Consider the following 144179-nt stretch of genomic DNA (forward strand, 5'->3'; position numbering starts at 1 on the left):
GAGGAGAGCGGCATGGACACAGTGAAAGAGCGCGAGGTGAGCGGCGGGGACACAGTGAAAGAGCGCGAAGAGAGCGGCGGGGCACAGTGAAAGAGCGCGAGGAGAGCGGCGGAGACACAGCGAAGGAGCGTGAGGAGAGCGGTGGGGACACAGTGAAAGGGCGCGAGGAGAGCGGCGGGGACACAGTGAAAGAGCGCGAGGAGAGCGGCGGAAACACAGTGAAAGAGCGCGAGGAGAGCGGCGGAGACACAGTGAAAGAGCGCGAGGAGAGCGGCGGGGACACAGTGAAAGAGCGCGAGGAGAGCGGCGGAGACACAGTGAAAGAGCGCGAGGAGAGCGGTGGGGACACAGTGAAAGAGCGCGAGGAGAGCGGCGGAGACACAGTGAAAGAGCGCGAGGAGAGCGGGGGGGACACAGTGAAAGAGCACGAGGAGAGCGGCGGAGACACAGTGAAAGAGCGTGTGGAGAGCGGCGGAGACACAGTGAAAGAGCGCGAGGAGAGCGGCGGAGACTCAGTTAAAGAGCGCGAGGAGAGCGGCGGAGACACAGTGAAAGAGCGCGAGGAGAGCGGCGGGGACACAGTGAAAGAGCGCGAGGAGAGCGGCAGGGACACAGTGAATGAGAGCGAGGAGAGCGGCGGGGACACAGTGAAAGAGCGCGAGGAGAGCGGCAGGGACACAGTGAAAGAGAGCGAGGAGAGCGGCGGGGAGACAGTGAAAGAGCGCGAGGAGAGCGGCAGGGACACAGTGAAAGAGAGCGAGGAGAGCGGCGGGGACACAGTGAGAGAGAGCGAGGAGAGCGGCGGAGACACAGTGAAAGAGCGCGAGGAGAGCGGCGGGGACACAGTGAAAGAGCGCGAGGAGAGCGGCAGGGACACAGTGAAAGAGAGCGAGGAGAGCGGCGGGGACACAGTGAAAGAGCGCGAGGAGAGCGGCGGAGACACAGCGAAGGAGCGCGAGGAGAGCGGCGGAGACACAGTGAAAGAGCGCGAGGAGAGCGGCGAAGACTCAGTGAAAGAGCGCGAGGAGAGAGGCGGGCACACAGTGAAAGAGCGCGAGGAGAGCGGCGGGGACACATTGAAAGAGCGCGAGGAGAGCGGCGGAGATACAGTGAAAGAGCGCGGAGAGTGGCGGGGACTCAGTGAAAGAGCGCGAGGAGAGAGGCAGGGACACAGTGAAAGAGCGCGAGGAGAGCGGCGGGGACACATTGAAAGAGCGTGAGGAGAGCGGCGGAGATACAGTGAAAGAGCGCGGAGAGTGGCGGAGACACAGTGAAAGAGCGCGAAGAAAGCGCCGGAGACACAGTGAAAGAGACCGAGGAGAGCGGCGGAGACACAGTGAAAGAGGGCGAGGAGAGCGGCGGAGACACAGTGAAAGAGCGCGAGGAGAGCGGCGGAGACACAGTGAAAGAGCGCGAGGAGAGCGGCGTGGACACAGTGAAAGAGCGCGAGGAGAGCGGCGGAGACACAGTGAAAGAGCGCGAAGAGTGCAGCTGGGACACAGTGAAAGAGCGCGAGGAGAGCGGCGGGGACACAGTGAAAGAGCGTGTGGAGTGCGGCGGAGACACAGTGAAAGAGACCGAGGGGAGCGGCGGGGACACAGTGAAAGAGCGTGTGGAGAGCGGCGGGGACACAGTGAAAGAGCGCGAGGAGTGTGGCGGGGACACAGTGAAAGAGCGCGAGGAGAGTGGCGGGGACACAGTGAAAGAGCGCGAGGAGAGCGGCGGAGACACAGTGAAAGAGCGCGAGGAGAGCGGCGGGGACACAGTGAGAGAGAGCGAGGAGAGCGGCGGAGACACAGTGAAAGAGCGCGAGGAGAGCGCCGGGGACACAGTGAAAGAGCGCGAGGAGAGCGGCGGAGACACAGTGAAAGAGGCGAGGAGAGCGGCAGGGACACAGTGAAAGAGCGCGAGGAGAGTGGCCTTCAGATTTTGGGCGGGGCAGTGGCCAGGGGTCTGTCGGGAAGGTAAGTTTACCTCTTTAAAAACTTTATAAACTTACCTTGAAGAGTGACATCACAGCAAAGCAGTGACCTGATTGGTTGGTAAGGAAAGTGCTCCAATTAGCAGTAGCTGGGAGAAATTTAACTCTTCCTGCATTGGTAAGTATTGTGATTGGTAAGTAAAATCCTTATTCCTTATTCATTCTTTGATATTATATTTGTAATCAGTTAAGGGAAAGTGTAAAAATGTCAGGAGATCGCAGACCCGTGTTATGCTCCTCGTGCTCAATGTGGGAGTTCAGGGACACGGCCGATGCCCCCGACTCCTTCATGTGCGGGAAGTGTGTCCAGCTGCAGCTCCTGTTAGACCGCATGACGGCTCTGGAGCTGCGGATGGACTCACTTTGGAGCATCCGCGATGCTGAAGAGGTCGTGGATAGCACGTTCAGTGAGTTGGTCACACCGCAGATTAGGGTTGGTGAGGGAGATAGGGAATGGGTGACCAAAATGCAGAGAAAGAGCAGGAAGGCAGTGCAGGTGTCCCCTGCGGTCATCTCCCTCCAAAACAGGTATATCGTTTTGGATACTGTTGGGGGAGATGACTCACCAGGGGAAGGCAGTAGTAGCCAGGCTCATGGCACCGTGGCTGGCTCTGCTGCATAGAAGGGCGGGAAAAAGACTGGCAGGGCTATAGTCATAGGGGATTCAATCGTAAGGGGAGTAGACAGGCGTTTCTGTGGTCGAAAACGAGACTCCCGAATGGTATGTTGCCTCCCGGGTGCACGGGTCAGAGATGTCTCAGATCGGCTGCAGGACATAATGAAGGGGGAGGGTGAACAGCCAGTTGTCGTGGTGCATATAGGCACCAACGATATAGGTAAAAAACGGAATGAGGTCCTACAATCAGAATTTAGGGAGTTAGGAGATAAGTTAAAAAGTAGGACCTCAAAGGTAGTAATCTCAGGATTGCTACCAGTGCCACGAGACAGTCAGAGTAGAAATTCAAGAATAGTCAGAATGAATACGTGGTTTGAGAGATGGTGCAGGAGGGAGGGGTTCAGATTCTTGGGACATTGGAACCGGTTCTGGGGGCGGTGGGACCATTACAAATCGGATGGTCTACAGCTGGGCAGGACTGGAACCAATGTCCTAGGGGGTGCTTTTGCTAACACTGTTGGGGAGGTTTTAAACTAATGTGGCAGGGGGATGGGAACCAGATTAGGAAGTTAGAGGTCAGTAAAGAGGCAGCAACTAAAGCCAGTAAGGTACTAGATAATAAACTCAATGTGACTAAGGGGAAGAGTAGACAGGGAAGAGACGATGAACGCAAAGGGACAGGTGGTCTGAGGTGCATTTGTTTCAATGCGAGAAGTGGAGCAGGTAAGGCAGATGAACCTGGGGCTTGGATTAGTACCTGGGAATATGATGTTATTGGTATTACTGAGGCTTGGTCGAGGGAAGGGCAAGATTGGCAACTAAATATCCCAGGATATAAATGCTTCAGGAGGGATAGAGAGGGAGGTAAAAGGGGTGGAGGAGTTGCATTACTGGTCAGAGATGATATCACAGCTGTGATTAAGGAGGGCACGATGGAGGATTCGAGCACTGAGGCAATATGGGTAGAGCTAAGAAATAGGAAGGGTGCAGTAACATTGTTGGGACTTTACTACAGGCCTCCCAAAAGCGAGCGTGAAGTAGAGGTACAAATATGTAGACAGATTATAGAAAAATGTAGGAGCAATAGGGTGGTCGTGATGGGAGATTTTAACTTCCCCAACATTGAATGGGACTCATGTAGTGTTGGAAGAGTAGATGGAGCAGAATTTGTAAGGAGCATCCAGGAGAGTTTTTTAGAGCAGTATGTAAATAGTCCAACTCGGGAAGGGGCCACACTGGACCTGGTATTGGGGAATGATCCCGGCCAGGTGGTTAAAGTTTCAGTCGGTGATTACTTTGGGAATAGCGATCACAATTCCGTAAGTTTTAGAATACTCATGGACAAAGACGAGAGTGGTCCTCAAGAAAGAGTGCGAAATTGGGGAAAGGCCAAGTATAACAAAATTCGGCAGGAGCTAGGGAATGTGGATTGGGAGCAGCTGTTTAAGGGTAAATCCACATTTGAAATGTGGGAGTCTTTTAAGGAAAGGTTGATTAGAGTGCAGGACAGACATGTCCCTGTGAAAATGAGGGATAGAAATGGCAAGATTAGGGAACCATGGATGACGGGTGGAATTGTGAGACTAGCTAAGATGAAAAAGGAAGCATACATAAGATCTAGGCGACTTAAAACTGATGAAGCTTTGGCGGAATATTGGGAAAGTAGGACAAATAAAGAGGGCTAAAAGGGGTCATGAAATATATTTGGCTAACAGGGTTAAGGAAAATCCCAAAGCCTTTTATTCATATATAAGGAGCAAGAGGGTAACTAGAGAAAAGATTGGCCCACTCAAAGACAAAAGAGGGAATTTATGCGTGGAGTCAGAGGAAATGGGTGAGATTCTTAATGAGTACTTTGCATGGGTATTCACCAAGGAGAGGGACATGACGGATGTTGAGGCTCGGGATGGATGTTTAAATATTCTAGGTCAAGTCGGCATAAGGAAGGGGGAGGTTTTGGGTATTCTAAAAGGCATTAAGGTGGACAAGTCCCCAGGTCCGGATGGGATCTATCCCAGGTTACTGAGGGAAGCGACGGACGAAATAGCTGGGGCCTTAACAGATATCTTTGCAGTATCCTTGAGCATGGGTGAAGTCCCGGAGGACTGGAGAATTGCTAATGTTGTCCCTCTGTTTAAGAAGGGTAGCAGGGATAATCCAGGGAATTACAGACCTGCGAGCTTGACGTCAGTGGTAGGCAAACTGTTGGAGAAGATACTGAGGGATAGGATCTATTCACATTTGGAAGAAAATAGACTTATCAGTGATAGGCAGCATGGTTTTGTGCAGGGAAGGTCATGTCTTACAAACCTAATAGAATTCTTTGAGGAAGTGACAAAGTTAATTGATGAGGGAAGGGCTGCAGATGTCATCTACATGGACTTCAGTAAGGCGTTTGATAAAGTTTCCCCTGGCAGGTTGATGGAAAAAGTGAAGTCGTATGGGGTTCAGGGTGTACTAGCTAGATGGATAAAGAACTGGCTGGGCAACAGGAGACAGAGAGTAGTGGTGGAAGGGAGTGTCTCAAAATGGAGAAAGGTGACTAGTGGTGTTCCACAGGGATCCGTGCTCGGACCATTGTTGTTTGTGATATACATAAATGATCTGGACGAAGGTATAGGTGGTCTGATTAGCAAGTTTGCAGATGATAGTAAGATTGGTGGAGTTGCAGATAGCAAGGAGGACTGTCAGAGAATACAGCAAAATATAGATAGATTGGAGAGTTGGGCGGAGAAATGGCAGATGGAGTTCAATCCAGGCAAATGTGAGGTGATGCATTTTGGAAGATCCAATTCAAGAGCGGACTATACGGTCAATGGAAGAGTCCTGGGGGAAATTGATGTACAGAGAGATCTGGGAGTTCAGGTCCATTGTACCCTGAAGGTGGCAACGCAGGTCGATAGAGTGGTCAAGAAGGCATACAGCATGCTTGCCTTCATCGGACGGGGTATTGAGTACAAGAGTCGGCAGGTCATGTTACAGTTGTATAGGACTTTGGTTAGGCCACATTTGGAATACTGCGTGCAGTTCTGGTCGCCACATTACCAGAAGGATGTGGATGCTTTCGAGAGGGTGCAGAGGAGGTTCACCAGGATGTTGCCTGGTATGGAGGGTGCTAGCTATGAAGAAAGGTTGAGTAGATTAGGATTGTTTTAGTTGGGAAGCTGGAGGTTGAGGGGGGACCTGATTGAGGTCTACAGAATTATGAGAGGTATGGACAGGGTGGATAGCAACAAGCTTTTTCCAAGAGTGGGGGTGTCAATTACAAGGGGTCCCGATTTCAAGGTGAGAGGGGTAAGGTTTAAGGGAGATGTGCGTGGAAAGTTTTTTACGCAGAGGGTGGTGGGTGCCTGGAACGCTTTGCCAGCGGAGGTGGTAGAGGCGGGCACAATAGCATCATTTAAGATGCATCTAGACAGATATATGAACGGGCGGGGAACAGAGGGAAGTAGATCCTTGGAAAATAGGTGACAGGTTTAGATAAAGGATCTGGATCGGCGCAGGCTGGGAGGGCCGAAGGGCCTGTTCCTGCGCTGTAATTTTCTTTGTTCTTTGGTCTTGTTCATCACACCGCCCCAGCCCAGCCACCCTGTGCAAGCCGCAGTGAAGGTTAACAAGACACAGGCTTCACATGTATCAGGTATGTCATGTTTTAATTACCCCCAGCTTCAGATAGTAACCTCACCAGTGCCCACTCAGTGCTTCGCCCTCTTCTTGATCTTCTGTGGTCTACTGCTCCGTCTAGATGTGTCCCTAGGATGCACATCGGAGGTAGATACAGCCTGCTGCTTTCCACGCCCTCGGCCTTTGATATCCTTGGCAGACATTCTCTGGAGGGCCTGGAGCCTGTGGGCCCCGACTTACCAGGGTCACAGGTGTCGCCATGCCAGCCTCTTCTGCCCACTGCCCTTGAAATGTGCCGGTGTCAGGAGTGGGGGATACAGGCGAACTGGAGACCACCATAATCTGCTTGGCGGCAGGCCCTGTGTTGGCTTCCTCCTCCCTGCCTGTGCCCTGGGAGACTCCACTGGATGGCGGAGCAGCTGGACTGAGCTCCGGGGTTGGTGGGGGGGGGGGGTTAGGGTTAGGATGGCCCACTCTCATCAGATGGCGTTCCTGCAAGAAAACGTGGATGTGGTCAGTGAAAGGGAAAGGTTAATTTTGGGAGACATCGACAATTCACTTGAGACAGGCCACCTGGGTGAAGGGGCAGTGGGTCCTCACTTCTTTGCCACTCGCCAACCTCGCTGTCAGTGACTGCTCTCTTCTCGGGCCCGTTCCTCATAGAGGGGGAAGACTCGGATCCCTGGGACTCCTCCCCCTGTCTTTGCCCTTTCCCTCTTATTATGGGCTACCTTCTCCTGCGGAGACAAAGTGAGGACATTTTGAGCCGCACATTTGATGGGCCAGGAGGGTCTGTAGCAGGAGTCATGTGTGGGCACCTGGACATGAAGGAGTTGTACTGTTGGGTTCCAGGGGGGTGCTGAGGAACAAGCACAAAGATTGGATATGGGGAGGGTGCGAGGTGTCAGCCAGTCGATTGAGGGGAAGCGGGAGGGTTTGGGCATTTGAGGAGTGGCAGGCGGAACGGATGCCAGGAGAGAGACCATAAGACAGAGGAGCAGAATTAGGCCACTCGGCCCATCGAGTCTGCTCCGCGATTCAATCATGGCTGATATGTTTCTCATCCCCATTCTCCTGCCTTCTCCCCATAACCCCGATCCTCTTATTAATCAAGAACCTATCTATCTCTGTCTTAAAGATACTCAGTGAATTAGCCTCCACAGCCTTCTGCGGCAAAGAGTTCCACAGATTCACCACCCTCTGGCTGGAGAAATTCCTCCTCATCTCTGTTTTAAAGGATCGTCCCTTTAGTCTGAGATGGTGTCCTCTGGTTCTAGTTTTTTCTACAAGTGGAAACATCCTCTCCACATCCGCTCTATCCAGGCCTCGCAGATTCCTGTAAGTTTCAATAAGATCCCCTCATCTTTCTAAACTCCAACGAGTACAGACCTAGAGTCCTCAACCGTTCCTCATACGACACGTTCTTCATTCCAGGGATCATTCTTGTGAACCTTCTCTGGACCCTTTCCAAGGCCAGCACATCCTTCCTTAGATACGGGGCCCAAAACTTTTTTTTAAAATTTAAATTTAGTGTACCCATTCCTTTTTTCCAATTCAGGGGCAATTTAGCGTGGCCAATTCACCTACCCTGCACATCTTTTGGGTTGTGGGGGCGAAACCTACGCAAACACGGGGAAAATGTGCAAACTCCACATGGACAGTGACCCAGAGTCGAGATCGAACCTGGGAGCTCGGCGCCATGAGGCAGCAGTGCTAACCACTGCACCACCGTGCTGTCCTCCGGGGCCCAAAACTGCTCACAATACTCCAAATGGGATCTGACCAGAGCCTTATGCAGCCTCAGAAGTACATCCCTGGTCTTGTATTCCAGCCCTCTTGACATGAATGCTAACATTGCATTTGCCTTCCTAACTGCCGACTGAACCTGCACATTATCCTTAAGAGAATCGTGAACAAGGACTCCCAAGTCCCTTTGAATGAAAAATGAAAATGAAAATCGCTTATTGTCACAAGTAGGCTTCAAACGAAGTTACTGTGAAAAGCCCCTAGTCGCCACATTCTGTGCTTCTGCTTTCCGAAGCATTTCCCCATTTGGAAAATAGTCTATGCCTAAATTCCTCCTTCGAAAGTGCATAACCTCACACTTTTCCACATTGTATTTCATTTTCCACTTTCAGATCGTGATCTTCCTGCTCACCTTCCTTTAATTTAGGCTGTCAGTTCGAGATTTCTGCTTTCAATCTGTAAAGACTTTAACTGTAGACTCATTCAGGTCTCTGGACAGATATGCAGCTATTCTGGAGAAAGAGAGAAAGCAGGTCCTTTCCTCTGAGCTTCCAGGGCTCCAACCGTCCTTGCCCTGAAAAAAAATCATCCCACTCAGATAGGACCAGTCACTGCCTGTCACCGGGCAGAATACAGCCTTTTGGCCAATTCAGTAGTCACCAGCCAACCAATCGAGCCGATCTTTCGGGTCCGAAAGGTCTGAGGCTTGCGTTCCCCATTTCCCCTGCTCGACTTAAAGACACATTTCCATTAAACATCCATGGATCAAAATGATAACATGAAAAATAAAAAGCGGGGAATAAAGGAAAAGAACAAGAAAGACCCGTGCACCAGTCACAAAGAAACCCCATTGGAAATTCAGGAGAGATGTCCCCAGTTGTGAGAATGTTGAACCCGCACCCACAGTGCTGTGGCCGAGGTGAATAGCCTCGACACGTTGAAGGGGAAGCTGGATAAACACAGGAAGGTGACAAGAAAGTGAGGCTTCTACTGATCAAATTAGTTGAAGGGCAGCATGGTAGCACAGTGGTTAGCACAATTGCTTCACAGCTCCAGGGTCCCAGGTTCGATTCCTGGCTTGGGTCACTGTCTGTGCGGAGTCTGCACATCCTCCCCGTGTGTGCATGGGTTTCCTCCGGGTGCTCCGGTTTCCTCCCACAGTCCAAAGATGTGCAGGTTAGGTGGATTGGCCATGATAAATTGCCCTTAGTGTCCAAAAAAGGTTAGTTGGGGTTACGGGGATCGGGTGAAGGTGTGGGCTTGAGAATGGTGCTCTTACCAATGTCCGGTGCAGACTCGATGGGCCGAATGGCCTCCTGTACTGTAAATTCTATGATTCTATGATTCTAAGAAGGAAGCTCAGAGACACCAGGGTGGGCTGGTTGGGACAAATGGCCTGTTTCTGTGTCATTCCCCCACCATTGCCCAAGCTCACTTCTCAAGTCTCCTTCATAGAATCCCTATGGTGCAGAAGGAGGCCATTCGGCCCATTGAGTCTGCACTGACCCTACAAGAGAGCAGCCTACCTAGGCCCACTCTCCCGTTCTATCCCTGTAACCTGCACATCCTTGGACACTGAGGGCAATTTATCACGGCCAACCCACCTAACCTGCACATCTCTGGACTGTGGGAGGAAACCGGAGCACCCGGAGGAAACCCACGCACACACGGGGAGGATGTGCAGACTAAACCCAGCAGGCACCCGAGGCCAGAATTGAACCCGGGTCCCTGGCGCTGTGAGGCAGCAGTGCTAACCGCTATGCCACCCGGGTCCCTGGCGCTGTGAGGCAGCAGTGCTAACCGCTGTGCCACCCGGGTCCCTGGCGCTATGAGAGAGCAGAGCTAACCGCTGTGCCACCCGGGTCCCTGCCGCTGTGAGGCAGCAGTGCTAACCACTGTGCCACCCGGGTCCCTGGCGCTGTGAGGCAGCAGTGCTAACCGCTGTGCCACCCGGGTCCCTGGCACTGTGAGAGAGCAGAGCTAACTGCTGTGCCACCCGGGTCCCTGGCACTGTGAGAGAGCGGTGCTAACCGCTGTGCCACCCGGGTCCCTGGTGCTATGAGAGAGCAGAGCTAACCGCTGTGCCACCCGGGTCCCTGGCACTGTGAGAGAGCGGTGCTAACCGCTGTGCCACCCGGTCCCTGGCACTGTGAGACAGCAGTGCTAACCGCTGTGCCACCCGGGTCCCTGGCGCTGTGAGGCAGCAGTGCTAACCACTGTGCCACCCGGGTCCCTGGCGCTGTGAGGCAGCAGTGCTAACCGCTGTGCCACCCGGGTCCCTGGCACTGTGAGGCAGCAGTGCTAACCGCTGTGCTACCGTGCCATTCTTCTTATGTGTCTAAGTCTCATTCACTTATCACCCCTTGTGTCTGCAGATCACTGCTGACTGACTGTTCAATTTTAAAATTCTGTTGCATGTTTTCAAATCCCTCCATGACCTCGCCCTTCCTTTCTCCATAATTTCCTCCAAAATTCTTGTTTCTCGGGCCTCTTGAGGATTCCCAGTTGTAATCGCTGCTCCCTCGGAGCCGTGCCTTCAGCGGCCAAGACCATAATTTGTGGCGTTCCCCCATCCACCTCTCTGCCCCTTCCAGAGGCTCCTTACCTCTTTGAGGTTTTGATCACGTGTCTTATATAGATCAGTATGAAATGTTGTTTTGTTCAGTTCCTATAAAGAGCTATATTAGAGATGTTATATTGATTTTGTTGTTATAAAAAGCTCTGCCTAGTTTGGAAGGTGGGGTTTGAGGTGGAGTCGAGGTGGAGGACCCCCTCCCAGCTTGAAAACAGCCTGTCACTGAGGTTAGTATTTCCAGAGCTACGACTTGGATCTTCCTCAATATTGTGAAGTTGAGGCAGTCCCTACTCTTGGTATGTGGCACAGAGGATGTGGCTAAGTTGAAGCTGTCAGCAGACTTACTCCATGCTGATTAATTGTGAAGGTTTGTCACTTCCTCTTGCTGCTATCTCAACCTCTGCTCTGTCGCTTTGTACAATTGCTGATTAAAACAATACCTTCTGAATGAGGTATCAAGTATCGAAGCTCCTGCAGCTCTGCACTTGTGCACAGCAATTCTTTGTCATTGCTGTTTTTGGATAAAGGTGTTGGAGAGACCCTGAAAGGGTTAATTGAGCAGCGCTGAATTTGTGGAATTGGAGCTGGTACTGGAGTTTTCTCCCAGTGCAGCTGGTGTGCTGGAGGCTGGCACACTATCTCCTTCCCCTCCCGGATAGCAGCTGATCTCAGTGTCTTGTTTACATTTGCGATTTTCCTTTTCTTCGTTCCAGAACTCTCACTGAGCAAGGACCACCTCACAGGAGCTTGAGTCAGACTCTGTCTGACCATCAATTGTAATCGGGACCACGTGAGGTAGGTATTGTGTGCCTTGACAGCTCCGTGTCTGTGTACATGGGTGTGTCTGTGTGTGCTGTCCGTGTGTGTGTGTGTGTCTGTATTTGTGTGTGTTTGTGTGTATTTGTGTGTACGTGTGATTATTTGTCTGTGTGTGTATTTGTATTGTGTCTGTGTGTGTATATTTGTCTGCCTGTGTGTGTCTGTGCATATTTGTCTGTGTGTGTATTTGTCTGTGTGTGTATTGGTGTGTGTATTTGTCTGTGTTGGTGTGTATATTTGTCTGTGTGTGTGTGCGTATTTGTCTGTGTGTGTGTGCATCTGTGTCTCTGTATGTGTGTCTGTGTGTATTTTAGTGTGTGTGTGTTTGTGTGTGTCTGTGTGTGTGTGTGTCTGTGTGAGTGTGTCTGTGTGTATGTATCTGTGTGTGTGTCTGTATGTGTGTGTGTCTGTGTGAGTGTGTCTGTGTGAGTGCGGCTGAAGACCCTACAAATGAATATCTTTGATGAGTTAATTAAAGAACCTTGAAGAAATTTTTAAAAGTGGATCCATGATTATGTAGGGAATTCATTCATTCTCAGTCCGCCTACACAGAGTTTGTGGCCAGGCGGGTGAGACCCGTGTGTCAGCAATGATCTGAAATTGCCACATCGACTGATGACTGTCTCTAAACTCACGCAACATGCTTCGCATATTTGTAATTCTACTGGGAGAGCAGATCACAACCAATAACTAATTCCATGGGATGGGGTTAGTAATCGGATAATTGACTGAGGATCAATGTTTGGGGTCAGCACTCTGGTTTGAGTGTCCAGCTGGTTTGGGGTTTGGCTGGCTATGGTCAGGGCCCTGGTTTGCAATCAGTATTTGGTGAATGAGATTTGCATCTCCCGGTGGCTGATTCAGTCCTGACTGGCCGACGTGTTAAACTGTACAAGGTTTGTCTGATTGTAAATGAACCGTGTTAAGTAGATCCGGTTGAGGGAGTTATGCTGGGATTAATGGGGCTGCAGTTAATTAGAGACCCCACGAGATGAGATAAGGGTCGGGCTATAGTCGTGCGCTGTCCTGTTTATAAATGTCAAGTCTCCAGGGAAACAAGATCTATGAGCTATAAATAAATAATCCTGAAAGTAGACACGTATGTAGCTGGGAGTAAACTGATCACCCAGAGGCATCCAGTACCAAGCCCTTCTGTCTCCTCAACTCTCGGTGCTAACCCATGTCCACCTGCTGTGACCGGAGGCAAGGACTCCACACGGAGCCAGATAGACAAAGTCAACAAGGTTTATTCTCCTACTCACAATACAGTAACCCTCCTCCACTCCCCTCAGGATCCCCTTACCTGACCTGCTCCCAGGTTGGGGTTTCTATCCTGCAGGGACACTCTTAACGGTGGTTGTGGAGGGTTGTTTTTCAAACTGGAGGCCTGTGACCAGCGGTGTGCCTCAGGGATCGGGGCTGGGTCCACTGTTATTTGTTATATATATTAATGATTTGGATGAGGCATGGTTAGTCAGTTTGCAGATGACACCAAGATTGGTGGCGTAGTGGACAGTGAAGAAGGTTATATAAGATTGCAACAGGATCTTGACCAATTGGGCCAGTGGGCCGACGAATGGCAGATGGAGTTTAATTTGGACAAATGTGAGGTGATGCATTTTGGTACATTGAATCAGGGCAGGACCTACTCAGTTAATGGTAGGGAGTTGGAGGGAGTTACAGAACAAAGAGATCTCGGAGTACAGGTTCATAGCTCCCTGAAGGTGGAGTTGCAGGTCGACAGGGTGGTGAAGAAGGCATTCGGCATGCTTGGTTTCATTGGTCAGGATATTGAATACAGGAGTTGGGACGTCTTGTTGAAGTTGTACAAAACATTGGTAAGACCACACATGGAATACGGTGTTCAGTTCTGGTCACCCTATTATAGGAAGGATATTGTTAAACTAGAAAGAGTTCAGAAGAGATTTACGAGGATGCTACCAGGAGTTGATGGTCTGAGCTATAAGGAGAGGCCAGATAGGCTGGGACTTTTTTCCCTGGAGCGCAGGAGGCTTAGGGGTGATCTTATAGAGGTCTATAAAATAATGAGGGGCATAGATAAGGTAGATAGTCAACATCTTTTCCCAAAGGTAGAGGGTCTAGAACTAGAGGGCACAGGTTTAAGGAGAGGGGGAATGAACCCGGCCAGGTAACCAAAGTTTCAGTTGGGGAACATTTTGGGAATAGTGATCATAATTCCGTAAGTTTTTGAATACTCACAGATAAGGACAAGAGTGGTCCTCGAGTGAGGGTGTTAAATTGCAGGAAATCTAACTACAACAGAATTCGGAAAGAGCTGGAGAATGTGGATTGGGAGCGGCTGTTTGAGGGTAAATACACCAGTTGATTAGAGTCCAGGGCAGGCATGTCCCTAGGAAAATGAAGGACAAAAATGGCAGGATTAGGGAGCCATGGATGACGGAAATTGTGAGACAAGTCAAAAAGAAAAAGGGAGCATAAATAAGGTCTAGGCAACTAAAAACATACAAAGCTTTTGAGGAATATAAGGAAAGTAGGAACAAACTCAAACGGGGATTTAGGACGGCTAAAAGAGGCCATGAAATGTCATTGGCAAGCAGGGTCAAGGAAATTCCCACAGCCTTTTATACATGTATAAGGAGCAAGAGGGTAACTAGGGAAAGAGTAGGACCACTCAAGGACAAAGGAGGAAGTGGGTGAGATACTTAATGAGTACTTTGCATCGGTATTCACCAAGGGGATGGACATGACGGATGTTGAGGTTAGGGATGGGTGTGTGAATACTCCAGGACATGTCAGCATAATGAAAGAGGAAGTGTTGGATATCTTAAAATGCATTAAGGTAGACAGGTCCCCTGGGCCGGAAGGGATATATCCCAGGTTACTGTGGGAGGCAAGAGAGGAAATAGCCTGGGTTTTAATAGATATCTTTGCATCATCTTTGACCACAGGCGAGGTTCCAGAGGACTGGAGAATAGCCAATGTTGTCCCTTTGTTTAAGAAGAGAAGCAGGGATATTCCAGGTAATTATAGGCCGGTGAGCCTGATGTCAGTTGTGGGGAAACTATTGGATAAGATACAGAGGGACAGGATTTATTCACATTTGGAAGCGAATGAACGTTAGGCAACATGGTTTTGTGCGGGGAAGGTCATGTCTTACCACTTGATCGAGCTTTTTGCCGATTTGTGTCCTTTTCCGTCCACACACTAATTTCTGAGGCCATTACAGGCATCTCCATAAACTTTATCACCATTACAACTTTGTCTGTTACTGACAGGGAAGGGGGACATTTAGGCAGCGGGAGTTGGCCCAGGGCCTCTGTGTGTGTAATCTATGTGCCTGGGCAATACTCAAAGGTATAATCATTCGCTGCCAACAGTAATGTCCATCGCTGCCCCCTGGCCGAAGGTATCGGTGGTAACAACTTACCTTCTTTGTAAAGGCCAAGTAAGTGTTTGAGGCCGGGGTGATCGCAAAGTGCCGTTCATAGACGGACTAATGAAACCTTTAAACCGTGGAAATTACAGCCAGTCCTTCCTTTTCAACATCAGTGTGCCTGCACTCTGTGCCAGCCAAGATCTATCATGCCAGGGCCACGCTGGTGGACACCACAAGTGATCCATGCCCACGTGTTTGCCAGCCACGAGGACCGGAGAAACAGGAAGAGCCGGAGCATTGGGTGCCGGGCCTATTAAATGGATGCAAACGGCTCATTGAGACGCATTTGTGTTCATTTACCCGCCCCCGCTGGCGTACAGCGTGGTCCTCAACCCTGGGGTCAGAGCATTGTGCCCGATGTCAATCCCAATTTTACCCCGATTCCCGTCCCATCGGGAGTACAATCCGGCATCCCGAGATGGAGCCAGCCCTTCTCTTTAACAAACTTGTCAAGGGAGCCACTACATTGCAGAAATGCAGAACAACTTCCCCAAAATCACTTCTTAGTCTGAGGCACCGGAAAATTCAAAATAGCCTTTAATTCTTCCTTCTCGAGGCACTGCTTTCACACTGGCTGACACTTCCTGCTTTCTGGAATACCCCCACCCTCACCCCCACCCCCACCCCCTCATCAACATCACCCCCAACCTCACCCCCACCCTGACCCTGACCCCCACCCTCACCCCCACCCTCACCGTCACCCCCACCCCCACCCCAACCTTCACCCTCACCTCACATCACCGTCACCCTCACCCTGACCCCCACCCTCACCCTCACCCCACATCACCGTCACCCTCACCCTGACCCCCACCCTCACCCCCACACTCACCCTCACCCCAACCCTCACCCTCACCCCACATCACCGTCACCCCCACCCTCACCCTCACCCCCACCCCAACCCTCACCCCACATCACCGTCACCCTCACCCTGACCCCCACCCCCACCCTCACCCCAACCTTCACCCTCACCCCACATCACCGTCACCCCCATCCTCACACTCACCCTCACCCCAACCCTCACCCTCACCCCACATCACCGTCACCCTCACCCTGACCCCCACCCCCACCCTGACCCCCACCCTCACCCCAACCCCCACCCTCACCCCCACCCTCACCCTCACCCCCACATCACCATCACCCTCACCCTGATCCCCACCCTCACTCTGACCCCCACCCTCACCCACCCTGACCCCCACCCTCACCCCCACCCTCACCTCCACCCCCACCCTCACCCCCACCCCAACCCTCACCCTCACCCCACATCACCGTCACCCCCACCCTGACCCCCACCACCCCCACCCTCACCCTGACACCCACACTCACCCTTACCCCCACCCTCCCCCTCACCCCACATCACCATCACCCTCACCCTCACCATCATCCCCACCCTGACCCTGATCCCCACCCTCACCTCCACCATCACCCTCACCCCCACCCCCACCATCATCTTCACCATCACCCCCACCCTCAACCCCACCCCCACCCACACCCTGCTCTCCACCCTCACCCCCACCCCCACCCTCACCATCAACCCCACCTCCACCCACACCCTGATCCCCACCCTCACCCCCACCCTCACCATCAACCCCACCCCCACCCACACCCTGCTCTCCACCCTCACCCTGACCCTGACCCCCACCCTCACCCCCACATCACCACTGCAGACGTCAGAACAGACTTCTCGAAGGTCAACCTTCAGAAAGCCACTGGCCCGAGTGGGGCACCCGGACGAGCACTCAGGTCTTGCGCGGATCAGCTGGCGGGGGTATTCGCAGACATCTTCAACCTCTCTTTACAACAATCTGAGGTCCCTATCTGCTTCAAGAAGACGACCACCATCCCTGTACCAAAAAAGCCAAGCAGCGTGCCTTAATGACTATGGTCCAGTGGCTCTGACATCCATCATCATGAAGTGCTTTGAAAGGTTAGTCATGGCACGAATCAACTCCAGCCTCCCGGATTGCCTTGATCCACTACAGTTCGCCTACCGCTGCAACAGGTCCACAGCAGGCGCCATCTCCATGGCCCTGCACTCTACCCTGGAAGTGGAGATGCCAGCGTTGGACTGGGGTGAGCACAGTACAAAGTCTTACAACACCAGGTTAAAGTCCAACAGGTTTGTTTCGATATCACTAGCTTTCAGAGTGCTGCTCCTTCCTCAGGTGAATGAAGAGGTCTGTTCCAGAAACACATATATAGACAGATTCAAAGATGCCAGACAATGCTAGGAGTGCGAGCATTAGCAGGTGATTAAATCTTTACAGATCCAGAGATGGGGTAACCCCAGGTTAAAGAGGTGTGAATTGTATCAAGCCAGGACAGTTGGTAGGATTTCGCAGGCCAGATGGTGGGGGATGAATGTAATGTGACATGAATCCCAGGTCCCGGTTGAGGCTGCACTCATGTGTGCGGAACTTGGCTATAAGTTTCTGCTCGGCGATTCTGCGTTGTCGCGGGTCCTGAAGGCCGCCTTGGAGAACGCTTACCCGGAGATCAGAGGCTGAATGCCCTTGACTGCTGAAATGCAGAACAACTTCCCCAAAATCACTTCTTAGTCTGAGGCACCGGAAAATTCAAAATAGCCTTTAATTCTTCCTTCTCGAGGCACTGCTTTCACACTGGCTGACACTTCCTGCTTTCTGGAATACCCCCACCCCCACCCCCTCATCACCATCACCCCCAACCTCACCCCCACCCTGACCCTGACCCCCACCCTCACCCCCACCCTCACTGTCACCCTCAGCCTGACCCCCACCCCCACCCTCACCCCCACCCTCACCCTCACCCCCACCCCAACCCTCACCCTCACCCCACATCACCGTCACCCCCACCCTCACCCTCACCCCCACATCACCCTCACCCTGATCCCCACCCTCACTCTGACCCCCACATCACCCTCACCCTGATCCCCACCCTCACTCTGACCCCCACATCACCATCACCCTCACCCTGACCCCCACCCCACCCTCACCCTCACCCTCACCCCCACCCTCACCTCCACCCTCACCCTCACCCCCACCCCAACCCTCACCCTCACCCCACATCACCGTCACCCTCACCCTGACCCCCACCCCCACCCTCACCCTCACCCCCACCCCAACCCTCACCCTCACCCCACATCACCGTCACCCCCACCCTGACCCCCACCCCCACACTCACCCTTACCCCCACCCTCCCCTCACCCTCACCCCACATCACCATCACCCTCACCCCCACCCTCACCATCATCCCCACCCTGACCCTGACACCCACACTCACCCTCACCCTGACCCGCACCCCACATCACCCTCATCCCCACCCTGACCCTGATCCCCACCCTCACCTCCACCATCACCCTCACCCCCACCCCCACCATCATCTTCACCATCACCCCCACCCTCACCCTCACCCCCACCCTCACCATCAACCCCACCCCCACCTACACCCTGGTCCCCACCCTCACCCCCACCCTCACCATCAACCCCACCCCCACCCACACCCTGATCCCCACCCTCACCCCCACCCTCACCCTGACCAACTGTCCTGGCTTGATGCAATTCACACCTCTTTAACCTGGGGTTACCCCATCTCTGGATCTGTAAAGATTTAATCACCTGCTAATGCTCGCATTCCAAGCATTGTCTGGCATCTTTGAATTTGTCTATTTATGTGTTTCTGGAACAGACCTCTGCATTCACCTGAGGAAGGAGCAGCGCTCCGAAAGCTAGTGACATCGAAACAAACCTGTTGGACTTTAACCTGGTGTTGTAAGACTTCGTACTGCACTCCACCCTGGAACACCTAGATAACAAAGACACCTGTCAGACTCCTATTTATCGACTACAGCTCAGTCTTCAACACCACCATTCCTACGAAACTCATCTCCAAACTCCGTGGCCTTGGCCTCGGCTCCTCCCTCTGCGACTGGATCCTGAACTTTCTAACCCACAGACCACAATCAGTAAAGATAGGCAACAACACCTCCGCCACGATCATCCTCAACACCGGTGCCCCACAAGGCTGTGTCCTCAGCCCCCTACTATACTCCTTATACACCTATGACTGTGGCCAAATTCCCCTCCAACTCGATTTTCAAATTTGCTGATGACACCACCGTAGTGGGTCAGATTTCAAACAATGACGAGACAGAGTACTAGGAATGAGATAGAGAATCTGGTGAACTGGTGCGACGACAATAATCTCTCCCTCAATGTCACCCATATGACCATTTTGAAAGATGCAGCTTAATCCGGGATAGTCAACACGGATTTGTGAAGGTTAGGTCTTGCCTCACAAATTTGATTGAATTCTTTGAGGAGGTAACTAAATGTGTAGATGAAGGTAGAGCAATTGATGTCGTATACATGGATTTTAGTAAGGTGTTTGATAAGGTTCCTCATGGTCGGCTCATGAAGAAAGTAAGGAGGTGTGGGATAGAGGGAAATGTGGCCAATTGGATAAGTAACTTGCTATCACATAGAAGACAGAGGGTGGTGGTGGATGGAAAATGTTCAGACTGGAGACCAGTTACCAGCGGTGTACCACAGGGATCAGTGCTGGGTCCTCTGCTATTTGTGATTTTTATCAATGACTTGGAGGAGGGGGCTGAAGGGTGGGTCAGTAAAGTTGCTGATGACACCAAGATTGGTGGAGTAGTGGATGAGGTGGAGGGCTGTTGTAGGCTGCAAAGAGACATTGATAGGATGCAGAGCTGGGCCGGAAAATGGCAGATGGAGTTTAACCCTGATAAGTGCGAGGTGATTCATTTTGGTAGAAAACATTTGAATGCGGATTACAGGGTCAACGGCAGGGTTCTGAGGAATGTGGAGGAACAGAGCGATCTTGGGGTTCATGTCCACAGATCTCTGAAGGTTGCCACTCAAGTGGATAGAGCCGCGAAGAAGGCTTATAGTGTGTTAGCGTTTATTAACAGGGGGATTGGGTTTCGCGGGGTTATGCTGCAACTATACATGACCCTGGTGAGACCACATTTGGAGTATTGTGGGCAGTTCTGGTCACCTCACTATAGGAAGGATGTGGAAGCATTGGAAAGGGTGCAAAGGAGATTTACCAGGATGCTGCCTGGTTTGCAGGATAGGTCTTATGAGGAAAGGTTGAGGGAGCTAGGGCTTTTCTTTTTGGAGCGGAGGAGGATGAGAGGCGACTTAATAGAGGTTTATAAGATAATGAGGGGGATAGATAGAGTGGACGTTCAGAGACTATTTCCTCGGGTGGATGTAGGTGTTACAAGGGGGCATAACTATAAGGTTCAGGGTGGGAGATATAGGAGGGATGTCCGAGGTAGGTTCTTTACTCAGAGAGTGGTTAGGGTGTGGAATAGACTGCCTGCTGTGATAGTGGAGTCGGACACTTTAGGAACTTTCAAGCGGTTATTGGATAGGCACATGGAGCACATCAGAATGACAGGGGGCGGGATTCTCCACTCCCGCGCCGAAGTGGCCGCGCCGTCGTGAACGCCGTCGAGGTTCACAACGGCGCGAAACGGCCCCGATCCCGACCGATTCAGGCCCTGACAATGGGCCAGTGTCGGGGCCGCGTCATCTACACGCGCCAGGCCTTGTTGCCCGTGTAAAGGCGGCGCCGCATAGATGACGCGGTCGGCGCCGCATAACTGGCGTCATCCGCGCATGCGTGGTTGCCGACCTCTCTAAGTCCACCTCGCAAGAAGATGGCGGACGGATCTTGCGGGGCCGCGGAAGGAAGGAGGTCCTCCTTCAGAGAGGACGGCCCGACGATCGGTGGGCACCGATCGCGGGCCACCCCACATTTGAGGTACCCCCCGGTGCAGGATCCCCCCCCCCCCCCGCAGGCTGCCCCCCCCAGCGTTCCCGCGCTGTTCCCGACGGCAGCGACCAGGTGTGGACGGCGCCGGGGGGAACCCGCCGTTTTGGCCTGGCCGCTCGGCCCATCCGGGCCTCAGAATAGCGGGTGTGCCGGAGAATCGCCATTTTGGGTGTCTCCGGCGATTCTCCGGCCTGCGGCCCGCGAAACTCAACTGGGCCGTTCCCGCCGCTTGGGAGAATCGCGGGAGGGCGTGGACCGGCGTCCTGGGACATTTTGGCGGCCCAGGCGATTCTCCCAACCGGCGCGGGAGTGGAGAATCGCACCCCAGGGAGTGGGATAGCTTGATCTTGTTTTCGGACAATGCTTGGCACAACATTGAGGGCCGAAGGGCCTGTTCTGTGCTGTACTGTTCTATGTTCTATCACCCTCACCCTGACCCCCACCCCCACCCTGACCCTCACCCCCACCCTCACCCCCATCCTCACCCTCACCCCCACCCTCACCCTGACCCCCACCCCCACCCTGACCCTCACCCCCACCCTCACCCCCATCCTCACCCTCACCCCCACCCTCACCCCCACCGCCACCCTCACCCTGACCCCCACCCTCACCCCCATCCCCACCTTCACCCCCACTCCCACCCTGACCCTGACCCCCACCCCCACACCACCTGACCCGAGACGCAGGACACCCCGAGCCCGTGTCCGAGGACGATCCCGGGTGGCCTGGTCCGTGATCGGGGCTTACCGATCTGTGGGCGGACTTGTTCCATGGGGGGCCTTCTTTCCTCCGTGCCGGGCCCATGTCGGGCTCTGCCATGTTGCCCTGGGACCGGCGCGGAGAAGGGAACCCCGCGCGAACTCGCGCCAGCCTTTCGACGCCGGAATGTTTGGCGCCGGTTTTACCCCCGGAGTGGGGACATTGCCCCATTTAAATCCCGCCTTTGGTGGAGTAAAGCGAGGGAATGGAGAGAATTAAATAACAAAACAATGTGTCCAGAGGGTGTGAATGGAGGAGTGAAGAGTGCAAAAGTGAGTAAAGGATGATTTATATTGAAGGTCATGATGTGGAGATGCCGGCGTTGGACTGGGGTGAGCACAGTGAGAAGTCTTACAACACCAGGTTAAAGTCCAACAGGTTTGTTTCGATGTCACTAGCTTTCGGAGCGCTGCTCCTTCCTCAGGTGAGGAACCACCTGAGGAAGGAGCAGAGCTCCGAAAGCTAGTGACATCGAAACAAACCTGTTGGACTTGAACCTGGTGTTGTAAGACTTCGTATTATATTGAAGGTGACAGAGTTTCCCTGAAATTGTTGAGCTCAGTTTTGGGTCTGGAAATGTGTGAAGCGCTGAATCCGTGACCATCAGTGTGGAGCCTACACTCGAGGATGTTCAACAGGTCAGAATGGGAGGAGCACAACAGTCCCAGGGGGGCACGGGGTGTGGGGGGCACGGGGGGGCACAGGGGTGTGGGGGGCACGGGGTGTGGGGGGGCACGGGGTGTGGGGGGCATGGGGGTGGTGGTGGGGCACAGGGTGGGGGGCACGGGGTGGGTTGGGGGCACGGGGTGTGGGGGGCACGGGGGGGTGGGGCATGGGGTCGGGGGTGGGGGGGCACGGGGTGGGGGGACGCAGGGAGGGGTGGAGGGCACGGGGGCACTGGAGAAGGTAAGAGAAACAGAAGGTACAATCGCCAAGGGGAGATTAATAAGCAACAATAGGAATGTCCCAATTGAACCATCGGCAGATCAGGAATGTATATAGATCCTGGTTTGAGTTGGGAGGTGAACCAGAAATCTTGGTTTCCCTCTGTTCTCTCTGTGCTCTGCTCCGATTCATTGGTCAGCTGTGTGTTCTCAGGTTGACCCTCGGAGAGGGAAATGAAGAGCGCGGTGAACAAGCCGGTGACTCCATTGAGCAAACAGGGCAGTCGGAGCACGGAAAGGCCACGAGCTGTCAGCCTCACACCATCAGCAACAAGGACCTCAAGACACCCGTCAACCGTCACCAGCCACTCACAGCTCCCCAAGGTACCAGGCTTGTGTGGGAGGGGGAGTGTGGGAGGGGTTCAGTGTGGGAGGGGGAGTGAGGGAGGGGGAGTGTGGGAGGGGGAGTGTGGGAGGGGGAGTGTGAGAGGGGGAGTGAGGGAGGGGGAGTGTGGGGGGGAGTGTGGGAGGGGGAGTGTGGGGGAGTGTGAGAGGGGGAGTGTGAGAGGGGGAGTGTGGGGGGGAGTGTGGGAGGGGGAGTGTGGGGGAGTGTGAGAGGGGGAGTGAGGGAGGGGGAGTGTGAGAGGGGGAGTGTGGGAGGGAGTGTGGGAGGGGGAGTGTGGGAGGGAGAGTGTTGGGGGGGAGTGTGAGAGGGGGAGTGTGAGAGGGGGAGTGTGAGAGGGTTTCAGTGTGGGACGGGGAGTGTGGGAGGGGGAGTGTGGGAGCAGTGGTGTGGGAGGGGGAGTGTGAGAGGGGGAGTGTAGGAGGGGGAGTTTGAGAGGGGTTCAGTGTGGGAGGGGGAGTGTGGGAGGGTGTGTGGGAGGAGGGGTGTGGGCGGGGGAGGGGGAGTGTGGGAGAGGGAGTTTGATAGGTGTTCAGTGTAAGATGGGGAGTCTGGGAGGGGGAGTGTGGGAGGGGGAGTGTGAGAGGGGGAGTGTGGAAGGGGGAGTGTGGGAGGGGGTGTGAGATGGGTTCAGTGTGGGAGGGGGAGTGTGGGAGGGGTTCAGTGTGGGAGGGGGAGTGATGGGAGGGGTTGAGTGTGGGAGGGGGAGTGTGGGAGGAATTCAGTGTGGGAGGGGCACATGTGGGAGGGGTTCAGTGTGGGAGGGGTTCAGTGTGGGGCACTATTTGGGGAGGGGGCTTGTTATAACCTGCCTACTGACAATTGGCTGGGGACTAATGATTATCCCACAATCCTATGGGAGTATGAACTTCCCCAATGAGGGGGGCGGAGAAACTCCTACTATAAATAAGCTGGCCAGTCCAGGAACCAGGAGGAAGGAGAAAGTAGCAAGGGAAGTTACTGCTACTGTTATGTATATATTGTTATAGTAAATAAACTTTATTATTTTGTATCCTTAAAACTCGTGCTGGATTCTTCGTGGCCCTTACAAAACTGGCGACGAAGGTTAAAGTGAATAGCTGTCTACACTGCTGAAGCCACCTCCCTGGATTTTTGTTGGATACAGGTTGGAAGTTGTTGTCTATTACACCATGCCTCTGTACGGACATTTGGATGTTTTTGATGCTGCGCTGGAAAGCTGGAACCAGTACGCACAACGGATGAGTTACTATTTCCGGGCAAACAATATCACTGAAAACGAGCGCCAGGTGGTCATATTGCTCACCGCCTGCGGGCCGCATACGTTTGGGGTGATTAGGAGCCTTACGTACCCAGCTGCGCCGGACACCAAAACGTTTGACGAACTTGTGAATATAGTGGGGCAACACTTTAACCCAACCCCGTCCACGATAGTCCAGCGTTACCGGTTTAATACCGCTGAGAGGACCCCTGGAGAATCCCTTGCCGATTTTTTTATCCAGGCTACGCGGGATTGCGGAATACTGTGACTATGGTGAGACCTTGTCAGAAATGTTACGCGACCGTTTGGTTTGCGGTATTAACAATGCGGCCACCCAGAGAAAGTTGTTAGCGGAGCCAACATTGACTTTTCAACAGGCAATACAAATAGTCTTGTCCCGAGAGAGTGCAGAACGAGGAGTACAGGAGCTACAGGGAATGGAAGTGCATGCCTTGGGGCGAAACTCTTTCCGCCCAAAAACGTCCCCCGCACTCCTGCGGTACCTTGGGCGAGGCAACGACCAGACCGACGCCAGTGGCCATCGGACATTCCTCCCCGAAGGGAGCCTTCTCCAGAGCCAATGGATGAGGAGCCATGTCCGTGTCAGACTTGTAGGCGCCGACCCCGTCGCGGACGGCGGTCCTGGGGACGCCAGAGGCGCCGTCGTTCCGACTGAAACTGGGACCAGCCCAGGGGCCGTAACTGGGACCAGCCCAGAGGCCGTACCTTCCATCTGGATGAACCTGCGGCGACCACTCCTGAGGACATGGAGACGGAGGACGACTGCCTGCAGCTGCATTGTGTGGCAGCTCCCCGTGTGGCCCCCATTAAGGTGACAGTACGGGTCAATGGCCACCCGCTGGAGATGGAGTTGGACACTGGCGCAGCGGTCTCCGTGATCGCCCAGAGGACATTCGACCGCATCAAGCAGGGTATACAGACCCTTACACTAACTGACTCACAGGCCAGGTTGGCCACCTACACGGGGGAACCACTGGACATTGCAGGAACTACAATGACCCCTGTTGTCTATGGACGCCAGGAGGGGCGTTTCCCACTTATCGTAGTGCGTGGCCATGGGCCCAGCCTGTTGGGTCGGGACTGGTTGCGCCATTTGCGGTTGCAATGGTAGCACATCCTCCAAACAGTTTCTGGAGGGTTGACTGAGGTGCTAGGACGATACCCAGAGGTATTCCAGCCTGGTCTGGGGAAAATAAAAGGGGCCGTAGCCCGTATCCAAGTTGAACCAGGAGCCACACCGCGCTATTTCCGGGCGCGCCCAGTGCCTTACGCTTTGCTCGAGAAGGTAGAAGGGGAGCTCACTCGTTTGGAGAGTTTGGGTATTATCAGGCCTGTCCGTTTTGCTGACTGGGCAGCACCAATTGTGCCAGTAATGAAGCCAGATGCCACAGTTCGCTTGTGTGGCGACTATAAACTTACAGTGAATACAGTTTCCCGACTCGACCGATACCCAATGCCTCGCATAGAGGATCTCTACGCGAAACTTGCAGGCGGACTCTCATTCACAAAATTAGATATGAGTCACGCCTACCTGCAGTTGGAGCTGGACCCTGCCTCCCGACCATATGTAACAATTAACACACACCGGGGCCTGTATGAATATACACGGTTGCCCTTTGGAGTATCCTCTGCCTGCGCAATTTTTCAACGTGTTATGGAGGGCATTTTGAGAGGTTTACCACGTGTGGCTGTCTACCTAGATGACGTGTTGATTACAGGGACGTCGGAGCAAGAGCATTTGGAAAATCTGGAGGCTGTCCTTAAACGCCTTTCGGAGGCTGGAGTCCGTTTACGTCACACAAAGTGCGTATTTCAGGCAAAAGAAGTAGTCTACCTAGGTTATCGGGTGGACCGCGAGGGTCTGCACCCCATCGCAGAGAAGGTGCGTGCAATTCAACATGCCCCCACCCCGACTGACACTTCGCATCTTCGTTCTTTTCTCGGTCTCGTAAACTATTACGGGAAGTTCCTCCCCAATCTGGCAACTACGCTGGCCCCTTTGCACCTGCTGCTAAAGAAAAATCACACCTGGGTTTGGGGTCAGCCGCAAGAAACCGCTTTCCGGCGGGTAAAGCAACAATTGTCGTCGTCTGGGTTACTAACCCACTATGATCCGGGAAAGCCTTTGCTCGTCACATGTGATGCATCCCCGTATGGTATTGGGGCTGTCCTGTCCCACAAGATGGAGAACGGGGCCGAGCGACCGATAGCTTTCGCTTCCCGCACATTGACTGCAGCGGAGAAGAAGTACGCGCAGATCGAGAAGGAGGGCCTGGCAGTGGTTTTCGCGGTGAAACGCTTCCACCAGTATGTGTACGGCCGCCATTTCACTATTGTGACTGATCATAAGCCCCTGCTGGGACTCTTCAGAGAGGATAAGCCGATACCGCCCATTGCTTCTGCACGGATCCAGCGTTGGGCTTTGTTGCTTGCTGCATATGAGTATTCTCTGGAGCACAAACCAGGTACGCAGATAGCAAATGCCGACACACTGAGCCGATTGCCTTTATCGACCGGTCCCATGTCGACCCCCATGACCGGTGAGGTGGTCGCAACCCTAAATTTTATGGACACCTTGCCTGTCACGGCATCACAGATCCGTGAGTGGACCCAGACGGAGCCAGTCCTGTCAAAGGTTCGGCACATAGTCCTGTATGGTGGGCAGCATAGACAGCTCCCAGGCGAGTTACGGGCATTTTCCTCCAAGCTGTCAGAGTTCAGCGTGGAAGACGGCATCCTCTTGTGGGGGACGCGTGTGGTTGTCCCGGAAAAAGGCCAGGAGCTGATATTATCAGACTTGCACAATGGGCATCCGGGCGTGACCAAGATGAAAATGTTGGCCCGGAGTTATGTCTGGTGGCCAGGCCTCGACACCGACATTGAGAAGGTGGCCCAAAACTGCTCCATTTGCCAGGAGCATCAGAAGCTTCCGCCGGCCACGCCCCTACATCACTGGGAACGGCCAGGGCGGCCTTGGGCACGCTTACATGCAGATTTCGCAGGCCCTTTTCAGGGATCCATGTTCCTTCTACTAATTGACGCCCAGTCCAAATGGCTGGAGGTGCATAAGATGCAGGGGACAACGTCCTGCGCAACAATTGAAAAAATGCGTTTATCATTTAGCACGCATGGCCTCCCCGAGGTGCTGGTCACGGATAATGGCACTCCATTCACGAGTGAGGAGTTTGCTAGGTTTACAAAGATGGACGGCATCCGCCATATCCGCACTGCCCCTTACCACCCGGCTTCAAATGGGTTGGCAGAGCGTGCAGTGCAAACATTCAAAAGAGGCCTAAAGAAGCAGTCTTCCGGATCAATGGACACGAGACTGGCTCGCTTTTTGTTTACGTACAGGACCACCCCCCATACAGTGACTGGGGTAGCTCCCGCAGAACTCCTAATGGGCCGGAGACTTCGCACCCGCCTTAGTATGGTCTTCCCGGACATTGGCGCAAAAGTACGCCGCACACAAGAACGGCAGGGACCGGGATTGTCTCAGCATCGTCCGATTTGGCAGTTTGCGCCCGGTGACCCAGTATTCGTGCGGAATTTTGCTGGTGGTGCCCAATGGGTTCCTGGGGTAATCTTTCGCCAAACGGGCCCTATATCGTACCAAGTGCAAGCCCAGGGTCGTCTCCAGCGAAAACATGTAGACCACGTCCGGTCCAGAAGATCATCCCCGCAAAAGATTCCCCGCCCCCGGAGCTCAGTTCAACAGCGGCAAAGACCAGAAACAAGGGAAGGTAGTCCTCACAATCTTCCACTGGTGCCTCACTCAAAGCCTGCGCAGGTCGTTACGGGACCGAATGGGGATAGAGACGCTGACATGACGGAGGCAGCAGACTCTGACTCCGAGATGGAGACACAGGACGCATCAGAGGGGGAATCCTCGGGTCCACAGGCCGTGGATGTACAACCGTTGCGCCGTTCATCACGGAAGCGCCGGTCTCCGTCTCGTTATACGCCGCCTGATCCAGCGCCGCGTGCAAATGGCGTCGGGCCTGCGGCCAAACGAGTTCGACGCCTCCCTTCGCCAGGGCCTACGGTGGATTCCTTGGACTTTGGGGGGGAGGGATGTTATAACCTGCCTACTGACGATTGGCTGGGGACTAATGACTATCCCACAATCCTATGGGAGTATGAACTTCCCCAATGAGGGGGGCGGAGAAACTCCTACTATAAATAAGCTGGCCAGTCCAGGAACCAGGAGGAAGGAGAAGGTAGCAAGGGAAGTTACTGCTACTGTTATGTATATATTGTTATAGTAAATAAACGTTATTATTTTGTATCCTTAAAACTCGTGCTGGATTCTTCGGGGCCCTTACAAAAGGGCTGTATTTGGGGAGGGGGGCTGTAGTTGGGGAAGGGGTGTGTTTTTGAGAGTGGCTGTATTTGGGGAGGGGGCTGTAGTCGGGGAGGGGGCTGTATTTGGGGAGGGCCGTTTTGTGCATTAACTCTGATGGTGCAAAGTGAGATACCGGTTCAGTTATAAACCCTGAAGTTGAGTTTGTGAGTCAGTAACGTACACAGCTGATTAGAATCTGAGGAAATGCAAATGCAGTCCGATGGAATGTTGGCCTTTCTCTCGAGGGGTCTGGAGCAACAACAGCAGGAAGAGATGCTTCAGTCTGAGATGGTGCCTCTGCTTCGAGTTTTTCCTACAAGTGGAAATATCCTCTCCACGCCCACTCTATCCAGGCTTCGCAGTATCCTGTAAGTTTCAATAAGATCCCCTCTCATCTTTCTAAACTCCAACAAGTACATAGATTTCATAGAATTTACAGTGCAGAAGGAGGCCATTTGGCCCATCGAGTCTGCACCGGCTCTTGGAAAGAGCACCCTACCCAAGGTCAACACCTCCACCCTATCCCCATAACCCAGTAACCCCACCCAACACTAAGGGCAATTTTTGGACACTAAGGGCAATTTAGCATGGCCAATCCACCTAACCTGCACATCTTTGGACTGTGGGAGGAAACCGGAGCACCAGGAGGAAACCCACGCACACACGGGGAGGATGTGCAGACTCCGCACAGACAGTGACCCAAGCCGGAATCGAACCTGGGACCCTGGAGCTGTGAAGCAATTGTGCTATCCACAAGGCTACCGTGCTGCCCAGAGTCCTCAACCGTTCCTCATACGACAAGCTCTTCATTCCAGGGATCATTCTTGTGAACCTCCTCTGGACCCTTTCCAAGGCCAGCACATCCTTCCTTAGATCCGGGGCCCGAAACTGCTCACAATACTCCAAATGGGGTCTGACCAGAGCCTTATACAGCCTCAGACGTACATCCCTGGGCCGGGATTCTCCGCTACCTGGCGGGGCGGGGGTCCCGGCGGGATGGAGTGGCGGGAACCACTCCGGCGTCGGGCCGCCCCAAAGGTGTGGATTTCTCCTTTCGGGGCCAAGCCCTCACCGTGAAGAGCTAGCCCCGCGCCGGAGTGGTTGGCGCACCGCCAGCCGGGGCCGAAAGGACTTCGCCGGCCGGTGGAAGCCCGCGCATGCGCGGGGGGGGGGGTCTCTTCCGCGTCGGCCATGGTGAAGACTGGCCGAGGCGGAGGGGAAAAGAGTGTCCCCACGGCACAGGCCCGCCCGCGGATCGGTGGGCCCCGATCATGGGCCAGGCCACTGGGGGGGCACCCCCCGGGGCCAGGTCGCCCCGCCACCCCCCCAGGACCCCGGAGCCCGCCCGCGCCGCCTTGTCCCGCCGGTAAGAGAGGTGGTTTGATTCTCGCCGGCGGGACAGGCATTCCAGCAGCGGGACTTCGGCCCATCGCAGGCCGGGGAATCGCCGGGGGGGGGGGGGGGGCGCCAACCGGCGCGGAGCGATTCCTGCCCCCGCCGAATATCCGGTGCCAGAGAATTCGGCAACCGGCGGGGGCGGGATTCACGCCAGCCCCCGGCGATTCTCCAACCCGGCGGGGGGGTCAGGGAATCCCGCCCCTGGTCTTGCATTCTCGCCCTCTTGACATGAATGCTAACATTGCATTTGCCTTCCTAACTGCCAACTGAACCTGCACATTATCCTTAAGAGAATTGTGAACAATGATCCCAAGTCCCTTTGTGCTTCTGATTTCCTAAGCATTTCCCTATTTGGAAATAGTCTATGCCTAAATTCCTCCTCCCAAAGTGCATAACCTCACACTTTTCCACATTGTGGGCGAAATTCTCCGGTATCGGCGCAATGTCCGCCGACTGGCGCCCAAAACGGCGCAAATCAGTCGGGCATCGCGCCGCCCCAAAGGTGCGGAATGCTCCGCATCTTGGTGGGCTGAGCCCCAACCTTAAGGCCTTTGGTGCCCCGCCAGCTGGCGCAGAAATGACATCTCCGGGCGGCGCATGCGCGGGAGCGTTAGCAGCCGCTGACGGCGTTCCCGCACATGCGCAGTGGAGGGAGTCTCTTCCGCCTCCGCCATGGTGGAGACCGTGGTGAAGGCGGAAGGGAAAGAGTGCCCCCACGGCACAGGCGGAGAATCTCGCCCTGTATTCCATCTGTCACTTCATTGCCCACTCTCCTAGCTTGTCTAAATCCTTGCTTCCTCAATACTACCTGTCCCGGTAGTAATTTCCTCAGCTACCTCTTTTATAACCCTGGGGTGTAGTCCATCCGGTCCAGGTGACTTATCCACCTTCAGACCTTTCAGTCTCCCCAGAACCTTCTCCTTAGTGATGGTCACTGCACTCACCTCCGCCCCCTGATTCTCCTGGATTTCTGGCATCCCATTGGTGTCTTCCACCGTGAAGACTGATGCAAAGTAACTATTCAGTTCGTCTGCCATTTCTATATTTCCTATTATTACTTCTCCAGCCATGTTTTCCAGTGTTAATGACTATGTTTGCCTCTCTCTTACCTTTTAAAAATTAAAATAAGCTCTTCCTATCTTCCTTTATATTACTAGCTAGCTTGCACTCATATTTCATCTTCTCCCCCCTTATTGCTTTTTTTGTCCTCTGCTCACTTTTAAAGGCTTCCCAATCCTCTGGTTTCCCACTAATCCTCGCCACTTTATATGCTTTTTCTTTTGCTTTTATGCTGGCCTTGACTTCCCTCGTCAACCATGGATGCAGGGCAGCACGGTGACGCAGTGGTTAGCACTGCAGTATCACGGCGCTGAGGTCCCAGGTTCGATCCCGGCTCTGGGTCACTGTCCGTGTGGAGTTTGCACATTCTCCCCGTGTCTGCGTGGGTTTCACCCCCACATCCCAAAGATGTGCTGGGTAGGTGGATTGAACACACTAAATTGCCCCTTAATTGGGAAAAAATGAATTGGGTACTCTAAATTTAAAAAAAAACATGGATGCTTTGTCCTCCCCTCAGCATGTTTCCTCCTCCTTGGATGAATTTCTGTTGTGCCTCCCTAATAACCCCCAAAAACACCTGCCATTGCTGTTCCACAGCCTTCCCTGCTCGGCTCCTTTTCCAATCAACTCTGGCCAGCTCCTCCCTCATGTCTTTGTAGTTCCCTTTATTTAATTGTAATGACGTTACATCCGATTCCAGCTTCTCCCTCTCAAACTGCTGGGTAAATTCTATCATATTGTGGTCACTGCTCCCTAAGGGTTCCTTCATCTTAAGTTCCCTCGGGGCTGGTTTAGCACAGGGCTAAATCGCTGGCTTTTAAGCAGACCAAGGCAGGCCAGCAGCACGGTTCAATTCCCGTACCAGCCTCTCCGCACAGGCGCCGGAATGTGGCGACTAGGGGCTTTTCACAGTAACTTCATTTGAAGCCTACTCGTGACAATAAGCGATTTTCATTTCATTGCACATCACCAAATCCAGAATTGCCTGTTCCCTAGCAGGCTCTGTCACAAGCTGCTCCAAAAAAACATCTCTTAGACATTCCACAAATTCCTTTTCTTGGGATCCACTACCAACCCAGTCCACCTGCATATCGAAGTCCCCGATGATTATTGAAATATTGCCTTTTTTACATGCCTTTCTATCTCCTGATTTATTTTCTGCCCCACATCCTGGCTACTGCTAGGGAGCCTGTACATAACGCCCATCAGGGTCTTTTTACCTTTGCGATTCCTCAACTTTACCCACAGAGATTCTCTGCCTTCTGATCCTATATCGCTCCTTGCTATCGATTTAACTTCATTCCTTACTGACAATGAAACCCCGTCCCCTTTGCCCATCTGCCTGTCCTTTCGATAGGACACATATCCCTGGATATTTAGATCCCAGCCCTGATCCCCTTGCAGCCACGTCTCTGTGATGCCCACAACATCGGACCGGCCAATTTCAATGTGCGCAACAAGCTCAGTGACCGTGTTCTGTATCCTGCGCGCATTTCGGTACAACACCCTCAGTCCTGCATTGACCACCTCCCTTCTCACTCTTGGCACCTTTTCTGCTTTGCCTGAGGGTGATGCTGTTCTATTATTTTGGTTCTCTATTTCCCCTTCAGTTATTACACCTTCTAAGCTAACACTCTGGTTCCTCTCACTAAATTCCTGTCTCTTCCTTCAGAGTAAAAGCAGTGAGGATTTATTGTCAAAGGCTGGAGGCACCCTGACCTCAAGTTCATTGAGACTGAAGAAAACCGTTACCATGCGAACCATCGGCGAGCTGACTGAGGACAAGGCAAGGAGCAGCCCAGGTAGGAGATCGCAAGCTGCGCGGAATTACTGCCAGGGATTGTACCAAACTGAGACCAGGCGTGAGGTGACTATATTACAGCCCACAATCAGCACTGTCTGACAACTGGGACGGTTCTGCTGGCTTTAAAGCAGATGTTGGGGGTCTTACCCACCAGCAGGATTCTCACATTGCCAATTTAGCCAAGGCCGAACACCTTCTGTGACTCAGACATTTAACTGGACAGCAACTGGTCTTCTCGGGATCAAGTCCCCAGCGGCGAAAGTCTTGTCTGCCAAGAGCTGCTGTCCAATCTGAGGCTGGCAGCACTGTTGGGCAGTAACATCAGCAGGACAAGGTGGCTGCCACACGAAGCTTGGGATCATCGCTGGAACCTCAGCCACTACTGAGTGATGGAAGGCGGGGAGAGGTCACAGGGTGGAGGCAGTGAGGGAGGAGAATGGGCAGTAAGGGCATGGGCAGCTCTCTGTGCCCGTCCCTATTCCCAATGCTGGCATTCTCAATCAGGCACTCAAGCAACTCCACACGGGTTTGGATGTCATCCTCCCGCCTGGCGACCCCCTTTTGCCTGCCACTGCGTCACTAAGTTAATACCAGTGGCTGTGGGAAGAGGCACTTGAGTGGGCAGTGATTACCCACTGAATGGCCGCCATTGGGAACAGGGCAGAAAGTGCCGAGGCTCTTGATCAGACTCTCCGAATTTGGGACAGGCACAAAGCACAGGTGCCCTGTATGGAAGATTCTGCCTCTTCCCGTGCCCCCCCCCCCCCCCCCCCCCCCCCCCCCACCACCACCGAGGCTGAATTGATGGAGTCTCTTTGCAACAATTAAGGGAGGGGAGGAGAACTGGGATTCCAATTGGGGTGGACAGAATTCCTGATTTGGGAGGAGAATTTTCCTTGGCTGATTCCTGTTCCCAGCTGCAGCTCATATCATTCCCGGAGAGATCAAAACTCAGTCAATCTCCACGTTGAATAAATCCAGCGATGGAGGATGGCCAATTCTCTGGGGTCGGACATTCGAAAGATTCCAAAGACAATAAGAACTCGGCCTGTCCAATCCCATTACCCCTGGGCAGTGGCCCCCACCCTGTGTGAGTAAACATTGCCCCCCAAACCTGTGACTAACCCCGAAACTTAAAACCCTCACCTCAGCCAGTGAGCCCCCCCCCCTTGGTGAACCAGCATTCACCCTGCAGCCTGAATCATTCTATAGACTGCAGCCGCTCTATAGGGTGCAGCCGCTCTATAGGATGCAGCCTCTCTCTAGACTGCAGTCTCTCTATAGGGTGCAGTCTCTCTATAGGATGCAGCCTCTCTCTAGACTGCAGTCTCTCTATAGGGTGCAGCCGCTCTATAGGATGCAGCCTCTCTCTAGACTGCAGTCTCTCTATAGGGTGCAGTCTCTCTATAGGATGCAGCCTCTCTCTAGACTGCAGCCATTCTATAGGATACAGCTGCTCTATAGGACGCAGCCTCTCGACTGCAGCCTCTCTATAGGGTGCAGTCTCTCTATAGGATGCAGTCACTCTATAGGATACGGCCTCTCTATAGACTGCAGCCTCTCTACAGATGACATTATCTCTATGGATGCAGACTCTCCATAGGATGCAGCCACTCTATAGGATGCAGCCACTCTATAGGATGCAGCCTCTCTATAGGCTACAGCCTCTGTTTCGACTGCAGTCTCTCTGGGGGGCACGGCAGCTTAGTGGTTAGCACTAATGCTTCACAGCTCCAGGGTCCCAGGTTCGATTCCGGCTTGGGTCACTGTCTGTGCGGAGTCTGCACATCCTCCCCGTGTGTGCGTGGGTTTCCTCCGGGTGCCCCGGTTTCCTCCCACAGTCCAAAGATGTGCAGGTTAGGTGGATTGGCCATGATAAATTGCCCTTAGTGTCCAAAATTGCCCTTAGTGTTGGGTGGGGTTACTGGGTTATGGGGCTAGGGTGGGGGTGTGGGCTTAGGTGGGGTGCTCTTTCCAAGGGCCGGTGCAGACACGATGGGCCGAATGGCCTCCTTCTGCACTGTAAATTCTATGATTCCATAAGATGCAGCCTCTCTATAGACTGCAGTCCCTATAGGATGCAGCCTCTCTATAGGCAACAGCCTCTCTATAGGATGCAGCCTCCCTTTAGACTACAGCCTCTCTATAGATAGCAGCATCTCTATAGGATGCAATCTCTCTATAAGGTGCAGCCCCCGATAGGATGCAGCCTCTCCATAGGATGCTGTGGCTCTATAGACTGAAGTCCCTTTTTTCGACTGTAGTCTCTCTATGGGATGCAGATTCTCGAAAGACTGCAGCCCGTCTCTCGGATACAGTCTTCTTTAAGTGCAGCCTCTCTATAGACTGCAGCTGTCTATAGGATGCAGTCTCTCTATACGATTCAGCCTCCATATGGACTGCAGCCTCTCTACAGGATGTAGCCAATCCATAGACGGCAGCCTCTCTATAGGGTGCAGCCTCTCTATAGGATGCAGTCTCACTATAGGATGCATCCTCTCTATAGAATGTAGTCTCATTATAGGATGCAGCCTCTCTATAGGATTCTGCCTTGCCATACGCTACAGCCTCTCTATATGATGCTGCCCCTCTATAGGAGGCAGCCTTGCTATAGGCTGCAGTTACTGTAGGATGCAGCCTCTCTATAAGATGCAGTCTCTCTCTAGGATGCAACCTCGGTATATGATGCTGCCTCTCTATACAATGTTGCCCCTCTATAGTATGCAGCCTCTCTGTAGGATGCAGCCTCGCTATCGGATGCGGTCTCTCTATATGATGCACTGTCGATCGGATGCAACCTCTCTATAGGATTCTGCTTCACTATAGGCTGCAGCATCACTCACTATATGATGCTCCTCTCTATACGATGCTCCCCCTCTATAGGATGCTGCCTCGCTATAAGCTGCAGCCTCTCTATAGGATTCAGTCTCTCTATAGGATGCAGTCTTTTTCTTTACGAGCAACAACACAAACTGACTGTTGAGCTTCATTGGAATCCTTTAATGAGACATTGCCACATTTGCCGTAACAGGACGATGCCCAATCCAGCCCATCACAGTGAACAATGAGAATAATTGGGGGAGGGGGAGAAGAATAATGGAGAAAACAATGATTCAGCTGGATTTCACCCTGAGCGATGGGAATGAAAATCAGCTGGGTGTTATTGAGAGAGTTTCAGTGTCGGCCTTTTGTTGAGATACAGGCTGGTTGCAAATGTTACTTGCTGGCCAGCAGCTCCAGCTCCTGCCCTCCATCTGTGTGTAGAATGTGTCTGGGAGAGCACAGCTTCTTGTCCAAAAAAACAGCAACATGAGGGAGCTTCACCTCCCATCTCCCACAGCAAGAAACACAGGCCAGAGCAGCTGGGGAAGATGGGAAACCAGCCGGCAAAAGGTCAGGATCCAGGTTTGAGATTCTTACCTGAAAGTTTGTTTGAAGTAATGTTGCCAGCAGTGTATGACAGAGTGTGAGTAACAGTGTGACAGAAAGCGAGTAATAGTGTGACAGAAAGCGAGTAATAGTGTGACAGAAAGCGAGTAATAGTGTGACAGAGTGTGAGTAACAGGTTGTGACAGAGTGTGAGTAAAGTTGTGACAGAGTGTGAGTAACAGTGTGACAGAGTGTGAGTAACAGTGTGACAGAGTGTGAGTATCAGTGTGACAGAGTGTGAGTATCAGTGTGACAGAGTGCAAGTGACAGTGTGACAGAGTGTGAGTAACAGTGTGACACAATGCGAGTAACAGGGTGACAGAGTGTGAGTAACAGTGTGACAGAAAGCGAGTAATAATGTGACAGATTGTGAGTAACAGTGTGACAGAGTGTGAGTAACAGTGTGACACAATGCGAGTAACAGGGTGACAGAGTGTGAGTAACAGTGTGACAGAAAGCGAGTAATAGTGTGACAGAGTGTGAGTAACAGGTTGTGACAGAGTGTGAGAAAAGTTGTGTCAGAGTGTGAGTAACAGTGTGACAGAGTGTGAGTAACAGTGTGACAGAATACGAGTAACAGTGTGACAGAGTGTGAGTAACAGTGTGACAGAGTGTGAGTAACAGTGTGACAGAGTGTGAGTAACAGTGTGACAGTGTGCGAGTAACAATGTGACAGAGTGCGAGTAACAGTGTGACAGTGTGCGAGTAACAATGTGACAGAGTGCGAGTAACAGTGTGACAGAGTGTGAGTAACAGTGTGACACAATGCGAGTAACAGGGTGACAGAGTGTGAATAACAGTGTGACAGAGTGTGAATAACAGTGTGACAGAGTGTGAGTAACAGTGTGACAGAGTGTGAGTAACAGTGTGACAGAGTGCGAGTAACAGTGTGACAGAGTGTGAGTAACAGTGTGACACAATGCGAGTAACAGGGTGACAGAGTGTGAATAACAGTGTGACAGAGTGTGAATAACAGTGTGACAGAGTGTGAATAACAGTGTGACAGAGTGTGAGTAACAGTGTGACAGAATGTGAATAACAGTGTGAGAGAGTGTGAGTAACAGGTTGTGACAGAGTGTGAGTAAAGTTGTGACAGAGTGTGAGTAACAGTGTGACAGTGTGTGAGTAACAGTGTGACAGTGTGAGTATCAGTGTGACAGAGTGCGAGTGACAGTGTGACAGAGTGTGAGTAACAGTGTGACAGAGTGTGAGTATCAGTGTGACAGAGTGCGAGTGACAGTGTGACAGAGTGTGAGTAACAGTGTGACAGAAAGCGAGTAATAGTGTGACAGAGTGTGAGTAACAGTGTGACACAATGCGAGTAACAGGGTGACAGAGTGTGAGTAACAGTGTGACAGAAAGCGAGTAATAGTGTGACAGAGTGTGAGTAACAGTGTGACAGAAAGCGAGTAACAGTGTGACAGAGTGTGAGTAACAGTGTGACAGAGTGTGAGTAACAGTGTGACACAATGCGAGTAACAGGGTGACAGAGTGTGAGTAACAGTGTGACAGAACGCGAGTAATAGTGTGACAGAGTGTGAGTAACAGGTTGTGACAGAGTGTGAGTAAAGTTGTGACAGAGTGTGAGTAACAGTGTGACAGAGTGTGAGTAACAGTGTGACAGTGTGCGAGTAACAGTGTGACAGAATACGAGTAACAGTGTGACAGAGTGTGAGTAACAGTGTGAAAGAGTGTGAGTAACAGTGTGACAGTGTGAGTAACAGTGTGACAGAGTGAGTGTAACAGTGTGACAGAGTGTGAGTAACAGTGTGACAGAGTGTGAGTAACAGTGTGACAGTGTGAGTAACAGTGTGACAGAGTGAGTAACAGTGTGACACAATACGAGTAACAGTGTGACAGAGTGTGAGTAACAGTGTGACAGTGTGAGTAACAGTGTGACAGTGTGAGTAACAGTGTGACAGAGTGTGAGTAACAGTGTGACACAATGCGAGTAACAGTGTGACAGAGTGTGAGTAACAGTGTGACAGTGTGAGTAACAGTGTGACAGAGTGTGAGTAACAGTGTGCCAGAGTGTGAGTAACAATGTGACAGAGTGTGAGTAACAGTGTGACAGAATACGAGTAACAGTGTGACAGAGTGTGTGTGACAGTGTGACAGTGTGAGTAACAGTGTGACAGAGTGTGAGTAACAGTGTGACAGTGTGAGTAACAGTGTGACAGTGTGAGTAACAGTGTGACAGAGTGTGAGTAACAGTGTGACACAATGCGAGTAACAGTGTGACAGAGTGTGAGTAACAGTGTGACAGTGTGAGTAACAGTGTGACAGAGTGTGAGTAACAGTGTGACAGAGTGTGAGTAACAGTGTGACAGAGTGTGAGTAACAGTGTGACAGAATACGAGTAACAGTGTGACAGAGTGTGAGTAACAGTGTGACAGAGTGTGAGTAACAGTGTGACAGAATACGAGTAACAGTGTGACAGAATACGAGTAACAGTGTGACAGAGTGTGAGTAACAGTGTGACAGAGTGTGAGTAACAGTGTGACAGAGTGTGAGTAAAGTTGTGACAGAGTGTGAGTAACAGTGTGACAGAGTGTGAGTAACAGTGTGACAGAGTGTGAGTAAAGTTGTGACAGAGTGTGAGTAACAGTGTGACAGAGTGTGAGTATCAGTGTGACAGAGTGCGAGTGACAGTGTGACAGAGTGTGAGTAACAGTGTGACACAATGCGAGTAACAGGGTGACAGAGTGTGAGTAACAGTGTGACAGAAAGCAAGTAATAGTGTGACAGATTGTGAGTAACAGTGTGACACAATGCGAGTAACAGGGTGACAGAGTGTGAGTAACAGTGTGACAGAAAGCGAGTAATAGTGTGACAGAGTGTGAGTAACAGGTTGTGACAGAGTGTGAGTAAAGTTGTGACAGAGTGTGAGTAACAGTGTGACAGAGTGTGAGTAACAGTGTGACAGTGTGCGAGTAACAATGTGACAGAGTGCGAGTAACAGTGTGACAGAGTGTGAGTAACAGTGTGACAGTGTGCGAGTAACAATGTGACAGAGTGCGAGTAACAGTGTGACAGAATACGAGTAACAGGGTGACAGAGTGTGAGTAACAGTGTGACAGAGTGTGAGTAACAGTGTGACAGAATACGAGTAACAGTGTGACAGAATACGAGTAACAGTGTGACAGAGTGCGAGTAACAGTGTGACAGAGTGTGAGTAACAGTGTGACAGAATACGAGTAACAGTGTGACAGAATACGAGTAACAGTGTGACAGAGTGCGAGTAACAGTGTGACAGAGTGTGAGTAACAGTGTGACAGGGTGTGAGTAACAGTGTGACAGAATGCGAGTACCAGTGTGACAGAGTGTGAGTAACAGTGTGACAGTGTGAGTAACAGTGTGACAGTATACGAGTAAAAATGTGACAGAGTGTGAGTAACAGTGTGACAGTGTGAGTAACAGTGTGACAGGGTGTGAGTAACAGTGTGACAGAATGCGAGTACCAGTGTGACAGAGTGTGAGTAACAGTGTGACAGTGTGAGTAACAGTGTGACAGTATACGAGTAAAAATGTGACAGAGTGTGAGTAACAGTGTGACAGTGTGAGTAACAGTGTGACAGAGTGTGAGTAACAGTGTGACAGGGTGTGAGTAACAGTGTGACAGAATGCGAGTACCAGTGTGACAGAGTGTGAGTAACAGTGTGACAGTGTGAGTAACAGTGTGACAGAGTGTGAGTAACAGTGTGACAGGGTGTGAGTAACAGTGTGACAGAATGCGAGTAACAGTGTGACAGAGTGCGAGTAACAGTGTGACAGAATGCGAGTAACAATGTGACAGAGTGTGAGTAACAGTGTGACAGTGTAACAGTGTGACAGAGTGTGAGTAACAGTGTGACAGAGTGTGAGTAACAGTGTGACAGTATACAAGTAACAGCGTGACAGAGTGCGAGCAACAGTGCGACAGAGTGTGAGTAAAGTTGTGACAGAGTGTGAGTAACAGGTTGTGACAGAGTGTGAGTAACAGGTTGTGACAGAGTGTGAGTAAAGTTGTGACAGAGTGTGAGTAACAGTGTGACAGAGTGTGTGTAACAGTGTGGCAGTGTGAGTAACAGTGACAGAGTGAGTAACAGTGTGACAGAGTGTGAGTAACAGTGTGACAGAGTGTGAGTAACAGTGTGACACAATGCGAGTAACAGTGTGACAGAGTGAGTAACAGTGTGACAGAAAGCGAGTAACAGTGTGACATAGTGTGAGTAACAGTGTGACAGAGTGTGAGTAACAGTGTGACAGAGTGTGAGTAACAGTGTGACACAATGCGAGTAACAGTGTGACAGAGTGAGTAACAGTGTGACAGAGTGTGAGTAACAGTGTGACAGTGTGAGTAACATTGTGACAGAGTGTGAGTAACAGTGTGACAGAGTGTGAGTATCAGTGTGACAGTATACGAGTAAAAGTGTGACAGAATGCGAGTAACAGTGTGACAGAGTGAGTAACAGTGTGACAGAGTGTGAGTAACAGTGTGACAGAGTGTGAGTTACAGTGTGTCAGAGTGTGAGTAACAGTGTGACACAATGCGAGCAACAATGTGACAGTGCGAGTAACAGTGTGACGGAGTGCCTGTGAAAGAGTGTAACAGTGTGACAGAACGCGAGTAACAGTGTGACAGAGTGTGAGTAACAGGTTGTGACAGAGTGTGAGTAAAGTTGTGACAGAGTGTGAGTAACAGTGTGACAGAGTGTGTGTAACAGTGTGACAGTGTGAGTAACAGGGTGACAGAGTGTGAGTAACAGTGTGACACAATGCGAGTAACAGTGTGACAGAGTGTGAGTAACAGTGTGACAGAGTGTGAGTAACAGTGTGACAGTGTGAGTAATAGTGTGACAGAGTGTGAGTAACAGTGTGACACAATGCGAGTAACAGTGTGACAGTGTGTGTAACAGTGTGACAGAGTGTGAGTAACAGTGTGACAGTGTGAGTAACAGTGTGACAGAGTGTGAGTAACAGTGTGACAGTGTGAGTAACAGTGTGACAGTATACGAGTAAAAATGTGACAGAGTGTGAGTAACAGTGTGACAGAGTGTGAATAACAGTGTGACACAATGCGAGTAACAGTGTGACAGAGTGTGTGTAACAGTGTGACAGTGTGAGTAACAGTGTGACAGTATACGAGTAAAAATGTGACAGAGTGTGAGTAAAAGTGTGACACAATGCGAGTTTGGGGCAGCACGGTAGCCTTGTGGATAGCACAATTGCTTCACAGCTCCAGGGTCCCAGGTTCGATTCCGGCTTGGGTCACTGTCTGTGCGGAGTCTGCACGTCCTCCCCGTGTCTGCGTGGGTTTCCTCCGGGTGCTCCGGTTTCCTCCCACAGTCCAAAGATGTGCAGGTTAGGTGGATTGGCCATGCTAAATTGCCCTTAGCGTCCAAAATTGCCCTTAGTGTTGGGTGGGGTTACTGGGTTATGGGGATAGGGTGGAGGTGTTGACCTTGGGTGGGGTGCTCTTTCCAAGAGCCGGTGCAGACTCGATGGGCCGAATGGCCTCCTTCTGCACTGTAAATTCTATGATAAATTCTATGATAATCTATGAGTAACAGGGTGACAGAATGCGAGTACCAGTGTGACAGAGTGTGAGTAACAGTGTGACAGTGTGAGTAACAGTGTGACAGAGTGTGAGTAACAATGTGACAGAGTGTGAGTAACAGTGTGACAGTGTAACAGTGTGACAGAGTGTGAGTAACAGTGTGACAGAGTGTGAGTAACAGTGTGACAGTATACAAGTAACAGCGTGACAGAGTGCGAGCAACAGTGCGACAGAGTGTGAGTAAAGTTGTGACAGAGTGTGAGTAACAGGTTGTGACAGAGTGTGAGTAACAGGTTGTGACAGAGTGTGAGTAACAGGTTGTGACAGAGTGTGAGTAAAGTTGTGACAGAGTGTGAGTAACAGTGTGACAGAGTGTGTGTAACAGTGTGGCAGTGTGAGTAACAGTGACAGAGTGAGTAACAGTGTGACAGAGTGTGAGTAACAGTGTGACAGAGTGTGTGTAACAGTGTGACAGTGTGAGTAACAGTGTGACAGAGTGTGTGTAACAGTGTGACACAATGCGAGTAACAGTGTGACAGAGTGTGTGTAACAGTGTGGCAGTGTGAGTAACAGTGACAGAGTGAGTAACAGTGTGACAGAGTGTGAGTAACAGTGTGACAGAGTGTGAGTAACAGTGTGACACAATGCGAGTAACAGTGTGACATAGTGTGAGTAACAGTGTGACAGTGTGAGTAACAGTGTGACAGAGTGTGTGTAACAGTGTGACAGAGTGTGAGTAACAGTGTGACATAGTGTGAGTAACAGTGTGACAGAGTGTGAGTAACAGTGTGACAGAGTGTGTGTAACAGTGTGACAGAAAGCGAGTAACAGTGTGACATAGTGTGAGTAACAGTGTGACAGTGTGAGTAACAGTGTGACAGAGTGTGAGTAACAGTGTGACAGAGTGTGAGTAACAGTGTGACACAATGCGAGTAACAGTGTGACAGAGTGCGAGTAACAGTGTGACAGAGTGAGTAACAGTGTGACAGAGTGTGAGTAACAGTGTGACATAGTGTGAGTAACAGTGTGACAGAGTGTGAGTAACAGTGTGACAGAGTGTGTGTAACAGTGTGACAGAAAGCGAGTAACAGTGTGACATAGTGTGAGTAACAGTGTGACAGTGTGAGTAACAGTGTGACAGAGTGTGAGTAACAGTGTGACAGAGTGTGAGTAACAGTGTGACAGAGTGTGAGTAACAGTGTGACACAATGCGAGCAACAATGTGACAGTGCGAGTAACAGTGTGACGGAGTGCCTGTGAAAGAGTGTAACAGTGTGACAGTGAGTGAGTAGCCGTGTGACAGAGTGTGAGTAACAGTGTGACAGAGTACGAGTAACAGTCTGACGGTGTGCCAGTAACAGTGTGACAGAGTGTGTGTAACAGTGTGACAGTGTGAGTAACAGTGACAGAGTGAGTAACAGTGTGACAGAGTGTGAGTAACAGTGTGACAGAGCGCCAGTAACAGTGTGACAGAGTGTGAGTAACAGTGTGACAGTGTAACAGTGTGAGTAACAGTGTGACAGTATACAACTAACAGTGTGACAGAGTGCGAGCAACAGTGTGACAGAGTGTGAGTAAAGTTGTGACAGAGTGTGAGTAACAGTTTGTGACAGAGTGTGAGTAAAGTTGTGACAGAGTGTGAGTAACAGTGTGACAGAGTGTGAGTAACAGTGTGACAGAGTGTGAGTGAAGTTGTGACAGAGTGTGAGTAACAGTGTGACCGAGTGTGAGTAACAGTGTGACCGAGTGTGAGTAACAGTGTGACACAATGCGAGTAACAGTGTGACAGAGTGAGTAACAGTGTGACAGTGCGAGTAACAGTGTGACAGTGCGAGTAACAGTGTGACAGAGTGTGAGTAACAGTGTGACAGAGTGAGTAACAGTGTGACAGTGTGAGTAACAGTGTGACAGAGTGTGAGTAACAGTGTGACACAATGCGAGTAACAGTGTGACAGAGTGAGTAACAGTGTGACAGAGTGTGAGTAACAGTGTGACAGTGTGAGTAACATTGTGACAGTGAGCGAGTAGCCGTGTGACAGAGTGTGAGTAACAGTGTGACAGTGTGCCAGTAACAGTGTGACAGTGTGCCAGTAACAGTGTGACAGAGTGTGAGTAACAGTGTGACAGTGTGTGAGTAACAGTGTGACAGAGTGTGAGTAACAGTGTGACAGGGTGCCAGTAACAGTGTGACAGAGTGTGAGTAACAGTGTGACAGAATGCGAGTACCAGTGTGACAGAGTGTGTGTAACAGTGTGACAGTGTGAGTAACAGTGTGACAGGGTGTGAGTAACAGTGTGACAGGGTGTGAGTAACAGTGTGACAGAGTGTGAGTAACAGTGTGTGAGTAAAAGTGTGACTCAATGCGAGTAACAGTGTGACAGAATGCGAGTAACAATGTGACAGAATGCGAGTAACAATGTGACAGAGTGTGAGTAACAGTGTGACAGAATGCGAGTAACAATGTGACAGAGTGTGAGTAACAGTGTGTGAGTAAAAGTGTGACTCAATGCGAGTAACAGTGTGACAGAGTGCGAGTAACAGTGTGACAGAATGCGAGTAACAATGTGACAGAGTGTGAGTAACAGTGTGACAGTGTAACAGTGTGAGAGAGTGTGAGTAACAGTGTGACAGAGTGTGAGTAACAGTGTGACACAATGCGAGTAACAGTGTGACAGAGTGAGTAACAGTGTGACAGAAAGCGAGTAACCGTGTGACAGTGCGAGTAACAGTGTGACAGTGCGAGTAACAGTGTGACAGAGTGTGAGTAACAGTGTGACAGAGTGAGTAACAGTGTGACAGAGTGTGAGTAACAGTGTGACAGTGTGAGTAACAGTGTGACAGAGTGTGAGTAACAGTGTGACAGAGTGTGAGTAACAGTGTGACACAATGCGAGTAACAGTGTGACAGAGTGAGTAACAGTGTGACAGAAAGCGAGTAACAGTGTGACAGAGTGTGAGTAACAGTGTGACAGCGTGTGAGTAACAGTGTGACAGAGTGTGAGTAACAGTGTGACAGAATGCGAGTAACAATGTGACAGTGCGAGTAACAGTGTGACGGAGTGCCTGTGACAGAGTGTGAGTAACAGTGTGACAGTGTGCGAGTAGCTGTGTGACAGAGTGTGAGTAACAGTGTGACAGAGTACGAGTAACAGTCTGACGGAGTGCCAGTAACAGTGTGACAGAGTGTGAGTAACAGTGTGACAGTGTGTGAGTAACAGTGTGACAGAGTGTGAGTAACAGTGTGACAGTGTGCCAGTAACAGTGTGACAGTGTGCCAGTAACAGTGTGACAGGGTGTGAGTAACAGTGTGACAAAGTGAGTAACAGTGTGACAGTGTGTGAGTAACAGTGTGACAGTGTGCCAGTAACAGTGTGACAGTGTGCCAGTGACAGTGTGACAGTGTTTGACTAACAGTGTGACAGTGTTTGAGTAAGTGTGACAGTGTTTGAGTAACAGTGTGACAGTAGCAGTGTGACAGTGTTTTAGTAACAGTGTGACAGTGTTTGAGTAACAGTGTGACAGTGTGTGAGTAACAGTGTGACAGTGTGCCAGTAACAGTGTGACAGTGTGTGAGTAACAGTGTGACAGTGTGTGAGTAACAGTGTGACAGTGTGCCAGTAACAGTGTGACAGAGTGCCAGTAACAGTGTGACAGTGTTTGAGTAACAGTGTGACAGTGTTTGAGTAACAGTGTGACAGTGTGCCAGTAACAGTGTGACAGTGTTTGAGCAACAGTGTGACAGTGTGCCAGTAACAGTGTGACAGTGTGTGAGTAACAGTGTGACAGTGTTTGAGTAAGTGTGACAGTGTTTGAGTAACAGTGACAGTAGCAGTGTGACAGTGTTTGAGTAACAGTGTGACAGTGTTTGAGTAACAGTGTGACAGTGTGTGAGTAACAGTGTGACAGTGTGCCAGTAATAGTGTGACAGAGTGTGAGTAACAGTGTGACAGTGTGCCAGTAACAGTGTGACAGAGTGTGAGTAACAGTGTGACAGTGTGCCAGTAACAGTGTGACAGAGTCTGAGTAACAGTGTGACAGAGTGTGAGTAACAGTGTGACAGTGTGCCAGTAATAGTGTGACAGAGTGTGAGTAACAGTGTGACAGTGTGCCAGTAACAGTGTGACAGTGTGCCAGTAACAGTGTGACAGGGTGTGAGTAACAGTGTGACAGTGTGTGAGTAACAGTGTGACAGTGTTTGAGTAACAGTGTGACAGTGTGCCAGTAACAGTGTGACAGTGTTTGAGTAACAGTGTGACAGAGTCTGAGTAACAGTGTGACAGAGTGTGAGTAACAGTGTGACAGTGTGCCAGTAACAGTGTGACAGAGTGTAACAGTGTGACAGTGTGCCAGTAACAGTGTGACAGAGTGTGAGTAACAGTGTGACAGAGTGTGAGTAACAGTGTGACAGTGTGCCAGTAACATTGTGACAGTGTGCCAGTAACAGTGTGACAGTGTTTGAGTAACAGTGTGACAGTGTGCCAGTAACAGTGTGACAGTGTGCCAGTAACAGTGTGACAGGGTGTGAGTAAAAGTGTGACAGTGTGTGAGTAACAGTGTGACAGTGTGCCAGTAACAGTGTGACAGTGTGCCAGTAACAGTGTGACAGAGTGTGAGTAACAGTGTGACAGTGTGTGAGTAACAGTGTGACAGTGTGTGAGTAACAGTGTGACAGAGTGCCAGTAACAGTGTGACAGTGTGCCAGTAACAGTGTGACAGAGTGTGAGTAACAGTGTGACAGTGTGTGAGTAACAGTGTGACAGTGTGCCAGTAACAGTGTGACAGTGTGCCAGTAACAGTGTGACAGGGTGTGAGTAACAGTGTGGCAGTGTGTGAGTAACAGTGTGACAGTGTGCCAGTAACAGTGTGACAGGGTGTGAGTAACAGTGTGACAGTGTGTGAGTAACAGTGTGACAGGGTGTGAGTAACAGTGTGCCAGTAACAGTGTGACAGGGTGTGAGTAACAGTGTGACAGTGTGTGAGTAACAGTGTGGCAGTGTGTGAGTAACAGTGTGACAGTGTGCCAGTAACAGTGTGACAGGGTGTAAGTAACAGTGTGACAGTGTGTGAGTAACAGTGTGACAGTGTGGCAGTAACAGTGTGACAGTGTTTGACTAACAGTGTGACAGTGTTTGAGTAAGTGTGACAGTGTTTGAGTAACAGTGTGACAGTAGCAGTGTGACAGTGTTTGAGTAACAGTGTGACAGTGTTTGAGTAACAGTGTGACAGTGTGCCAGTAACAGTGTGACAGAGTGTGAGTAACAGTGTGACAGTGTGCCAGTAACAGTGTGACAGTGTTTGAGTAACAGTGTGACAGTGTGTGAGTAACAGTGTGACAGTGTGCCAGTAACAGTGTGACAGTGTTTGAGCAACAGTGTGACAGTGTGCCAGTAACAGTGTGACAGTGTGCCAGTAACAGTGTGACAGTGTTTGAGTAAGTGTGACAGTGTTTGAGTAACAGTGTGACAGTGTGCCAGTAATAGTGTGACAGAGTGTGAGTAACAGTGTGACAGTGTGCCAGTAGCAATGTGACAGAGTGTGAGTAACAGTGTGCCAGTAACAGTGTGACAGGGTGTGAGTAACAGTGTGACAGTGTGCCAGTAACAGTGTGACAGTGTTTGAGTAACAGTGTGACAGAGTGTGAGTAACAGTGTGACAGAGTGTGAGTAACAGTGTGACAGTGTGCCAGTAACAGTGTGACAGAGTGTGAGTAACAGTGTGACAGTGTGTGAGTAACAGTGTGACAGAGTGTGAGTAACAGTGTGACAGAGTGTGAGTAACAGTGTGCCAGTGTGCCAGTAACAGTGTGACAGAGTGCGAGTAACAGTGTGACAGTGTGCCAGTAACAGTGTGACAGTGTGCCAGTAACAGTGTGACAGGGTGTGAGTAACAGTGTGACAGAGTGTGAGTAACAGTGTGCCAGTAACAGTGTGACAGAGTGTGAGTAACAGTGTGACAGTGTGCCAGTAACAGTGTGACAGTGTGCCAGTAACAGTGTGACAGGGTGTGAGTAACAGTGTGACAGCGTGTGAGTAACAGTGTGACAGAGTGTGAGTAACAGTGTGACAGTGTGCCAGTGACAGTGTGACAGAGTGTAACAGTGTGACAGTGTGCCAGTAACAGTGTGACAGTGTTTGAGTAACAGTGTGACAGAGTGTGAGTAACAGTGTGACAGTGTGTGCCAGTAACAGTGTGACAGTGTGCCAGTAACAGTGTGACAGAGTGTGAGTAACAGTGTGACAGGGTGTGAGTAACAGTGTGGCAGTGTGTGAGTAACAGTGTGACAGTGTGTGCCAGTAACAGTGTGACAGGGTGTGAGTAACAGTGTGACAGTGTGTGAGTAACAGTGTGACAGTGTGCCAGTAACAGTGTGACAGAGTGTGAGTAACAGTGTGACAGTGTGCCAGTAACAGTGTGACAGGGTGTGAGTAACAGTGTGACAGTGTGCCAGTAACAGTGTGACAGAGTGTGAGTAACAGTGTGACAGGGTGTGAGTAACAGTGTGGCAGTGTGTGAGTAACAGTGTGACAGTGTGCCAGTAACAGTGTGACAGGGTGTGAGTAACAGTGTGACAGTGTGTGAGTAACAGTGTGACAGTGTGCCAGTAACAGTGTGACAGGGTGTGAGTAACAGTGTGACAGTGTGTGAGTAACAGTGTGACAGTGTGCCAGTAACAGTGTGACAGTGTGCCAGTAACAGTGTGACAGTGTGCCAGTAACAGTGTGACAGTGTGTGAGTAACAGTGTGACAGTGTGCCAGTAACAGTGTGACAGAGTGTGAGTAACAGTGTGACAGTGTGCCAGTAACAGTGTGACAGGGTGTGAGTAACAGTGTGACAGTGTGCCAGTAACAGTGTGACAGAGTGTGAGTAACAGTGTGACAGGGTGTGAGTAACAGTGTGGCAGTGTGTGAGTAACAGTGTGACAGAGTGTGAGTAACAGTGTGACAGGGTGTGAGTAACAGTGTGACAGGGTGTGAGTAACAGTGTGGCAGTGTGTGAGTAACAGTGTGACAGGGTGTGAGTAACAGTGTGACAGTGTGCCAGTAACAGTGTGACAGGGTGTGAGTAACAGTGTGACAGTGTGTGAGTAACAGTGTGACAGTGTGCCAGTAACAGTGTGACAGGGTGTGAGTAACAGTGTGACAGTGTGTGAGTAACAGTGTGACAGTGTGCCAGTAACAGTGTGACAGTGTGCCAGTAACAGTGTGACAGTGTTTGAGTAACAGTGTGACAGAGTGTGAGTAACAGTGTGCCAGTAACAGTGTGACAGAGTGCGAGTAACAGTGTGACAGTGTGTGAGTAACAGTGTGACAGTGTGCCAGTAACAGTGTGACAGAGTGTGAGTAACAGTGTGACAGTGTACCAGTAACAGTGTGACAGAGTGTGAGTAACAGTGTGACAGTGTGCCAGTAACAGTGTGACAGAGTGTGAGTAACAGTGTGACAGTGTGTGTGTAACAGTGTGACAGAGTGTGAGTAACAGTGTGAGTAACAGTGTGACAGGGTGTGTGTAACAGTGTGACAGGGTGTGAGTAACAGTGTGACAGGGTGTGAGTAACAGTGTGCCAGTAACAGTGTGACAGTGTGTGAGTAACAGTGTGACAGAGTGTGAGTAACAGTGTGACAGTGTGTGTGTAACAGTGTGACAGAGTGTGAGTAACCGTGTGTGTGGTGTGTGTAGGGGTGTCCCGTGGCGGCTGAGGATCCGGTGGGGGAGGGGTGGTGAGTGTCTGGTGGGGGGTGAGGGTCCGGGGGGTCCAGTGGGGTGGGTGAGGGTCCGGTGGGGGCTGAGGATCCGGTGGGGGATGAGGGTCCGGGGGGTCCGGTGGGGGGCGGGGGGGGGAGGGTCCAGGTAGCGCAGTGGAAGTTGCTCTGTGTGTATGTTGGGTCCGGGGGGTCCGGTGGGGGTGAGGGTCCGGGGGGGTGAGGGTCCGGGGGGTCCGGGGGGGTGAGTGTCCGGAGGGGTGAGGGTCCGGGGGGTCCGGTGGTGGTGAGGGTCCGGGGGGTCCGGTGGTGGTGAGGGTCCGGGGGGTCCGGTGGGGGTGAGGGTCCGGGGGGTCCGGTGGGGGTGAGTGTCCGGGGGTCCGGTGGGGGTGAGGGTCCGGGGGTCCGGTGGGGGTGAGGGTCCGGGGGGTCCGGTGGGGGTGAGGGTCCGGGGGGTCCGGGGGAGGTGAGTGTCCGGGGGGGTGAGGGTCCGGGGGGTCCGGTGGTGGTGGGGGTCCGTGGGGGTCCGGTGGGGGTGAGGGTCCGGTGGGGGGTGGGGGTCCAGGGGGGTGAGGGTCCGGTGGGGGGTGGGGGTCCGGGGGGGTGAGGGTCCGGGGGGTCCGGTGGGGGTGAGGGTCCGGGGGGGTGAGGGTCCGGTGGGGGTGACAGTCCAGTGGCAGTGAGTGTCCGGGGGGGGTGAGTGTCCGGGGGGGTGAGGGTCCGGGGGGGTGAGGGTCCGGGGGGTCCGGGGGGGTGAGTGTCCGGGGGGGTGAGGGTCCGGGGGGGTGAGGGTCCGGGGTGTCCGGTGGTGGTGGGGGTCCGGGGGGGTCCGGTGGGGGTGAGGGTCCGGTGGGGGGTGGGGGTCCAGGGGGGTGAGGGTCCGGGGGGGTGAGGGTCCGGGGGGGTGAGGGTCCGGCGGGGGTGACGGTCCAGTGGCAGTGAGTGTCCGGGGGGGGTGAGGGTCCGGGGGGGTGAGGGTCCGGGGGGGTGAGTGTCCGGGGGGGTGAAGGTCCGGGGGGGTGAGGGTCCGGGGGGTCCGGTGGGTCCGGTGGGGGTGAGGCTCCGGTTTGGATGAGGGTCCGGTGGTGGGTGGGGGTCCGGGGGGGGTGAGGGTCCGGTGGGGGTGAGGGTCCGGGGGGTCCGGTGGGGGGTGAGGGTCCGGTGGGGGTGAGTGTCCGGGGGGGTGAGGGTCCGGGGGGGGGGTGACGGTCCAGTGGCGATGAGTGTCCGGGGGGGGTGAGGGTCCGGTGGGGGTGAGGGTCCGGGGGGTCCGGTGGGGGGTGAGGGTCCGGTGGGGGTGAGTGTCCGGGGGGGTGAGGGTCCGGGGGGGGGTGACGGTCCAGTGGCGATGAGTGTCCGGGGGGGTGAGGGTCCGGGGGGGTCCGGTGGGGGTGAGGGTCCGGGGGGGGTGGGGGTCCGGTGGGGGTGGGGGTCCGGGGGGGGGGGGGGGTGCTGGTTGTCACGAGTGTTGGGCTGTGGTTTCGCTCCCACACGCTGTGTCAGGATGAATTGTGACTCTGTGACGCAGGGCTGTCACAAATCAAAGTTGATGCAAAGGAGTGGATGAGAGCCGGCATTGTTTCCACTGAGTGGGGAACAAACTTCCAGCGGAATGTTCTGGAAGCTGCTCTGTTGGTGATGCTGAGGCACAGACTAGTCCTTAAAGCAGTCATTTCCAAAGTCAGGGTCGTGACCCCCGGGTGGGCTGTGGGCGGGTTTCGGGAGGGTCGAGGAGCCCAGCAAGAAACACTGCCCCCCCCGACGCCAGCGCGCTGCGCATGCGCGGAGCCCAGCGGGAAACACTGCCCCCCACTGACGCCAGCGCGCTGCGCATGCGCGGAGCCCAGCGGGAAACACTGCCCCCCCCTGACGCCAGCGCGCTGCGCATGCGCGGAGCTCAGCGAGAAACACTGCCCCCCCCGACGCCAGCGCGCTGCACATGCGCGGAGCTCAGCGAGAAACACTGCCCCCCCTGACGTCAGCGCGCTGCACATGCGTGGAGCTCAGCGAGAAACACTGCCCCCCTGACGTCAGCGCGCTGCGCATGCGCGGAGCCCAGCGAGAAACACTGCCCCCCCCTGACGCCAGCGCGCTGCGCATGCGCGGAGCCCAGCGGGAAACACTGCCCCCCCCTGACGCCAGCGCGCTGCCCATGCGCGGAGCTCAGCGAGAAACACTGCCCCCCCCCGACGCCAGCGCGCTGCGCATGCGCGGAGCCCAGCGGGAAACACTGCCCCCCCCTGACATCAACGCGCTGCGCATGCGCGGAGCCCAGCGGGAAACACTGACCCCCCTGACGTCAGCGCGCTGCGCATGCGCGGAGCCCAGCGAGAAACACTGCCCCCCCCTGACGCCAGCGCGCTGCGCATGCGCGGAGCCCAGCGGGAAACACTGCCCCCCCCCTGACATCAGCGCGCTGCGCATGCGCGGAGCCCAGCGGGAAACAATGCCCCCCTGACGTCAGCGCGCTGTGCATGCGCGGAGCCCAGCGAGAAACACTGCCCCCCCCTGACGCCAGCGCGCTGCGCATGCGCGGAGCCCAGCGGGTAACACTGCCCCCCCTGACGCCAGCGCGCTGCGCATGCGCGGAGCTCAGCGAGAAACACTGCCCCCCCCTGATGCCAGCGCGCTGCGCATGCGCGGAGCTCAGTAGGAAACACTGCCCCCCCCCGACGCCAGCGCGCTGCGCATGCGCGGAGCTCAGCGAGAAACACTGCCCCCCCCCTGACGTCAGCGCGCTGCGCACGCGCAGAGCTCAGCGAGAAACACTGCCCCCCTGACGCCAGCGCGCTGCGCATGCGCGGAGCTCAGCGAGAAACACTGCCCCCCCCCTGACGTCAGCGCGCTGTGCATGCGCGGAGCCCAGCGGGAAACACTGCCCCCCCCTGACGTCAGCGCGCTGCGCATGCGCGGAGCCCAGCGAGAAACACTGCCCTCCCTGACGCCAGCGCGCTGCGCATGTGCGGAGCCCAGCGGGAAACACTGCCCCCCCTGACGCCAGCGCGCTGCGCATGCGCGGAGCTCAGCGAGAAACACTGCCGCCCCCTGACGCCAGCGCGCTGCGCATGCGCGGAGCTCAGCAGGAAACACTGCCGCCCCCTGACGTCAGCGCGCTGCACATGCGCGGAGCCCAGCGGGTAACACTGCCCCCCCCCGACGCCAGCGCGCAGCGCATGCGCGGAGCTCAGCGAGAAACACTGCCCCCCTGACGTCAGCGCGCTGTGCATGCGCGGAGCTCAGCGAGAAACACTGCCCCCCTGACGTCAGCGCGCTGTGCATGCGCGGAGCTCAGCGAGAAACACTGCCCCCCCCCGACGCCAGCGCGCTGCGCATGCGCGGAGCTCAGCGAGAAACACTGCCCCCCCCCGACGCCAGCGCGCTGTGCATGCGCGGAGCCCAGCGGGAAACACTGCCCCCCCTGACGCCAGCGCGCTGCGCATGCGCGGAGCTCAGCGAGAAACACTGCCCCCCCTGATGCCAGCGCGCTGCGCATGCGCGGAGCTCAGTAGGAAACACTGCCCCCCCCGACGCCAGCGCGCTGCGCATGCGCGGAGCTCATCGAGAAACACTGCCCCCCCCTGACGTCAGCGCGCTGCGCATGCGCAGAGCTCAGCGAGAAACACTGCCCCCCTGACGCCAGCGCGCTGCGCATGCGCGGAGCTCAGCGAGAAACACTGCCCCCCCCTGACGTCAGCGCGCTGTGCATGCGCGGAGCCCAGCGGGAAACACTGCCCCCCCCCTGACGTCAGCGCGCTGCGCATGCGCGGAGCCCAGCGAGAAACACTGCCTCCCCTGACGCCAGCGCGCTGCGCATGTGCGGAGCCCAGCGGGAAACACTGCCCCCCCTGACGCCAGCGCGCTGCGCATGCGCGGAGCTCAGCGAGAAACACTGCCCCCCCTGACGTCAGCGCGCTGCGCATGCGCGGAGCTCAGCGAGAGACACTGCCGCCCCCTGACGCCAGCGCGCTGCGCATGCGCGGAGCTCAGCAGGAAACACTGCCCCCCCCCGACGCCAGCGCGCTGTGCATGCGCGGAGCTCAGCGAGAAACACTGCCCCCCTGACGTCAGCGCGCTGACCCAGGAGAAGATTTTAAAATAAAATTGAACGCATTCTTCCTGTCTGACGTGACGGCAGAGACAGGTCACATGCCCCGAAGACACACGTCACGTTCTCTGGGCGCGATTGCGCGATTACGCTTCCTCCATTTTGTCAGCAGCAAACAAGCAGCAGGAAGAGAGACAGAACCGGCCAGGATCTCACAACTAAACCTGCTGGAGAGAGCTGCACAGGAGAGTCCACGGCAGCACACAGCAGTGGTGTGGCGGTATTGTCACTGGACAAGGCATTCAGAGACCCGGGGTAACTCTGGGGCTCCAGATTCCCAACCACATTTGGATTCAATAAAAACAAGGTTATTGAGGCACCAGAATCATGGCGGGACGCGGCCGTGAGATCCCGGGAGAGCCGGGAGAGCCGGGACGCTGCCGAGAGATCCCGGGAGCGCCGGGACGCGGCCGTGAGATCCCGGGAGAGCCGGGAGAGCCGGGACGCTGCCGAGAGATCCCAGGAGCGCCGGGACGCGGCCGAGAGATCCCGGGAGAGCCGGGAGAGCCGGGACGCGGCCGAGAGATCCCGGGAGAGCCGGGAGAGCCGGGACGCTGCCGAGAGATCCCAGGAGCGCCGGGACGCGGCCGAGAGATCCCGGGAGAGCCGGGAGAGCCGGGAGATCCGGGACGCGGCCGAGAGATCCCGGGACGCGGCCAAGAGATCCCGGGAGAGCCGGGACGCGGCCGAGAGATCCCGGGAGAGCCGGGACGCGGCCGAGAGATCCCGAGAGATCCCGGGAGATCCCGGGAGAGCTTCCCCAGCATTCCGATGGTCGTTATGCCTTTGCCACAATGGACAGGCCCGAGGCTCGCACAGCTCAGTCAGTTTAAGAACCCGCTTCTTAACGTCCGCCCGGTATCTTCAGCCTTGTCAAGGAGACCCCAGCCGGGGATGGGTCATCATTGGTCCCCACAAACCGGGCACCTGGGATCGAGCCTGGGGGTGTCCTGCCTGTGTGTGGTGGGTGTCCGGGGCGTTGTTCCATGGGCCCCCATGAGTCCTTGTTTCAGATGATGGGTTCTTCACAGTATGTGTGCAGTTTAAAGTCTCTGGCCTACAGCCTGTAATCAGCTTTGCAGCTCAGCAGAATCTTCCTCACAGCTTTTCCAGGACAGGCCTCTAGCTTCATATCAGCCTGTCCTTACAGAGTGTTATCACATTCTGCTCTCTGCTACACATAGGCCTTTTTTGGAGATTGGTCTTATATTTGATTTCTAAAAAAAGTTCATCATGTGAAAGAGAGAGTTAGAACTCTCCCAGGAAGGAGGGCCGGCTGCCCAAGAGGCCGAGGAGGAGGAGGTGCCAAGGAGGCGTCTCCTGAGGCCCCGAGTGTACCAGCACCGCCCGTCATTCGAGTACCCGCCGGACCGGACGTGCCGCCGGAGACTCCGGCTGAGCAGGGAGACAGTGCGGCATATCTGCCAGATGATGGCACACCTGGGACCGCAGGGGTATGGGGGAGGGGGTTGGGGTGCGGGGGAGGATCGGGGGAGTGGTTGGGACTGGACTGGGGCAGAGGGGGTGTTTCTCTGGTCCTGGGGTTAACTTGCTGATTGCTGTAACTGGCCTGTTGAGGGTCAGTGATGGGAAGTTGCTAACATTGTTCACTCTCCCACAGGACTCAACCCCTCCATTCGACGCTCTGCTATTCCCACCCCAAGAGACGCAACAACATTTGGCAAAGATAAACTTTTCCGGGAGCGTTCCCGCACTCTTCCCAGCAGGAAAGCAGCTGGTCCAGACGGGAGTGACTCTGTAACCCCCACAGGAAAACCTCAGACAGTATCAGCCCCCAGGGCTGGCAGTGAGGGGGCTGAGCAAAGCAGACTGCGGATCCAGGTCAGGGAGCTACTGGCAGAAGCCCAGGTCAAGGAGCTGGAAATGGGCCGGTTAAGGTGTGAGCTCAAACGTCAACAGGACAAACACAGGAAGCAGCTTCCGGAAGAGAAGTGGGGCTCTGACAATATTGAATCACAGCTACTGGAGCTGCAGGAGAAAACCCGGGGTTTCCAGCAGGAGGTGCAGGACCCGAGGACAGAGAAGGGAGTCCTGCAGGAACGGCTACTCTCCCTGGAGCAGCTCCGGGAAGCTGCAGAGTCTGACACTGACGGAAACTCTCTCAGTCTGGACGTTTCACCCAACAGTGACCCAGGCAACAGCCTCCAAACCCCATCGTCACTGGACAGGAATCGAACCAGGGGACCTGACAACACCTCAATGGCCATCAATGGGGTACAATCCCACAGCTTAATCTCACACACCAACAGTGGGACCCCCTCACTACACTCAGTGGGCTGTGACACAGCGTTAGACCCACCTACCATTGGCAGCAATGGTCTACAAGCTATCCCCCACTCCTCAGACGCGTCCAGCGAGGGATTGATGAAGGACATGGCTGAGAAGATTGAGCAGATGGAGCAGAAACATCATTCCACTGCTGAGGAACTGCAGGCAACGCTGCAGGAGCTCTCTGATCAGCAACTACTGCTCCAGGAGCTGACAGCAGAGAATGAGAAGCTGCTGGAGGAGAAAAGGACCCTGGAGGTCTCCTTGCAGCAGCAGGCAGCCAGGCAGAAGGTATCCCAGGATGGTCAGCGTGTGAGCAGGGGGTCAGAGATAGGGGACAGTGCGGAGCCTGATCAGGACAAGCTGCCAGTCAGTAACTGCTGGAGTCTGGAACAGGAGCAGCCAGGAACTGATCTCCTGGTGAAAAGTCTGAGAGAGAAGGTCAGAAACCTGCAGCTGCTGCTGGAGGCAGAGCGAGAGGGAAATGCTTCAAACACAGAGACTCGGCCCAATTGTCACCATGAATACAGCGAGCAGGCAAATCAGATGGAACTGGAGAATCAGAAAAAAGAGGAGCTGAAGGTGGGGGAAGGTGCAGCGGAAATGGGAATGCTTCAGGAGGTTCTCCGGGAAACTCAGTGTGAGAAAGAACGTTTACAACTGGAGTGTTCAGCACTGAGGGAGACATCCCGACAGAATACCAGTGAAATCATTCGCCTGCACAGCCTCGTAGTAAAGGTGAGCATACTCTGCCTGAAGTGTTGTGTGTTTGTGGTGGATTTGTTCCTGAAGGTGCTGACTCTCACTGGGACACATTTCTTGAAGGTGCTGACTCTCACTGGGACACAGTTCCTGAAGGTGCTGACTCTCACTGGGACACAGTTCCTGAAGGTGCTGACTCTCACTGGGGGACAGTTCCTGAAGGTGCTGACTCTCACTGGGACACAGTTCCTGAAGGTGCTGACTCTCACTGGGACACAGTTCCTGAAGGTGCTGACTCTCACTGGGACACAGTCCCTGAAGGTGCTGACTCTCTCTGGGGGACACAGTTCCTGAAGGTGCTGACTCTCACTGGGAGACAGTTCCTGAAGGTGCTGACTCTCACTGGGACACAGTTCCAGAAGGTGCTGACTCTCACTGGGACACAGTTCCTGAAGGTGCTGACTCTCACTGGGGGACAGTTCCTGAAGGTGCTGACTCTCACTGGGGGACAGTTCCTGAAGGTGCTGACTCTCACTGGGAAACAGTTCCTGAAGGTGCTGACTCTCACTGGGACACAGTTCCTGAAGATGCTGACTCTCACTGGGACACAGTTCCTGAAGGTGCTGACTCTCACTGGGACACAGTTCCTGAAGGTGCTGACTCTCACTGGAGTACAGTTCCTGAAGGTGCTGACTCTCACTGGAGTACAGTTCCTGAAGGTGCTGACTCTCACTGGGAAACCGTTCCTGAAGGTGCTGACTCTCACTGGGACACAGTTCCTGAAGATGCTGACTCTCACTGGGACACAGTTCCTGAAGGTGCTGACTCTCACTGGGGGACAGTTCCTGAAGGTGCTGACTCTCACTGGGTGACAGTTCCTGAAGGTGCTGACTCTCACTGGGAGACAGTTCCTGAAGGTGCTGACTCTCACTGGGACACAGTTCCTGAAGGTGCTGACTCTCACTGGAGTACAGTTCCTGAAGGTGCTGACTCTCACTGGAGTACAGTTCCTGAAGGTGCTGACTCTCACTGGGAAACCGTTCCTGAAGGTGCTGACTCTCACTGGGACACAGTTCCTGAAGATGCTGACTCTCACTGGGACACAGTTCCTGAAGGTGCTGACTCTCACTGGGGGACAGTTCCTGAAGGTGCTGACTCTCACTGGGTGACAGTTCCTGAAGGTGCTGACTCTCACTGGGAGACAGTTCCTGAAGGTGCTGACTCTCACTGGCGGACAGTTCCTGAAGGTGCTGACTCTCACTGGGGGACACAGTTCCTGAAGGTGCTCAGTCTCACTGGGAGACAGTTCCTGAAGGTGCTGACTCTCACTGGAGTACAGTTCCTGAAGGTGCTGACTCTCACTGGAGTACAGTTCCTGAAGGTGCTGACTCTCACTGGGAAACAGTTCCTGAAGGTGCTGACTCTCACTGGGACACAGTTCCTGAAGATGCTGACTCTCACTGGGACACAGTTCCTGAAGGTGCTGACTCTCACTGGGACACAGTTCCTGAAGGTGCTGACTCTCACTGGAGTACAGTTCCTGAAGGTGCTGACTCTCACTGGAGTACAGTTCCTGAAGGTGCTGACTCTCACTGGGAAACCGTTCCTGAAGGTGCTGACTCTCACTGGGACACAGTTCCTGAAGATGCTGACTCTCACTGGGACACAGTTCCTGAAGGTGCTGACTCTCACTGGGGGACAGTTCCTGAAGGTGCTGACTCTCACTGGGTGACAGTTCCTGAAGGTGCTGACTCTCACTGGGACACAGTTCCTGAAGGTGCTGACTCTCACTGGCGGACAGTTCCTGAAGGTGCTGACTCTCACTGGGGGACACAGTTCCTGAAGGTGCTCAGTCTCACTGGGGACAGTTCCTCAAGGTGCTGACTCTCACTGGGGACAGTTCCTGAAGGTGCTGACTCTCACTGGGACACAGTTCCTGAAGGTGCTGACTCTCACTGGGACACAGTTCCTGAAGGTGCTGACTCTCACTGGAGACAGTTCCTGAAGGTGCTGACTCTCACTGGGAGACAGTTCCTGAAGGTGCTGACTCTCACTGGCGGACAGTTCCTGAAGGTGCTGACTCTCACTGGGGGACACAGTTCCTGAAGGTGCTCAGTCTCACTGGGAGACAGTTCCTGAAGGTGCTGACTCTCACTGGAGTACAGTTCCTGAAGGTGCTGACTCTCACTGGAGTACAGTTCCTGAAGGTGCTGACTCTCACTGGGAAACAGTTCCTGAAGGTGCTGACTCTCACTGGGACACAGTTCCTGAAGATGCTGACTCTCACTGGGACACAGTTCCTGAAGGTGCTGACTCTCACTGGGACACAGTTCCTGAAGGTGCTGACTCTCACTGGAGTACAGTTCCTGAAGGTGCTGACTCTCACTGGAGTACAGTTCCTGAAGGTGCTGACTCTCACTGTGAAACCGTTCCTGAAGGTGCTGACTCTCACTGGGACACAGTTCCTGAAGATGCTGACTCTCACTGGGACACAGTTCCTGAAGGTGCTGACTCTCACTGGGGGACAGTTCCTGAAGGTGCTGACTCTCACTGGGACACAGTTCCTGAAGGTGCTGACTCTCACTGGGGACAGTTCCTGAAGGTGCTGACTCTCACTGGGGACAGTTCCTGAAGGTGCTGACTCTCACTGGGGACAGTTCCTGAAGGTGCTGACTCTCACTGGGGGACAGTTCCTGAAGGTGCTGACTCTCACTGGGGGGACAGTTCCTGAAGGTGCTGACTCTCACTGGGGGACATTTTCTGAAGATGCTGACTCTCACTGGGACACAGTTCCTGAAGGTGCTGACTCTCACTGGGAGACAGTTCCTGAAGGTGCTGACTCTCCCTGGGACACAGTTCCTGAAGGTGCTGACTCACTGGGACACAGTTCCTGAAGGTGCTGACTCTCACTGGGGGACATTTCCTGAAGATGCTGACTCTCACTGGGACACTGTTCCTGAAGGTGCTGACTCTCACTGGGACACTGTTCCTGAAGGTGCTGACTCTCACTGGGGGACAGTTCCTGAAGGTGCTGACTCTCACTGGGAAACAGTTCCTGAAGGTGCTGACTCTCACTGGGACACAGTTCCTGAAGATGCTGACTCTCACTGGGACACAGTTCCTGAAGGTGCTGACTCTCACTGGGACACAGTTCCTGAAGGTGCTGACTCTCACTGGAGTACAGTTCCTGAAGTGCTGACTCTCACTGGAGTACAGTTCCTGAAGGTGCTGACTCTCACTGGGAAACCGTTCCTGAAGGTGCTGACTCTCACTGGGACACAGTTCCTGAAGATGCTGACTCTCACTGGGACACAGTTCCTGAAGGTGCTGACTCTCACTGGGGGACAGTTCCTGAAGGTGCTGACTCTCACTGGGTGACAGTTCCTGAAGGTGCTGACTCTCACTGGGACACAGTTCCTGAAGGTGCTGACTCTCACTGGCGGACAGTTCCTGAAGGTGCTGACTCTCACTGGGGGACACAGTTCCTGAAGGTGCTCAGTCTCACTGGGGACAGTTCCTCAAGGTGCTGACTCTCACTGGGGACAGTTCCTGAAGGTGCTGACTCTCACTGGGACACAGTTCCTGAAGGTGCTGACTCTCACTGGGACACAGTTCCTGAAGGTGCTGACTCTCACTGGAGACAGTTCCTGAAGGTGCTGACTCTCACTGGGAGACAGTTCCTGAAGGTGCTGACTCTCACTGGCGGACAGTTCCTGAAGGTGCTGACTCTCACTGGGGGACACAGTTCCTGAAGGTGCTCAGTCTCACTGGGAGACAGTTCCTGAAGGTGCTGACTCTCACTGGAGTACAGTTACTGAAGGTGCTGACTCTCACTGGAGTACAGTTCCTGAAGGTGCTGACTCTCACTGGGAAACAGTTCCTGAAGGTGCTGACTCTCACTGGGACACAGTTCCTGAAGATGCTGACTCTCACTGGGACACAGTTCCTGAAGGTGCTGACTCTCACTGGGACACAGTTCCTGAAGGTGCTGACTCTCACTGGAGTACAGTTCCTGAAGGTGCTGACTCTCACTGGAGTACAGTTCCTGAAGGTGCTGACTCTCACTGGGAAACCGTTCCTGAAGGTGCTGACTCTCACTGGGACACAGTTCCTGAAGATGCTGACTCTCACTGGGACACAGTTCCTGAAGGTGCTGACTCTCACTGGGGGACAGTTCCTGAAGGTGCTGACTCTCACTGGGTGACAGTTCCTGAAGGTGCTGACTCTCACTGGGACACAGTTCCTGAAGGTGCTGACTCTCACTGGCGGACAGTTCCTGAAGTTGCTGACTCTCACTGGAGACAGTTCCTGAAGGTGCTGACTCTCACTGGGGACAGTTCCTGAAGGTGCTGACTCTCACTGGGGACAGTTCCTGAAGGTGCTGACTCTCACTGGGGACAGTTCCTGAAGGTGCTGACTCTCACTGGGACACAGTTCCTGAAGGTGCTGACTCTCACTGGGGGACAGTTCCTGAAGGTGCTGACTCTCACTGGGTGACAGTTCCTGAAGGTGCTGACTCTCACTGGGAGACAGTTCCTGAAGGTGCTGACTCTCACTGGCGGACAGTTCCTGAAGGTGCTGACTCTCACTGGGGGACACAGTTCCTGAAGGTGCTCAGTCTCACTGGGAGACAGTTCCTGAAGGTGCTGACTCTCACTGGAGTACAGTTCCTGAAGGTGCTGACTCTCACTGGAGTACAGTTCCTGAAGGTGCTGACTCTCACTGGGAAACAGTTCCTGAAGGTGCTGACTCTCACTGGGACACAGTTCCTGAAGATGCTGACTCTCACTGGGACACAGTTCCTGAAGGTGCAGACTCTCACTGGGACACAGTTCCTGAAGGTGCTGACTCTCACTGGAGTACAGTTCCTGAAGGTGCTGACTCTCACTGGGACACAGTTCCTGAAGGTGCTGACTCTCACTGGGACACAGTTCCTGAAGGTGCTGACTCTCACAGGGAAACAGTTCCTGAAGGTGCTGACTCTCACTGGAGTACCGTTCCTGAAGGTGCTGACTCTCACTGGGACACAGTTCCTGAAGATGCTGACTCTCACTGGGACACAGTTCCTGAAGGTGCTGACTCTCACTGGGGGACAGTTCCTGAAGGTGCTGACTCTCACTGGGTGACAGTTCCTGAAGGTGCTGACTCTCACTGGCGGACAGTTCCTGAAGGTGCTGACTCTCACTGGGGGACACAGTTCCTGAAGGTGCTCAGTCTCACTGGGGACAGTTCCTCAAGGTGCTGACTCTCACTGGGGACAGTTCCTGAAGGTGCTGACTCTCACTGGGACACAGTTCCTGAAGGTGCTGACTCTCACTGGGACACAGTTCCTGAAGGTGCTGACTCTCACTGGAGACAGTTCCTGAAGGTGCTGACTCTCACTGGGAGACAGTTCCTGAAGGTGCTGACTCTCACTGGCGGACAGTTCCTGAAGGTGCTGACTCTCACTGGGGGACACAGTTCCTGAAGGTGCTCAGTCTCACTGGGAGACAGTTCCTGAAGGTGCTGACTCTCACTGGGTGACAGTTCCTGAAGGTGCTGACTCTCACTGGCGGACAGTTCCTGAAGGTGCTGACTCTCACTGGGGGACACAGTTCCTGAAGGTGCTCAGTCTCACTGGGGACAGTTCCTCAAGGTGCTGACTCTCACTGGGGACAGTTCCTGAAGGTGCTGACTCTCACTGGGACACAGTTCCTGAAGGTGCTGACTCTCACTGGGACACAGTTCCTGAAGGTGCTGACTCTCACTGGAGACAGTTCCTGAAGGTGCTGACTCTCACTGGGAGACAGTTCCTGAAGGTGCTGACTCTCACTGGCGGACAGTTCCTGAAGGTGCTGACTCTCACTGGGGGACACAGTTCCTGAAGGTGCTCAGTCTCACTGGGAGACAGTTCCTGAAGGTGCTGACTCTCACTGGAGTACAGTTCCTGAAGGTGCTGACTCTCACTGGAGTACAGTTCCTGAAGGTGCTGACTCTCACTGGGAAACAGTTCCTGAAGGTGCTGACTCTCACTGGGACACAGTTCCTGAAGATGCTGACTCTCACTGGGACACAGTTCCTGAAGGTGCTGACTCTCACTGGGACACAGTTCCTGAAGGTGCTGACTCTCACTGGAGTACAGTTCCTGAAGGTGCTGACTCTCACTGGAGTACAGTTCCTGAAGGTGCTGACTCTCACTGTGAAACCGTTCCTGAAGGTGCTGACTCTCACTGGGACACAGTTCCTGAAGATGCTGACTCTCACTGGGACACAGTTCCTGAAGGTGCTGACTCTCACTGGGGGACAGTTCCTGAAGGTGCTGACTCTCACTGGAGACAGTTCCTGAAGGTGCTGACTCTCACTGGGGACAGTTCCTGAAGGTGCTGACTCTCACTGGGGCAGTTCCTGAAGGTGCTGACTCTCACTGGGGACAGTTCCTGAAGGTGCTGACTCTCACTGGGGGACAGTTCCTGAAGGTGCTGACTCTCACTGGGGGGACAGTTCCTGAAGGTGCTGACTCTCACTGGGGGACATTTTCTGAAGATGCTGACTCTCACTGGGACACAGTTCCTGAAGGTGCTGACTCTCACTGGGAGACAGTTCCTGAAGGTGCTGACTCTCCCTGGGACACAGTTCCTGAAGGTGCTGACTCACTGGGACACAGTTCCTGAAGGTGCTGACTCTCACTGGGGGACATTTCCTGAAGATGCTGACTCTCACTGGGACACTGTTCCTGAAGGTGCTGACTCTCACTGGGACACTGTTCCTGAAGGTGCTGACTCTCACTGGGGGACAGTTCCTGAAGGTGCTGACTCTCACTGGGAAACAGTTCCTGAAGGTGCTGACTCTCACTGGGACACAGTTCCTGAAGATGCTGACTCTCACTGGGACACAGTTCCTGAAGGTGCTGACTCTCACTGGGACACAGTTCCTGAAGGTGCTGACTCTCACTGGAGTACAGTTCCTGAAGTGCTGACTCTCACTGGAGTACAGTTCCTGAAGGTGCTGACTCTCACTGGGAAACCGTTCCTGAAGGTGCTGACTCTCACTGGGACACAGTTCCTGAAGATGCTGACTCTCACTGGGACACAGTTCCTGAAGGTGCTGACTCTCACTGGGGGACAGTTCCTGAAGGTGCTGACTCTCACTGGGTGACAGTTCCTGAAGGTGCTGACTCTCACTGGGACACAGTTCCTGAAGGTGCTGACTCTCACTGGCGGACAGTTCCTGAAGGTGCTGACTCTCACTGGGGGACACAGTTCCTGAAGGTGCTCAGTCTCACTGGGGACAGTTCCTCAAGGTGCTGACTCTCACTGGGGACAGTTCCTGAAGGTGCTGACTCTCACTGGGACACAGTTCCTGAAGGTGCTGACTCTCACTGGGACACAGTTCCTGAAGGTGCTGACTCTCACTGGAGACAGTTCCTGAAGGTGCTGACTCTCACTGGGAGACAGTTCCTGAAGGTGCTGACTCTCACTGGCGGACAGTTCCTGAAGGTGCTGACTCTCACTGGGGGGACACAGTTCCTGAAGGTGCTCAGTCTCACTGGGAGACAGTTCCTGAAGGTGCTGACTCTCACTGGAGTACAGTTACTGAAGGTGCTGACTCTCACTGGAGTACAGTTCCTGAAGGTGCTGACACTCACTGGGAAACAGTTCCTGAAGGTGCTGACTCTCACTGGGACACAGTTCCTGAAGATGCTGACTCTCACTGGGACACAGTTCCTGAAGGTGCTGACTCTCACTGGGACACAGTTCCTGAAGGTGCTGACTCTCACTGGAGTACAGTTCCTGAAGGTGCTGACTCTCACTGGAGTACAGTTCCTGAAGGTGCTGACTCTCACTGGGAAACCGTTCCTGAAGGTGCTGACTCTCACTGGGACACAGTTCCTGAAGATGCTGACTCTCACTGGGACACAGTTCCTGAAGGTGCTGACTCTCACTGGGGGACAGTTCCTGAAGGTGCTGACTCTCACTGGGTGACAGTTCCTGAAGGTGCTGACTCTCACTGGGACACAGTTCCTGAAGGTGCTGACTCTCACTGGGGGACAGTTCCTGAAGGTGCTGACTCTCACTGGGTGACAGTTCCTGAAGGTGCTGACTCTCACTGGGACACAGTTCCTGAAGGTGCTGACTCTCACTGGCGGACAGTTCCTGAAGGTGCTGACTCTCACTGGGGGACACAGTTCCTGAAGGTGCTCAGTCTCACTGGGGACAGTTCCTCAAGGTGCTGACTCTCACTGGGGACAGTTCCTGAAGGTGCTGACTCTCACTGGGACACAGTTCCTGAAGGTGCTGACTCTCACTGGGACACAGTTCCTGAAGGTGCTGACTCTCACTGGAGACAGTTCCTGAAGGTGCTGACTCTCACTGGGAGACAGTTCCTGAAGGTGCTGACTCTCACTGGCGGACAGTTCCTGAAGGTGCTGACTCTCACTGGGGGACACAGTTCCTGAAGGTGCTCAGTCTCACTGGGGACAGTTCCTCAAGGTGCTGACTCTCACTGGGGACAGTTCCTGAAGGTGCTGACTCTCACTGGGACACAGTTCCTGAAGGTGCTGACTCTCACTGGAGACAGTTCCTGAAGGTGCTGACTCTCACTGGGAGACAGTTCCTGAAGGTGCTGACTCTCACTGGCGGACAGTTCCTGAAGGTGCTGACTCTCACTGGGGGACACAGTTCCTGAAGGTGCTCAGTCTCACTGGGAGACAGTTCCTGAAGGTGCTGACTCTCACTGGAGTACAGTTACTGAAGGTGCTGACTCTCACTGGAGTACAGTTCCTGAAGGTGCTGACTCTCACTGGGAAACAGTTCCTGAAGGTGCTGACTCTCACTGGGACACAGTTCCTGAAGATGCTGACTCTCACTGGGACACAGTTCCTGAAGGTGCTGACTCTCACTGGGACACAGTTCCTGAAGGTGCTGACTCTCACTGGAGTACAGTTCCTGAAGGTGCTGACTCTCACTGGAGTACAGTTCCTGAAGGTGCTGACTCTCACTGGGAAACCGTTCCTGAAGGTGCTGACTCTCACTGGGACACAGTTCCTGAAGATGCTGACTCTCACTGGGACACAGTTCCTGAAGGTGCTGACTCTCACTGGGGGACAGTTCCTGAAGGTGCTGACTCTCACTGGGTGACAGTTCCTGAAGGTGCTGACTCTCACTGGGACACAGTTCCTGAAGGTGCTGACTCTCACTGGCGGACAGTTCCTGAAGTTGCTGACTCTCACTGGAGACAGTTCCTGAAGGTGCTGACTCTCACTGGGGACAGTTCCTGAAGGTGCTGACTCTCACTGGGGACAGTTCCTGAAGGTGCTGACTCTCACTGGGGACAGTTCCTGAAGGTGCTGACTCTCACTGGGACACAGTTCCTGAAGGTGCTGACTCTCACTGGGGGACAGTTCCTGAAGGTGCTGACTCTCACTGGGTGACAGTTCCTGAAGGTGCTGACTCTCACTGGGAGACAGTTCCTGAAGGTGCTGACTCTCACTGGCGGACAGTTCCTGAAGGTGCTGACTCTCACTGGGGGACACAGTTCCTGAAGGTGCTCAGTCTCACTGGGAGACAGTTCCTGAAGGTGCTGACTCTCACTGGAGTACAGTTCCTGAAGGTGCTGACTCTCACTGGAGTACAGTTCCTGAAGGTGCTGACTCTCACTGGGAAACAGTTCCTGAAGGTGCTGACTCTCACTGGGACACAGTTCCTGAAGATGCTGACTCTCACTGGGACACAGTTCCTGAAGGTGCTGACTCTCACTGGGACACAGTTCCTGAAGATGCTGACTCTCACTGGAGTACAGTTCCTGAAGGTGCTGACTCTCACTGGGACACAGTTCCTGAAGGTGCTGACTCTCACTGGGACACAGTTCCTGAAGGTGCTGACTCTCACAGGGAAACAGTTCCTGAAGGTGCTGACTCTCACTGGAGTACCGTTCCTGAAGGTGCTGACTCTCACTGGGACACAGTTCCTGAAGATGCTGACTCTCACTGGGACACAGTTCCTGAAGGTGCTGACTCTCACTGGGGGACAGTTCCTGAAGGTGCTGACTCTCACTGGGTGACAGTTCCTGAAGGTGCTGACTCTCACTGGCGGACAGTTCCTGAAGGTGCTGACTCTCACTGGGGGACACAGTTCCTGAAGGTGCTCAGTCTCACTGGGGACAGTTCCTCAAGGTGCTGACTCTCACTGGGGACAGTTCCTGAAGGTGCTGACTCTCACTGGGACACAGTTCCTGAAGGTGCTGACTCTCACTGGGACACAGTTCCTGAAGGTGCTGACTCTCACTGGAGACAGTTCCTGAAGGTGCTGACTCTCACTGGGAGACAGTTCCTGAAGGTGCTGACTCTCACTGGCGGACAGTTCCTGAAGGTGCTGACTCTCACTGGGGGACACAGTTCCTGAAGGTGCTCAGTCTCACTGGGAGACAGTTCCTGAAGGTGCTGACTCTCACTGGGTGACAGTTCCTGAAGGTGCTGACTCTCACTGGCGGACAGTTCCTGAAGGTGCTGACTCTCACTGGGGGACACAGTTCCTGAAGGTGCTCAGTCTCACTGGGGACAGTTCCTCAAGGTGCTGACTCTCACTGGGGACAGTTCCTGAAGGTGCTGACTCTCACTGGGACACAGTTCCTGAAGGTGCTGACTCTCACTGGGACACAGTTCCTGAAGGTGCTGACTCTCACTGGAGACAGTTCCTGAAGGTGCTGACTCTCACTGGGAGACAGTTCCTGAAGGTGCTGACTCTCACTGGCGGACAGTTCCTGAAGGTGCTGACTCTCACTGGGGGACACAGTTCCTGAAGGTGCTCAGTCTCACTGGGAGACAGTTCCTGAAGGTGCTGACTCTCACTGGAGTACAGTTCCTGAAGGTGCTGACTCTCACTGGAGTACAGTTCCTGAAGGTGCTGACTCTCACTGGGAAACAGTTCCTGAAGGTGCTGACTCTCACTGGGACACAGTTCCTGAAGATGCTGACTCTCACTGGGACACAGTTCCTGAAGGTGCTGACTCTCACTGGGACACAGTTCCTGAAGGTGCTGACTCTCACTGGAGTACAGTTCCTGAAGGTGCTGACTCTCACTGGAGTACAGTTCCTGAAGGTGCTGACTCTCACTGTGAAACCGTTCCTGAAGGTGCTGACTCTCACTGGGACACAGTTCCTGAAGATGCTGACTCTCACTGGGACACAGTTCCTGAAGGTGCTGACTCTCACTGGGGGACAGTTCCTGAAGGTGCTGACTCTCACTGGAGACAGTTCCTGAAGGTGCTGACTCTCACTGGGGACAGTTCCTGAAGGTGCTGACTCTCACTGGGGACAGTTCCTGAAGGTGCTGACTCTCACTGGGGACAGTTCCTGAAGGTGCTGACTCTCACTGGGGGACAGTTCCTGAAGGTGCTGACTCTCACTGGGGGGACAGTTCCTGAAGGTGCTGACTCTCACTGGGGGACATTTTCTGAAGATGCTGACTCTCACTGGGACACAGTTCCTGAAGGTGCTGACTCTCACTGGGAGACAGTTCCTGAAGGTGCTGACTCTCCCTGGGACACAGTTCCTGAAGGTGCTGACTCACTGGGACACAGTTCCTGAAGGTGCTGACTCTCACTGGGGGACATTTCCTGAAGATGCTGACTCTCACTGGGACACTGTTCCTGAAGGTGCTGACTCTCACTGGGACACTGTTCCTGAAGGTGCTGACTCTCACTGGGGGACAGTTCCTGAAGGTGCTGACTCTCACTGGGAAACAGTTCCTGAAGGTGCTGACTCTCACTGGGACACAGTTCCTGAAGATGCTGACTCTCACTGGGACACAGTTCCTGAAGGTGCTGACTCTCACTGGGACACAGTTCCTGAAGGTGCTGACTCTCACTGGAGTACAGTTCCTGAAGTGCTGACTCTCACTGGAGTACAGTTCCTGAAGGTGCTGACTCTCACTGGGAAACCGTTCCTGAAGGTGCTGACTCTCACTGGGACACAGTTCCTGAAGATGCTGACTCTCACTGGGACACAGTTCCTGAAGGTGCTGACTCTCACTGGGGGACAGTTCCTGAAGGTGCTGACTCTCACTGGGTGACAGTTCCTGAAGGTGCTGACTCTCACTGGGACACAGTTCCTGAAGGTGCTGACTCTCACTGGCGGACAGTTCCTGAAGGTGCTGACTCTCACTGGGGGACACAGTTCCTGAAGGTGCTCAGTCTCACTGGGGACAGTTCCTCAAGGTGCTGACTCTCACTGGGGACAGTTCCTGAAGGTGCTGACTCTCACTGGGACACAGTTCCTGAAGGTGCTGACTCTCACTGGAGACAGTTCCTGAAGGTGCTGACTCTCACTGGGAGACAGTTCCTGAAGGTGCTGACTCTCACTGGCGGACAGTTCCTGAAGGTGCTGACTCTCACTGGGGGACACAGTTCCTGAAGGTGCTCAGTCTCACTGGGAGACAGTTCCTGAAGGTGCTGACTCTCACTGGAGTACAGTTACTGAAGGTGCTGACTCTCACTGGAGTACAGTTCCTGAAGGTGCTGACTCTCACTGGGAAACAGTTCCTGAAGGTGCTGACTCTCACTGGGACACAGTTCCTGAAGATGCTGACTCTCACTGGGACACAGTTCCTGAAGGTGCTGACTCTCACTGGGACACAGTTCCTGAAGGTGCTGACTCTCACTGGAGTACAGTTCCTGAAGGTGCTGACTCTCACTGGAGTACAGTTCCTGAAGGTGCTGACTCTCACTGGGAAACCGTTCCTGAAGGTGCTGACTCTCACTGGGACACAGTTCCTGAAGATGCTGACTCTCACTGGGACACAGTTCCTGAAGGTGCTGACTCTCACTGGGGGACAGTTCCTGAAGGTGCTGACTCTCACTGGGTGACAGTTCCTGAAGGTGCTGACTCTCACTGGGACACAGTTCCTGAAGGTGCTGACTCTCACTGGCGGACAGTTCCTGAAGTTGCTGACTCTCACTGGAGACAGTTCCTGAAGGTGCTGACTCTCACTGGGGACAGTTCCTGAAGGTGCTGACTCTCACTGGGGACAGTTCCTGAAGGTGCTGACTCTCACTGGGGACAGTTCCTGAAGGTGCTGACTCTCACTGGGACACAGTTCCTGAAGGTGCTGACTCTCACTGGGGGACAGTTCCTGAAGGTGCTGACTCTCACTGGGTGACAGTTCCTGAAGGTGCTGACTCTCACTGGGAGACAGTTCCTGAAGGTGCTGACTCTCACTGGCGGACAGTTCCTGAAGGTGCTGACTCTCACTGGGGGACACAGTTCCTGAAGGTGCTCAGTCTCACTGGGAGACAGTTCCTGAAGGTGCTGACTCTCACTGGAGTACAGTTCCTGAAGGTGCTGACTCTCACTGGAGTACAGTTCCTGAAGGTGCTGACTCTCACTGGGAAACAGTTCCTGAAGGTGCTGACTCTCACTGGGACACAGTTCCTGAAGATGCTGACTCTCACTGGGACACAGTTCCTGAAGGTGCTGACTCTCACTGGGACACAGTTCCTGAAGGTGCTGACTCTCACTGGAGTACAGTTCCTGAAGGTGCTGACTCTCACTGGGACACAGTTCCTGAAGGTGCTGACTCTCACTGGGACACAGTTCCTGAAGGTGCTGACTCTCACAGGGAAACAGTTCCTGAAGGTGCTGACTCTCACTGGAGTACCGTTCCTGACGGTGCTGACTCTCACTGGGACACAGTTCCTGAAGATGCTGACTCTCACTGGGACACAGTTCCTGAAGGTGCTGACTCTCACTGGGGGACAGTTCCTGAAGGTGCTGACTCTCACTGGGTGACAGTTCCTGAAGGTGCTGACTCTCACTGGGACACAGTTCCTGAAGGTGCTGACTCTCACTGGCGGACAGTTCCTGAAGGTGCTGACTCTCACTGGGGGACACAGTTCCTGAAGGTGCTCAGTCTCACTGGGGACAGTTCCTCAAGGTGCTGACTCTCACTGGGGACAGTTCCTGAAGGTGCTGACTCTCTCTGGGACACAGTTCCTGAAGGTGCTGACTCTCACTGGGACACAGTTCCTGAAGGTGCTGACTCTCACTGGAGACAGTTCCTGAAGGTGCTGACTCTCACTGGGAGACAGTTCCTGAAGGTGCTGACTCTCACTGGCGGACAGTTCCTGAAGGTGCTGACTCTCACTGGGGGACACAGTTCCTGAAGGTGCTCAGTCTCACTGGGAGACAGTTCCTGAAGGTGCTGACTCTCACTGGAGTACAGTTCCTGAAGGTGCTGACTCTCACTGGAGTACAGTTCCTGAAGGTGCTGACTCTCACTGGGAAACAGTTCCTGAAGGTGCTGACTCTCACTGGGACACAGTTCCTGAAGGTGCTGACTCTCACTGGCGGACAGTTCCTGAAGTTGCTGACTCCCACTGGAGACAGTTCCTGAAGGTGCTGACTCTCACTGGGGACAGTTCCTGAAGGTGCTGACTCTCACTGGGGACAGTTCCTGAAGGTGCTGACTCTCACTGGGGACAGTTCCTGAAGGTGCTGACTCTCACTGGGGGACAATTCCTGAAGGTGCTGACTCTCACTGGGGGGACAGTTCCTGAAGGTGCTGACTCTCACTGGGGGACATTTTCTGAAGATGCTGACTCTCACTGGGACACAGTTCCTGAAGGTGCTGACTCTCACTGGGAGACAGTTCCTGAAGGTGCTGACTCTCCCTGGGACACAGTTCCTGAAGGTGCTGACTCACTGGGACACAGTTCCTGAAGGTGCTGACTCTCACTGGGGGACATTTCCTGAAGATGCTGACTCTCACTGGGACACTGTTCCTGAAGGTGCTGACTCTCACTGGGACACTGTTCCTGAAGGTGCTGACTCTCACTGGGGGACAGTTCCTGAAGGTGCTGACTCTCACTGGGAAACAGTTCCTGAAGGTGCTGACTCTCACTGGGACACAGTTCCTGAAGATGCTGACTCTCACTGGGACACAGTTCCTGAAGGTGCTGACTCTCACTGGGACACAGTTCCTGAAGGTGCTGACTCTCACTGGAGTACAGTTCCTGAAGTGCTGACTCTCACTGGAGTACAGTTCCTGAAGGTGCTGACTCTCACTGGGAAACCGTTCCTGAAGGTGCTGACTCTCACTGGGACACAGTTCCTGAAGATGCTGACTCTCACTGGGACACAGTTCCTGAAGGTGCTGACTCTCACTGGGGGACAGTTCCTGAAGGTGCTGACTCTCACTGGGTGACAGTTCCTGAAGGTGCTGACTCTCACTGGGACACAGTTCCTGAAGGTGCTGACTCTCACTGGCGGACAGTTCCTGAAGGTGCTGACTCTCATTGGGGGACACAGTTCCTGAAGGTGCTCAGTCTCACTGGGGACAGTTCCTCAAGGTGCTGACTCTCACTGGGGACAGTTCCTGAAGGTGCTGACTCTCACTGGGACACAGTTCCTGAAGGTGCTGACTCTCACTGGGACACAGTTCCTGAAGGTGCTGACTCTCACTGGAGACAGTTCCTGAAGGTGCTGACTCTCACTGGGAGACAGTTCCTGAAGGTGCTGACTCTCACTGGCGGACAGTTCCTGAAGGTGCTGACTCTCACTGGGGGACACAGTTCCTGAAGGTGCTCAGTCTCACTGGGAGACAGTTCCTGAAGGTGCTGACTCTCACTGGAGTACAGTTCCTGAAGGAGCTGACTCTCACTGGAGTACAGTTCCTGAAGGTGCTGACTCTCACTGGGGGACACAGTTCCTGAAGGTGCTCAGTCTCACTGGGGACAGTTCCTCAAGGTGCTGACTCTCACTGGGGACAGTTCCTGAAGGTGCTGACTCTCACTGGGACACAGTTCCTGAAGGTGCTGACTCTGACTGGGACACAGTTCCTGAAGGTGCTGACTCTCACTGGAGACAGTTCCTGAAGGTGCTGACTCTCACTGGGAGACAGTTCCTGAAGGTGCTGACTCTCACTGGCGGACAGTTCCTGAAGGTGCTGACTCTCACTGGGGGACACAGTTCCTGAAGGTGCTCAGTCTCACTGGGAGACAGTTCCTGAAGGTGCTGACTCTCACTGGAGTACAGTTCCTGAAGGTGCTGACTCTCACTGGAGTACAGTTCCTGAAGGTGCTGACTCTCACTGGGAAACAGTTCCTGAAGGTGCTGACTCTCACTGGGACACAGTTCCTGAAGATGCTGACTCTCACTGGGACACAGTTCCTGAAGGTGCTGACTCTCACTGGGACACAGTTCCTGAAGGTGCTGACTCTCACTGGAGTACAGTTCCTGAAGGTGCTGACTCTCACTGGAGTACAGTTCCTGAAGGTGCTGACTCTCACTGGGAAACCGTTCCTGAAGGTGCTGACTCTCACTGGGACACAGTTCCTGAAGATGCTGACTCTCACTGGGACACAGTTCCTGAAGGTGCTGACTCTCACTGGGGGACAGTTCCTGAAGGTGCTGACTCTCACTGGGTGACAGTTCCTGAAGGTGCTGACTCTCACTGGGACACAGTTCCTGAAGGTGCTGACTCTCACTGGCGGACAGTTCCTGAAGTTGCTGACTCTCACTGGAGACAGTTCCTGAAGGTGCTGACTCTCACTGGGGACAGTTCCTGAAGGTGCTGACTCTCACTGGGGACAGTTCCTGAAGGTGCTGACTCTCACTGGGGACAGTTCCTGAAGGTGCTGATTCTCACTGGGGGACAGTTCCTGAAGGTGCTGACTCTCACTGGGGGGACAGTTCCTGAAGGTGCTGACTCTCACTGGGGGACATTTTCTGAAGATGCTGACTCTCACTGGGACACAGTTCCTGAAGGTGCTGACTCTCACTGGGAGACAGTTCCTGAAGGTGCTGACTCTCCCTGGGACACAGTTCCTGAAGGTGCTGACTCACTGGGACACAGTTCCTGAAGGTGCTGACTCTCACTGGGGGACATTTCCTGAAGATGCTGACTCTCACTGGGACACTGTTCCTGAAGGTGCTGACTCTCACTGGGACACTGTTCCTGAAGGTGCTGACTCTCACTGGGGGACAGTTCCTGAAGGTGCTGACTCTCACTGGGGGACAGTTCCTGAAGGTGCTGACTCTCACTGGGGGACAGTTCCTGAAGGTGCACACTCTCACTGGGGGACAGTTCCTGAAGGTGCTGTCTCTCACTGGGGGACAGTTCCTGAAGGTGCTGACTCTCACTGGGACACAGTTCCTGAAGGCGCTGACTCTCACTGGGGGACAGTTCCTGAAGGTGCTGACTCTCACTGGGGGACAGTTCCTGAAGGTGCTGACTCTCACTGGGGGACAGTTCCTGAAGGTGCTGACTCTCACTGGGGGACAGTTCCTGAAGGTGCTGACTCTCACTGGGGGACAGTTCCTGAAGGTGCTGACTCTCACTGGGGGACAGTTCCTGAAGGTGCACACTCTCACTGGGGCACAGTTCCTGAAGGTGCACACTCTCACTGGGGCACAGTTCCTGAAGGTGCTGACTCTCACTGGGGGACAGTTCCTGAAGGTGCTGACTCTCACTGGGACACAGTTCCTGAAGGTGCTGACTCTCACTGGGGGACAGTTCCTGAAGGTGCTGACTCTCACTGGAGGATAGTTTCCTCCAATATGCAACATTTTGTTATGAGCCAGGGTTTAAAAACTCGAAAGTATATTATGGAGTTCACCTGACCTATAACTTTGTGTTGTATGTTTAAAAAAAATTTTTTTTAAAATAAATTTAGAGTACCCAATTCATTTTTTCCAATTAAGGGACAATTTAGCGTGGCCAATCCACCTACCCTGCACATCTTTGGGTTGTGGGGGTGAAACCCACGTGAACACGGGGAGAATGTGCAATCTCCACACGGACAGTGACCCCTGGGCTGCGATCGAACCTGGGACCTCAGCGCCGTGAGGCAGCAGTGCTAACCACTGTGCCACCGTGCTGCCCTCTTTTTGTTGTATGTTATCGGTGCAGCTACGGACTGACCATATCTCTCATTCCAGATGCAAGTATCAGAAAGTCAGGGTGAGGGAGAGCGTGAGACCCCACGGCTGTCAGTAGAATCTGAAATCAAAGATCTGAAGGAGACTATCTTTGAACTACAGGACCAGGTGGAACAGCATCAAGCGGTCAGACTGCACAACAACAGCACCATCCGGGAGTTGGAGGGTAGGCTGTTCACACTCACAACTGGGGCCGATCACACTCACAACTGGGGTCGCAGCAAAGTCGAGAGGAGGATTCAGACCCCCCACCCCTCCCCTGAGCTCAGACGTTGCACTCTCACATCCCCCGCACCCTCCACACCCCACCTCACACCCTACACCCCAAACCCCCATCACCCCAAACCCCCAAATCCAGATAACTCCAAACCCCCATCACCCCAAACCCCCATCATCCCAAACCCCATCACCCCCAAACCCCTCGTCCCCATTAACCCAAACCCCCAGTCCCCATCACCCCAAACCCCCAGTCCCCATCACCCCAAACCCCCAGTCCCCATCACCCCCAAACCCCCAGTCCCCATCACCCCAAACCCCCAGTCCCCATCACCCCAAACCCCCAGTCTCCATCACCCCAAACCCCCAGTCCCCATCACTCCCAAACCCCCAGTCCCCATCACCACCAACACCCAGACCCCATCACCCCAAACCCCCAGTCCCCATCACCCCCAAACCCCCAGTCCCCATTACCCCAAACCCCTAGACCCCATCACCCCAAACCCCCAGTCTCCATCACCCCAAACCCCCAGTCCCCATCACTCCCAAACCCCCAGTCCCCATCACCACCAACCCCCAGTCCCCATCACCCCAAACCCCCAGTCCCCATCACCCCAAACCCCCAGTCTCCATCACCCCCAAACCCCTAGTCCCCATTACCCCAAACCCCGAGTCCCCATCACCCCAAACCCCCAGTCCCCATCACCCCAATCCCCCAGTCCCATCACCCCCAAACCACCAGTCCCCATCAACCCCAAACCCCCAGTCCCCATCACCCCCAACTCCCAGTTCCCATCAGCCCAAACTCCCAGTCCCCAAACCCTCAATCCCCAGGTCCCCATCACCCCCAAACCCCCAGTCCCATCACCCCAAACCCCCAGTCCCCATCACCCTCAAACCCCCTGTCCCCACCACCCCCAAACCCCCAGTCCCGTCACCCCAAACCCCCAGTCTCCATCACCCTCAAACCCCCAGTCCCATCACCCCACACCCCCAGTCCCCATCACCCCCAGTCCCCATCACCCCCAATCCCCAACACCCCAAACCCCCAGTCGTCATCACCCGAAACCCCCAGTCCCATCACCCCCAATCCCCCTGTCCCCATTACCCCCAAACCCCCAGTCCCAACACCCCAAACCCCAGTCCCCATCACCCGAAACCCCCAGTCCCATCACCCCCAAATCCCGAGTCCCATCACCCCAAACCCCCAGTCCCATCACCTCCAATCACCCAGTCCCCATCACCCCCAAAGCCCCAGTCCCAACACCCCAAACCCCCAGTCCCCAAACCCCCTGTCCCATCACCCCAAACTCCCATCACCCCAAACCCCCAGTCCCATCACCCCAAACCCCCAGTCCCCATCACCCCAAACCACCAGTCCCATCACCCCCAAACCCCCGGTCGCCAAACCCCCAGTTCCATCACCTCAAACCCCCAGTCCCCATCACCCCAAACCCCCAGTCCCCATCACCCCAAACCACCAGTTCCATCACTCCAATCCCCCAGTCCCATCAGCCCAAACCCCCAATCCCCATCACCCCAAACTCCCAGTCCCATCACCCCAAACCCCCAGTCCCCATCACCCCCAAACCCCCAGTCCCAACACCCCAAACCCGAGTCCCATCAGCCCAAACCCCCAGTCCCATCACCTCCAATCACCCAGTCCCCATCACCCCCAAAGCCCCAGTCCCAACACCCCAAACCCCCAGTCCCCAAACCCCCTGTCCCATCACCCCAAACTCCCATCACCCCAAACCCCCAGTCCCATCACCCCAAACCCCCAGTCCCCATCACCCCAAACCCCCAGTCCCATCACCCCCATACCCCCAGTCCCATCACCCCCATACCCCCAGTCCCCATCACCCCCAAACCCCCAGTCCCCATCACCTGAAATCCCCAGTCCCATCACCCCAAACCCCCAGTCCCATCACCCCCAAACCCCCAGACCCATCACCCCCAAACCCCTGTTCCTGACTTTCAACACTCATCTGCCATCTCCACACCCACCAACCTTACAAATGCTTAACTGGGCTAGCCATATTAATATAGGCCTACAAGAGCAGGTCAGAGGCTAGGAATCCAGTGCTGAGTAATTAATCTCCTGACTCCCCAGAGACTGTCCACCATCTACAAGGCACAATTCAGGAGTATACGGAATACTCTCCACTTGCCTGGATGAGTGCAGCTCCAACAACACTCAAGAAGCTCAACACCATCCAGGACAAAGTAACGCACTTGATTGTCCCCCTTCCACAAACATTCACTCCCTTCACCACCGACGCACAGTGGCAGCCGTGTGTCCCATCTACAAGATGCTCTGCAGGAACTCACCAAGGTTCCTTAGACAGCACCTTCCAAACCCACGACCACTACCATCTAGAAGGACAAGAGCAGCAGATACCTGGGAACCCCACCACCTGGACAGTTCCCTCCAAGTCATTCACCATCTTGACTTGGAAATATATCGGCCGTTCCTTCACTGTCGCTGGGACAACATCCTGGAACTCCCTCCCTAACAGCACTGTGGGTGTACCTACACCTCGGGGACTGCAGCGGTTCAAGAAGGCAGCTCACCCCCACCTTCTGAAGGGCACCTAGTGATGGGCAATAAACGCTGGTCTAGCCAGCGAGGCCCACGTCCTGCAAAAAAATAAATAAGAATCTCAGTCTCTTTTCTCCATCTCCTTCACCATCTTGAATTCCTCATACTCCTGTTTCCACTGTCTCACCATTCCAGACATTCATCGCTCTTTGAGAAAATAGTTTTGATCTAAATATAATTTTAGATTTTTTAGTCTTTTTAAAGATTTCATCTTTGTACATTTTAAATTTTATTTTCTCAGTTATAATGTCCTTTTAAGTCATATTCTCGTATCACCTTATCTCTGGCCCAATCCTGTGCTTCTCTAATTGTTCCTCAGAAGTCATCCCCTTGTCACTGAGCTTGCCCCTTGGCCCTGCATTCCCTCCAATTCAGATCGTTCGAAGGGACATTTTCTCACTCCATTGTAAAGCCACACATAGCCTCTGCTATTTGAATCTACAGTCCTGACTGTATTCCAATAGTCTATTGGTACACCTACTTCCCCCCCAACATCCTGACATTGATTATGACAAACACACGATCCCTCCCAATTCCATTTCTATCTTCCCATGTTGAGCTTATTGCTGCTTTTCAGCCTGCAATGCCGATTCCAATATGCGACCTCTGGTTTATTGTTCAAATTTTATTGCTCAATTCAATAAATCACTTTAAAAATTCCTCATCTTCCTATTGTCCAAAATTCAAATTAACATTTAAAAAAGGGAAATGTTTTCTGACTGTGGATTGGCTGCCAGCCCGACACTGCTCGTTGTCTGGACAAAGCTGGATTAATTCACTGATTAATTCCTCTTCCTTCAGACAAACTGATAACTTTAGAAGAGCAGAAACTGAAACTGGAGAAGCAGCTCAAGATGTCGAACAGAAGGTTGAAGGTTAGTAAAACTGTCCTGTGTTGAATCAGCATCCCGGAGTCATCCAGTGTCCTAACCTGCTGTAAACAAGATCTTTAATGAAATGAAATGAAAATCGCTTATTGTCACAAGATGGCTTCAAATGAAGTTACTGTGAAAAGCCCCTAGTCGCCACATTCCGGCACCTGTTCGGGAGGCTGGTATGGGAATTGAACCCACACTGCTGGCCTGCCTTGGTCTGCTTTCAAAGCCAGCGATTTAGCCCTGTGCTAAACCAGCCCCAATAATCCAACCCCAATAACACACCGGCTGACTGACGCCCTGCAGCGGCCGAGAGTGCAGGCGGACAGGCCGCTCACGGCTGATGGGACGGAGACCGGCATTTTCGTGGAATCAGGGCGGCTTCAGGGCCATTTGTTTTGGTGGCCATCTTGTGATTGGCCGCACACAGCCTGGCCTCCAGACAAAGATTTTGTTTCGGGCCCTTTTCTGACCCGTTTAGGTCAAAAAGGCCGATTTGGTCAAAAAGGAGGTGTCGTGATTTTCTCTTTTGAGGCGTTCTGGCAGGTCCACGAGAAAAGTGGATGAGGCGACGGTTAAAGTGGAGGGTCTGCGTGGTTCACATAAAAACAATGGGGGAGGAGGAGGGGACATCGCCAACCCCGCTGTCAGTAGACAACTGGTTTGTTTCAAACACTAGCTTTCGGAGCACTGCTCCTTCCTCAGGTGAATCTGCTGCTGTAAGACATCTTACTGTGCTCACCCCAGCTCAACGCCGACATCTCCACATCACAGTAAACAACTGATCGAAGAAGGAACTACGGGAGCAGGGGCCGGAGATGCAGGAAGATCGGTCAAAGGTATCGAGGGAGCGACCACCACTCTTCGAGGTACCATGGAGCGAATGGAAAAGCGACTGGAGTCACAGGAGGTGACAATTCGAGATGTGGAAAGAGCGTCTCTGACTGAATTGTGCACCTGGAGGCAGCGGAGCCATTTTGGGGATCAGTCTGCAAGGAACTAAAAATGAAGATGGGTGACTAAGAAAATCGGTCTAGACGACTAAATCTATAGATTATAGAATAGAATCACTACAGTGCAGAAGAAGGCCATTCGGCCCATCAAGATTGCACCAACCTTCTGATAGGGTACCCTACCTAGGGTCAGGCACCAACCCTATCCCCTTAACCCAGTAACCCCACCCAACCTAACCACTAACCTTTTTGGATACTACGGGGCAATTTAGCGTGGCCAATCCACCTAACCTGCACGTCTTCGGACTGTGGGAGGAAACCCACGCACACACGGGGAGAATGTGCAGATTCCGCACGGACGGTGACCCTAGCCAGGAGTCGAAACCGGGTCCCGGGCACTGTGAAGCTGCAGTGCTAACCACTGTGTCACCATAGATACGGTCCTCACTGTGCTCACACTGGCAGATACGGTCCTCACTGTGCTCACACTGGCCGATACGGGCCTCACTGTCTTCACACTGGCAGGTACGGGCCTCACTGTGCTCACACTGGCAGATACGGTCCTCACTGTGTTCACACTGGCAGATACGGGCCTCACTGTGCTCACACTGGCCGATACGGGCCTCACTGTCTTCACACTGGCAGGTACGGGCCTCACTGTGCTCACACTGGCAGATACGGGCCTCACTGTGCTCACACTGGCAGATACGGGCCTCACTGTGTTCACACTGGCAGATACGGTCCTCACTGTGCTCACACTGGCAGATACCGGCCTCACTGTGTTCACACTGGCAGATACGGTCCTCACTGTGTTCACACTGGCAGATACGGGCCTCACTGTGCTCACACTGGCAGGTACGGGCCTCACTGTGCTCACACTGGCAGATACGGGCCTCACTGTGCTCACACTGGCAGATACGGGCCTCACTGTGTTCACACTGGCAGATACGGTCCTCACTGTGCTCACACTGGCAGATACGGGTCCTCACTGTGCTCACACTGGCCGATACGGGCCTCACTGTGTTCACACTGGCAGATACGGTCCTCACTGCGCTCACACTGGCAGATACGGGCCTCACTGTGCTCACACTGGCAGATACGGGCCTCACTGTGCTCACACTGGCAGATACGGGCCTCACTGTGTTCACACTGGCAGATACGGTCCTCACTGTGCTCACACTGGCAGATACCGGCCTCACTGTGCTCACACTGGCAGATACGGGCCTCACTGTGCTCACACTGGCAGATACGGTCCTCACTGTGCTCACACTGGCCGATACGGGCCTCACTGCCTTCACACTGGCAGATACGGGCCTCACTGTGCTCAAACTGGCAGATACGGGCCTCACTGTGCTCACACTGGCAGATACGGGCCTCACTGTGTTCACACTGGCAGATACGGTCCTCACTGTGCTCACACTGGCAGATACAGTCCTCACTGTGTTCACACTGGCAGATACGGGCCTCACTGTGCTCGCACTGGCAGATACGGGTCCTCACTGTGCTCAAACTGGCAGATACAGGCCTCACTGTGCTCACACTGGCAGATACGGGCCTCACTGTGTTCACACTGGCAGGTACGGGCCTCACTGTGTTCACACTGGCAGATACGGGCCTCACTGTGTTCACACTGGCAGATACGGTCCTCACTGTGCTCACACTGGCAGATACGGTCCTCACTGTGTTCACACTGGCAGATACGGGCCTCACTGTGCTCACACTGGCCGATACGGGCCTCACTGTCTTCACACTGGCAGGTACGGGCCTCACTGTGCTCACACTGGCAGATACGGGCCTCACTGTGCTCACACTGGCAGATACGGGCCTCACTGTGTTCACACTGGCAGATACGGTCCTCACTGTGCTCACACTGGCAGATACCGGCCTCACTGTGCTCACACTGGCAGATACGGGCCTCACTGTGCTCACACTGGCAGATACGGTCCTCACTGTGTTCACACTGGCAGATACGGTCCTCACTGTGCTCACACTGGCAGATACGGTCCTCACTGTGCTCACACTGGCCGATACGGGCCTCACTGCCTTCACACTGGCAGATACGGGCCTCACTGTGCTCAAACTGGCAGATACGGGCCTCACTGTGCTCACACTGGCAGATACGGGCCTCACTGTGTTCACACTGGCAGATACGGTCCTCACTGTGCTCACACTGGCAGATACAGTCCTCACTGTGTTCACACTGGCAGATACGGGCCTCACTGTGCTCGCACTGGCAGATACGGGTCCTCACTGTGCTCAAACTGGCAGATACAGGCCTCACTGTGCTCACACTGGCAGATACGGGCCTCACTGTGTTCACACTGGCAGGTACGGGCCTCACTGTGTTCACACTGGCAGATACGGGCCTCACTGTGTTCACACTGGCAGATACGGTCCTCACTGTGCTCACACTGGCAGATACGGGCCTCACTGTGTTCACACTGGCAGATACGGTCCTCACTGTGCTTACACTGGCAGATACGGGCCTCACTGTGCTCACACTGGCAGATACGGGCCTCACTGTGTTCACACTGGCAGATACGGTCCTCACTGTGCTCACACTGGCAGATACGGGCCTCACTGTGTTCACACTGGCAGATAGCGGCCTCACTGTGCTCACACTGGCAGATACGGTCCTCACTGTGTTCACACTGGCAGATACCGTCCTCACTGTGCTCACACTGGCAGATACAGTCCTCACTGTGTTCACACTGGCAGATACGGGCCTCACTGTGTTCACACTGGCAGATACGGTCCTCACTGTGCTCACACTGGCAGATACCGGCCTCACTGTGCTCACACTGGCAGATACGGTCCTCACTGTGTTCACACTGGCAGATACCGTCCTCACTGTGCTCACACTGGCAGATATGGTCCTCACTGTGTTCACACTGGCAGATACGGGCCTCACTGTGCTCACACTGGCAGATACAGTCCTCACTGTGTTCACACTGGCAGATACGGGCCTCACTGTGCTCACACTGGCAGATATGGTCCTCACTGTGTTCACACTGGCAGATACGGTCCTCACTGTGTTCACACTGGCAGATACGGGTCGCACTGTGTTCACACTGGCAGATACGGGCCTCACTGTGTTCACACTGGCAGATACGGGCCTCACTGTGTTCACACTGGCAGATACGGGCCTCACTGTGTTCACACTGGCAGATACGGGCCTCACTGTGTTCACACTGGCAGATACGGGCCTCACTGTGTTCACACTGGCAGATACGGTCCTCACTGTGCTCAAACTGGCAGATAGGGTCCTCACTGTGCTCACACTGGCAGATACGGGCCTCACTGTGCTCAAACTGGCAGATACAGTCCTCACTGTGTTCACACTGGCAGATACGGGCCTCACTGTGTTCACACTGGCAGATACGGGCCTCACTGTGTTCACACTGGCAGATAGGGTCCTCACTGTGCTCACACTGGCAGATACGGGCCTCACTGTGCTCACACTGGCAGATACGGTCCTCACTGTGCTCACACTGGCAGATACGGGCCTCACTGTGTTCACACTGGCAGATACGGTCCTCACTGTGCTCAAACTGGCAGATAGGGTCCTCACTGTGCTCACACTGGCAGATACGGGCCTCACTGTGCTCACACTGGCAGATACGGTCCTCACTGTGCTCACACTGGCAGATACGGTCCTCACTGTGCTCACACTGGCAGATACGGTCCTCACTGTGTTCAAACTGGCAGATACGGGCCTCACTGTGCTCACACTGGCAGATATGGGCCTCACTGCGCTCACACTGGCAGATACAGTCCTCACTGTGCTCACACTGGAAGATATGGTCCTCACTGTGCTCACACTGGCAGATAGGGTCCTCACTGTGCTCACACTGGCAGATACAGTCCTCACTGTGTTCACACAGGCAAATACGGTCCTCACTGTGTTCACACTGGCAGATATGGTCCTCACTGTGCTCACACTGGCAGATACGGTCCTCACTGTGTTCACACTGGCAGATACGGTCCTCACTGTGCTCACACTGGCAGATACGGTCCTCACTGTGTACACACTGGCAGATACGGTCCTCACTGTGCTCACACTGGCAGATATGGTCCTCACTGTGCTCACACTGGCAGATAGGGTCCTCACTGTGCTCACACTGGCAGATACAGTCCTCACTGTGCTCACACTGGCAGATATGGTCCTCACTGTGCTCACACTGGCAGATACGGTCCTCACTGTGTTCACACTGGCAGATACGGTCCTCACTGTGCTCACACTGGCAGATACGGTCCTCACTGTGTACACACTGGCAGATACGGTCCTCACTGTGCTCACACTGGCAGATACGGTCCTCACTGTGTTCACACTGGCAGATACAGTCCTCACTGTGTTCACACTGGCAGATACGGGCCTCACTGTGCTCACACTGGCAGATACAGTCCTCACTGTGTTCACACTGGCAGATACGGGTCGCACTGTGCTCACACTGGCAGATACGGTCCTCACTGTGTTCACACTGGCAGATACGGTCCTCACTGTGTTCACACTGGCAGATACGGGCCTCACTGTGTACACACTGGCAGATACGGTCCTCACTGTGTTCACACTGGCAGATACGGTCCTCACTGTGTTCACACTGGCAGATACGAGCCTCACTGTGCTCACACTGGCAGATACGGTCCTCACTGTGCTCACACTGGCAGATACGGTCCTCACTGTGCTCACACTGGCAGTTACGGTCCTCACTGTGTTCACACTGGCAGATACGGTGCTCACTGTGCTCACACTGGCAGATACGGGCCTCACTGTGCTCACACTGGCAGATACGGGCCTCTCTGTGCTCACACTGGCAGATACGGGCCTCACTGTGTTCACACTGGCAGATACGGGCCTCACTGTGCTCACACTGGCAGATACGGGCCTCACTGTGCTCATACTGGCAGATACGAGCCTTACTGTGTTCACACTGGCAGATACGGGCCTCATGTGTTCACACTGGCAGATATGGTCCTCACTGTGCTCACACTGGCAGATACAGTCCTCACTGTGCTCACACTGGCAGATATGGTCCTCACTGTGCTCACACTGGCAGATACGGTCCTCACTGTGTTCACACTGGCAGATACGGTCCTCACTGTGCTCACACTGGCAGATACGGTCCTCACTGTGTACACACTGGCAGATACGGTCCTCACTGTGCTCACACTGGCAGATACGGTCCTCACTGTGTTAACACTGGCAGATACAGTCCTCACTGTGTTCACACTGGCAGATACGGGCCTCACTGTGCTCATACTGGCAGATACAGTCCTCACTGTGTTCACACTGGCAGATACGGGTCACACTGTGTTCACACTGGCAGATACGGGCCTCACTGTGCTCACACTGGCAGATACGGTCCTCACTGTGTTCACACTGGCAGATACGGGCCTCACTGTGTACACACTGGCAGATACGGTCCTCACTGTGTTCACACTGGCAGATACGGTCCTCACTGTGCTCACACTGGCAGATACGGTCGTCACTGTGCTCACACTGGCAGGTACGGTCCTCACTGTGCTCACACTGGCAGGTACGGTCCTCACTGTGTTCACACTGGCAGATACGGTCCTCACTGTGCTCACACTGGAAGATACGGGCCTCACTGTGCTCACACTGGCAGATACGGTCCTCACTGTGTTCACACTGGCAGATACGGGTCTCACTGTGTTCACACTGGCAGATACGGGCCTCACTGTGTTCACACTGGCAGATACGGGTCTCACTGTGCTCACACTGGCAGATACGGGCCTCACTGTGCTCACACTGGCAGATACGGGCCTCACTGTGCTCACACTGGCAGATACGGGCCTCACTGTGTTCACACTGGCAGATACGGGGCTCACTGTGCTCACACTGGCAGATACGGGCCTCACTGTGCTCACACTGGCAGATACGGGCCTTACTGTGCTCACACTGGCAGATACGGGCCTCACTGTGCTCACACTGGCAGATACGGGCCTGATGTGTTCACACTGGCAGATACAGTCCTCACTGTGCTCACACTGGCAGATACGGGCCTCACTGTGTTCACACTGGCAGATACCGGCCTCACTGTGTTCACACTGGCAGATACGGTCCTCACTGTGTTCACACTGGCAGAAACGGGCCTCACTGTGCTCACACTGGCAGATACGGGCCTCACTGTGCTCACACTGGCAGACACGGGCCTCACTGTGTTCACACTGGCAGATACGGTCCTCACTGTGTTCACACTGGCAGATACGGGCCTCACTGTGTACACACTGGCAGATACGGTCCTCACTGTGTTCACACTGGCAGATACGGTCCTCACTGTGTTCACACTGGCAGATACGAGCCTCACTGTGCTCACACTGGCAGATACGGTCCTCACTGTGCTCACACTGGCAGATACGGTCCTCACTGTGCTCACACTGGCAGTTACGGTCCTCACTGTGTTCACACTGGCAGATACGGTGCTCACTGTGCTCACACTGGCAGATACGGGCCTCACTGTGTTCACACTGGCAGATACGGTCCTCACTGTGTTCACACTGGCAGATACGGGTCTCACTGTGTTCACACTGGCAGATACGGGCCTCACTGTGTTCACACTGGCAGATACGGGTCTCACTGTGCTCACACTGGCAGATACGGGCCTCACTGTGCTCACACTGGCAGATACGGGCCTCACTGTGCTCACACTGGCAGATACGGGCCTCACTGTGCTCACACTGGCAGATACGGGCCTCACTGTGTTCACACTGGCAGATACGGGCCTCACTGTGCTCACACTGGCAGATACGGGCCTCACTGTGCTCATACTGGCAGATACGAGCCTTACTGTGCTCACACTGGCTGATACGGGCCTCATGTGTTCACACTGGCAGATATGGTCCTCACTGTGCTCACACTGGCAGATACAGTCCTCACTGTGCTCACACTGGCAGATATGGTCCTCACTGTGCTCACACTGGCAGATACGGTCCTCACTGTGTTCACACTGGCAGATACGGTCCTCACTGTGCTCACACTGGCAGATACGGTCCTCACTGTGTACACACTGGCAGATACGGTCCTCACTGTGCTCACACTGGCAGATACGGTCCTCACTGTGTTCACACTGGCAGATACAGTCCTCACTGTGTTCACACTGGCAGATACGGGCCTCACTGTGCTCATACTGGCAGATACAGTCCTCACTGTGTTCACACTGGCAGATACGGGTCACACTGTGTTCACACTGGCAGATACGGGCCTCACTGTGCTCACACTGGCAGATACGGTCCTCACTGTGTTCACACTGGCAGATACGGGCCTCACTGTGTACACACTGGCAGATACGGTCCTCACTGTGTTCACACTGGCAGATACGGTCCTCACTGTGCTCACACTGGCAGATACGGTCGTCACTGTGCTCACACTGGCAGGTACGGTCCTCACTGTGCTCACACTGGCAGGTACGGTCCTCACTGTGTTCACACTGGCAGATACGGTCCTCACTGTGCTCACACTGGAAGATACGGGCCTCACTGTGCTCACACTGGCAGATACGGTCCTCACTGTGTTCACACTGGCAGATACGGGTCTCACTGTGTTCACACTGGCAGATACGGGCCTCACTGTGTTCACACTGGCAGATACGGGTCTCACTGTGCTCACACTGGCAGATACGGGCCTCACTGTGCTCACACTGGCAGATACGGGCCTCACTGTGCTCACACTGGCAGATACGGGCCTCACTGTGTTCACACTGGCAGATACGGGGCTCACTGTGCTAACACTGGCAGATACGGGCCTCACTGTGCTCACACTGGCAGATACGGGCCTTACTGTGCTCACACTGGCAGATACGGGCCTCACTGTGCTCACACTGGCAGATACGGGCCTGATGTGTTCACACTGGCAGATACAGTCCTCACTGTGCTCACACTGGCAGATACGGGCCTCACTGTGTTCACACTGGCAGATACCGGCCTCACTGTGTTCACACTGGCAGATACGGTCCTCACTGTGTTCACACTGGCAGAAACGGGCCTCACTGTGCTCACACTGGCAGATACGGGCCTCACTGTGCTCACACTGGCAGACACGGGCCTCACTGTGTTCACACTGGCAGATAGGGGCCTCACTGTGCTCACACTGGCAGATACGGGCCTTACTGTGCTCACACTGGCAGATACGGTCCTCACTGTGTTCACACTGGCAGATACGGGCCTCACTGTGCTCACACTGGCAGATACGGGCCTCACTGTGTTCACACTGGCAGATACGGGCCTCACTGTGCTCACACCGGCAGATACGGTCCTCACTGTGCTCACACTGTCAGATACGGTCCTCACTGTGCTCACACTGTCAGATACGGGCCTCACTGTGTTCACACTGGCATGTACGGTCCTCACTGTGTTCACACTGGCAGATACGGGCCTCACTGTGCTCACACTGGCAGATACGGGCCTCACTGTGTACACACTGGCAGATACGGGCCTCACTGTGCTCACACTGGCAGATACGGGCCTCACTGTGCTCACACTGGCAGATACAGTCCTCACTGTGTTCACACTGGCAGATACGGGCCTCACTGTGCTCACACTGGCAGATACGGGCCTCACTGTGCTCACACTGGCAGATACAGTCCTCACTGTGTTTACACTGGCAGATACGGTCCTCACTGTGCTCACACTGGCAGATACAGTCCTCACTGTGCTCACACTGGCAGATACGGGCCTCACTGTGCTCACACTGGCCGGTACGGTCCTCACTGTGTTCACACTGGCAGATACGGTCCTCACTGTGCTCACACTGGCAGATACGGGCCTCACTGTGCTCACACTGGCAGATACAGTCCTCACTGTGCTCACACTGGCAGATACAGTCCTCACTGTGCTCACACTGGCAGATACGGGCCTCACTGTGCTCACACTGGCAGATACGGGCCTCACTCTGTTCACACTGGCAGATACAGTCCTCACTGTGCTCACACTGGCAGATACGGGCCTCACTGTGCTCACACTGGCAGATACAGTCCTCACTGTGCTCACACTGGCAGATACGGGCCTCACTGTGCTCACACTGGCAGATACAGTCCTCACTGTGCTCACACTGGCAGATACGGGCCTCACTGTGCTCACACTGGCAGATACGGGCTTCACTGTGCTCACACTGGCAGATACCGTCCTCACTGTGTTCACACTGGCAGATACGGGCCTCACTGTGTTCACACTGGCAGATACAGTCCTCACTGTGCTCACACTGGCAGATACGGGCCTCACTGTGCTCACACTGGCAGATACGGGCCTCACTGTGCTCACACCGGCAGATACAGTCCTCACTGTGCTCACACTGGCAGATACGGGCCTCACTGTGCTCACACTGGCAGATACGGGCCACACTGTGCTCACACTGGCAGATACAGTCCTCACTGTGCTCACACTGGCAGATACGGTCCTCACTGTGCTCACACTGGCAGATACGGGCCACACTGTGCTCACACTGGCAGATACGGGCCTCACTGTGTTCACACTGGCAGATACGGTCCTCACTGTGCTTACACTGGCAGATATGGTCCTCACTGTGCTCACACTGGCAGATACGGGCCTCACTGTGTTCACACTGGCAGATACGGTCCTCACTGTGCTTACACTGGCAGATACGGTCCTCACTGTGCTCACACTGGCAGATACAGTCCTCACTGTGTTCACACTGGCAGATACGGGCCTCACTGTGCTCACACTGGCAGATACGGGCCTCACTGTGCTCACACTGGCAGATACGGTCCTCACTGTGTTCACACTGGCAGATATGGTCCTCACTGTGCTCACACTGGCAGATACAGTCCTCACTGTGTTCACACTGGCAGATATGGTCCTCACTGTGCTCACACTGGCAGATACGGGCCTCACTGTGCTCACACTGGCAGATACGGGCCTCACTGTGCTCACACTGGCAGATACGGGCCTCACTGTGTTCACACTGGCAGATACGGGCCTCACTGTGCTCACACTGGCAGATACGGTCCTCACTGTGTTCACAGTGGCAAATACAGTCCTCACTGTGCTCACACTGGCAGATACGGTCCTCACTGTGCTCAAACTGGCAGATACCGGCCTCACTGTGCTCACACTGGCAGATACGGTCCTCACTGTGTTCACACTGGCAAATACGGGCCTCACTGTGTTCACACTGGCAGATACGGTCCTCACTGTGCTCACACTGGCAGATACGGGCCTCACTGTGCTCACACTGGCAGATACGGTCCTCACTGTGTTCAAACTGGCAGATACGGTCCTCACTGTGTTCAAACTGGCAGATACGGTCCTCACTGTGTTCAAACTGGCAGATACGGTCCTCACTGTGTTCAAACTGGCAGATACGGTCCTCACTGTGCTCACACTGGCAGATACGGTCCTCACTGTGTTCACACTGGCAGATACGGGCCTCACTGTGCTCGCACTGGCAGATACGGTCCTCACTGTGCTCACACTGGCAGATACGGTCCTCACTGTGTTCAAACTGGCAGATACGGTCCTCACTGTGTTCAAACTGGCAGATACGGTCCTCACTGTGTTCACACTGGCAAATACGGGCCTCACTGTGTTCACACTGGCAGATACGGTCCTCACTGTGCTCACACTGGCAAATACGGGCCTCGCTGTGTTCACACTGGCAGATACGGTCCTCACTGTGTTCACACTGGCAGATACGGGCCTCACTGTGTTCACACTGGCAGATACGGGCCTCACTGTGTTCACACTGGCAGATACGGGCCTCACTGTGCTCAAACTGGCAGATACGGGCCTCACTGTGTTCACACTGGCAAATACGGGCCTCACTGTGCTCACACTGGCAGATACGGGCCTCACTGTGTTCACACTGGCAAATACGGGCCTCACTGTTTTCACACTGGCAGATACGGTCCTCACTGTGCTCACACTGGCAGATACGGGTCTCACTGTGCTCAAACTGGCAGATACGGGCCTCACTGTGTTCACACTGGCAAATACGGGCCTCACTGTGCTCACACTGGCAGATATGGTCCTCACTGTGTTCACACTGGCAAATACGGGCCTCACTGTTTTCACACTGGCAGATACGGTCCTCACTGTGCTCACACTGGCAGATACGGGCCTCACTGTGCTCAAACTGGCAGATACGGGCCTCACTGTGTTCACACTGGCAAATACGGGCCTCACTGTGCTCACACTGGCAGATACGGGCCTCACTGTGTTCACACTGGCAGGTACGGCCTCACTGTGCTCACACTGGCAAACACGGGCCTCACTGTGTTCACACTGGCAGATACGGTCCTCACTGTGTTCACACTGGCAGATACGGGCCTCACTGTGTTCACACTGGCAGATACGGGCCTCACTGTGTTCACACTGGCAGGTACGGCCTCACTGTGCTCACACTGGCAGATATGGTCCTCACTGTGTTCACACTGGCAGATACGGTCCTCACTGTGTTCACACTGGCAGATACGGTCCTCACTGTGCTCACACTGGCAGATACGGGCCTCACTGTGTTCACACTGGCAGATATGGTCCTCACTGTGTTCACACTGGCAGATACGGTCCTCACTGTGTTCACACTGGCAGATACGGGCCTCACTGTGTTCACACTGGCAGATACGGTCCTCACTGTGTTCACACTGGCAGATATGGTCCTCACTGTGTTCACGCTGGCAGATACGGTCCTCACTGTGTTCACACTGGCAGATACGGCCTCATTGTGCTCACACTAGCAGATACGGTCCTCACTGTGTTCACACTGGCAGATACGGCCTCACTGTGTTCACACTGGCAGATACGGGCCTCACTGTGCTCACACTGGAAGATACGGGCCTCACTGTGCTCACACTGGCAGATACGGTCCTCACTGTGTTCACACTGGCAGATACGGGTCTCACTGTGTTCACACTGGCAGATACGGGCCTCACTGTGTTCACACTGGCAGATACGGGTCTCACTGTGCTCACACTGGCAGATACGGGCCTCACTGTGCTCACACTGGCAGATACGGGCCTCACTGTGCTCACACTGGCAGATACGGGCCTCACTGTGTTCACACTGGCAGATACGGGGCTCACTGTGCTCACACTGGCAGATACGGGCCTCACTGTGCTCACACTGGCAGATACGGGCCTTACTGTGCTCACACTGGCAGATACGGGCCTCACTGTGCTCACACTGGCAGATACGGGCCTGATGTGTTCACACTGGCAGATACAGTCCTCACTGTGCTCACACTGGCAGATACGGGCCTCACTGTGTTCACACTGGCAGATACCGGCCTCACTGTGTTCACACTGGCAGATACGGTCCTCACTGTGTTCACACTGGCAGAAACGGGCCTCACTGTGCTCACACTGGCAGATACGGGCCTCACTGTGCTCACACTGGCAGACACGGGCCTCACTGTGTTCACACTGGCAGATACGGGCCTCACTGTGCTCACACTGGCAGATACGGGCCTTACTGTGCTCACACTGGCAGATACGGTCCTCACTGTGTTCACACTGGCAGATACGGGCCTCACTGTGCTCACACTGGCAGATACGGGCCTCACTGTGTTCACACTGGCAGATACGGGCCTCACTGTGCTCACACCGGCAGATACGGTCCTCACTGTGCTCACACTGTCAGATACGGTCCTCACTGTGCTCACACTGTCAGATACGGGCCTCACTGTGTTCACACTGGCATGTACGGTCCTCACTGTGTTCACACTGGCAGATACGGGCCTCACTGTGCTCACACTGGCAGATACGGGCCTCACTGTGTACACACTGGCAGATACGGGCCTCACTGTGCTCACACTGGCAGATACGGGCCTCACTGTGCTCACACTGGCAGATACAGTCCTCACTGTGTTCACACTGGCAGATACGGGCCTCACTGTGCTCACACTGGCAGATACGGGCCTCACTGTGCTCACACTGGCAGATACAGTCCTCACTGTGTTTACACTGGCAGATACGGTCCTCACTGTGCTCACACTGGCAGATACAGTCCTCACTGTGCTCACACTGGCAGATACGGGCCTCACTGTGCTCACACTGGCCGGTACGGTCCTCACTGTGTTCACACTGGCAGATACGGTCCTCACTGTGCTCACACTGGCAGATACGGGCCTCACTGTGCTCACACTGGCAGATACAGTCCTCACTGTGCTCACACTGGCAGATACAGTCCTCACTGTGCTCACACTGGCAGATACGGGCCTCACTGTGCTCACACTGGCAGATACGGGCCTCACTGTGTTCACACTGGCAGATACAGTCCTCACTGTGCTCACACTGGCAGATACGGGCCTCACTGTGCTCACACTGGCAGATACAGTCCTCACTGTGCTCACACTGGCAGATACGGGCCTCACTGTGCTCACACTGGCAGATACAGTCCTCACTGTGCTCACACTGGCAGATACGGGCCTCACTGTGCTCACACTGGCAGATACGGGCTTCACTGTGCTCACACTGGCAGATACCGTCCTCACTGTGTTCACACTGGCAGATACGGGCCTCACTGTGTTCACACTGGCAGATACAGTCCTCACTGTGCTCACACTGGCAGATACGGGCCTCACTGTGCTCACACTGGCAGATACGGGCCTCACTGTGCTCACACCGGCAGATACAGTCCTCACTGTGCTCACACTGGCAGATACGGGCCTCACTGTGCTCACACTGGCAGATACGGGCCACACTGTGCTAACACTGGCAGATACAGTCCTCACTGTGCTCACACTGGCAGATACGGTCCTCACTGTGCTCACACTGGCAGATACGGGCCACACTGTGCTCACACTGGCAGATACGGGCCTCACTGTGTTCACACTGGCAGATACGGTCCTCACTGTGCTTACACTGGCAGATATGGTCCTCACTGTGCTCACACTGGCAGATACGGGCCTCACTGTGTTCACACTGGCAGATACGGTCCTCACTGTGCTTACACTGGCAGATACGGTCCTCACTGTGCTCACACTGGCAGATACAGTCCTCACTGTGTTCACACTGGCAGATACGGGCCTCACTGTGCTCACACTGGCAGATACGGGCCTCACTGTGCTCACACTGGCAGATACGGTCCTCACTGTGTTCACACTGGCAGATATGGTCCTCACTGTGCTCACACTGGCAGATACGGGCCTCACTGTGCTCACACTGGCAGATACGGGCCTCACTGTGCTCACACTGGCAGATACGGGCCTCACTGTGTACACACTGGCAGATACTGTCCTCACTGTGTTCACACTGGCAGATACGGGCCTCACTGTGCTCACACTGGCAGATACGGTCCTCACTGTGTTCACAGTGGCAAATACAGTCCTCACTGTGCTCACACTGGCAGATACGGTCCTCACTGTGCTCAAACTGGCAGATACGGTCCTCACTGTGCTCACACTGGCAGATACGGGCCTCACTGTGTTCACACTGGCAGATACGGTCCTCACTGTGCTCACACTGGCAGATACGGTCCTCACTGTGTTCAAACTGGCAGATACGGTCCTCACTGTGCTCAAACTGTCAGAAACGGGCCTCACTGTGTTCAAACTGGCAGATACGGTCCTCACTGTGTTCACACTGGCAGATACGGTCCTCACTGTGTTCAAACTGGCAGATACGGGCCTCACTCTGTTCAAACTGGCAGATACGGTCCTCACTGTGTTCACACTGGCAGATACGGTCCTCACTGTGTTCAAACTGGCAGATACGGGCCTCACTCTGTTCAAACTGGCAGATACGGGCCTCACTGTGTTCACACTGGCAAATACGGGCCTCGCTGTGTTCACACTGGCAGATACGGTCCTCACTGTGTTCACACTGGCAGATAAGGGCCTCACTGTGTTCACACTGGCAAATACGGGCCTCACTGTTTTCACACTGGCAGATACGGTCCTCACTGTGCTCACACTGGCAGATACAGTCCTCACTGTGCTCAAACTGGCAGATACGGGCCTCACTGTGTTCACACTGGCAAATACGGGCCTCACTGTGCTCACACTGGCAGATACGGGCCTCACTGTGTTCACACTGGCAGGTACGGCCTCACTGTGCTCACACTGGCAGATACGGTCCTCACTGTGTTCAAACTGGCAGATACGGGCCTCACTGTGTTCACACTGGCAGATACGGTCCTCACTGTGTTCACACTGGCAGATACGGGCCTCACTGTGTTCACACTGGCAGGTACGGTTCACTGTGCTCACACTGGCAGATACGGTCCTCACTGTGTACACACTGGCAGATATGGTCCTCACTGTGTTCACACTGGCAGATACGGTCCTCACTGTGTTCACACTGGCAGATACGGGCCTCACTGTGTTCACACTGGCAGATACGGGCCTCACTGTGTTCACACTGGCAGATATGGTCCTCACTGTGTTCACACTGGCAGATACGGTCCTCACTGTGTTCACACTGGCAGATACGGTCCTCACTGTGTTCACACTGGCAGATATGGTCCTCACTGTGTTCACACTGGCAGATACGGTCCTCACTGTGTTCACACTGGCAGATACGGCCTCATTGTGCTCACACTAGCAGATACGGTCCTCACTGTGTTCACACTGGCAGATACGGCCTCACTGTGTTCACACTGGCAGATACGGGCCTCACTGTGCTCACACTGGCAGATACGGGCCTCACTGTGCTCACACTGGCAGATACAGTCCTCACTGTGTTCACACTGGCAGATACGGGCCTCACTGTGCTCACACTGGCAGATACAGTCCTCACTGTGTTCACACTGGCAGATACGGGCCTCACTGTGCTCACACTGGCAGATACGGTCCTCACTGTGCTCACACTAGCAGATACAGTCCTCACTGTGCTCACACTGGCAGATACAGTCCTCACTGTGTTCACACTGGCAGATACGGGCCGCACTGTGCTCACACTGGCAGATACAGTCCTCACTGTGTTCACACTGGCAGATACGGTCCTCACTGTGTTCACACTGGCAGATACGGTCCTCACGGTGCTCACACTGGCAGATACCGGCCTCACTGTGTTCACACTGGCAGATACGGTCCTCGCTGTGCTCGCACTGGCAGATACGGGCCTCACGGTGCTCACACTGGCAGATACGGGCCTCACTGTGTTCACACTGGCAGATACGGGCCTCACTGTGCTCACACTGGCAGATACGGTCCTCACTGTGTTCACACTGGCAGGTACGGGCCTCACTGTGTTCACACTGGCAAATACGGGCCTCACTGTGCTCACACTGGCAGATACGGGTCTCACTGTGCTCACACTGGCAGATACGGGCCTCACTGTGTACACACTGGCAGGTACGGGCCTCACTGTGCTCACACTGGCAGATACTGTCCTCACTGTGTTCACACTGGCAGATACGGGCCTCACTGTGTTCACACTGGCAGATACGGGCCTCACTGTGCTCACACTGGCAGATACGGTCCTCACTGTGTTCACACTGGCAGATACGGGCCTCACTGTGTACACGCTGGCAGATACGGTCCTCACTGTGTTCACACTGGCAGATACGGGCCTCACTGTGTACACACTGGCAGATACGGTCCTCACTGTGTTCACACTGGCAGATACGGGCCTCACTGTGTACACACTGGCAGATACGGGCCTCACTGTGCTCACACTGGCAGATACGGTCCTCACTGTGCTCGCACTGGCAGATACGGGCCTCACTGTGTTCACACTGGCAGGTACGGTCCTCACTGTGTACACACTGGCAGTTACGGGCCTCACTGTGCTCACACTGGCAGATACTGTCCTCACTGTGTTCACACTGGCAGATACGGGCCTCACTGTGCTCACACTGGCAGATACGGTCCTCACTGTGTTCACACTGGCAGATATGGGCCTCACTGTGCTCACACTGGCAGATAGGGTCCTCACTGTGTTCACACTGGCAGATACGGGTCGCACTGTGTTCACACTGGCAGATACGGTCCTCACTGTGTTCACACTAGCAGATACGGGCCTCACTGTGCTCACACTGGCAGATACGGTCCTCACTGTGTTCACACTGGCAGATATGGGCCTCACTGTGCTCACACTGGCAGATACGGTCCTCACTGTGTTCACACTGGCAGATATGGGCCTCACTGTGCTCACACTGGCAGATAGGGTCCTCACTGTGTTCACACTGGCAGATACGGGTCGCACTGTGTTCACACTGGCAGATACGGTCCTCACTGTGTTCACACTAGCAGATACGGGCCTCACTGTGCTCACACTGGCAGATACGGTCCTCACTGTGTTCACACTGGCAGATATGGGCCTCACTGTGCTCACACTGGCAGATACTGTCCTCACTGTGTTCACACTGGCAGATACGGGTCGCACTGTGTTCACACTGGCAGATACGGTCCTCACTGTGTTCACACTAGCAGATACGGGCCTCACTGTGCTCACACTGGCAGATACGGTCCTCACTGTGTTCACACTGGCAGATACGGGCCTCACTGTGTACACGCTGGCAGATACGGTCCTCACTGTGTTCACACTGGCAGATACGGGCCTCACTGTGTACACACTGGCAGATACGGTCCTCACTGTGTTCACACTGGCAGGTACGGCCTCACTGTGCTCACACTGGCAGATACGGTCCTCACTGTGTACACACTGGCAGATATGGTCCTCACTGTATTCACACTGGCAGATACGGTCCTAACTGTGTTCACACTGGCAGATACGGTCCTCACTGTGCTCACACTGGCAGATACGGGCCTCACTGTGTTCACACTGGCAGATATGGTCCTCACTGTGTTAACACTGGCAGATACGGTCCTCACTGTGTTCACACCGGCAGATATGGTCCTCACTGTGTTCACACTGGCAGATACGGTCCTCACTGTGTTCACACTGGCAGATACGGCCTCACTGTGCTCACACTAGCAGATACGGTCCTCACTGTGTTCACACTGGCAGATACAGTCCTCACTGTGTTCACACTGGCAGATATGGTCCTCACTGTGTTCACACTGGCAGATACGGTCCTCACTGTGTTCACACTGGCAGATACGGCCTCACTGTGTTCACACTGGCAGATACGGGCCTCACTGTGCTCACACTGGCAGATACGGTCCTCACTGTGCTCACACTAGCAGATACAGTCCTCACTGTGCTCACACTGGCAGATACAGTCCTCACTGTGTTCACACTGGCAGATACGGGCCTCACTGTGCTCACACTGGCAGATACGGTCCTCACTGTGTACACACTGGCAGATACAGTCCTCACTGTGTTCACACTGGCAGATATGGTCCTCACTGTGTTCACACTGGCAGATACGGTCCTCACTGTGTTCACACTGGCAGATACGGCCTCACTGTGTTCACACTGGCAGATACGGGCCTCACTGTGCTCACACTGGCAGATACGGTCCTCACTGTGCTCACACTAGCAGATACAGTCCTCACTGTGCTCACACTGGCAGATACAGTCCTCACTGTGTTCACACTGGCAGATACGGGCCGCACTGTGCTCACACTGGCAGATACAGTCCTCACTGTGTTCACACTGGCAGATATGGTCCTCACTGTGTTCACACTGGCAGATACGGTCCTCACGGTGCTCACACTGGCAGATACCGGCCTCACTGTGTTCACACTGGCAGATACGGTCCTCGCTGTGCTCGCACTGGCAGATACGGGCCTCACTGTGTTCACACTGGCAGATACGGGCCTCACTGTGTTCACACTGGCAGATACGGGCCTCACGGTGCTCACACTGGCAGATACGGGCCTCACTGTGTTCACACTGGCAGATACGGTCCTCACTGTGCTCGCACTGGCAGATACGGGCCTCACTGTGCTCACACTGGCAGATACGGGCCTCACTGTGCTCACACTGGCAGATACGGGCCTCACTGTGTTCACACTGGCAGATGCGGTCCTCACTGTGTTCACACTGGCAGATACGGGCCTCACTGTGCTCACACTGGCAGATACAGTCCTCACTGTGTTCACACTGGCAGATACGGGCCTCACTGTGCTCACACTGGCAGATACGGTCCTCACTGTGCTCACACTAGCAGATACAGTCCTCACTGTGCTCACACTGGCAGATACAGTCCTCACTGTGCTCACACTGGCAGATACGGGCCTCACTGTGCTCACACTGGCAGATACGGTCCTCACTGTGTTCACACTGGCAGGTACGGGCCTCACTGTGTTCACACTGGCAAATACGGGCCTCACTGTGCTCACACTGGCAGATACGGGTCCTCACTGTGTACACACTGGCAGGTACGGGCCTCACTGTGCTCACACTGGCAGATACTGTCCTCACTGTGTTCACACTGGCAGATACGGGCCTCACTGTGTTCACACTGGCAGATACGGGCCTCACTGTGCTCACACTGGCAGATACGGTCCTCACTGTGTTCACACTGGCAGATACGGGCCTCACTGTGTTCACACTGGCAGATACGGTCCTCACTGTGTTCACACTGGCAGATACCGGCCTCACTGTGCTCACACTGGCAGATACGGGCCTCACTGTGTTCACACTGGCAGATACGGGTCGCACTGTGTTCACACTGGCAGATACGGTCCTCACTGTGTTCACACTGGCAGATACGGGCCTCACTGTGTTCACACTGGCAGATACGGTCCTCACTGTGCTCACACTGGCAGGTACGGCCTCACTGTGTACACACTGGCAGATACTGTCCTCACTGTGCTCACACTGGCAGATACGGTCCTCACTGTGCTCACACTGGCAGGTACGGGCCTCACTGTGCTCACACTGGCAGGTACGGCCTCACTGTGCTCACACTGGCAGGTACGGCCTCACTGTGTTCACACTGGCAGATACTGTCCTCACTGTGCTCACACTGGCAGATACGGGCCTCACTGTGCTCACACTGGCAGATACGGTCCTCACTGTGCTCACACTGGCAGATACGGGCCTCACTGTGCTCACACTGGCAGATACTGTCCTCACTGTGCTCACACTGGCAGATACTGTCCTCACTGTGCTCACACTGGCAGATACGGGCCTCACTGTGCTCACACTGGCAGATACGGTCCTCACTGTGCTCACACTGGCAGATACGGGCCTCACTGTGCTCACACTGGCAGATACGGTCCTCACTGTGTTCACACTGACAGATACAGTCCTCACTGTGTTCACACTGGCAGATACGGGCCTCACTGTGCTCACACTGGCAGATACTGTCCTCACTGTGCTCACACTGGCAGATACTGTCCTCACTGTGCTCACACTGGCAGATACGGGCCTCACTGTGCTCACACTGGCAGATACGGGCCTCACTGTGCTCACACTGGCAGATACGGGCCTCACTGTGCTCACACTGGCAGATACGGGCCTCACTGTGTTCACACTGGCAGATACGGTCCTCACTGTGTTCACACTGGCAGATACGGGCCTCACTGTGCTCACACTGGCAGATACGGTCCTCACTGTGCTCACACTGGCAGATACGGTCCTCACTGTGCTCACACTGGCAAATACAGTCCTCACTGTGTACACACTGGCAGATACAAATAATAATTATTACTTCTCACTTCTAAACTGTACCTTAATTTTAAAAGTCACACCTTGTTTTCCAATCCCTCTCTGACCTTCCCCTCCGTCTGTCTGAAAGCTCCTGCGGACCCACAATTGCTGAGATTTCAGCCATCCTGCCCTCCTGCACATTCCCGGTTTTGCTGCTCCCATTGGAGCTGCACTTCGAGCTTCCTGAGCCTCGGACCTGCCGTCTGTCCCTGCACCCAGCACCTCCCCACCTCGCTACCTCCTTTCCCAGGTTTACTGGGGTGGGGGGGGTTTCCCTTTTCCTGGAGATAATTGAAAATGCCTTGACTAAAAATATTTTTAAAAAAGGACTGTGTGCGGTTGAATTGCGTTGCCAGGAGTTTTCGCCGTCAGGATTCCTGTCCGGGTGAGCGGCCCCTGCCAGGGATGGGGTTGGACGCGGGGCCACAGTTCCGGTAATTTGGAAAATGTGGACTGGAGTTCAATGTTTGAGTTTGCGGGACTGTGAGGCGGGGCTAGCGGCCTACACGAGGGAGCCCCCAGCCATAGTGAGCACGTCACTGACACCAGGAACCTGTGGGCAGCAGTCTGTTAGGCTGCCATTGATAATAGTGAAGAGCCCCGGACCGAGGCTGCTGGGCCTGCACTGGCTACAACGCCCCCGCCCACCCCGCGCAGAAAGACTTTGTATTGGGGAATGTGCGTCACATCGTCTTACAGGGGGTCAGCGGGGAAACCATCCAAAGAACTACAGTCCTTTGAAGCCAAAATGCTGGAGCTCAGTGTAGAAGGCAGCACCTCCTGTGGGGGGGGTTATTGTTCTACACCAGGGCAGAGACCCCATCCTTCAGGACACCCCCAGGCGTGTGGAAAACAAAGCTGCTGACCCGCGGGTATGTGTGGTGGCCGGGCCTGGATGGCGCGATCAAGTGACTGACCCAACAGAGCGCCTCATGCCAGGAGCAGAGACTCCCGTCTGCTGCCCGGCTGAGGGTACAGCTGCATTGCCAATTCCCCTGGGCCTTTCCAAGGGTCCGTCTCTCTCCTCACGGTTGTCGCCCATTCCTAGTGGCTGGAAGTCTATCGGATGTCATCCACCACATCAAACGCTGCGGTTGAGAAGCTCCCTCTCTCCTTTAGCACCCACGGCTTTGCAGAGGTGCTGGTCACTGACAAGGCCCCCCACTCCTGCGGGACTGTGGTGCTTACCATGGAGAACCCCATTGACAAGTAGCGGGAAGCTAGAATCCCACCTCCATGAACGGTGCGCGGTCGAGATACACGCGGCTGGGGACGGAATCTCTGAAATACCCACTCTCACCTCCCCTCAGGAAGGGAGTCTGCCGTCCTTACCCGGCCTCCATGTGACTCCAGGCCCCCAGCGTTGTGGCTGACTCTGACAGGCGAGCCAGTATATTGAGGCAGGGAGCTCATTGCAGCAATTATACATCCTGTTAAATCAGTTCATTCTGCAGCTGTGACCGTGCACCAGATTTGAATTCAATGATGTTTTGACAATAGCTCCCAGGGGATTAACGCTGGAGTAAAGTTGCAGACAATCTGATTAATCTCTTCTCCATTGCGGACAGGAAGAGTCTGAAGAATGGTGTCGTTTTCAGGCAGATTTGCAGACAGCTGTGGTAGTGGCCAATGATATGAAGTCTGAGGCACAGCAGGCGGCCCGTGTCCTCAGGAGGAAGCTGCAGGAGGCAGAAGGCAGAATTGAGCAACTGCAACAGGAGCTGGGCACCCTGAATGGTCACAGGTCAGTCACCTGGAGGCGCTAGTGAGCTCTCTCTCTGCCACTCACCCGCTTGCGTCTAATTGCACAATTGTAGAGCAAGCTAACATAACCACTGCTGATCCATTCACTGACACAAATCACAGCATCTTGGACAGAGAAGTCGATTGTGATTTCTCTAAACATTTCCAGTAATTTGGGATATTCCACCTCCCAGGGTGGGAGGCTAATACAGGCCCTTCATCTGAGCTTCTATTGAGGGACAGAGTGCTCAGTCCAGTGGCTCAGGCTGCTGGCTGGAGCTGCCCCTTGGAAAGGCAGCAATGACCTTGGTAAAGAGAGACGGACGGAGATTACCCCTGATCCTAGACAAGGAGTTGGGGTGAATTAGCCACAGCCCAATCAGGCAGCTGGGAAATGAGAAGAGCTACAATACACACTGTCACCCTGGCTCTCTCTCAGTTTGGGCTGCCCATGGGGGACACATTGTAGTAAAGTCTCCATCGGAACCTTTCCCTGAATTTCGATTCACTTAAATTGGTGACGTGAGAGCTTCACTTCCTGCCCTTTGATCTCTCCCTCTCCTCATCCCTCTCCCAACTTCCTCCCTCTCCCTCTCCCCACTTCCTCCCTCTACCCCTCTATTCCTCCCTCTCCCTCTCCCCACTTCCTCCCATTCCTGCTCCCTCTACCCCTCTATTCCTCCCTCTCACGTTCCTGCTCTCAATGCTCCATCTCACCTCCTTCCTCTGCCCCTCCTCCTCCCCATCCTCTTCCTACCCTCTCCCCCTGCTCGTCCCCTCTCGCCCACTACTCCTCCCTCACCTCCACCCCCACCCTCCCTCTCTTTCTCCCCCACACCCTTTCTGTCCCTCTCTCCTCACTTTCTCCCTATCCTCATTATTTCTGTTTCACTCACTGGATGAAGGAGCGATGCTCCGAAAGCTAGAGACCCCAAACAAATCTGTTGGACTTTATCCTGATTAAAACTTCTCCCTTTGCTCATTATTCCTGGTTTATTTTGAAATCTAATCTGATTGAAGGAGTTCCGGCTCAATCCCAAACTCCTGCCTTGAACGCTTCACCCACTCCTGCCCACACTCGTCACCCACCCCTACCCACTGCGACACCGTGCCCCCCCACGAGGCAGCCGTGCTAACCACTGCGACACCGTGCCACCCGCGAGGCAGCCGTGCTAACCACTGCGACACCGTGCCCCCGCGAGGCAGCCGTGCTACCCACTGCAACACCGTGCCCCCCCGCGAGGCAGCCGTGCTAACCACTGCGACACCGTGCCCCCCGCGAGGCAGCCGTGCTAACCACTGCGACACCGTGCCCCCCGCGAGGCAGCCGTGCTACCCACTGCAACACCGTGCCCCCCCGCGAGGCAGCCGTGCTAACCACTGCGACACCGTGCCCCCGCGAGGCAGCCGTGCTACCCACTGCAACACCGTGCCCCCCCGCGAGGCAGCCGTGCTAACCACTGCGACACCGTGCCCCCCGCGAGGCAGCCGTGCTAACCACTGCGACACCGTGCCCCCCGCGCGAGGCAGCCGTGCTAACCACTGTGACACCGTGCCCCCCGCGAGGCAGCCGTGCTAACCACTGCGACACCGTGCCCCCCTGCGAGGCAGCCGTGCTACCCACTGCAACACCGTGCCCCCCCGCGAGGCAGCCGTGCTAACCACTGCGACACCGTGCCCCCCGCGAGGCAGCCGTGCTAACCACTGCGACACCGTGCCCCCCGCGCGAGGCAGCCGTGCTAACCACTGTGACACCGTGCCCCCCGCGAGGCAGCCGTGCTAACCACTGCGACACCGTGCCCCCCCGCGAGGCAGCCGTGCTAACCACTGCGACACCGTGCCCCCCGCGAGGCAGCCGTGCTAACCACTGCGACACCCTGCCCCCCGCGAGGCAGCCGTGCTAACCACTGCGACACCGTGCCCCCCGTGAGGCAGTCGTGCTAACCACTGCGACACCGTGCCCCCCCGCGAGGCAGCCGTGCTAACCACTGCGACACCCTGCCCCCCCGCGAGGCAGCCGTGCTAACCACTGCGACACGGTGCCCCCCGCGAGGCAGCCGTGCTAACCACTGCGACACCGTGCCCCCCGCGAGGCAGCCGTGCTAACCACTGCGACACCGTGCCCCCCGCGAGGCAGCCGTGCTAACCACTGCGACACCGTGCCCCCCCGCGAGACAGCCGTGCTAACCACTGCGACACCGTGCCCCCCCGCGAGGCAGCCGTGCTAACCAGTGCGACACCGTGCCCCCCGCGAGGCAGCCGTGCTAACCACTGCGACACCGTGCCCCCCGCGATGTAGCCGTGCTAACCACTGCGACACCGTGCCCCCACCGCGAGGCAGCCGTGCTAACCACTGCGACACCGTGCCCCCCCGCGAGGCAGCCGTGCTAACCAGTGCGACACCATGCCCCCCCGCGAGGCAGCCGTGCTAACCACTGCGGCACCGTGCCCCCCGCGAGGCAGCCGTGCTAACCAGTGCGACACCGTGCCCCCCCGCGAGGCAGCCGTGCTAACCACTGCAACACCGTGCCCCCGCGAGGCAACCGTGCTAACCACTGCGACACCGTGCCCCCCGCGAGGTAACCGTGCTAACCACTGCGACACCGTGCCCCCCCGCGAGGTAACCGTGCTAACCACTGCGACACCGTGCCCCCGCGAGGCAACCGTGCTAACCACTGCGACACCGTGCCCCCCGCGAGGTAACCGTGCTAACCACTGCGACACCGTGCCCCCCGCGAGGCAGCCGTGCTAACCACTGCGACACCGTGCCCCCCCGCGAGGCAGCCGTGCTAACCACTGCGACACCGTGCCCCCCCCGTGAGGTAACCGTGCTAACCACTGCGACACCGTGCCCCCCCCGCGAGGTAACCGTGCTAACCACTGCGACACCGTGCCCCCCCGTGAGGCAGCCGTGCTAACCAGTGCGACACCGTGCCCCCCGCGAGGCAGCCGTGCTAACCACTGCGACACCGTGCCCCCCCGCGAGACAGCCGTGCTAACCACTGCGACACCGTGCCCCCCCGCGAGGCAGCCGTGCTAACCAGTGCGACACCATGCCCCCCCGCGAGGCAGCCGTGCTAACCACTGCGACACCGTGCCCCCCGCGATGTAGCCGTGCTAACCACTGCGACACCGTGCCCCCCCCGCGAGGCAGCCGTGCTAACCACTGCGACACCGTGCCCCCCCGCGAGGCAGCCGTGCTAACCAGTGCGACACCATGCCCCCCCGCGAGGCAGCCGTGCTAACCACTGCGACACCGTGCCCCCCCGCGAGGCAGCCGTGCTAACCAGTGCGACACCGTGCCCCCCCGCGAGGCAGCCGTGCTAACCACTGCAACACCGTGCCCCCGCGAGGCAGCCGTGCTAACCAGTGCGACACCGTGCCCCCCCGCGAGGCAGCCGTGCTAACCACTGCGACACCGTGCCCCCCCGTGAGGTAACCGTGCTAACCACTGCGACACCGTGCCCCCCCGCGAGGTAACCGTGCTAACCACTGCGACACCGTGCCCCCGCGAGGCAACCGTGCTAACCACTGCGACACCGTGCCCCCCGCGAGGTAACCGTGCTAACCACTGCGACACCGTGCCCCCCGCGAGGCAGCCGTGCTAACCACTGCGACACCGTGCCCCCCGCGAGGCAGCCGTGCTAACCACTGCGACACCGTGCCCCCCGTGAGGTAACCGTGCTAACCACTGCGACACCGTGCCCCCCCGCGAGGTAACCGTGCTAACCACTGCGACACCGTGCCCCCCCGCGAGGCAGCCGTGCTAACCACTGCGACACCGTGCCCCCCCGTGAGGTAACCGTGCTAACCACTGCGACACCGTGCCCCCCCGCGAGGTAACCGTGCTAACCACTGCAACACCGTGCCCCCCGCGAGGCAGCCGTGCTAACCACTGCGACACCGTGCCCCCCGCGAGGCAGCCGTGCTAACCAGTGCGACACCGTGCCCCCCCGCGAGGCAGCCGTGCTAACCACTGCGACACCCTGCCCCCCGCGAGGCAGCCGTGCTAACCACTGCGACACCGTGCCCCCCGCGAGGCAGCCGTGCTAACCACTGCGACACCGTGCCCCCCGCAATGTAGCCGTGCTAACCACTGCGACACCGTGCCCCCCCGCGAGGCAGCCGTGCTAACCACTGCAACACCGTGCCCCCCCGCGAGGCAGCCGTGCTAACCACTGCGACACCGTGCCCCCCGCGAGGCAGCCGTGCTAACCACTGCGACACCGTGCCCCCCCGCGAGGCAGCCGTGCTAACCACTGCGACACCGTGCCCCCCCGCGAGGCAGCCGTGCTAACCACTGCAACACCGTGCCCCCCGCGAGGCAGCCGTGCTAACCACTGCGACACCGTGCCCCCCCGCGAGGCTGCCATGCTAACCACTGCGACACCGTGCCCCCCCCGAGGCAGCCGTGCTAACCACTGCGACACCGTGCCCCCCCGTGAGGCAGCCGTGCTAACCACTGCGACACCGTGCCCCCCCCATGAGGCAGCCGTGCTAACCACTGCAACACCGTGCCCCCCCGCGAGGCAGCCGTGCTAACCACTGCGACACCGTGCCCCCCGCTAGGCAGCCGTGCTAACCACTGCGACACCGTGCCCCCCGCGAGGCAGCCGTGCTAACCACTGTGACATTGTGCCCCCCGCGAGGCAGCCGTGCTAACCACTGCGACACCGTGCCCCCCCGCGAGGCAGCCGTGCTAACCACTGCAACACCGTGCCCCCTGCGAGGCAGCCGTGCTAACCACTGCAACACCGTGCCCCCCACGAGGCAGCCGTGCTAACCACTGCGACACCGTGCCCCCCCGCGAGGCAGCCGTGCTAACCACTGCGACACCGTGCCCCCCGCGAGGCAGCCGTGCTAACCACTGCGACACCGTGCCCCCCCGCGAGGCAGCCGTGCTAACCACTGCGACACCGTGCCCCCCGCGAGGCAGCCGTGCTAACCACTGCGACACCGTGCCCCCCGCGAGGCAGCCGTGCTAACCACTGCGACACCGTGCCCCCCCGCGAGGCAGCCGTGCTAACCACTGCAACACCGTGCCCCCCGCGAGGCAGCCGTGCTAACCACTGCGACACCGTGCCCCCCGCGAGGCAGCCGTGCTAACCACTGCGACACCGTGCCCCCCGCGAGGCAGCCGTGCTAACCACTGCGACACCGTGCCCCCCGCGAGGCAGCCGTGCTAACCACTGCGACACCGTGCCCCCCCGCGAGGCAGCCGTGCTAACCACTGCAACACCGTGCCCCCCGCGAGGCAGCCGTGCTAACCACTGTGACACCGTGCCCCCCCGCGAGGCAGCCGTGCTAACCACTGCGACACCGTGCCCCCGCGAGGCAGCCGTGCTAACCACTGCGACACCGTGCCCCCCCGCGAGGCAGCCGTGCTAACCACTGCGACACCGTGCCCCCCGCGAGGCAGCCGTGCTAACCACTGCTACACCGTGCCCCCCGCGAGGCAGCCGTGCTAACCACTGCGACACCGTGCCCCCTGCGAGGCAGCCGTGCTAACCACTGCGACACCGTGCCCCCCCGCGATGCAGCCGTGCTACCACTGCGACACCGTGCCCCCCGCGAGGCAGCCGTGCTAACCACTGCGACACCGTGCCCCCCCGCGAGGCAGCCGTGCTAACCACTGCGACACCGTGCCCCCCGCGAGGCAGCCGTGCTAACCACTGCAACACCGTGCCCCCCGCGAGGCAGCCGTGCTAACCACTGCAACACCGTGCCCCCCCGCGAGGCAGCCGTGCTAACCACTGCAACACCGTGCCCCCCGCGAGGCAGCTGTGCTAACCACTGCGACACCGTGCCCCCCCGCGAGGTAACCGTGCTAACCACTGCAACACCGTGCCCCCCCGCGAGGCAGCTGTGCTAACCACTGTGACACCGTGCCCCCCCCGCGAGGTAACCGTGCTAACCACTGCAACACCGTGCCCCCCCGCGAGGCAGCCGTGCTAACCACTGCGACACCGTGCCCCCCGCGAGGCAGCCGTGCTAACCACTGCGACACCGTGCCCCCCCGCGAGGCAGCCGTGCTAACCACTGCAACACCGTGACCCCCGCGAGGCAGCTGTGCTAACCACTGCGACACCGTGCCCCTCCGCGAGGTAACCGTGCTAACCACTGCAACACCGTGCCCCCCCGCGAGGCAGCCGTGCTAACCACTGCGACACCGTGCCCCCCGTGAGGCAGCCGTGCTAACCACTGCGACACCGTGCCCCCCATGAGGCAGCCGTGCTAACCACTGCGACACCGTGCCCCCCCGCGAGGCAGCCGTGCTAACCACTGTGACACCGTGCCCCCCCCGCGAGGTAACCGTGCTAACCACTGCGACACCGTGCCCCCCCGCGAGGCAGCCGTGCTAACCACTGCGACACCGTGCCCCCCGTGAGGCAGCCGTGCTAACCACTGCGACACCGTGCCCCCCGCGAGGCAGCCGTGCTAACCACTGCGACACCGTGCCCCGCGAGGCAACCGTGCTAACCACTGCGACACCGTGCCCCCCCGCGAGGCAGCCGTGCTAACCACTGCGACACCGTGCCCCCCCGCGAGGCAGCCGTGCTAACCACTGTGACACCGTGCCCCCCCGCGAGGCAGCCGTGCTAACCACTGCGACACTGTGCCCCCCATGAGGCAGCCGTGCTAACCACTGCGACACCGTGCCCCCGTGAGGCAGCCGTGCTAATCACTGCGACACCGTGCCCCCCGCGAGGCAGCCGTGCTAACCACTGCGACACCGTGCCCCCCGCGAGGCAGCCGTGCTAACCACTGCGACACCGTGCCCCCCCGCAAGACAGCCGTGCTAACCACTGCAACACCGTGCCCCCCGCGAGGCAGCCGTGCTAACCACTGCAACACCGTGCCCCCCGCGAGGCAGCCGTGCTAACCACTGCAACACCGTGCCCCCCGCGAGGCAGCCGTGCTAACCACTGCGACACCGTGCCCCCCGCGAGGCAGCCGTGCTAACCACTGCAACACCGTGCCCCGCGAGGCAGCCATGCTAACCACTGCGACACCGTGCCCCACCGCGAGGCAGCCGTGCTAACCACTGCGACACCGTGCACCCCCCGCGAGGCAGCCGTGCTAACCACTGCGACACCCTGCCCCCGCGATGTAGCCGTGCTAACCACTGCGACACCGTGCCCGCCCGCGAGGCAGCCGTGCTAACCACTGCGACACTGTGCCCCCCCGCGAGGCAGCCGTGCTAACCACTGCGACACCGTGCCCCCCGCGAGGTAACCGTGCTAACCACTGCGACACCGTGCCCCCCGCGAGGCAGCCGTGCTAACCAGTGCGACACCGTGCCCCCGTGAGGCAGTCGTGCTAACCACTGCGACACCGTGCCCCCGCGAGGCAGCCGTGCTAACCACTGCGACACCGTGCCCCCCGCGATGTAGCCTTGCTAACCACTGCAACACCGTGCCCCCTGCGAGGCAGCCGTGCTAACCACTGCAACACCGTGCCCCCCCGCGAGGTAACTGTGCTAACCACTGCGACATCGTGCCCCCGCGAGGCAGCCGTGCTAACCACTGCGACACCGTGCCCCCGCGAGGCAGCCGTGCTAACCACTGCGACACCGTGCCCCCCGCGAGGCAGCCGTGCTAACCACTGCGACAGCGTGCCCCCCCGCGAGGCAGCCGTGCTAACCACTGCGACACCGCCCCCCCCGCGAGGCAGCCGTGCTAACCACTGCGACACCGTGCCCCCCCGCGAGGCAGCCGTGCTAACCACTGCGACACCGTGCCCCCCGCGAGGCAGCCGTGCTAACCACTGCGACATCGTGCCCCCCGTGAGGCAGCCGTGCTAACCACTGCAACACCGTGCCCCCCCGTGAGGCAGCCGTGCTAACCACTGCGACACCGTGCCCCCCCCGCGAGGCAGCCGTGCTAACCACTGCGACACCGTGCCCCCCCCCGCGAGGCAGCCGTGCTAACCACTGCGACACCGTGCCCCCCGCGAGGCAGCCGTGCTAACCACTGCAACACCGTGCCCCCCCGTGAGGCAGCCGTGCTAACCACTGCGACACCGTGCCCCCCCCGCGAGGCAGCCGTGCTAACCACTGCGACACCGTGCCCCCCGCGAGGCAGCCGTGCTAACCACTGCAACACCGTGCCCCCCCGTGAGGCAGCCGTGCTAACCACTGCGACACCGTGCCCCCCCGCGAGGTAACCGTGCTAACCACTGCGACACCGTGCCCCCCCGCGAGGTAACCGTGCTAACCACTGCGACACCGTGCCCCCCCCGCGAGGCAGCCGTGCTAACCACTGCGACACCGTGCCCCCCCCGTGAGGCAGCCGTGCTAACCACTGCGACACCGTGCCCCCCCCGCGAGGCAGCCGTGCTAACCACTGCAACACCGTGCCCCCCCGCGAGGCAGCCGTGCTAACCACTGCGACACCGTGCCCCCCGTGAGGCAGCCGTGCTAACCACTGCGACACCGTGCCCCCCCCGCGAGGCAGCCGTGCTAACCACTGCAACACCGTGCCCCCCCTCGAGGCAGCCGTGCTAACCACTGCGACACCGTGCCCCCCCGCGAGGCAGCCGTGCTAACCACTGCGACACCGTGCCCCCCCGCGAGGTAACCGTGCTAACCACTGCGACACCATGCCCCCCCCGCGAGGCAGCCGTGCTAACCACTGTGACACCGTGCCCCCCGCGAGGTAACCGTGCTAACCACTGCGACACCGTGCCCCCCCGTGAGGCAGCCGTGCTAACCAGTGCGACACCGTGCCCCCCCGCGAGGCAGCCGTGCTAACCAGTGCGACACCGTGCCCCCCCCGCGAGGCAGCCGTGCTAACCACTGTGACACTGTGCCCCCCGCGAGGCAGCCGTGCTAACCACTGCGACACCGTGCCCCCCGTGAGGCAGCCGTGCTAACCACTGCGACACCGTGCCCCCCCGCGAGGCAGCCGTGCTAACCACTGCGACACCCTGCCCCCCCCGCGAGGCAGCTGTGCTAACCACTGCAACACCGTGCCCCCGCGAGGCAACCGTGCTAACCACTGCGACACCGTGCCCCCCCCGCGAGGCAACCGTGCTAACCACTGCGACATCGTGCCCCCCCGCGAGGCAGCCGTGCTAACCACTGCGACACCGTGCCCCCGCGAGGCAACCGTGCTAACCACTGCGACACCGTGCCCCCCCCGCGAGGCAACCGTGCTAACCACTGCGACACTGTGCCCCCCGCGAGGCAGCCGTGCTAACCACTGCGGCACCGTGCCCCCCGCGAGGCAGCCGTGCTAACCACTGCGACACTGTGCCCCCCGCGAGGCAGCCGTGCTAACCACTGCGACACCGTGCCCCCCGTGAGGCAGCCGTGCTAACCACTGCGACACCGTGCCCCCCGTGAGGCAGCCGTGCTAACCACTGCGACACTGTGCCCCCCCGCGAGGCAGCCGTGCTAACCACTGCGACACCCTGCCCCCCCGCGAGGCAGCCGTGCTAACCACTGCGACACCGTGCCCCCCCCGCGAGGCAGCCGTGCTAACCACTGCGACACCCTGCCCCCCGCGAGGCAGCCGTGCTAACCACTGCGACACCGTGCCCCCCCGCGAGGCAGCCGTGCTAACCACTGCGACACCGTGCCCCCCCCGCGAGGCAACCGTGCTAACCACTGCGACACCGTGCCCCCCCGCGAGGCAGCCGTGCTAACCACTGCGACACCGTGCCCCCCGCGAGGCAGCCGTGCTAACCACTGCGACACCGTGCCCCCCCCGCGGGGCAACCGTGCTAACCACTGCGACACCGTGCCCCCCCGCGAGGCAACCGTGCTAACCACTGCGACACCGTGCCCCCCCCCGCGAGGCAGCCGTGCTAACCACTGCGACACTGTGCCCCCCGCGAGGCAGCCGTGCTAACCACTGCGACACCGTGCCCCCCCCCCCCGCGAGGCAGCCGTGCTAACCACTGCGACACCGTGCCCCCCCGCGAGGCAGCCGTGCTAACCACTGCGACACCGTGCCCCCCGTGAGGCAGTCGTGCTAACCACTGCGACACCGTGCCCCCCGCGATGTAGCCGTGCTAACCACTGCGACACCGTGCCCCCCGCGAGGCAGCCGTGCTAACCACTGCGACACTGTGCCCCCCCATGAGGCAGCCGTGCTAACCACTGCGACACCGTGCCCCCCGCGAGGCAGCCGTGCTAGCCACTGCGACACCGTGCCCCCCGCGAGGCAGCCGTGCTAGCCACTTCGACACCGTGCCCCCCGCGAGGCAGCCGTGCTAGCCACTGCGACACCGTGCCCCCCCGCGAGGCAGCCGTGCTAGCCACTTCGACACCGTGCCCCCCGCGAGGCAGCCGTGCTAGCCACTGCGACACCGTGCCCCCCCCGCGAGGCAGCCGTGCTAACCACTGCGACACCGTGCCCCCCCGCGAGGCAGCCGTGCTAACCACTTTGCCTCCCTCCTTTCCCGATTGTCGACTTGCCCTCTGCTTCTCTCTGCATCAGCTACTCTCTATATTGCTCCAATCTTTGTCCAATCAGACTCTCTCTGAGATTCTTTCCCTCATTTCTCCACAGACCCGATCTCTCCCAGGCCGAGCAGAGATTCTGAGTCGGTGACCGGGAGCAGCTCCCCCATCAGGGACCGGCACTCCGGGGAAAGTTCAGTAAGTCCGGCTCCAGCATCCCAGACACTTGGCACAAATTTCATTAAACTGCTGGAAGGAGGATTTCGAGGAGCCCGAGCCCAGTCTATGTGAACCAGCACCTTACCCAGCGACTTGCTGAGACCTGGAAGCTGCTGCGGTGGAAACAGACTCACCAGGAACTTTCAAAAGGGGAATTCAAAAGAGTCAAATGGACTGGAACCGCTAACTCTGCTTCGATCTCCACGGACGCTGCCAAATCTGCTGAGTTTTTTCACCATTTTGTGTTTTTATTGGATAGATATTTGAGGGAGAATCTTGCAGGGTTAGGGGTGAATCAGGAGGGTGTGGGACTAATTGTACAGTTCTCTCTCAAACAGCAGACACAATGTGCTGAATGATCCCCTCCTGTGTCTATAATAAACCAGATGGTGCACACGATCTTGCCCTTCATTCCTCCAACCTGCAGAGTTTCTGACCCAGTGATTCTGACCCAGTGGGCGGGATTCTCCACTCCCGCGCCGAAGTGGCCGCGCTGTCGTGAACGGCGTCGAGGTTCACGACGGCGCGGAACGGCCCCGGTCCCGACCGATTCAGGCCCTGACAATGGGCCAGTATCGGGGCCGCGTCATCTACACGCGCCAGGCCTTGTCGTCCGCGTAAAAGCGGCGCCGCATAGATGACGCGGCCAGCGCCGCAGAACGAGCGTCATCCGCGCATGCGTGGTTGTCGTCCTGTCCAAATCCGCCCCGCAAGAAGATGGGGGATGGATCTTGCGGGGCCGCGGAAGGAAGGAGGTCCTCGTTCAGAGAGGACGGCCCGACGATCGGTGGGCACCGATCGCGGGCCACACCCCACATTCCAGGTAAAGCCCGGTGCAGGATCCCCCCTCGCCCCCCCACAGGCCGCCCCCCCAGCGTTCACGCACCACCCACGACTGTTGCGACCAGGTGTGGATGGCGCCGGGGGGAACCCGCCGTTTTGGCCTGGCGGCTCGGCCCATCCGGGCCTTAGAATAGCGGGGGTGCCGGAGAATCGCCATTTTGGGTGTCTCCGGCGATTCTCCGGCCTGCAGCCCGCGAAACTCGACCGGCCCGTTCCCGCCGCTCGGGAGAATCACGGGAGAGCGTTGGACCGGCATCCCGGGAAATTTTGGCGGCCCAGGCGATTCTCCCAACCGGCGTGGGAGTGGAGAATCGCGGCCAGTGATTCTGACCCAGTGATTCTGACTCAGTGATTCTGACCCAGTGATTCTGACCCAGTGATTCTGGCCCAGTGATTCTGGCCCAGTGATTCTGACTCAGTGATTCTGACTCAGTGATTCTGACTCAGTGATTCTGACCCAGTGATTCTGACTCAGTGATTCTGACTCAGTGATTCTGACTCAGTGATTCTGACTCAGTGATTCTGACCCAGTGATTCTGACCCAGTGATTCTGACTCAGTGATTCTGACTCAGTGATTCTGACTCAGTGATTCTGACCCAGTGATTCTGACTCAGTGATTCTGACTCAGTGATTCTGACTCAGTGATTCTGACCCAGTGATTCTGACTCAGTGATTCTGACTCAGTGATTCTGACCCAGTGATTCTGACCCAGTGATTCTGACTCAGTGATTCTGACTCAGTGATTCTGACCCAGTGTTTTTGACCCAGTGATTCTGTCCCAGTTATTCTGACCCAGTGTTTTTGACCCAGTGATTCTGACCCAGTGATTCTGACCCAGTGTTTTTGACCCAGTGATTCTGTCCCAGTTATTCTGACCCAGTGATTCTGACCCAGTGTTTTTGACCCAGTGATTCTGTCCCAGTTATTCTGACCCAGTGATTCTGACTCAGTGATTCTGACTCAGTGATTCTGACCCAGTGATTCTGACCCAGTGTTTTTGACCCAGTGATTCTGGCTCAGTGATTCTGACCCAGTGTTTTTGACCCAGTGATTCTGACCCAGTGATTCTGACCCAGTGTTTTTGACCCAGTGATTCTGACCCAGTTATTCTGACCCAGTGATTCTGACTCAGTGATTCTGGCCCAGTGATTCTGACTCAGTGATTCTGACCCAGTGATTCTGGCCCAGTGATTCTGGCCCAGTGATTCTGACCAAGTGATTCTGGCCCAGTGATTCTGGCCCAGTGATTCTGGCCCAGTGATTCTGACCCAGTGATTCTGACCCAGTGATTCTGACCCAGTGATTCTGACTCAGTGATTCTGACTCAGTGATTCTGACCCAGTGTTTTTGACCCAGTGATTCCGACCCAGTGATTCTGACCCAGTGATTCTGGCCCAGTGATTCTGACTCAGTGATTCTGACCCAGTGATTCTGACCCAATGCCTCTCAGAGTCCAGTTAAATACCTACTACCATCTGGGTCAACGTTAGTGACATTAATGTATGCCTGGTGTTCAGTTTAAGTCCCTTCATCCCTGTTTAGTCAGTTTCCATTGCTCCTGCAGACATTGTAATTTGAAAACATTCTAAATCTTGCATTTATTAACAATGTTAGGCAGAGATGAAGTAGGATAGAGACTTGTATGGAGCTTACACATTGGTACACAGATCAATTGGATCAAATGGCTTGTTTCTGAGTTTTAAATTCCATTTTCTGCTGTTTGGTCTGCTGACTGAGTGGTGAATGATCTAATTGACGTGGAACTGACACATCCAGGGCCCAATGATGATGGTTTCAGTTCCTAGCCTGTGGTTAGCTGTTCCCAGCTACTCTCATCTCGAAGTGTGTTGAAGGGCGGGGGGGAGGGGGTTGAAGGGCGGGGGGTAGGGGGGGAGCGGGGGGGATCTCTGATGGTTTGCTGTCCTGATGGGAGAATTTTGAAAGTTGGAAATGTTGTAATCAGGCAGAGGCTGAGTCTCAATCTCCACTTTAATTTAATTTTTTGTTTTATTTTACTTCGCAGTGTGATCCAGTCTGCCCCCAACGTCCACACGTCCTGGAGCAGTTTGAACCTGGGCTGGTGAACTTCTGGCTTCTAAGGCAGCAATGACATAGACAGACATTGCAGGTGAAATCACTCAGTTAAACCAGCCTGGGTTCTTCCTGTGCTCTTTGTTTGGGGCTCAGTACCACAGTGATTGAAGCCACAAGATAACATGACTCCCTTTTTAATATTATTTCACAGGAGGTTGGCGTCGCTGGTCAGACCAGCGTTTATTGCCCATCCCTAGCTTCCCTTCAGAAGGTGGCGGTGAGCTGCCTTCCTAAACCTGGGTTTGATTTGTCCTGTTTCTCGTGCAGAGGACACACCTGGGCAACTTTCCACATCGCCGGGTAGATGCCAGTGTTGTAGCTGTACTGGAACAGCTTGGCTAGGGGTGCGGCAAGTTCTGGAGCACAAGTCTGATTTAAGAACATCTTAGCAATTTGCAAGATTTATTTGAAAACCTTCATAAGAATTTTATCACAATTTAAATGACTATTTACTGGTCTATTAAATATTGAACTGAGGCCCCACCTACAGGCACACAGTGGTACTGAACTCTAGGCCATAGTGGCCGAGGCAGCAGGAAGGTACAAAGTCCGTTCTCTTATCCCTGTTTGAGAGGCTGGCAGGAACTGACTGGTGGATTGCACAGAGGAAGGGGATTTGGCCAACACTAGCCTGTCACTGAGCGTGCTGGAGGGGAAGTCTGTCAAAGCAGCTACATAGTGTTCTCTCACACAAGAAACTACACCAAGCGAGCCTTGTATACGATATTGAATTGGGCAGTCTTGAGTTTGAGGATGGACTGTTCAGTTCCTTTTCACAGACTGAAAGATTGAGTTCGAAATGACACCATAGAAACACTGTCCAATCGAAGCAACCTGTATTGTTTACCTCCCACAAGCAGAATCCTAAATCCACCTTTCTAAACGGCTTCATTCCCCTTGAACCCGTATCAAACCCATTCGTCAATATTGAGGTGGTCTTTGTTTCAATCACAAACTCACAACATAGCATGTGAATAAAAGATTGATTGCACTCTGTACCCTACCAATCCTCTCTTTCACTCCTCAATAACCCTGAATCATTGGACAGTTTATTCCCACCAGATCATTTTAACCCTTTATAATCAGCGATTATCCTCATGTGTTTAACACAAGAATGTGCAAATATTCGAAGAATACACGGCAAACCTTCAGCCAACCTTGCTGGGGATATTACAGGTACACACAGATAGCCTGCGTGTGCCAAATATCATTGGCTGCAGCTGCTCCTTCCCGTTGATTCGTTGAAGCATTATCCAGTGGAGATTGGGAGGATGGAGCAGTGTCCTTGTACAACTGACAATGCGCAACACAGCTGACAACGTCAGTGTGAGTGAGGAACTGCTGCCTGCCCAGCCAGATCTCACACCTCCTGCTAACTGACAGCTGCAAGGTCTCAGCTGGGAGTTGCTCAGTCTGAAGGGGTTCTATTCTTTGCTGCTCAGACACAGGAGGCAAGAATCCCCTGACACCTGGACGGTTTCATGAACAATGTTTTTGTATAAAATTGTGCCTTACTGTAAATTGATTGGTCTGAAAGACGCAAGTAACTTTAAATGAAAGTGGTGTGGAGACAATGTCTGGATGTTGAAATGTGGGTCATTCCTGAGAATGCGGCTAAATAATTTGCTTCTGATTCTCAATATTACTCAATGCAGACTGTAAAAATCATCTGTAATCTGGTTTATGACAACTGAGCTAGAGTTAAACCAGAATTGTATTTTAATAACTTCCTTTGCAGCTGATTGCTCAGTTTAGCCTGTGTGGGCGATTTGGATGACAGTGAGCTCAGGCTTGTTCAATGTGTTTACTAATGGAAGGGGATTGGACAACAAAGAGCCATCTGTAAACAGGCTGGGAAAACTGACCACTGACGGTAGCAGATCCAGATGTTCCAGAGCCCAGGTTGGTGCCTGAACCAGATGTGGCCTCATCTGGACCTAGATGTGGATTCAATCACTCTGGTACCCCGGATCTTCATCTGGATGGGTTTGGTCTGATCCCATCTCCAATCCCAATTTGGCCAAGGAAGAGCTGGTGTTGGATTGAAATGTGGTCAAGTCCAGATGCAGATGTGCCTTTCAGCTCGATGCAAGGTGATCAGAGAATATTGTTATAATTATTGTGAGGTTGTGGCCCACAGTTCGGAATAAAGATCGGGTCCCGACCTGAATTACTCCGCTGCCTCTTGCCGTTATTCAATATTTATCAAATACACATTGAGTATTGCTGAAAAAAAGAGAAGTTGAAATATACATTTCCTTTTCAATTATACCTGGGCACGAACTAAAATGAAAACAGTGATTCTCCTCCTGATCCCAAAACTTGACAAGAATCCTGACAGCAGAAAACATCTCCTCTCACATTGCGGTTAGTGGAAATTATTGGGGCAATGTTTCTATCAGTGACAGGCAAATCACAGAATCCCTACAATGCAGAAGGAGGCCATTCAGCCCATCGATTCTGCAGTGGCCCTTGCCCCATTAAAACACCTGACCTAGGCCCAATCCCTCACTCCTATCCTCACAGCCCAACCTAATGTTTTGGGCAATTTAGCATGGCCAATCCACCTAACCTGCACATCTTTGGACTGTGGGAGGAAACCGGAGCACCCGGAGGAAACCCACGCACACACGGGGAGAACGTGCAGACTCCGCACAGACAGTGACCCAAGGTCGGAATCAAAATATCTTCTAACTGTACAGAGGCAGAAAGGTTAACTGCATCGTTCACTGCCACACTCTCCCTCTGGGCTGGTTTAGCACAGTGGGTTAAACAGCTGGCTGTAATGCATAACAAGGCCAGCAGCACGGGTTCAATTCCCGTACCAGCCTCCCCGAACAGGCGCTGGAATGTGGCGACTAGGGGCTTTTCACAGGAACTTCATTGAAGCCTACTTGTGACAATAAGCGATTATTATTATTATTGTCTCTCTCCCTGACAATACATGGATTGGAAACAAGCAAAGCTTCATTTTATCGATCTCTATGAAATACCCTGAATAAACAGTGACTCAGTACAGTTACACAGTGAGTGACCTCACCTTGAATAAACAGTGACTCTGTACAGTTGCACAGTGAGTGATCCTCATCCTGCTGAATAAACAGTGACTCTGTACAGTTACACAGTGAGTGATCCTCATCCTGCTGAATAAACAGTGACTGTGTACAGTTACACAGTGAGTGATCCTCACCCTGAATAAACAGTGACTCTGTACAGTTACACAGTGAGTGATCCTCATCCTGCTGAATAAACAGTGACTCTGTACAGTTACACAGTGAGTGATCCTCATCCTGCTGAATAAACAGTGACTGTGTACATTACACAGTGAGTGACCCTCACCCTGCAGAATAAACAGTGACTCTGTACAGTTACACAGTGAGTGATCCTCACCCTGAATAAACAGTGACTCAGGACAGTTACAGTGTGTGATCCTCACACTGAATAAACAGTGACTCTGTACAGTTACACAGTGAGTGATCCTCACACTGCTGAATAAACAGTGACTCTGTACAGTTACACAGTGAGTGATCCTCACCCTGAATAAACAGTGACACTGTACAGTTACGGTGTGTGATCCTCACCCTGAATAAACAGTGACTGTACAGTTACACAGTGAGTGATCCTCACCCTGCTGAATAAACAGTGACTCTGTACAGTTACACAGTGAGTGATCCTCACCCTGAATAAACAGTGACTCTGTACAGTTACAGTGTGTGGTTCTCACCCTGAATAAACAGTGACTCTGTACAGTTACACAGTGAGTGATCCTCACCCTGCTGAATAAACAGTGACTCTGTACAGTTACACAGTGAGTGATCCTCACCCTGAATAAACAGTGACTCAGGACAGTTACAGTGTGTGATCCTCACACTGAATAAACAGTGACTCTGTACAGTTACACAGTGAGTGATCCTCACCCTGCTGAATAAACAGTGACTCTGTACAGTTACACAGTGAGTGATCCTCACACTGTTGAATAAACAGTGACTCTGTACAGTGACACAGTGAGTGATCCTCACCCTGATTAAACAGTGACACTGTACAGTGACACAGTGAGTGATCCTCACCCGGAATAAACAGTGACTCTGTACAGTGACACAGTGAGTGATCCTCACCCGGAATAAACAGTGACTCTGTACAGTTACACAGTGAGTGATCCTCACCTTGAATAAACAGTGACTCTGTCCAGTTACACAGTGAGTGATCCTCACCCTGAATAAACAGTGACTCTGTACAGTTACAGTGAGTGATCCTCACCCAGCTGAATAAACAGTGACTCTGTAAGTTACACAGTGAGTGATCCTCACCCCAAATAAACAGTGACTCTGTCCAGTTACACTGTGAGTGATCCTCACCCTGAATAAACAGTGACTCTGTACAGTTACAGTGAGTGACCGTCACCCTGAATAAACAGTGACTCTGTACAGTTACACAGTGAGTGATCCTCACCCTGAATAAACAGTGGCTCTGTACAGTTACAAAGTGAGGGATCCTCACCCTGAATAAACAGTGACTCTGTATAGTTACACAGTGAGTGATCCTCACCCTGAATAAACAGTAACTCTGTCCAGTTGCATAGTGAATGATCCTCACCCTGAATGAACAGTGACTCTGTACAGTTACACAGTGAGTTATCCTCACCCTGAATAAACAGTGACTCTGTACAGTTACACAGTGAGTGATCCTCACCCTGAATAAATAGTGACTCTGTTCAGTTACACAGTGAGTGACACTCACCCTGCTGAATAAACAGTGACTCTGCACAGTTACACAGCGAGTGATCCCCACCTTGCTGAATAAACAGTGACTCTGTCCAGTTACACAGTGAGTGACACTCACCCTGAATAAATAGTGACTGTACAGTTACACAGTGAGCGATCCTTACCCTGAATAAACAGTGACTCTGTACAGTTGCACAGTGAGTGACCCGCACCCTGAATAAACAGTGACTCAGTACAGTTACACAGTGAGTGATCCTCACCCTGCTGAATAAACAGTGACTCTGTACAGTTACACAGTGAGTGATCCTCACCCTGAATAAACAGTGACTCTGTACAGTTACACAGTGAGTGATCCTCACCCTGCTGAATAAACAGTGACTCTGTACAGTTACACAGTGAGTGATCCTCACCCTGAATAAACAGTGACTCTACAGTTACACAGTGAGCGACCCTCACCCTGCTGAATAAACTGTGACTCTGTACAGTTACACAGTGAGTGATCCTCACCCTGAATAAACAGTGACTCTGTACAGTTACACAGTGAGTGATCCTCACCCTGCTGAATAAACAGTGACTTTGTACAGTTACACAGTGAGTGATCCTCACCCTCAATAAACAGTGTCTCTGTACAGTTACACAGTGCGTGATCGTCACCCTGCTGAATAAACAGTGACTCTGTACAGTTACACAGTGAGTGATCCTCACCCTGAATAAATAGTGACTCTGTTCAGTTACACATTGAGTGACACTCACCCTGCTGAATAAACAGTGACTCTGCACAGTTACACAGCGAGTGATCCCCACCTTGCTGAATAAACAGTGACTCTGTCCAGTTACACAGTGAGTGACACTCACCCTGAATAAATAGTGACTGTACAGTTACACAGTGAGCGATCCTTACCCTGAATAAACAGTGACTCTGTACAGTTGCACAGTGAGTGACCCGCACCCTGAATAAACAGTGACTCAGTACAGTTACACAGTGAGTGATCCTCACCCTGCTGAATAAACAGTGACTCTGTACAGTTACACAGTGAGTGATCCTCACCCTGAATAAACAGTGACTCTGTACAGTTACACAGTGAGTGATCCTCACCCTGCTGAATAAACAGTGACTCTGTACAGTTACACAGTGAGTGATCCTCACCCTGAATAAACAGTGACTCTACAGTTACACAGTGAGCGACCCTCACCCTGCTGAATAAACTGTGACTCTGTACAGTTACACAGTGAGTGATCCTCACCCTGAATAAACAGTGACTCTGTACAGTTACACAGTGAGTGATCCTCACCCTGCTGAATAAACAGTGACTTTGTACAGTTACACAGTGAGTGATCCTCACCCTCAATAAACAGTGTCTCTGTACAGTTACACAGTGCGTGATCGTCACCCTGCTGAATAAACAGGGACTCAGCACAGTTACACAGTGAGTGATCCTCACCCTGAATAAACAGAGACTCTGTACAGTTACACAGTGAGCGATCCTCACCCTGAATAAACAGTGACTCTGTACAGTTACACAGTGAGTGATCCTCACCCTGAATAAACAGTGACTCTGTACAGTTGCACATTGAGTGATCCTCACCCTGAATAAACTGACTCTGCACAGTTACCCAGTGAGTGATCCTCTCCCTGAATAAAGTGACTCTGTACAGTTACACAGTGAGTGATCCCCACCCTGCTGAATAAACAGTGACTCTGTACAGTTACACAGTGAGTGATCCTCATCCTGCTGAATAAACAGTGACTCTGTCCAGTTACACAGTGAGTGATCCTCACCCTGAATAAACAGTGACTCTGTACAGTTACACAGTGAGTGATCCTCACCCTGAATAAACAGTGACTCTGTACAGTTACACAGTGAGTGATCCTCACCCTGAATAAACAGTGACTCTGTACAGTTACACAGTGAGTGTTCCTCACCCTGAATAAACAGTGACTCTGTACAGTTACACAGTGAGTGATCCTCACCCTGAATAAACAGTGACTCTGTACAGTTGCACAGTGAGTGATCCTCACACTGAATAAACAGTGACTCTGTACAGTTACACAGTGAGTGATCCTCATCCTGCTGAATAAACAGTGACTCTGTCCAGTTACACAGTGAGTGATCCTCACCCTGAATAAACAGTGACTCTGTACAGTTACACAGTGAGTGATCCTCACCCTGAATAAACAGTGACTCTGTACAGTTACACAGTGAGTGATCCTCACCCTGAATAAACAGTGACTCTGTACAGTTACACAGTGAGTGTTCCTCACCCTGAATAAACAGTGACTCTGTACAGTTACACAGTGAGTGATCCTCACCCTGAATAAACAGTGACTCTGTACAGTTGCACAGTGAGTGATCCTCACCCTGAATAAACAGTGACTCTGTACAGTTACACAGTGAGTGATCCTCACCCTGAATAAACAGTGACTCTGTACAGTTACAGTGAGTGATCCTCACCCAGCTGAATAAACAGTGACTCTGTACAGTTACACAGTGAGTGATCCCCACCCCAAATAAACAGTGACTCTGTCCAGTTACACAGTGAGTGATCCTCACCCTGAATAAACAGTGACTCTGTACAGTTACAGTGAGTGAACCTCACCCTGAATAAACAGTGACTCTGTACAGTTACACAGAGAGTGATCCTCACCCTGAATAAACAGTGACTCTGTATAGTTACACAGTGAGTGATCCTCACCCTGAATAAACAGTAACTCTGTCCAGTTACACAGAGAGTGATCCTCACCCTGAATAAACAGTGACTCTGTACAGTTACACAGTGAGTGATCCTCACCCTGAATAAACAGTGACTCTGTCCAGTTACACAGTGAGTGATCCTCACCCTGAATAAACAGTGACTCTGTACAGTTACAGTGAGTGATCCTCACCCAGCTGAATAAACAGTGACTCTGTACAGTTACACAGTGAGTGATCCCCACCCCAAATAAACAGTGACTCTGTCCAGTTACACAGTGAGTGATCCTCACCCTGAATAAACAGTGACTCTGTACAGTTACACAGTGAGTGATCCTCACCCTGAATAAACAGTGACTCTGTCCAGTTACACAGTGAGTGATCCTCACCCTGAATAAACAGTGACTCTGTACAGTTACAGTGAGTGATCCTCACCCAGCTGAATAAACAGTGACTCTGTACAGTTACACAGTGAGTGATCCCCACCCCAAATAAACAGTGACTCTGTCCAGTTACACAGTGAGTGATCCTCACCCTGAATAAACAGTGACTCTGTACAGTTACAGTGAGTGAACCTCACCCTGAATAAACAGTGACTCTGTACAGTTACACAGAGAGTGATCCTCACCCTGAATAAACAGTGACTCTGTATAGTTACACAGTGAGTGATCCTCACCCTGAATAAACAGTAACTCTGTCCAGTTGCATAGTGAATGATCCTCACCAAAATGAACAGTGACTCTGTACAGTTACACAGTGAGTTATCCTCACCCTGAATAAACAGTGACTATGTAGAGTTACACAGCGAGTGATCCTCACATTGCTGAATAAACAGTAACTCTGTACAGTTACACAGTGAGTGATCCTCACACTGCTGAATAAACAGAGACTCTGTACAGTTACACAGTGAGGGATCCTCAACCTGAATAAACAGTGACTCTGCGCAGTTACACAGTGAGTGATCCTCACCCTGCTGAATAAACAGTGACTCTGTACAGTTACACAGTGAGTGATCCTCACCCTGAATAAACAGTGACTGTGTACAGTTACACAGCGAGTGATCCTCACCCTGCTGAATAAACAGTGACTCAATACAGTTACAAAGTGAGTGATCCTCACCCTGAATAAACAGTGACTATGAACAGTTACACAGTGAGTGATCCTCACCCCGCTGAAAATAGTGACTCTGTACAGTTACACAGTGAATGATCCTCACCCTGAATAAACAGTGACTCTGTACAGTTACACAGTGAGTGATCCTCACCCTGAATAAACAGTGACTCTGTACAGTTACACAGTGAGTGATCCTCACCCTGCAAAATAAACAGTGACTCTGCACAGTTACACAGTGAGTGATCCTCACCCTGCTGAATAAACAGTGACTCTGTACAGTTACACGGTGAGTGATACTCACCCTGAACAAACAGTGACTCTGTTCCATTACTCAGTGAGTGATCCTCACCCTGAATAAACAGTGACTCTGTACAGTTACACAGTGAGTGACCCTCACCCTGCTGAATAAACAGTGACTCTGTACAGTTACACAATGAGTGATCCTCACCCTGAATAAGCAGTGACTCCGTACAGTTACACAGTGAGTGATCCTCACCCTGAATAAACAATAACTCTGTACAGTTACAGAGTGAGGGATCCTCACCCTGAATAAACAGTGACTCTGCGCAGTTACACAGTGAGTGATCCTCACCCTGCTGAATAAACAGTGACTCTGTACAGTTACACAGTGAGTGATCCTCACCCTGAATAAACAGTGACTCTGTACAGTTACAGTGAGTGATCCTCACCCAGCTGAATAAACAGTGACTCTGTACAGTTACACAGTGAGTGATCCCCACCCCAAATAAACAGTGACTCTGTCCAGTTACACAGTGAGTGATCCTCACCCTGAATAAACAGTGACTCTGTACAGTTACAGTGAGTGAACCTCACCCTGAATAAACAGTGACTCTGTACAGTTACACAGAGAGTGATCCTCACCCTGAATAAACAGTGACTCTGTATAGTTACACAGTGAGTGATCCTCACCCTGAATAAACAGTAACTCTGTCCAGTTACACAGAGAGTGATCCTCACCCTGAATAAACAGTGACTCTGTACAGTTACACAGTGAGTGATCCTCACCCTGAATAAACAGTGACTCTGTCCAGTTACACAGTGAGTGATCCTCACCCTGAATAAACAGTGACTCTGTACAGTTACAGTGAGTGATCCTCACCCAGCTGAATAAACAGTGACTCTGTACAGTTACACAGTGAGTGATCCCCACCCCAAATAAACAGTGACTCTGTCCAGTTACACAGTGAGTGATCCTCACCCTGAATAAACAGTGACTCTGTACAGTTACACAGTGAGTGATCCTCACCCTGAATAAACAGTGACTCTGTCCAGTTACACAGTGAGTGATCCTCACCCTGAATAAACAGTGACTCTGTCCAGTTACACAGTGAGTGATCCTCACCCTGAATAAACAGTGACTCTGTACAGTTACAGTGAGTGAACCTCACCCTGAATAAACAGTGACTCTGTACAGTTACATAGAGAGTGATCCTCACCCTGAATAAACAGTGACTCTGTATAGTTACACAGTGAGTGATCCTCACCCTGAATAAACAGTAACTCTGTCCAGTTGCATAGTGAATGATCCTCACCAAAATGAACAGTGACTCTGTACAGTTACACAGTGAGTTATCCTCACCCTGAATAAACAGTGACTATGTAGAGTTACACAGCGAGTGATCCTCACATTGCTGAATAAACAGTAACTCTGTACAGTTACACAGTGAGTGATCCTCACACTGCTGAATAAACAGAGACTCTGTACAGTTACACAGTGAGGGATCCTCAACCTGAATAAACAGTGACTCTGCGCAGTTACACAGTGAGTGATCCTCACCCTGCTGAATAAACAGTGACTCTGTACAGTTACACAGTGAGTGATCCTCACCCTGAATAAACAGTGACTGTGTACAGTTACACAGCGAGTGATCCTCACCCTGCTGAATAAACAGTGACTCAATACAGTTACAAAGTGAGTGATCCTCACCCTGAATAAACAGTGACTATGAACAGTTACACAGTGAGTGATCCTCACCCCGCTGAAAATAGTGACTCTGTACAGTTACACAGTGAATGATCCTCACCCTGTAAAAACAGTGACTCTGTACAGTTACACAGTGAGTGATCCTCACCCTGAATAAACAGTGACTCTGTACAGTTACACAGTGAGTGATCCTCACCCTGCAAAATAAACAGTGACTCTGTACAGTTACACAGTGAGTGATCCTCACCCTGAATAAACAGTGACTGTGTACAGTTACACAGCGAGTGATCCTCACCCTGCTGAATAAACAGTGACTCTGCGCAGTTACACAGTGAGTGATCCTCACCCTGCTGAATAAACAGTGACTCTGTACAGTTACACAGTGAGTGATCCTCACCCTGAATAAACAGTGACTGTGTACAGTTACACAGCGAGTGATCCTCACCCTGCTGAATAAACAGTGACTCAATACAGTTACAAAGTGAGTGATCCTCACCCTGAATAAACAGTGACTATGAACAGTTACACAGTGAGTGATCCTCACCCCGCTGAAAATAGTGACTCTGTACAGTTACACAGTGAATGATCCTCACCCTGTAAAAACAGTGACTCTGTACAGTTACACAGTGAGTGATCCTCACCCTGAATAAACAGTGACTCTGCACAGTTACACAGTGAGTGATCCTCACCCTGCTGAATAAACAGTGACTCTGTACAGTTACACGGTGAGTGATACTCACCCTGAACAAACAGTGACTCTGTTCCATTACTCAGTGAGTGATCCTCACCCTGAATAAACAGTGACTCTGTACAGTTACACAGTGAGTGACCCTCACCCTGCTGAATAAACAGTGACTCTGTACAGTTACACAATGAGTGATCCTCACCCTGAATAAGCAGTGACTCCGTACAGTTACACAGTGAGTGATCCTCACCCTGAATAAACAATAACTCTGTACAGTTACAGAGTGAGGGATCCTCACCCTGAATAAACAGTGACTCTGCGCAGTTACACAGTGAGTGATCCTCACCCTGCTGAATAAACAGTGACTCTGTACAGTTACACAGTGAGTGATCCTCACCCTGAATAAACAGTGACTGTGTCCAGTTACACAGCGAGTGATCCTCAATCTGCTGAATAAACAGTGACTCTGGACAGTTACACAGTGAGTGATCCTCACCCTGAATAAACAGTGACTCTACAGTTACACAGTGAGCGACCCGCACCCTGAATAAACAGTGACCCAGTACAGTTACACAGTGAGTGATCCTCACCCTGCTGAATAAACAGTGACTCTGTACAGTTACACAGTGAGTGATCCTCACCCTGAATAAACAGTGACTCTGTACAGTTACACAGTGAGTGATCCTCACCCTGCTGAATAAACAGTGACTCTGTACAGTTACACAGTGAGTGATCCTCACCCTGAATAAACAGTGACTCTACAGTTACACAGTGAGCGACCCTCACCCTGCTGAATAAACTGTGACTCTGTACAGTGACACAGTGAGTGACCCTCAACCTGCTGAATAAACAGTGACTTTGTACAGTTACACAGTGAATGATCCTCACACTGAATAAACAGTAACTCTGTACAGTTACACAGTGAATGATCCTCACCCTGAATAAACAGTGACTTTGTACAGTTACACAGTGAGTGATCCTCACCCTGAATAAACAGTGACTCTGTACAGTTACACAGTGCGTGATCGTCACCCTGCTCAATAAACAGGGACTCAGCACAGTTACACAGTGAGTGATGCTCACCCTGAATAAACAGAGACTCTGTACAGTTACACAGTGAGCGATCCTCACCCTGAATAAACAGTGACTCTGTACAGTTACACAGTGAGTGATCCTCACCCTGAATAAACAGTGACTCTGCACAGTTACCCAGTGAGTGATCCTCTCCCTGAATAAAGTGACTCTGTACAGTTGCACAGTGAGTGATCCTCACCCTGAATAAACAGAGACTCTGTACAGTTACACAGTGAGCGATCCTCACCCTGAATAAACAGTGACTCTGTACAGTTACACAGTGAGTGACCCTCACCCTGAATAAAAAGTGACTCTGTACAGTTACACAGTGAGTGATCCTCACACTGCTGAATAAACAGTGACTCTGTACAGTTACACAGTGAGTGATCCTCACACTGCTGAATAAACAGTGACTCTGTACAGTTACACAGTGAGTGATCCTCACACTGCTGAATAAACAGTGACTCTGTACAGTTACACAGTGAGTGATCCTCACCCTGAATAAACAGTGACTCTGTACAGTTACACAGTGAGTGACCCTCACCCTGAATAAACAGTGACTCTGTACAGTTACACAGTGAGTGTTCCTCACCCTGAATAAACAGTGACTCTGTCCAGTTACACAGTGAGTGATCCTCACCCTGAATAAACAGTAACTCTGTCCAGTTGCATAGTGAATGATCCTCACCAAAATGAACAGTGACTCTGTACAGTTACACAGTGAGTGATCCTCACCCTGCTGAATAAACAGTGACTCTGTACAGTTACACAGTGAGTGACCCTCACCCTGAATAAACAGTGACTCTGTACAGTTACAGTGAGTTATCCTCACCCTGAATAAACAGTGACTATGTAGAGTTACACAGTGAGTGATCCTCACCCTGACTAAACAATAACACTGTACAGTTACACAGTGAGGGATCCTCACCCTGAATAAACAGTGACTCTGCGCAGTTACACAGTGAGTGATCCTCACCCTGCTGAATAAACAGTGACTCTGTATAGTTACACAGTGAGTGATCCTCACCCTGAATAAACAGTAACTCTGTCCAGTTGCATAGTGAATGATCCTCACCAAAATGAACAGTGACTCTGTACAGTTACACAGCGAGTGATCCTCACATTGCTGAATAAACAGTGACTCTGTACAGTTACACAGTGAGTGATCCTCACCCTGAATAAACAGTAACTCTGTACAGTTACACAGTGAGTGATCCTCACCCTGCTGAATAAACAGTGACTCTGTACAGTTACACAGTGAGGGATCCTCACCCTGAATAAACAGTGACTCTGCACAGTTACACAGTGAGTGATCCTCACCCTGCTGAATAAACAGTGACTCTATAGTTACACAGTGAGTGATCCTCACCCTGCTGAATAAACAGTGACTCTGTACAGTTACAAAGTGAGTGATCCTCACCCTGAATAAACAGTGACTATGAACATTTACACAGTGAGTGATCCTCACCCTGCTGAATATAGTGACTCTGTACAGTTACACAGTGAATGATCCTCACCCTGAATAAACAGTGACTCTGTACAGTTACACAGTGAGTGATCCTCACCCTGAATAAACAGTGACTCTGTACAGTTACACAGTGAGTGATCCTCACCCTGCAAAATAAACAGTGACTCTGCACAGTTACACAGTGAGTGATCCTCACCCTGCTGAATAAACAGTGACTCTGTACAGTTACACGGTGAGTGATACTCACCCTGAACAAACAGTGACTCTGTTCCGTTACTCAGTGAGTGATCCTCACCCTGAATAAACAGTGACTCTGTACAGTTACACAGTGAGTGACCCTCACCCTGCTGAATAAACAGTCACTCTGTACAGTTACACAATGAGTGATCCTCACCCTGAATAAGCAGTGACTCCGTACAGTTACACAGTGAGTGATCTTCACCCTGAATAAACAATAACTCTGTACAGTTACACAGTGAGGGATCCTCACCCGGAATAAACAGTGACTCTGCGCAGTTACACAGTGAGTGATCCTCACCCTGCTGAATAAATAGTAACTCTGTCCAGTTGCATAGTGAATGATCCTCACCAAAATGAACAGTGACTCTGTACAGTTACACAGTGAGTTATCCTCACCCTGAATAAACAGTGACTATGTAGAGTTACACAGCGAGTGATCCTCACATTGCTGAATAAACAGTGACTGTGTACAGTTACAAAGTGAGTGATCCTCACCCTGAATAAACAGTGACTATGAACATTTACACAGTGAGTGATCCTCACCCTGCTGAATATAGTGACTCTGTACAGTTACACAGTGAATGATCCTCACCCTGAATAAACAGTGACTCTGTACAGTTACACAGTGAGTGATCCTCACCCTGAATAAACAGTGACTCTGTACAGTTACACAGTGAGTGATCCTCACCCTGCAAAATAAACAGTGACTCTGCACAGTTACACAGTGAGTGATCCTCACCCTGCTGAATAAACAGTGACTCTGTACAGTTACACGGTGAGTGATACTCACCCTGAACAAACAGTGACTCTGTTCCGTTACTCAGTGAGTGATCCTCACCCTGAATAAACAGTGACTCTGTACAGTTACACAGTGAGTGACCCTCACCCTGCTGAATAAACAGTCACTCTGTACAGTTACACAATGAGTGATCCTCACCCTGAATAAGCAGTGACTCCGTACAGTTACACAGTGAGTGATCCTCACCCTGAATAAACAATAACTCTGTACAGTTACACAGTGAGGGATCCTCACCCTGAATAAACAGTGACTCTGCGCAGTTACACAGTGAGTGATCCTCACCCTGCTGAATAAACAGTGACTCTGTACAGTTACCCAGTGAGTGATCCTCACCCTGAATAAACAGTGACTGTGTCCAGTTACACAGCGAGTGATCCTCACCCTGCTGAATAAACAGTGACTCTGGACAGTTACACAGTGAGTGATCCTCACCCTGAATAAACACTCACTGTAACTCTCACTGTAACTCTCACTGTAACACTAACTGTAACACTAACTGTAACATTCACTGTAACTCTCACTGTAACACTCACTGTAACACTCACTGTAACTGTAATTCACACTGGAAATCTCACTGGAACTCTCACGGTAACACTCACTGTAACACGTACAGTAACTCTCACTGTAACACTCACTGTAACACTCACTGTAACTGTAACTCTCACTGTAACACTCACTGTAACACTCACTGTAACTGTAACTCACACTGGAACTCTCACTGGAACACTCACTGTAACTCTCACTGTAACACTCACTGTAACTCTCACTGTAACTGTTACTCTCACTGTAACACTCACTGTAACTGTAACTCTCACCGTACCACTCACTGTAACACTCACTGTAACACACACTGTAACCCTCACGGTAACTCTCACTGTAACACTCACTGTAACTCTCACTGTAACTGTTACTCTCACTGTAACACTCACTGTAACTGTAACTCTCACCGTAACACTCACTGTAACACACACTGTAACTCTCACTGTAACACTCACTTTAACACTCACTGTAACACACACTGTAACTCTCACTGTAACTCACTGTAACACTCACTGTAACACACACTGTAACTCTCACTGTAACACTCACTGTAACTCACACTGAAACTCTCACTGTAATTCTCACTGTAAATCTCACTGTAACTCTCACTGTAACTCACACTGTAACACTCACTGTAACACTCACTGTAACACTCACTGTAACTCTCCCTGTCACTCTCACTGTAACCGTAACTCTCACTGAAACTCTCACTGTAACACTCACTCCACTCTCACTGTAACACTCACTGTAACTGTAACGGTCACTGTAACATTCACTGTAACACTCACTGTAACTCTCACTGTAACTCATACTGTAACACTCACTGTAACTCTCACTGTAACTCTCACTGTAACTCTCACTGTAACACACACTGTAACTCTCACGGTAACTCTCACTGTAACACTCACTGTAACTCTCACTGTAACTGTTACTCTCACTGTAACACTCACTGTAACTGTAACTCTCACCGTAACACTCACTGTAACACACACTGTAACTCTCACTGTAACACTCACTGTAACACTCACTGAAACACACACTGTAACTCTCACTGTAACTCTCACTGTACCACTCGCTGTAACTCTCCCTGTAACACTCACTGTAACTCTCACTGTAACACTCACTGTAACTCTCACTGTAACTCTCACTGTAACTCTCACTGTCACTCTCACTGTAACACTCACTGTAAATGTAACACTCACTGTAACTCTCACTGTAACTCTCACTGTAACACTCACTGTAACTCTCACTGTAACACTAACGGTAACTCTCACTGTAAATCTAACTGTAACTCTCACTGTAACACTCACTGTAACACTCACTGTAACTCTCACTGTTACTCTCACTGTAACACTCACTGTAACTCTCACTGTAACTCTCCAAGTAGCTCTCACTGTAACTCTCACTGTCACTCTCACTGTAACACTCACTGTAACTGTTACACTCACTGTAACTCTCACTGTAACTATCACTGTAACTCTCACTGTAACACTCAGCGTAACTCTCACTGTAACTCTCACTGTAACTCTCACTGTAGCTCTCAATGTAACACTCACTGTAACACTCACTGTAACACTCACTGCAATTCTCACTGTAACACTCACTGTAACACTCACTGTAACACTCACTGCAATTCTCACTGTAACACTCTCTGTAACTCTCACTGTAACACTCAGGGTAACTCTCACTGTAACACTCACTGTAACTCTCACTGTAGCTCTCAGTGTAACACTCACTGTAACACTCACTGTAACACTCACTGTAATTCTCACTGTAACACTCACTGCAACACTCACGGAAACTCTGACTGTAACACTCACTGTAACACTCACTGTAACTCTCATTGGAACACTCACTGTAACACTCACTGTAACACTCACTGTAACACTCACTGTAACTCTCACTGTAACTCACTGTAACACTCACTGTAATTTTGACTTTAACTCTCACAGTAACTCTCACAGTAACTCTCACTGTAACTCTCAATGTCACTCTCGCTGTAACCCTCACTGAAACTCTCACTGTAACAGTCACTGTAACTCTCACTGTAACTCTCACTGTGACTCTCACTGTAACTCTCACAGTAACACTCACTGTAACACTCACTGTAACACTCAATGTAATTCTCCCTGTCACTCTAACTGTAACTCTCACTGAAACTCACACTGTAACACTCACTCCACTCTCACTGTAACACTCACTGTAACTGTAACTTTCACTGTAACATTCACTGTAACACTCACTGTAACTCTCACTGTAACTCTCACTGTAACTCTCACTGTAACACTCATTGTAACCCTCACTGTATCTCTCACTGTTACACTCACTGTAACGCTCACTGTAACTCTCGCTGTAAATCTCACTGTAACACTCATTGTAACCCTCACTGTAACTCTCACTGTAACACTCACTGTAACTCTCACTGTAAATCTCACTGTAACTCTCACTGTAACTTACACTGTAACACTCACTGAAACTCTCACTGTAACACTCACTGTAACTCTCCCTGTCACTCTCACTGTAACTGTAACTCTCACTGTAACACTCACTGTAACACTTACTGTAACTCTCACTGTAACTCTCACTGTAACACTCACTGTAACACTCACTGTAACTGTAACTCTCACTGTCAAACTCACTGTAACACTCACTGTAACTGTAACACACACTGGAACTCTCACTGTAACACTCACTGTAACTCTCACTGTAACACTCACTGTAACTCTCACTGTAACTGTAACTCTCACTGTAACACTCACTGTAACTGTAACACTCACTGTAACACTCACTGTAACACTCACTGTAACACACACTGTAACTCTCACTGTAACTCTCACTGTAAGACTCACTGTAACAAACACTGTAACTCTCACTGTAACACTCACGGCAACACTCACTGTAACACACACTGTAACTCTCACTGTAATTCTCACTGTAACACTCTCTGTAACACTCTCTGTAACACTCACTGCAAATTTCACTGAAACTCTCACTGTAACTCTCACTGCAACTCGCACTGTAACACTCACTGTAACATTCACTGTAACACTCACTGTAACACTCACTGTAACACTCACTGTAACACTCACTGTAATTCTCACTGTAACTCTCACTGTAACACTCACTGTCACACTCACTGTAACTCTCACTGTAAATCTCACTGTAACACTCACTGTAACTCTCACTGTAACTCTCACTGTAACACTCACTGTAACAGTCACTGTAACTCTCACTGTAACACTCACTGTAACACTCACTGTAACACACACTGTAACTCTCACTGTAACACTCACTGTAACTCTCACTGTAACTGTTACTCTCACTGTAACACTCACTGTAACTGTAACTCTCACCGTAACACTCACTGTAACACACACTGTAACTCTCACTGTAACACTCACTGTAACACTCACTGAAACACACACTGAAACACACACTGTAACTCTCACTGTAACACTCACTGTAACTCTCACTGTAACACTCACTGTAACTCACACTGAAACTCTCACTGTAATTCTCACTGTAACTCTCACTGTAACACTCACTGTAACACACACTGTAACTCTCACTGTAACTCTCACTGTAACTCTCACTGTAACTCACACTGTAACACTCACTGTAACACTCACTGTAACACTCACTGTAACTCTCCCTGTCACTCTCACTGTAACTGTAACTCTCACTGAAACTCTCACTGTAACACTCACTCCACTCTCACTGTAACACTCACTGTAACTGTAACGGTCACTGTAACTCTCACTGTAACTCTCACTGTAACTCTCACTGTAACACTCACTGTAACACTCACTGTAACTGTAACACTCATTGTAACCCTCACTGTAACTCTCACTGTAACACTCACCATAGCTCTCACTGTAACTCTCACTGTAACTCTCACTGTAACTCTCACTGGAACTCTCACTGTAACTCTCACTGTAACACTCACTGTAACATTCACTGTAACTCTCACTCTACCACTCACTGTAACACTCACTGTAACACTCACTGTAACTCTCACAGTAACTCTCACTGTAACTCTCAATGTCACGCTCTCTGTAACCCTCACTGAAACTCTCACTGTAACAGTCACTGTAACTCTCACTGTAACTCTCACTGTGACTCTCACTGTAACTCTCACTGTGACACTCACTGTAACACTCACTGTAACACTCAATGTAATTCTCCCTGTCACTCTAACTGTAACTCTCACTGAAACTCACACTGTAACACTCACTCCACTCTCACTGTAACACTCACTGTAACTGTAACTTTCACTGTAACACTCACTGTAACACTCACTGTAACACTCACTGTAACTCTCACTGTAACTCTCACTGTAACTCACACAGTAACTCTCACTAACTCTCACTGTAACACTCACTGTTACTCTCACTGTAACTCTCACTGTAACTCTCACTAACTCTCACTGTAACTCTCACTGTAACTCTCACTGTAACTCTCACTGTAACTCTCACTGTAACTCTCACTGTAACACTCACTGTAACACTCACGGAAACTCTGACTGTAAAACTCACTGTAACTCTCACTGTAACTCTCACTGTAACTCACACAGTAACTCTCACTAACTCTCACTGTAACAGTCACTGTAACTCTCACTGTAACACTCATTGTAACACTCAATATCTCTCACTGTATCTCTCACTGTAACTCTCACTGTAACTCTCACTGTAACTCTCACTATAACACTCACTGTAACAATCACTTTAACTCACACTGTAACAGTCGCTGTGACTCTTACTGTAACTCTCACTGTAGCACTCACTGTAACACTCACTGTAACTCTAAATGTAACTCTTACTGTAACACTCACTGCATCACTTACTGTAACACTCACGTGTTTTGAAACTCTCACTGTAACACTCACTGTAACACTCACTGTAACTCTCACTGTAACTCTCACTGTACCACTCGCTGTAACTCTCCCTGTAACACTCACTAACTCTCACTGTAACACTCACTGTAACTCTCACTGTAACTCTCACTGTAACTCTCACTGTCACTCTCACTGTAACACTCACTGTAAATGTAACACTCACTGTAACTCTCACTGTAACTCTCACTGTAACACTAACGGTAACTCTCACTGTAACTCTAACTGTAACTCTCACTGTAACACTCACTGTAACACTCACTGTAACTCTCACTGTAACTCTCACTGTAACACTCACTGTAACACTCACTGTAACTCTCACTGTAACTCTCCAAGTAACTCTCACTGTAACTCTCACTGTCACTCTCACTGTAACACTCACTGTAACTGTTACACTCACTGTAACTTTCACTGTAACTATCACTGTAACTCTCACTGTAACACTCAGCGTAACTCTCACTGTAACTCTCACTGTAACTCTCACTGTAGCTCTCAATGTAACACTCACTATAACACTCACTGAAACACTCACGGAAACTCTGACTTTAACACTCACTGTAACACTCAGGGTAACTCTCACTGTAACACTCACTGTAACTCTCGCTGTAGCTCTCAGTGTAACACTCACTGTAACAGTCACTGTAACACTCACTGTAATTCTCACTGTAACACTCACTGCAACACTCACGGAAACTCTGACTGTAACACTCACTGTAACACTCACTGTAACACTCACTGTAACTCTCACTGTAACTCTCACTGTACCACTCGCTGTAACTCTCCCTGTAACACTCACTGTAACTCTAAATGTAACTCTCACAGTAAAACTCACTGTATCACTCACTGTAACACTCACGTGCTTTGTAACTCTCAATGTAACGATCACTGTAACTCTCACTGTAACTCTAAATGTAACTCTCACTGTAACACTCACTGTATCACTCACTGTAACACTCACGTGTTTTGTAACTCTCACTGTAACACTCACTGTAACACTCACTGTGACTCTCACTGTAACTCTCACTGTAACACTCAATGTAACTCTCACTGTAACTCTCCATGTAACTCTCACTGTAACTCTCACTGTCACTCTCACTGTAACACTCACGGTAACTCTCACGGTAACTCACACTGTAACTCTCGTTGTAACTCTCACTGTAACACTCACTGTAACTCTCACTGTAACTCTCCAAGTAACTCTCACTGTAACTCTCACTGTAACTCTCACTGTAACACTCACTGTAACTGTAAAACTCACTGTAACTCTCACTGTAACTCTCACTGTAACTCACACTGTGACTTTCACTGTAGCTCTCAATTTAACTCTCACTGTAACACTCACTGTAACTCTCACTGTAACTCTCACTATAACTCACACAGTAACTCTGACTAACTCTCACTGTAACTCTCACTGTAACTCTGACTGTATCTCTCACTGTAACTCTCACTGTAACTCTCATTGGAACACTCACTGTAACACTCACTTTATCTCTCACTGTAACAGTCGCTGTAACTCTCACGGTAACACTCACTATAACACTCACTGTAACAATCACTTTAACTCTCACTGTAACAGTCGCTGTGACTCTCACTGTAACTCTCACTGCAACACTCACTGTAACTCTCACTGTAACTCTCACTGCAACACTCACTGTAACTCTCACTGTAACTCTAAATGTAACTCTCACTGTAACACTCAATGTATCACTCACTGTAACACTCACAGTAACTCTCACTGTAACTCTCCCTGTAACACTCACTGTAACACTCACTGTAACACACACTGTAACTCTGACTGTAATTCTCACTGTAACACTCACTGTAACTCTCACTGTAACTCTCGTTGTAACTCTCACTATAACTCGGACTGTAACACTCATTGTAACTCTCACTGGAACTCTCACTGTAACACTCATTGTAACGCTCTCTGTAACTCTCACTGTTACTCTCACTGTAACTCTCACTGTAACACTCACTGTAACTGTAACTCTAACTGTAACACTCTCTGTAACTCTCACTGTAACACTCACTGTAATTCTCACTGTAACACTCACTGTAACTCTCACTGTAACACTCACTCTAACACTCACTGTAACTGTAACTCAAACTGTAACACTCTCAATGTAACTCTCACTGTAACACTCACTGTAATTCTGACTTTAACTCTCACAGTAACTCTCACAGTAACTCTCACTGTAACTCTCAATGTCACTCTCGCTGTAACCCTCACTGAAACTCTCACTGTAACAGTCACTGTAACTCTCACGGTAACTCTCACGGTAACTCTCACTGTAACTCTCGTTGTAACTCTCACTGTAACACTCACTGTAACTCTCACTGTAACTCTCCAAGTAACTCTCACTGTAACTCTCACTGTAACTCTCACTGTAACACTCACTGTAACTGTAAAACTCACTGTAACTCTCGCTGTAACCCTCACTGAAACTCTCACTGTAACAGTCACTGTAACTCTCACTGTAACTCTCACTGTGACTCTCACTGTAACTCTCACAGTAACACTCACTGTAACACTCACTGTAACACTCAATGTAATTCTCCCTGTCAATCTAACTGTAACTCTCACTGAAACTCACACTGTAACACTCACTCCACTCTCACTGTAACACTCACTGTAACTGTAACTTTCACTGTAACATTCACTGTAACACTCACTGTAACTCTCACTGTAACTCTCACTGTAACTCTCACTGTAACACTCATTGTAACCCTCACTGTATCTCTCACTGTTACACTCACTGTAACGCTCACTGTAACTCTCGCTGTAAATCTCACTGTAACACTCATTGTAACCCTCACTGTAACTCTCACTGTAACACTCACTGTAACTCTCACTGTAAATCTCACTGTAACTCTCACTGTAACTTACACTGTAACACTCACTGAAACTCTCACTGTAACACTCACTGTAACTCTCCCTGTCACTCTCACTGTAACTGTAACTCTCACTGTAACACTCACTGTAACACTTACTGTAACTCTCACTGTAACTCCCACTGTAACACTCACTGTAACACTCACTGTAACTGTAACTCTCACTGTAAAACTCACTGTAACACTCACTGTAACTGTAACACACACTGGAACTCTCACTGTGACACTCACTGTAACTCTCACTGTAACACTCACTGTAACTCTCACTGTAACTGTAACTCTCACTGTAACACTCACTGTAACTGTAACACTCACTGTAACACTCACTGTAACACTCACTGTAACACACACTGTAACTCTCACTGTAACTCTCACTGTAAGACTCACTGTAACAAACACTGTAACTCTCACTGTAACACTCACGGCAACACTCACTGTAACACACACTGTAACTCTCACTGTAATTCTCACTGTAACACTCTCTGTAACACTCTCTGTAACACTCACTGCAAATTTCACTGAAACTCTCACTGTAACTCTCACTGCAACTCGCACTGTAACACTCACTGTAACATTCACTGTAACACTCACTGTAACACTCACTGTAACACTCACTGTAACACTCACTGTAATTCTCACTGTAACTCTCACTGTAACACTCACTGTCACACTCACTGTAACTCTCACTGTAAATCTCACTGTAACACTCACTGTAACTCTCACTGTAACTCTCACTGTAACACTCACTGTAACAGTCACTGTAACTCTCACTGTAACACTCACTGTAACACTCACTGTAACACACACTGTAACTCTCACTGTAACACTCACTGTAACTCTCACTGTAACTGTTACTCTCACTGTAACACTCACTGTAACTGTAACTCTCACCGTAACACTCACTGTAACACACACTGTAACTCTCACTGTAACACTCACTGTAACACTCACTGAAACACACACTGTAACTCTCACTGTAACTCTCACTGTAACACTCACTGTAACTCTCACTGTAACACTCACTGTAACTCACACTGAAACTCTCACTGTAATTCTCACTGTAACTCTCACTGTAACACTCACTGTAACACACACTGTAACTCTCACTGTAACTCTCACTGTAACTCACACTGTAACACTCACTGTAACACTCACTGTAACACTCACTGTAACTCTCCCTGTCACTCTCACTGTAACTGTAACTCTCACTGAAACTCTCACTGTAACACTCACTCCACTCTCACTGTAACACTCACTGTAACTGTAACGGTCACTGTAACTCTCACTGTAACTCTCACTGTAACTCTCACTGTAACACTCACTGTAACACTCACTGTAACTGTAACACTCATTGTAACCCTCACTGTAACTCTCACTGTAACACTCACCATAGCTCTCACTGTAACTCTCACTGTAACTCTCACTGTAACTCTCACTGGAACTCTCACTGTAACTCTCACTGTAACACTCACTGTAACATTCACTGTAACTCTCACTCTACCACTCACTGTAACACTCACTGTAACACTCACTGTAACTCTCACAGTAACTCTCACTGTAACTCTCAATGTCACTCTCTCTGTAACCCTCACTGAAACTCTCACTGTAACAGTCACTGTAACTCTCACTGTAACTCTCACTGTGACTCTCACTGTGACTCTCACTGTGACACTCACTGGAACACTCACTTTAACACTCAATGTAATTCTCCCTGTCACTCTAACTGTAACTCTCACTGAAACTCACACTGTAACACTCACTCCACTCTCACTGTAACACTCACTGTAACTGTAACTTTCACTGTAACACTCACTGTAACACTCACTGTAACACTCACTGTAACTCTCACTGTAACTCTCACTGTAACTCACACAGTAACTCTCACTAACTCTCACTGTAACACTCACTGTTACTCTCACTGTAACTCTCACTGTAACTCTCACTAACTCTCACTGTAACTCTCACTGTAACTCTCATTGTAACTCTCACTGTAACTCTCACTGTAACACTCACTGTAACACTCACGGAAACTCTGACTGTAAAACTCACTGTAACTCTCACTGTAACTCTCACTGTAACTCACACAGTAACTCTCACTAACTCTCACTGTAACAGTCACTGTAACTCTCACTGTAACACTCATTGTAACACTCAATATCTCTCACTGTATCTCTCACTGTAACTCTCACTGTAACTCTCACTGTAACTCTCACTATAACACTCACTGTAACAATCACTTTAACTCACACTGTAACAGTCGCTGTGACTCTTACTGTAACTCTCACTGTAGCACTCACTGTAACTCTCACTGTAACTCTAAATGTAACTCTTACTGTAACACTCACTGCATCACTCACTGTAACACTCACGTGTTTTGAAACTCTCACTGTAACACTCACTGTAACACTCACTGTAACTCTCACTGTAACTCTCACTGTACCACTCGCTGTAACTCTCCCTGTAACACTCACTAACTCTCACTGTAACACTCACTGTAACTCTCACTGTAACTCTCACTGTAACTCTCACTGTCACTCTCACTGTAACACTCACTGTAAATGTAACACTCACTGTAACTCTCACTGTAACTCTCACTGTAACACTAACGGTAACTCTCACTGTAACTCTAACTGTAACTCTCACTGTAACACTCACTGTAACACTCACTGTAACTCTCACTGTAACTCTCACTGTAACACTCACTGTAACTCTCACTGTAACTCTCCAAGTAACTCTCACTGTAACTCTCACTGTCACTCTCACTGTAACACTCACTGTAACTGTTACACTCACTGTAACTCTCACTGTAACTATCACTGTAACTCTCACTGTAACACTCAGCGTAACTCTCACTGTAACTCTCACTGTAACTCTCACTGTAGCTCTCAATGTAACACTCACTGTAACACTCACTGTAACACTCACGGAAACTCTGACTTTAACACTCACTGTAACACTCAGGGTAACTCTCACTGTAACACTCACTGTAACTCTCGCTGTAGCTCTCAGTGTAACACTCACTGTAACACTCACTGTAACACTCACTGTAATTCTCACTGTAACACTCACTGCAACACTCACGGAAACTCTGACTGTAACACTCACTGTAACACTCACTGTAACTCTCATTGGAACACTCACTGTAACACTCACTGTAACACTCACTGTAACACTCACTGTAACTCTCACTGTAACTCTCACTGTACCACTCGCTGTAACTCTCCCTGTAACACTCACTGTAACTCTAAATGTAACTCTCACAGTAAAACTCACTGTAACTCTCCAAGTAACTCTCACTGTAACTCTCACTGTAACTCTCACTGTAACACTCACTGTAACTGTAAAACTCACTGTAACTCTCACTGTAACTCTCACTGTAACTCACACTGTAACTCTAAATGTAACTCTCACTGTAACACTCACTGTATCACTCACTGTAACACTCACGTGTTTTGTAACTCTCACTGTAACACTCACTGTAACACTCACTGTAACTCTCACTGTAACTCTCACTGTAACACTCAATGTAACTCTCACTGTAACTCTCCATGTAACTCTCACTGTAACTCTCACTGTCACTCTCACTGTAACACTCACGGTAACTCTCACGGTAACTCTCACTGTAACTCTCGTTGTAACTCTCACTGTAACACTCACTGTAACTCTCACTGTAACTCTCCAAGTAACTCTCACTGTAACTCTCACTGTAACTCTCACTGTAACACTCACTGTAACTGTAAAACTCACTGTAACTCTCACTGTAACTCTCACTGTAACTCACACTGTGACTTTCACTGTAGCTCTCAATTTAACTCTCACTGTAACACTCACTGTAACACTCACTGTATTTCTCACTGTAACACTCACTGTAACACTCACGGAAACTCTGACTGTAACACTCACTGTAACACTCACTGTAACTCTCACTGTAACTCTCACTGTAACTCACACAGTAACTCTGACTAACTCTCACTGTAACTCTCACTGTAACTCTGATTGTATCTCTCACTGTAACTCTCACTGTAACTCTCATTGGAACACTCACTGTAACACTCACTTTATCTCTCACTGTAACAGTCGCTGTAACTCTCACGGTAACACTCACTATAACACTCACTGTAACAATCACTTTAACTCTCACTGTAACAGTCGCTGTGACTCTCACTGTAACTCTCACTGCAACACTCACTGTAACTCTCACTGTAACTCTAAATGTAACTCTCACTGTAACACTCAATGTATCACTCACTGTAACACTCACAGTAACTCTCACTGTAACTCTCCCTGTAACACTCACTGTAACACTCACTGTAACACACACTGTAACTCTCACTGTAATTCTCACTGTAACACTCACTGTAACTCTCACTGTAACTCTCGTTGTAACTCTCACTATAACTCGGACTGTAACACTCATTGTAACTCTCACTGGAACTCTCACTGTAACACTCATTGTAACGCTCTCTGTAACTCTCACTGTAACACTCACTGTAACTCTCACTGTAACACTCACTGTAACTGTAACTCTAACTGTAACACTCTCTGTAACTCTCACTGTAACACTCACTGTAATTCTCACTGTAACACTCACTGTAACTCTCACTGTAACACTCACTCTAACACTCACTGTAACACTCACTGTAACACTCACTGTAACAATCGCTTTAACTCTCACTGTAACAGTCGCTGTGACTCTCACTGTAACTCTCACTGTAACTCTCACTGTAACTCTCACTGTGACTCTCACTGTGACTCTCACTGTAACTCTCACTGTAACACTCACTCTAACACTCACTGTAACACTCACTGTAACACTCACTGTAACAATCACCTTAACTCTCTCTGTAACAGTCGCTGTGACTCTCACTGTAACTCTCACTGTAACACTCACTGTAACTCTCACTGTAACTCTCACTGTGACTCTCACTGTAACTCTCACTGTAACACTCACTCTAACACTCACTGTAACACTCACTGTAACACTCACTGTAACTCTCACGGTAACACTCACTGTAACTGGAACACTCACTGTAACTCTCACTGTATGTCTCACTGTAACACTCACTGTAACTCTCACTGTAACACTCATGGTAACTCTCACGGTACCAGTCACTGTAACTCTCACTGTAACTCTCCAAGTAACTCTCACTGTAACACTCACTGTACCTGTAACACTCACTGTAACTCTCACTGTAGCTCTCACTGTAACACTCACTGTAACACTCACTGTAACACTCACTGTAATTCTCACTGTAACACTCACTGTAACACTCACGGAAACTCTGACTGTAACACTCATTGTAACACTCACTGTAACTCTCACTGTAACTCTCACTGTAACTCACACAGTAACTCTCACTAACTCTCACTGTAACTCTCACTGTAACTCTGACTGTATCTCTCACTGTAACTCTCACTGTAACTCTGACTGTATCTCTCACTGTAACTCTCACTGTAACTCTCATTGGAACACTCACTGTAACACTCACTTTATCTCTCACTGTAACAGTCGCTGTAACTCTCACTGTAACACTCATTGTAACACTCAATATCTCTCACTGTATCTCTCACTGTAACTCTCACTGTAACACTCACTGTAACTCTCACTGTAACTCTAAATGTAACACTCAATGTATCACTCACTGTAACACTCACTGTAACACTCACGTGTTTTGTAACTCTCACTGTAACACTCACTGTAACACTCACTGTAACTCTCACTGTAACTCTCACTGTACCACTCGCTGTAACTCGCCCTGTACCACTCATTGTATCTCTTACTGAACTCTCACTGTAACTCTCACTGTAACTCTCACTGTAACACTCACTGTAACTCTCACTGTAACTCTCCATGTAACTCTCACTGTAACTATCACTGTCACTCTCACTGAAACACTCACTGCAACTGTAACACTCACTGTAACTCTCACTGTAACACTCACTGTAACTCTCAATGTAACTCTCACTGTAACACTCACTGTAACTCTCACTGTAACACTCACTGTAACTGTAACACTCACTGTAACTCTAACTGTAACTCTCACTGTAACAGACACTGCAACTCTCACAGTAACACTAACGGTAACTCTCACTGTAACTCTCACTGTAACTCTCACTGTAACACTCACTGTAACTCTCACTGTAGCTCCCCAAGTAACTCTCACTGTAACTCTCACTGTAACTCTCCAAGTAACTCTCACTGTAACTCTCACTGTATCTCTCACTGTAACACTCACTGTAACTGTAACACTCACTGTAACTCTCACTGTAACTCTCAATGTAACACTCACTGTAACTCTCACTGTAGCTCTCCAAGTAACTCTCACTGTAACTCTCCAAGTAACTCTCACTGTAACTCTCACTGTAACTCTCACTGTAACACTCAATGTAACACTCGCTGTAACTCTCCCTATAACACTCACTGTAACACTCACTGTAACTCTCACTGTAAATCTCCAAGTAACTCTCACTGTAACTCTCACTGTATCTCTCACTGTAACACTCACTGTAACTGTAACACTCACTGTAACTCTCACTGT

The 144179-nt window shown here is 52.9% G+C and overlaps 1 protein-coding gene across 2 annotated transcripts; it reads left to right on the forward strand.

Annotated features, from left to right (window-relative positions):
- The first annotated feature begins 10988 nt into the window (after window positions 1–10988).
- specc1 (sperm antigen with calponin homology and coiled-coil domains 1) lies at window positions 10989–114342 on the forward strand. 2 transcript variants are annotated; one of them, XM_072470030.1, is made up of 8 exons: window positions 10989–11337; window positions 22421–22590; window positions 32345–32474; window positions 54871–56276; window positions 74152–74317; window positions 77771–77844; window positions 100843–101018; window positions 111535–114342. In XM_072470030.1, exons 2-8 carry the CDS (start codon window positions 22441–22443, stop codon window positions 111566–111568), a joined length of 2136 nt encoding a protein of 711 aa, XP_072326131.1. In that variant the 5' UTR covers window positions 10989–11337; window positions 22421–22440; the 3' UTR covers window positions 111569–114342. The 2 variants fall into 2 exon arrangements, with proteins under 2 accessions (XP_072326131.1, XP_072326132.1); XM_072470031.1 differs by lacking the exons at window positions 10989–11337; window positions 22421–22590; window positions 32345–32474 and adding an exon at window positions 35710–35869.
- Window positions 114343–144179: the final 29837 nt, after the last annotated feature.

The sequence above is a fragment of the Scyliorhinus torazame genome, chromosome 12 (assembly GCF_047496885.1).
Source record: "Scyliorhinus torazame isolate Kashiwa2021f chromosome 12, sScyTor2.1, whole genome shotgun sequence".
NCBI classification, from domain to species: Eukaryota; Metazoa; Chordata; class Chondrichthyes; order Carcharhiniformes; family Scyliorhinidae; genus Scyliorhinus; species Scyliorhinus torazame.

Excerpts from the sequence above, each read along its gene's own strand:
- specc1 (XM_072470030.1), top strand. The coding sequence starts at position 22,441 with ATGAAGAGCGCGGTGAACAAGCCGGTGACTCCATTGAGCAAACAGGGC. Across the intron at positions 32,475-54,870 it reads CAAGGCAAGGAGCAGCCCAG|GACTCAACCCCTCCATTCGA; the intron begins GTAGGAGATCGC and ends ACTCTCCCACAG. Across the intron at positions 77,845-100,842 it reads TGTCGAACAGAAGGTTGAAG|GAAGAGTCTGAAGAATGGTG; the intron begins GTTAGTAAAACT and ends CATTGCGGACAG.